Genomic DNA, 121188 nt, shown 5'->3' on the forward strand with positions numbered 1-121188 from the left:
GCAACACACCCAAACACCTTTGGAGGCAACTTAGAGACAGAGACCAGAGAAGTATGGGCACACAACACATCAAGTAGAGTCTTGAAATCAAGAACTTGACTAGGAGTACGGTTAATCAAATAGGCCGCGGCTAAAACACTATGGCCCCAAAGATAATGGGGAACAAAAATGTCTATCATAAGGGAGTAGACAACTTCAAGTAACTGACGATTCTTGCATTCAGACACATCATTCTACTGAGGAGTGAATGGAGTGGTAGTTTGGTGAATAATGCCTTGATTACGGAAGAAATGGGTTAAGGTATTATCCATATATTCACCTCCGTTATCAGTCCGAAACACTTTGATTCAAACATGAAACTGAGTAGACATCATGGCACAAAATTTCGGAAGAATATAAGCAACATCATGTTCACTCTTCAGCTAATACACCCAGGTTAAGCGAGTGCAGTCATCAATAAAGGTAACAAACCAACGGAAACCATTAGAAGTCACACGAGCAAGGCCCATACATCCGAATGCACTAACTCAAAAGGCAATGCATCTTTATTCTTACTTAAGGGAAGAATAGTACGGTGGCTCTTAACCATTACACAAGTCTCACATTTGAAGCTAGACTCAACACATGAACGAAATAACAAAGGAAACAATTGTTTAAGATAACCAAACGACGGATGTCCCAAGTGACGATGCCACAATCAAAGTTGTTGTTTTTCTTTGACACTGCCACTCTGAACTTTATTATCAACACAATCACGAACTGCTGCAGCCGGTAACGTTAAGTAATATAACCCCCTTATCCGTTTATCATGCCCAATCATCTTGTAAGTCCTGAGATCCTAAAAAGATCAATGGGTAGAATAGAAAGTAGTAGACGCGTTAAGTGTATCAAGCAAACGACCAACAGATAATAAATTGCAACGAATATTATGAACCAAAAGTGCACAGGACAAGGGTAAAAAAGGGGTGAGGTGGATGGTACCTTCGTCGGTACAGGGGAAGGTAAACCATTAGCACTAGGAATATAGGAGTCACGAGGGGTATGAGACAACTCATCAAACAGATTAATATCACAAGTCATATGATCAGAAGCACTAGTGCCAATTATCCAAGTATTAGAGCCCACACCTGACATAGTCTCAGAAGAACACAAATTTGCAGACAGGGCTTGGGGATTGGCCTTGTCTTGGGTCATAGTGCAAGCGGCATTGAGACCGTACATACAAGCTTTATAGTCAGCAAACTAATCAGGGTAACCATGCTCATGGCATAAGCTTTTAGAGGAGGCGGGACAGGATTGAGGGAAAGAATTCGGCTACGGACACCATCATATGGTGGATCAATTCTTCCAAGAAAATCATAAACTCGATCGTCTTCAATTTCCTTTTTACAACAAGCCACATCAGCAGAACAACTAACTTCATTTGGACGCAGACAATCAATCTCCTGCCATATAGCATGGAGTTTTTCATAAAACACTTTCACAGATTCACCATTCTCACATGTAAGTATGGACTGCAGTCGGAGTGGAAACAACCGAAAACTATTCTGAGTCACAGTATAGGTTTTTCGAGCGGCCTCCCATATATCAAAAGCAGTAGCACCATGTTCAAACAAGGCACGAACTAGTTTAGTTATGGAATTGAGAAGCCATGACTGCATCAAGCAATTATCTTCTTCCTATTCGGCATAGGCAGCGGAGCCTGGAGACGGAGCAGGCTTCTTCCCATTGATCCAATTTGCCATACGACGACCAGTAATCGTAATGCGTGCACCACGAGACCAAGAGACATAATTGGAGTCATCCAATTTGTCAGAAGTAATAGGGGTAGAGTAATTACGCAAGAGAAGTTCCTCATTCATTTCAGACGTACTAGAACGCACCACAACTTTGGAAGCATCACCCATGATAGCAGCGGAAACACAACACGAAGCAGATACGACAAACACAGCACAGACACGGGCACAGCAGAAACACAACACAAAGCAGATACCACAAACAAAGCACAAGCAAGGGCACAAGAGAAAACCCTAAAAGAAATTAGGGCACACAGTAGAAAAACGAGTAGGCACAACACACAGGTCACCAGAAAGTTGGCTTTGATGCCAAGTCAAACAATATGGGTAGAATATTTTCGGGTTGTATTTCATCCTCCAAAAGGTGGTATTTATAATAACATGTTACAAACCCTAGTAGGGTTATACTAGGAAATAAGATAAAGTCTTAATTACATAATATCTATATAAAAAGGAAATAAATAGAATCCTAATATACTAGGAAGTAAATCTCCTAATTACACTAGGATCTCGCTAACAGTTTAGGGGGTTCTTTTAACTTCTCCTCATCATTTTTGAACGGAATAATATACTGCCTGATTAATGTATACTTGAAATCCTTCCATTTCTTTCTTGCCCTCTTGCCCTACAACATATACCATTTCAACATCTTCCCAAATCTGCTGCTTTGTATCATTGGGCAATTCAGTACATTTCTTGTCCACAAGATGGACTCTGGTGCATGCTAACACCCCAATATAGGATTGTATCTCAACAGTTGTTGAGGCATGTGGTCTCCTTCTTTTATTGTACTCGACAAGAAGTTTTATTTTTTGGATTTTTCTCTTCATAACATGGATTATTGTGTTTATAACACGATCGACTTGACTATGCCTCCTCATCAAATGTAGTTGTGCTATTTGGTTCTTTCTTAGCTGATGAAGCAAATCTTATCGTCTTCAAGGACTCAGTTTGAGCCGATTTCTCTTCCCTAATTTGAGCTTTTGAAACTTAAAGCTATTTACTTTCATTTTATTTTATTTTTCAAACTAACCTTCTTACTTTGAGCGTTTGAAACTTGAAGCTCCTTACTTTGATTTTTTATTTTTATTTTTTTCAAAAACTAGCCTCCTTACTTTGGGCTTTAGAAATCATGGTTACAGAGAAATATAACCTGCAAGTGAAAATATTTTAGATTTTCAAAGAATAAAAACAACGATTATTGGAAAACACTAACGTAGTATATTGGTTTCGATTCTCCTTATCCTTACTTTTATCACGGTGATAGTTAATTACCGTCGTGGTGTGATAATTCAAACGACGTAAATAAAAACCACCGTCGTCTTATTAAGAGTAAAATACATAAATAAAAAATAAAAACATTACCACCACTACCAAAAAGCTTCCTATAACGAAGATTACACAAATAAATGCAAATGTAGAGAGAGTGAGAGACATTGTCGTACTAATATTATTCAAAATAAAGAAAGAAGATGGTATTTGAAAACAGACTCGTGTTTCTAGACACTTTCGTTCTTGGTCTGTATATTTTATCAAACTTAAAAATAAGTAAAATGATTTTCACAAAAAAAAAAACAAAAACAAAAAATGATTTTCATACCAAAAAAAAAAAAGGAAAAAAGAAAGTGAGAAATGGTAACCTTTGGCGTGCAATGAAAGTTTGCTTTTCATGTTGGGAGATTCTGAGACGAAGATGAGAATGAGAGGAGGAGAGGAAGATGACAAGATTCAGAGACACCGCTTTGGGAGGGAAAACTGAGAGGAGAGTGAAATATTTTCTTGAGTTGGGAAAAAGTAAAATTTTAGGTCAGGTAAGGCAAAAGTTAATATAGAAATGCAGCGTTTCATAAGACGACACATTTTATAAAAATTGCCCTAGTATGGAGGTTCATACAACGAGATACATGTAGAAACCACCATGGTTGATTATAATATCACACGACTTTGAGTACTCCGAAATCGACGTAGTTAGGTACAATTTTACACGACATAAATGTATTTCTAAGGCCATGGTATATTAAATTAATATGATGCTTATTATGAAATTAGCGACGTGGATTCCTATAATATTACACAGCACTATTAAAGACGAGACCGCCGTGGTTAGGTACAAAAACTCCTATGCTATATTCTACAATAACGACGTTGTAAACCAACGTTTTCAACAACCGTTTATTTATGGAAAACATCGTGGTATATTAAGACGTCGATGCCCTTATACGATGATAGTTATATTCATAGCGCCGTTGTACAGCTTTATTACGACACTATTTATATATAGCGTCGTCTTATTCCACTTCAAATAGGATAACACCTTAGACGACAGTACTTATATGGGATACAGCGTTGTAAATACGTTTGACGACGCAAGCAAAAAGGCACTGATGTCTTACAAAACAAAATGATTAGGTGGGTTTTGCTTTTCCTGGGATTCGAACGCATGTGATCAAGGATGTAATTGACCCAAAAAAGAACAAGAAACCGGCATCCTTTCAATATACCCTAAACCCTAAATTCTTTATTTTACAAAAATTGTTTAAAAAATACACAAGTATGAGAAAAATAAACCGAAAAATGCAACGGACTCCTTAAGACAGTGCCTTCGATATTAGAGGGCTAAAAATTAGGATTTCATATAATTGAATTTATTTCCACCAATGGATCACACAAACCTTAGGGTTATGTTAGGAAACCATAAGTACTATTGTGCTTTGTCTAGAAACAGTTTTGAGTTTTAGTTGTCATTTTAAATTTTTATAACTAAAATTAAAATTTTCAAAGCTCTAGGGGGGAAGACAATCTATCAATGAGTGTATAGCAGTTTTTGATGTATATTTTGAATTTTTTTAAATATCAGGAATTAAATATAATAAAAAATATATTAATGAGAAATGACACGTGGCAAGTGCTCATAGGCTTACTCTTGCATTTTCGACGCATGTTGCAATAGCAAATTCAGAGAGCGAGATGGGATATTAACTACATTAAAACATATTGGTAATTAAGTGGAATACGATGTTGTAGGTTTGTACAACGGCGTCTTTTATCTATATCTCACCGTTGTAGTCCCCTACGACGCCAACAGGTGGTATAGACTGACGTTGTTCAAAATGACCACATCATTGTATATGTAATTCCCGCCGTCATAGAACCTTAAGACAGCTTGTAGTTGTCAAAAGCAACGTTGTTTTGCGTGATGACATCGTTGATTATGTAATTATCGTCGTCGTAATCAGTTAAAACGTCGATAGATTGGTAAAGATCGACATTATTTGGAGTCACGACGATGTCAGTTATCTATTTACTGTCGTTGTAGTCCGTTAAGGCGTTTGTATGTATCTACTACCATCGTCGTTTGGGAATTAATATGAATTATTGCTTTACTTAAAAATTAGGCAAGTAAGGTGGAAAATTAGTGGGACCCATTTAGATGTAAAGATAAATTGGGTTCAATTGGGGTTGTTCATGCTTTCTTTCACTTTCACTTTTCACTTAGAGTTCCAATTGGAAATCAAGTCGCATACTTCTGGCCCTTGGTTGCCGTCGTCACTTCAGGCCTTGGCTCTCTCTCACCTTTCTAAAGGTCCGGATTTGGGTGGGAGGCAATAATTTGAATGTTAGTATGTATGTGTCTCTCTCATCTCTCTGAAGGTCTGGATTGATGACACATACATCACCAATATTGAAAATATTGTCTTTCTCAAATTGGTGGTTCGATTGTGATGAGGAACGCTCATTTAGTACATAGCTTTCATTGGTACGATTTCATATCTTTTGGGATCTCATTTGCCTTTCTCTGACGATTTCATTTAGTACATTTAGTAAATAAGCCTAAAAATTATATTGCAGACGACATTTTTATATAAACTGTTGTGTTTTTACATATTACATGTAATTTTGTTGATCTACCATCGTTTGTTTGACCATAAAATAAATCTTTAAAAAGCAATACACAGACGACAGTAGTTACAAAACGGTCGTCGTATAACGGAAATACTGATGACGTTATTTCCAACAACCGTCATCGTCGGCTAAAAACCCCAGAAATTAAATCTTAAAAGGCAATACAAATTTCAGACGACAGTAGTTACAAAACAACCATCGTATAACCGAAATACAAACGACGGTATTTCCAATTACCGTCGTCATGGGCTATAAAAACACAGAAATTAAATCTTAAATTTAGACTTTTACTTTCTTCTCATACGTCATGAATTTATTTTTACGGCGGTGGTATATTAAATTAATACGGCACTTATTACGAAATTAGCAATGTGGATTCCTATAATATTATACGACGCTCATTACACCATGGTTAGGTACAATAAACTCAAACACTATATTCTACAATAACGACATGGTAAATTACATTTACCACGACCGTTTATTTACAAAGACACATTGTAAAATAGTCAAAGAGCGACATGGATATGTTTAAATTTAGGCGTCGTTATGCTGTTGGTTGACTATAACTTTACAAGAAAGTAATTTTATAACTACCATCGTAGTATAAGAGAACTTCATACGACGTCATGACGACAATTATCTTCGTGGTTAAGTACAAGTTAACACGGCTGCAGTCTAGGTAAAACGTCGTCTTTAATGTCTATGTCGGTAGCTTTATACCTACTATTGTTGTTTAGGGTTAAGTGTCATAATTGGAAATAACATGTTTCATAAGACAACGCTTTTTAAGTTTGAGGCATCGTGTTTTAAAGATACCATGTCGGATCTGAATTTTTGAGATGTTTAAGTTATTGGTCCATTGCGGTTTTCTATTACCATCGTCTTTCTAAACGCAACGACGGTATTTATTTCTTCCGTCGTTGTTTCACTACCGTCTTTTTTCATTTTTGTAGTAGTGATGTTAATATATAATAGTAGAAACTAGAAAGAAATTCAAAACCTGTTAAATGACAGAGCTCAAGAAAAGAAGTAAACAGAAAGCAAAACATAAGACAAGCCTTGCAAGCATGGTCCTCACGTTTCAATTTTCAACCAAATGCAAATGAGAAAAAAAGAAAAAAATGTCTGAATTTGAATTTTTGGTATGTAGGCCAACTATTGCTCTGTAAGAAACAAAGAGTACACAGAGGTGAGTGACTGGACGTCAAAATTTAAGTCCATCTCACACACTGTAAATAACTTGTCATGGACGTCGTAGCTAGTAGGAGTGGGTACAATCCAATTCGGTCCGATTTTAGTGAAAACAATTATAAAACTAACTGATTTGGTTTGAACTGATTCCGATTCGGTCCAGTTTTGGACTAGATTAGTATTATTATTTTTAATTATTTTTCTATATAAATTCCAATTAAAATTTTATTTTTTGGGCTTGAAAAACAAATAAAGGGCTTGGAGTTGGGCTTGATCGCTTGGAAGAGCTTTTTGCGCTTGAAGAAAGATTAGGCTTGGAGAAAAAATTGGGTTTGGGCTAATATTATATAAATAAATAATATGTATTTAAGCTGATTTAGTTCCCTTTTTTTACTACAAGAATTGGAATTGGAATCGGACCAAATCGGTCCAGTTCGGTTTTTGGTCAACTAGGTTTTTTCTGTCCAATTCAGCTCAGTTTTTTGATTTTCCGATTTGAATGCCCACCTCTAGTAGCTAGCATGGAAAAACAAAGATAAAAACAAAAACAAAAAAACCTTATCACCGCAGTTTTAGCAAGGGAAAAAATAGAGGGGGGAGAGAAAAAAAAAATTAAACTTGTCAATGGGCAGTGGCAACCTATTGCCATGATGGGGAATCTTTTACTCCTTGATGAGGAAGGCTAGAAACAGTAATATACAAATAGAATAGACTCTTTCAATAGAGCATTTGGAGCACTTTCTGAAAGATTGTTCGGAAAGTATTTAGCTGGAGCCATCCATGTGTTCCACCACACACCATCGTTGTTGGGAGGGTTTTATAATTGCTTTGGCGTACATAGGGAAAGACTTGGGATTTTAAAAAGGGGTGGGTTAAATGGGTTCTTTAGTTTTAACCCATAAAAAACTTAACTAATTTGGAAGAAAGATACTGAATTTTGCTTAATTAATATAAAACCAAAGCCACCTAATTTTACCAAAAGGACATCCAACAACACTAAAATTACTACATGTGCCATTGTGCTTAACTGTCAAATACAATTTATTTAATTATAAACCAAAACTTAAAACTGTCAAAACGACATAACATTCCCACAAAACACAACACAAAACGACACTACTCAGATTTAATCACTTCAAAAACTGGTTTCGCGCGACCTTTCGTCTCTCACTCCAAAAACGCAACCGACGAGCAGAAACGAAGACGAGAACGAGCAGAAACGAAGACGACGAGAACGGCGACGAGCAACGACGACGAGCAACGACGACGAGCAAAGACCACCAACGACGACCGAAGCTAAACCGTAAGAAAATGAATCAGTACTCTCTTCGATTTTAGGTTTTACACCGACGAAGGTTACAGTACTGTTTCTTCCTTTTGATTTCTGGTTGTTTGTCTTCGATTTTGAACCAGAATTATCACATTCCCATAAACCCTAGCGAATCAATTTCAGAGTTCTTTTTGCTAGGGTTTATGGGAATGTGATAACTGCTCATGAATTTACATGTGTTTTGATATTAGTTTTAGCTACTGTCTTTGCATTTTGATTTCTGGTTGTTTGTACTAAATTTTGAACCAGAAACTGCATTGCAGTTTCTGGTTCCATAATCCAATTTCAGAGTTCTTTTTGCTAGGGTTTATGGGAATGTGATAACTGCTAATGATTTAAATGTGTTTTGATATTAGTTTTAGCTACTGTCTTTGCATTTTGATTTCTGGTTGTTTGTCTTTGATTTTGACCAGAAACTGCATTGCAGTGTCTGGTTCCATAATTCAGTTTCAGATTGCTTTTTGCTAGGGTTTATGGGAATGTAATAACTGCTCATGAAATTAAATGTGTTTTGATATTCGTTTTAGCTACTGTTCTTGCCTTTTTGATTTCTGGTTGTTTGTAGCAAATTTTGAACCAGAAACTGCAATGCAGTTTCTGGTTCCATAATTCAATTTCAGAGTGCTTTTTGCTAGGGTTTATGGGAATGTGATAACTGCTCATGAATTTAAATGTGTTTTGATATTAGTTTTAGCTACTGTTTTTGCCTTTTGGTTTCTTTTCACATCAAATTTTGAGCAGCAGTTTCTGGTTGTTTGTTGCAGATTTTGACCACAAAAACTGCAGTGCATATCACAAAATGGAACAAGAAATGTCATCACAAAAGAATGAAGCTGAAAACCAACCAAAGCGCAGAATCAAAACGATGGCTCAAAGGATCAAAACAAAGCCAAAGCCAAACTATGATCGGAAAGCAAAGCACCCGGACTATGTCCAATTTCGGTGCAATGCCTATGCTTTCAACAGCATCATTAGAGACATAAAGGACAAGCTCAATGAAAGGCAGAAGAAGCTTCTCAAGAAAACCCCTTTCTGGAACTTGATCGAGCTGTTTTACCGCCAGAGAATTGACATGAATAACATGAATAAGTCGGACATTGACTTAGCACAGCTGCTCAAGACATTTGATCCGGATACAAAGTCCTTCAAATTTGGAACCAAATCATTCCAAATCACAAGCAATGCAGTAACTCAGATTCTAGGACTGCCAAATGAAGGCAAATCTGTCAAACTTGTCAATGATAGGTACACTGCTACCTTCAGAACAAGGCACTTTGGAGAAAAGGGAAAACCTTCAAAAAACCAGGTAGAAGCAGAATTACAAAAGACAATTGCCTTGGCAAACCAACAGAAGAAAGAAAAGGCAAAGACAGAGCAAAAGAAAAAAACGAACAAAGGAAAAGAAAGGAAAGAAGCTGAAGAAGAAGAAGAAGAAGAAGAAGAAGAAGTTGATTACGACAAGGAGGTGGTCAGCCTAATATTGATTCTGCTGTGCATGACATTCCTTTTTGCCAACTCTTCATCTACTTTGCATTGGAAATTATTTGAGCACTGCGTGAATCTAGACACACTTTCAAGCTATTCGTGGGCAAGAGCTGTTTCATACTACATGAATGAATCCTTGACCGCAAAAGCAAAAGCAAAAGCAAAGAAGGGAGGAGAAGCCTCTATAGGAGCTGTTTCGGGTTGCACTATCCTAATATTGGTAAGTAAACAGTGGCTTATGCAATGCATTTTGAGTTTTAGGCAATGCAGTTTCCATTTAGTGCAATGCAATTTCCATTTACTGCAATGCAGAAATGGAAACTGCAACGCAGTTTCTGTTTTATCCTATGCAGTTTCCAACTTAATTTCTGATATATCTTGTTTTTGAACTGTGCAGTTTCTACTGTGTGAGAGGACAAACATCATACAACCAATCCTTGGCAAGAAGAAAGAAACTCCTGCCATTCTTAGATGGAGTCTTGTGGAACTCCACACAAGATTCAACCAAATAAAGGACTTGAATGACATCGAGGTATGCAATTTATCGCATGTTCTGTTTTAATGTATCTTGAATGTGAATCCATGCTAAATCATTCTCATTGTACAGGGTATTTTCAAAACTCCTAAAAAGCGAAAAACTACCAGGGAAGAGGAAGACACTGTTGAGAAGGTAATTGAAATCTGTATACAGTGCATTGCAGTTTGTGTTTTCTACATTGCAGTTTGCATTTTATCCAATGCAGTTTCTGAATCATTCAATCTCATTGTACAGGGTATTTTGAAAACATATAAAAAGAGAAAAACTACCGGAGAAGAGGGAGACCCTCTTGACAAGGTATAAGAATCTCTAAACAGTGAATTATGCATTTCGGTTTTCGTTTCCTCGAATGCAATGCAGTTTCTAATTAGTTTCTGTTCAATATGCAGGAAAAAGAAAAAGAAGATGATGAGGGAAAACCTGATGATGCAATTCAATTATGCATTTCGGTTTTCGTTTCCTCGAATGCAATGCAGTTTCTAATTAGTTTCTGTTCAATATGCAGGAAAAAGAAAAAGAAGATGATGAGGGAAAACCTGATGATGCAATTCAAGACCTCTTGGTGAAGTCCATGACAGACCAAATCAACTACCGCCAACAACAAGATCCTAGCTTCGTTTGCCCGGAAAGATTACAACTGTGGAAGGATGAAAAGAATGAAGACAGTGAGAAGAAAATGAAGGAATTGTGGGATATATTTATCCAAGCAGAAAAGAGATCAAAGGAGCTGGAAGTGGAGTTGGCAACATACATAGAGAAATTAGATAATGAAGAATGTGTGACTGCCACCATGACAGTGGAATCTACAGTTCAGCTTAATGAAATACAAAATCTGAAAAGGAGGATTGCAGAATTGGAAGGCAAGGAAACTGGTATTGACATGGAGAAGATTGCCAAGAAAAAGGAGATTCAAGAAAAGTACAAGGCAGAAATTGAAAGCTTGTTGTCAGACCCAACAATCTTTGAAATGGAGATGGATCTGCCTACAAAACAACCAACACAACCAGTTGAAGAGAAAGAAGAAGAAAAGCAACAAGAAGAGAGAGAAGAAGAGAAGAAGCAAGATGCTCCAGCACCTGATGTTCCTTCAAGAGTACAAAGGGTGAAGAACAGAGAAAGAAAGAGGCTTCAAGCATCTTGCTATGTGTACGAAAAAAATAAGAAAACAAAAAAGGAGGCAAAAAAGGATGATGAAGAACTACCACAATTCAAGCTTATCTCTTCCGAGGAGGTATGCAATTACTGCAGTTCAAGCTGCTGCTTTTTTCTATTTTCTGCATTGCAGAAACAGAAACTGCAATGCAGTTTCCGTTTCCTGCAATGCAGTGTGTTATCTGCTTTACAGAAATGGAAACTGCATTGCAGTTTCTGTTTTATCGAATGAAGTTTCTAATTAGTTTCCTTTCAATCTGCAGTTAACACAAGAGGCATCTCAGCCCGATGCCACAAATCCAATTCCTGACCCCCCTAAAGGAACGAGCCTTCATGATTCAATACCTGTGGATCTACAACAATCAAGTGATGAAGATGAAGCACAAGAAAAGCAAACAAAGAAAAAACTAGGATGGGGTCAGAAAAAGGTGTGGCAGAAAATTCCAAAGCCGGACAGGGAAAGCATTGAAAAACACTACTTAAGCACTCAACTTCGGTAACATCTCTATTCCAAAATAACAATTCTTTCATCTTTTAATTACAATTAAACTAAAACAAATCTTGTGAATTTCATGTATTCGAATCCACAGTGATATCTTCTGGGCAGGACTCAATGATGAGAAAGTGACAAACCATGATCTCAAAGATATTGTATGGGACCTGGAACTGTCACAAAACGTAAGTATTTACCAATTCTATAACACACACTGCACTGTATTTTTTATTTGTGCTACCTATATTCCCCATTTATAATTCCATTTTTCTCCAATCAATGTGAAACAGGTCATTGAGGCCTATATCCAAATAGAGGAGGATAAAATAGAGCCCATGCAGACAGAGAGTCCACAGTACATGTCCACATGGACTTGGGTAAGTATTATTTTGAAAATTCAAAATTGTTTAAACAGACAATGCACTGCAGTTTTCGAAAAAATATATACTAACAAATTGCCATTCTGTGATATCAGGCTTACATGCAAAGCTTCCTAGAGCCATCTTGGCACAGGTTCCTGTATGAACCCTTACTTGAAAAACTCGGGAAATGCAATGTTCTTTTCTTCCCAATTATTTCACAAGAAGAGTTCCACTTCACACTTCTCACATTTCACAAAAATGAACGAAAGTGGAGACACTACAATCCACTTAGATCGTTGGGACGTAGAAAAGAAGAAAGGTGCATTGACATTGCTCGAAACTTTGTAAGTGGAATGAAACTGTCTTAATTTCTCAGCACAAACACAAACAGAAACTGCATTGCAGTTTCTGTATTATACATACTGCCTAATTTCAGACCAAAACTATAATATGCAATGCACTGATTACCATTTCTTTTTCTCTTTTTTTCTTCTTCTTTAAACAGGTTAATATTGTTGAAGGGTGGCTAGAATATATAAGACCTCAAGCACGAGTGTTCATAGAAACAAAAAAAAAACCAACACTTGTGAAGCAAAAGGAAGGGCCCCCAACACTTGTACAAAAAGATTTGACTCCAAATGAAGAACTCACTCTCAAATGGATTATGCAAAATCCATTGCAGTTTCCATTTGAGGATGACATGGAATGTGCTCAACAAAGTGCATCTTCGTAAGAATTGTGTCTACTCAACTATTCATTACAGTTTGAAATCATTCAAAAGCAAAAAAAACTAATCTCGTATTTCATTTGCAGATTGGATTACGGCATGTTCGTCATGTTCTATATGGATAAAATAGCACAAGGACAGCCCATTCCAAAAAGCGTGGACAAGAAATTCATGAATGAATATCGAGCACAATATGTCACAAAACTCCTACACCACAAAAACTGTGTAATTAATCGTCTCTAGTGATTTGCCTTTCGTTAACTCAAGACAATATGTATCTTAATTCTTGTGGATGTTTGTAAATATTTCTAGTTATGGTATATGAGAACATATTTCCTATACATGTGCATAAACTGTAATATAATCTTGGAACAGGATGCAACAAAACCAAAAGGAAACAAACAAACTGCAATGCAGTTTCTGCAACAAAATCTGAAATAAACAGAAACTGCAATGCAGTTTCTGCAACAAAATCTGCTCAAAATCTGAAAACAAGCATTGAATGGCAGTCGAAAACGAATATCCACTCATTAAACAATTGTATAATTTTCATTAACTTCAAAAAAGAATCACAATATCCAAAAATGTGAAAAAAACCCAAAAGATAAACAGAAACTGCACTGCAGTTTCTGCAACAAAATCTGAAATAAACAGAAACTGCAATGCAGTTTCTGCAACAAAATCTGCTCAAAATCTGAAATAAACAGAAACTGCAATGCAGTTTCTGCAACAAAATCTGAAATAAACAGAAACTGTAATGCAGTTTCTGCAACAAAATCTGCTCAAAATCTGAAAACAAGCATTGAATGGCAGTCGAAAACGAATATCCACTCATTAAACAATTGTATAATTTTCATTAAATTCAAAAAAGAATCACAATATCCAAAAATGTGAAAAGAACCCAAAAGCCAAAGCCATAATCAAAGTACTAAAACTTTGTTCAAAACACATTTAAGTAGGTCAGCATTGAAATGTAGTTTCTGCTCATAATCTGCAACAAAATCTGCTCAAAATCTGAAATAAACAGAAATCTGAAATAAACAGAAACTGCAATGCAGTTTCTGCAACAAAATCTGAAATAAACAGAAACTGCAATGCAGTTTCTGCAACAAAATCTGCTCAAAATCTGAAAACAAGCATTGAATGGCAGTCGAAAACGAATATTCACTCATTAAACAAATGTATAATTTTCATTAACTTCAAAAAAGAATCACAATATCCAATTAGACGCGGTGTAGCCAATTACAAGCAACTAAAACTGCAATACAGTTTTTGCAAAAAGTGCAACGCAGAAACTGACTATATATTCGCTAAACCATATCTAAAATAAAAAATTGTCAAATGAGAAGGAGTGTTCATATAATAGCCTTGCAAGTCTTCCTATTGTGCCCAGCAACACTGCACCGACTGCGTTTCAATGGCCTTTTAAATTCACCAAAAACTTTGATCCTCTTTGTTGGTGGTCTTCCGGCTGGCCTCTTTGTAATTGGCGGAAGCACAACTCCAGCGGCAGAACCATTGCTGCCCAATCCTTTCCCAATATCTGGAATAGGAAAAATAGGACTCTCATAGGCTTTTCGAAAGAAGTCGGTTTTGTAGTAACACTCCACGTAATCATAAACTGAATCTCTCTTTGCTAGGATTGCAGCCACTGCATGTGTGCAAGGAAAACCGTCAATTTGCCAAAGACGGCAAGAACAAGTCCTTTGCTCGAGATCAACCATCACAGAATAATCAGCAAATACTTCAAAAATAGTGCTATTAGAACGACGAACTACCCAAGTCCTACCGGCCTCCGCATTTTCACAGAGTCTAGTCTCCATCTCCGGACACAAAACTGTTGTCCACTTCTCCGCTTCAATTCTTCGTTGAGAATTCAATACCATCAATTTCTGTCGAATCCCTTCTATCAAAGGTAGCACCGGCAAATCTCGAAACACACCAACCCAATTATTAAAGGACTCCGCTAAACTGTTTTCCATCTCCCCATAACGCATTCCTTTGAAAAATGCGTTGGCATAGTGATCTCTAGACAAATCAGATATAAATGTCTTCACTTTCGAACTCCCAACAATCACCAACTCCTCCATTGCTACCTTAAACTCTTCCTCCGTAACAGCATATGCGCATCTACTAAATAAATTGATAACACGGTCTTGGAGCAGTTTCCCATAACCTGACTTCGGGTACTTTGATATCAAATTCTGTTTGAGGTGATAATAACAGTAAGAATGAGGCCATCCGGGAAACACAAACCCCATTGCATTTAACAAACCTAGATTGCGGTCCGAGAAAAAGGTCACCACTCTCCCCATCGGTAGCAATATAGAAGCCAAATGTTGAAGAAACCAAGTCCAATTCTCCTCTGTCTCAGAATCAACAACTCCAAAAGCTAGAGGATAAAACCCTGCAAAACAAAACCAAAAGCACAAGTATAAGCAAAAAAAGGAAACTGCAGTGCAGTTTATGAAAACAAATCTGCTCAAAAAAGGGAAACTGCAATGCAGTTTCTGCTAAAATTGCAACAAATGAAAATCTGCAATACATTACAGTAACCATACCTTGATTTCCATTCTTTCCCGAAGCACACAGAAGCTGCCCCTTGTACTTGCTCTTCAAAAACGTAGCATCAATGAACAACAAGGGTATGCAATATTGAAATCCAGCAATGCAACCGCCAAAAGACACAAAAAACCGTCGAAAGCGATTAATTCCAGCTTCACAATCAAGAGTGCAGAGAGAACCAGTGTTAGTTTCCTTTACGGCGTCCGCATACCACACTAACTCGTTGAAGGACTTCGACTCATCACCGTGAACGTCCAATTTAGCTAACTCTTTGCCAAACCATGCGTGGTAGTATGAAATGTCTATACCATAATAATCTTTGAACTCGTGTATAATCTCAATTGGCTTCAGCTCTGGTTTTGCACGAATTCTGTCCACAATGAGGGAGGACACCACACGAGACCTCATCATCTTACTCTTTGATTCCCGTATCCGACCCGCACATGTATGAACATTATTTAACGTCCGAATTACAAAACTGCCAGTAGCTTCACAACGAGAAGCATAAACACGCCAGCTGCAACCCTCCAATTTCTTATTCGAACAAACAGCAACCACCCGCTTCTTGTCATTGCCGGCATATTCAAAATTAAATCCTACTTCAAGAGCGTACTTGCACAATTTCAACCGGAACTCCTCTGCACCACCGTCAAACTTCTGCCCCACATGATGTATGTATGTCTCCCACTCATTCGACAACAAAGGCTTAGCACTTGCTCTCTTCGACCTGCCCAAAAATTCGTTTCTGTCTTCGACAGTACTAGAACACGACGACTCGCCCTTTTCACATGCTATCAACTCCTTATTTACACAAAAATCACCACTATATTCACTGCTCCCGCATAAATCCTTCACTAAAATATCAACAGTCTTCTCATTTGATATCAACAAAAATGTCCTCATCAAGTCCAAATCGCTATCCGTTTCTAGAAAACAACTCGGATAACTGGGCACCGAATACCGTAATGTGAAACAACCCAACTGCAAACCCCTAAACCTCAGACACAAAGTCTTCAAAATATCAACCATGGATGACTCTGATGAAACTGAAAACATGATGGTTTCCGACTTATATGTGCACTTGGCAATGACACACACCTCCATTAGCCTTGAAAATGCAAACAAAACAACAAACAAAAACAGAATATCAAAACACGTTTGACTTCATGAGCAGTTATAACATTCCCATAAACCCTAGCAAAAAGCACTCTGAAATTGAATTATGGAACCAGAAACTGCATTGCAGTTTCTGGTTCAAAATTTGCTACAAACAACCAGAAATCAAAATGCAAAGACAGTACTGAATATCAAAACACGTTTGACTTCATGAGCAGTTATAATATTCCCATAAACCCTAGCAAAAAGCACTCTGAAATTGAATTATGGAACCAGAAACTGCATTGCAGTTTCTGGTTCAAAATTTAGTACAAACAACCTGAAATTTTGAATCCAACGATTTTGAATGGTTAATCCCTATAAACGAAGCAAAACCTAAACAAAGAGTAGTTTTGAATCCAACGATTCATCCATTTTTCCAAAAACTGCATTGCATAAAGAACAACAGCAAAAATGTGTAATCCCTAAAATCGAAGACAAATCTGTGTTAGAGGGTCATTTTCTTACTGTTTTTTTCCCAAGAGAGTGAAAATCGCTTCGATAGTCGTCAGTGGTTGTCGTTGTTGGTGGTGGTTTCTGCTCGTCGTCGTTGCTGGTCGTCGTTGCTGCTCGTCGTCGTTGCTGCTCGTCGTTTCTGCTCGTCGTCGTTGCTGCTCGTCGTCGAACGAAATTTGCCTGCCAAACGAACGAAATCTGCTGCCAAACAACTGAGCTCGAAGACGAAACAGAGAAGAACACGAAGCTGCTGCCAAACGAACGAGAACGAAAACGAAACAGAGAAGTCGCGCCTTGTTTAAACATTCAGGGGCAAAAGCGTCATTTACTGTATAGGTTTACAAATGGGCCAACGAATCTGGGCCTCTCTTTGGGCTAATCCAAAATAGTAATTTTTTCCTAGGTATTAAAACTAAAACCAAAATATCCAATATCTTACAAACTAATTAATAAAGTTAATTATGTCTAAAACCTAATTTTTCTTTAAATTTATCTTATGTACGCACCGTAGAATGAAACATAAAAGTGCAACTACTGCATCGTACCAATTTGTTCTTTTATTTATTTATTTATTTCACTTAAGGGGATTATGTGTGAAGAGGGTTATCAATGAAGGGAAAATTAGCCGTAGGCTGTTCATAAAAAATATATATATATATACATAATTAAAAAGAAGTTGGCAGTAGGCTAAAAATGTAAGAACAAGACGGAAATACTTTTCGTTTTAAAGAGAACTTTACATAGATGTCCTACACAAGAATGTCCTCGAATAGTCCAAGAGAATTGAATTCATTAGTTCGTCTTATCTTCTATTCCTTGAGTGTATTGTTAGATGAGCTATGAGCCTTGGTTTGATGTGAGCCTTTGGATGCAAGTGTGGCATGATTGTCATTAGTAGGCATGGGTGGGATAAATTAAATTTTAGGCTGGTAGAATAAGGTCATCTCCAGTCATGGGTCATAGGCCAAATGTAGCTCTAAAATAATGCAAAACTCATCTTCAACCACGGGCTAAAAAATATTTGGCCAAATTTGGAGGGCCACATTTAACCATTTAGCCCTCCAACCAGGCCACTTGTAACCCAGCTATACCCCAGGCCAAATTTTTTTGTGGACCCAGAGTATGTGTTGCCCAAGAAGAGAAAGTATCACGCATGGGTGAGAGCATGAAATATCTCGTACAACTCCAGATCCAAAGGCTTATATTAAAGGTGCGCTAGCATCAGCTAGCCGTTACCTTTTTCTCCTTTTTTTTCTTCTTTTTTTTTTTTTCTCTTTTTGCATTTTAAATGTATATAAATATATTTATAAAAAAATTTTAAACAATTGGTTCCTACCGTTGGGAGGTCAGCACCCTTCGAAATGCATCAAATTTTTTTTTCTTTTCAAATTTGTCGTTGTTGGCTTTCTTTTCTTCTTTTTTTTTTTAAAAATTTTAAAAAACCTAAAATATGTCTATAAATATCTCAAAATTTCTTCAAAAATATTCCTGCACATTTCTTACGAATTCTATCACATTCTATATCTATTCACAACTTTCCATACTCAACACGTATAGAATCTCAAATTGCCAATAAGAACTCGACACGTACACTTCCCATGCTAGGGAAACTTTACTTTGCCCCGTGCTGAGCATGGTTTTGGGCAGGGAGGAGAGAGAGCACAACTTGACTGAGTAAGAAGGAATCTAAATGGGTGCTTGTCTAAAAGCAGTAATAAATTTGACCATTTTATGTGTTTTTGTTTTTTTTTTTTTTGGTGTGAGGAACTTGCTCCCAAAGGAGTTAGAGATGGAGCCACCCACTGCTCACTATTGTAGTTAGGAATGTTTTTTCATGCAGCATTTGGGATGAAAATTTGAACAATTAATCCGCATCCACATTTACAGTTAGGGCTCATCAATGGGTCAAGCCGGGCTAGCCTGGCCTAAATTTAATGAGCTTGGGCTGGGTTGGGTTGGGCCGGGCTTTAAAGAGGAGAGAGAAAATATCGGGCCGGGTCGGGCCAAGTTTTTTTAGAAAATTCAAAGCCTAAGTCCGGCCCATTAGCCAGGCTTGAGAAAGCCCATCGGGCCGGGCTGGGCCTAAACGGGCCCTACTTCATTCAAAAAAAATCATAAACTTAATCATAAGGGCATTTAGTCCAAATTTGAGATTAAACTCACTTAATTCTAATATTTTTACATCAAACCAAATTCATAAAATACCCAATAAAGTCACACAACTTATAAAATTTTCCACAAAAATAATAAAACCAAGTATTATTTGTGAGGTTATTACATAATTAGATCGTAATACATTTTAAGAAATAATTTTTAAAAATAATAAGTATCAAAAAAATATTTTTTAAAAGGATGGTATGAATAAATATGCAAATATTTGGTGATGTGTTCAAGAAAAGCATGATTATATTTGCTGGTACAATTATGTTTCGTGATATGATTATATTTGGAGATGTGATATGTTGTTCATCTTATATATATATATATATATATATATATAATTGTTGAATTAATAATCGACACAAATTAATATGTGTTATAAAACTAGAGGGAGAAAATGTAGAGAGAAGTGATATGCTAAAGATAAAGCTTCACCATCTTTATTCATCCCTTAATCTTTGGTAGAACCACCTATTTATAGGCTTACAAGATAGAAGATTGAATACCATCATTTACAATATACCTATAGGTTACAAGTACTAATTACAAATACTTAGTGCATAGGTTACATAAAATCCAACGGTGGAATATTAAGAGGTATGGTGGTCATCCACCAACTCATGTATTTACAACACTCCCCCTTGGATGTCCACCATACAATGACATTGTTTCCTCATTAAAAACCTTGCTTGGAAAACCCAGTGGGACAAAACTAAAGCGAAGGGAAAAAGAGTGAAACTTTCTTCTGAATCATTGATATGGTGTTGGATGAGCTTATATTGCCTCGTTAAAACCTTGCTAGGAAAAATCCAGTGGAACAAAAACCTAGTCGAAGGGAAAAAGAGTACAACGCCCGCCTTGAATGTAGTAGAATTGGGATGCTCCCCCTGATTGATATCTCCCCCTGATTAATATCTCTCCTTCTCTGATTTGAGCAATACAAGCAACATTGTCTTCATACATGATCATCTATCACACTATTCAACCTGCTTTTCACTTTTCAAATGATTGAAATCTTTAGGAGTATCAACAACTAATTTAGTAGTTAGAATATGTTACAACAATATCAAATTTGAATTCAAAATACTCAAACTCTTAGTGTTAACTCTTAATTAAGAATATTGTGGTACTTTATATCCTTCAAGAGGTTGCTTCATCCGATATATCTCAAATATTTCATGAGCTTTGCGGATTTCCATGTACCATATAGTCTTAATAAATATGCATTTAACACATACTATAAGTTCTGCGTTAAAGTAACAACCGCACTTATAGAAATGTAGATGCATTTACGATGAGATTGGAGACTAAAACCACATGTCTCTCCCAGGAAACCTTATGTCATATTAGTGATCTTATTTCACTTCACAAACACCAATTCGTAACCTTCATACTGAGCATTTGTAATTTGGTGTTTGAGTTATAGGTTCAATATCCAACTCTTCTTATTTAGTGATAAATGGAATTGCCTATTTCCATTTTTGGCCAATCACTTAACTTGTCGACATTCATGAAACGTGATTTAATATAATCATAGCCCTTGATGATTGTAGTAGCTACTAATAAACCAAATGTATCATCAATTTGTGGTCCCACAATTCTTATGTGCATGCGCATGCATAATTTATAATCATCTCATTGCTTTGGGGTACCAATGCCTCTTCAGGGGCTTATGTTGTCACTTATGGGACAAACACCTCTTTTACAATGAATTATTTAGAATATGTGGATCATAACCTCCTATAGAGCGTTATTTTTTTATAGGGCTTGAATTTTTCAAATAATCTCCACTTCTAGGGAGTTAAGTTTTTAGAACCTATATTTCTGACATGCTTCAGGCATGCATTATATATATAGTCACCATGTTAATGGATTGTGATACGAGAATATCAATCCATGTTAGCATATGTACAACTTATATATGCATTATCTTGATGAGACAAAAGCGGATTGATTCAACACTATTTCACAACGTTCTTTAGGAATTGTCATTTCTCCCCCTAACGGCGGGAAAATTGTCTCAAAATGTAGGAAAATAAACTCACAGTCGTTATCAAATATGTGACCATTTTAGTAGGCACATTCAGTAAAACTGGTGAAGTGATCCATAATTAGATGTTGTATAGGCTCACAAATATCCCTTTGAATTATTTCAGAAAAGATGGCTCAAAGTCAATTTTTGACTGAGATGATCTTATGACAGCTTTTATTTGTGAGCGTTCTTTGTAATGATATTGTTGGACAAGACAATAATTTGAGTCTTTAAACGATGTCCTTACAAATTTATAAAAATCTTATGCATCATTGTGGGACATGGATTGCCAAGATAGTCATGTCACAACATAAAAGTTATTCGGTCAATGAACTTCTAGTTCATGACATCATAATCTTCAACTATAATAGTTGTGTAATATTGGGGCCTCAAGAACTTTTGGTTCATAACATCATAAACTTCCTACCCACAAAAGAAAGTAGGAAGTTTCTCCAATAGACGCCTCTGGCTATTAATATTGGGGCGGTAATACAAAACATTACCATTGTAAAACGAAATTAATTAATAACCTAACATAAATAAAATAAAATATAATAAAATAAGTAAAGTGGTATAAACAAGGAATAAAATAAATCAATTAAAGATTATGAAATTCCAAGATAATCCAATATGAATGTGGATTCAATATGTAGATAAAACTACAAGTTTAAGAATTGGATTTCCAACCAATTCAGGTTCATATAGGCACAAATAAGTAATGAACTTCAAGTTCATATATAGTATTAAGATCCATGAAAAACTATGAACTTCAGGTTCATATCAATATATATTCGAAACTTCAGGTACGAATACGTAGATCTAAATAAATTGAATTAATAGTTGTGCTTTGAACTTCATACTTAAATCGATGTATATGCACTCGAAACTTCTGGTTCAAGTTCTTGACATATGTAGGCCTCATGGAATTCTGATTTTGATTAATACAAAATCGAGGAGTTTTATGTCCTTATGTGCTCTTTAAATTCGCGGAACTTCACGCCCTCAATTATTTGGAATCAAAGAACTTCAAGTTCTGATTCAATCAAAAGGACTCTATATCCTAATCTAGTTATATGATGAGGATCACGGAACTTCGGGCCCCTAATCTTTTGTATAATTCAAACTCATCATAATAATTAAGATCATACTTAAAATTAAATAAACAAACAAATAAAAACAAAAACATGGCATTATATTCATGTGTAATAAGAAAAAGAAATTTTTTTTCTTAAACAAGCATGATGAAGTCTGATGGTGAGTACAAAGAAACTCTATACCATGTGATGACTCTAGCTCATATAAGAAGAAAGAAAATTCAGAGAAAGAAAACATACCAAGAGCAATGTCGTGCTGATAACGTGTTATAAAACTAGAGGGAGAAAATGTAGAGAGAAGTGATATGCTAAAGATAAAGCTTCACCATCTTTATTCATCCCTTAATCTTTGGTAGAACCACCTATTTATAGGCTTACAAGATAGAAGATTGAATACCATCATTTACAATATACCTATAGGTTACAAGTACTAATTACAAATACTTAGTGCATAGGTTACATAAAATCCAACGGTGGAATATTAAGAGGTATGGTGGTCATCCACCAACTCATGCATTTACAACAATATGCTAATCATCTAATTATAAACTAGGAATGAGTAAAGATAAGTAAATGAAATGAAACAAATTATACATGTGATTTAAGTGATATAATCCTAAACCTAAACTCATATTTATACATAATTATATATGTATGCGGGCCTAACGGGCCGGACTTTTGTGGGCTGGCTGGGCCGGGCTTCTTGGGCTTAATCGGGCCGGGCCTGGCTTCAAACACCCAAGCTCAAGCCTAGCCCAGCCCAAGGCGGGCCGGACCATCTCAAAGCCCATAACGAGGCGGGCCAGGCTTTTTTTCAATGGGCCAAGCGGCCCTCCATTGGCCCATGAGCCCAAGGGCCAAATGATGAGGCCTATTTACAACCTATCAGAACCCATTTGAGTTCCAAAAACCTAAAAAACTTCCCTTTCTCTATTTTGTTTACTTCATCAGCTTTTTTCATGCGTATTTGTGTCAGTGGGACTTACAAATGGAGATGTAAAAATTAATGTATATCTATGTTTTTTTTTTACATTTTCCGACGAGACTTAATGACAGGACCCGATCCAAATTCCGCTTTGGAATCCGAGTCAGACCCTGTGCGTGTCCGACACCTGGCAAATGTCGGGCACAAAAGACCTATTTGCCCTTCTATACAAAACACGATAAAATAACAAGGTTGACTTCTACAGAAAAACCGGCAGAGTTTTTCTTGTAACTGGCTCAATACCAAAACATTCACACCTGCCAAACAAGGATACATATATACAACCAACTGCCAGCATATGTATATATATATTCCAAGAGATCAAAACTCAGTCTAGGGCAAAACATCAGAGCGACTACTAAGAATTTATAAAAGAGTGAATCTTTGTACAAAATACAAATCCTACATCAAAGAAAGGCGCGAAAGATGGGAAGTGGCCCGGTGGTGGATTCCTATGCACGTCTACTGCCTGGGAGCGCAAAACAACAAGAAGGGTGAGTGGACCCAAAACAAAGCTTAGAAAATAATATATGAACATACTAACCCCACTGTAAAAACAGTTATACAAACTAACTTATTTTCTTTATTTCTGAAATCAATGCATGTATATAATTATATACATTTGAAAACGGTTTAAACTATCACCTAGGTGTACCCTTATTTCCGTCAATTCCTTATATCCGTCAATTCCTTGCATCACCATGGGTGACACATACTCGTAGGTCTCAGTGACACGAAGTCAGTCCGAGCCGCAACTCGCAGGATTCAGGGGACCGTAGTCCACCTTTATCCGCATTACTCGCTCCACACGAGTTCGAGTACCAAGGAACTCGTGGGGCAACTGTCAAGCATGCTGACTAAACCGAAGGCAACAAATATAATCCGAAGGCAACATTTATTATCTGGGTACAAGGTGATTTAAGAAAATATAAAGTTTCTGAGGGAAATCTGTTGAATAATTAACTTTCTGTAACCTTTAAAATTCTGCTGCCATTTATCTGATAATGAACAAGAATATCTGTTCCTATATTCTTTAAAGGAAATATCACTCGGCAGCATGCAACATAAAATATTTAACAGAATAAAACAGCTGATAACTGAAACTGAACTGCTTAAATTCATTTATGAAAACAAAGAGTCCACTCACTGATAGTCTGAGCTCGCTGGACCTCTTGAAGGTCCCTCCTGCGGGTCAACTGGTGCCCGGGTGCCTGATTCAATGACCATAATAGTCTATTAATACAATATAGTATTACATTACAAACCCTACCCCCGGCTCCTAAAAGTACGTGCATCAATTTAAAGTGATCCCTATGTCCATAACAGCTTTCCTTCCACGTGGGATCGTTTAGCGGTATCTTGAGACTCAAAAAGCGCTAAAGTCCAAAAAGTAAATCCGGAACCCCACGGGTACATATGATCCGGATGCTGCTAGAAGGTCCAATATATTTAGGACACATGTCCCGAGGGTATTGGTGTCAATCGGACGGTCGGATTAATCACGATCGTGTAATCGCATAATTTCTAAACCCTAGCCCTAGGGTTCGCGATTTCGGAGTATCCGGGACTCCGATTCGCAATCCGTCGACTCCTACACTATCCTGAAATCATGTAGACCGACATATCCAAAATTCAGTGTGATCCAACGATTTGACGACACTGCACCCAAGGATCGCGCGATATGAAAAATCCGTTCGGGGCTCAAACGAACTCCGAATCGAGATCCGTGAAATCCTACGCGCTCGTGACGACACGAGGGTCACAAAACTGTACAAAATTACTTCACCACCCTCGCCCACTTGCCCAGCACGCGCGGGCAGATTTGGGTGTCATAAGCGATTTTGGGTGGTCGAAAAATCTCGGAACCAGGACTCCAAACTCCTATCCTAGGTAAAACACCCCATTTGGAGTCACTTTTGTTCTTGGACCTACCCCAAAAACTGACCAGAAGTGGCCGAACACAGAGGCCGAAAATTGGCCGAATTTCAATTTACAAACTGGGCAATCTACGGCTAAAATTGATAAAAACCTATCTAACCATCAGCTAGAGCACGAAAAATAGATGAGAATCCATACCTTACTCGAAAGATTTGGAGGAGAATTGAAGGAGAACGAACGGTTCGAAGTTTTGACACAACCGACTCGTTTTTGAACGGAATCCGGCGACTACAGCTGCGGCTGGCAGCGGAGAGTGGTCGGGGCTTGAAGACGGAACTAAGCTAGTTCTATTGGCGCCGACGGCAGGGGCAGAGGTGGTCGGTGGCGGGAGTTATGGTGCTTGGAAGGTGACGGCTGAGGAAGGCAACGGGAGAGAGAGAGAGAGAGAGAGAGAGAAGCTGAGGTTTATAAAAAAAATCTGATTTTCCTAATTACCATTTTGCCCTTCGTGATATTTTAATCGTATTTTCTTCGTTAAAACTCCGATTCGAGCTCATTTCGTGTCTATGAACTCGTGTCGTCGTGCTCTACACAACGGTGTATGTGGAATTGTCAAATTCCTTTTCGGTCAAAAAGTCAACTTTGAGTTCATAATTTAGTCAAAGGGCAAAATTGTCTTTCCGCATAATAAATTACTAATTAAATATGAATTTTAGGTTTGGGTCTTTACACTTAAATTTACAACTTCAATATTCCGGCCCATTGAAGCTCTAAATAGTACAACACAAAAACCATGAAAGAAAATGTGGAGTTCATCGAATAGTACGACACAGAGAAAAAGTGGGATAGATGCATAGAGGAGGACGAGAAGATGGAGTGAAGAGACTAAGAATGATGAAAGAAAAAAATTGAGAGAGATGGAGTGGATGCTACTCAAGAGAAGAGATGTGCTGAGGTTTTTAACAGTAACACTTTTATGTTCTTCTTTTAAAAAAATAAAAATAAATAGCTGGATGAAACCTATTAAATACATTCATTATGCTTTATTAAAACAAGAAGCATTCTTTCTTTGGTGGTTTACGGTGTGTTTGGATGAGGGAAATAAACTTTGGATTTTGACAGAAGTTATAATTTCTAAGAGCATCTCAAGCATCCTTTTCAAAGGCTTTGGAATACTAAAATAGGTGAGCCACATCAGCAAACCTTCTCCAACAACCTTGTCAAACCCACTCACCAAACTGGGACTCCTCATTGACTCTACATAACATATTTATTAATAAAGATTTGGAACAACAAAACTAGTGAAAATGATGTATTATTATTTAAATATTGATATGATATTGTTAAATCAAATTAAATATTAGTTTTTGATTAAAAAGAAGAAGAAAAAAAGTCAAACATTGAATTAATTATATTGAAGAGGCTGTTGGAGGTACAAAATAGTAAAGTAGCAAATTTTACTCTTCAAATTGTCACATAGGTCAACAAACCACAATTTGAAGAGACTATTTGAGATGCTCTAAATTGACATAAACCGTGTTTGGATAACAAAACAATGAAATTTATAAATTCCGCATGAGAAAAAATATGGAATTTGGAAGTCATAAATCCCAACTTTAAATTCTATCTAAATAGTACTCATTTCTAAAATTCCAAAAGTAGAGATTGAGTTTTAAAAAAATAGAACTTTACAAATAAACGTTAAATTACGTGTTTAAATTCGTTAGCCAAACAAGAAACTTTACAAAGGTATATATATATGGGAAAAATATAAATGTAATGTACATTGACACAACGGTTGTGGTGGCCTATACTTCCAAGTAACCCAAGTGAACAAATAAAAATCGAATGGATCAGAAAGTTGACGACCTTGACTAGCTAAGGTGGGTAAACATAAACATTCACTACTACATTTTACACTTTGCGCGACGAAGAGAATTTCGTCGCGCAAAATACATTGTAGTCGCACAAATTTTAACGCGACAGAAACTTCGTCGCGCAGAATCCGTCGCGCAAAGATCGTGAAGAAAGACTTTGCGCGACCAAGTTTTTTCATTGGTCGCGCAAAGTGACTTTGCGCGACGAAAAAATATTGGTCGTGCAAAGTAACTTTGCGCGACGAAAAAATATTGGTCGCACAAAACTTTGCGCGACGAAAAAATATTGGTCTCACAAAACTTTGCGCGACGAAATACATTGGTCGCACAAACCTTTCGCGACGAAACGCATTGGTCGCGCAAAGGTTTGCGCGACGAAAAATATTTGTCGCGCAAAGTCTCAAAAAAATTTATAAAAAATAAAAAATTCCCACGTCCCATTTTTGGTACCCGCCTACATTTTTAGAGTTTTGCGCGATGAATACTAACGTCGCGCAAATATTTGCGTGACTAAATATTTTTTGTGTTTTTAAATTTTTTTAATTAAAATAAACTAATTTAATAGTTTGCTCTACAAAATATTTTGTCGCGCAAGGTTTTTGACTTTTTATTTTATTATTTCTTTAATATTAATTTATTTATATTAGTTTATTACTTTTAAAATTTAATTTAATTGTATGATTTTTTTTAAATCACTTTAATTTAAGTTGATATTAATTTTTTCGAATTTTTACTTTTAAATTTAATTTAATTGTAAGATTTTTCTTAATTACTTTAATTTAAATTGACATTTTCAAAATAAAATTACATATGAAAAATAGTGATCAAATTATCCAATAAATATATATATAATATTCAAAATGTACACATAAATTAACAAAGTACAATAATAAAATCCTAATACAAGAGTATTGTGGTGGTAGTGGTGGATGATATATTTTGATAGCTTCCTAATCCTCAACTTTAGCCATCAAAGTCTTGATGATTACCTACAAAAAAACAAATATGGTCAAATAACAACAACAACAAAAAAAAGAATGCATAATCTCCCCTAAAATTGTTATACCACAAATCCAACCCAAACTCCAATCTCTCCCATTTACTCAACCCCAAACCCCACACAAACTCAAAACTAACTCCAAAAACACATATTAATGAAAAAAATTTAAAATTTGGAGAGAATATACATTTTGGAAAGATTGAGAGTGAGTGAGAATGAGAGGGATAAGTGAGTGTGAGAGAATTAGATAAGATAGTGATAGAGAGATGAGAGAGTGAGAGATAGTGAAAAGATAGATGAGAGAGTGAGTGAGAGTGAGAGATAGTGAAGAGAGATATGAGAGATAGTGAAGAGAGATATGAGAGATTAAGTGAGAGGAGTGAGTGTGAGAGAAAAGGTAGAATTTGGGGAGAGGGAAAGAGAGAGGAGAGGTAAGAGTAGAGAAAGACATTGAGAAAATGGTGGAGGAGTTATTTTGGTTTTAAAAATCGTATCACTTTGCGCGACGAAAAATATTGTTGGTCGCGCAAAGTTTTGCGCGACGAAACATATTGGTCTCGCAAAGTTTTGCGCGACGAATATAGGAATATTGGTCGCGCAAAGTCTAAAAAAATTATTTTTTTAAAAAAACATTTCCCGCATCCCATTTTTGTTCCCGCCAAAATTTAACTTTGCGCGACGAAAAACACATATTGGTCGCGCAAAGTCTAAAAAAAATTCCTGCATCCCATTTTTGGTATCGCCAAAATTTAACTTTGCGCGACGAATATAGGAATATTGGTCGCGCAAAGTCTAAAAAAAAATTCCCGCATCCCATTTTTGGTACCCGCCAAAATTTTTAAATGTTTGCGCGACGAAAAGGACATATTGGTCGCGCAAAGTCTAAAACAATTATATAAAAAAAGTCCCGCGTCCCATTTTTGGTACCCGCCCAAATTTTTGCACGACGAAAAATATATATTGGTCGCGCAAAGTTTTGAGCGACAAAAAATATTGGTCGCGCAAAGTCTAAAGTTTTTTTTTTATTTTAAAAACCCGCGTCCCATTTTTGTTACTCGCACAAATTTTTTGAGTTTTGCACGACGAACTGTTGGTCGCGCAAACTTTTAAGAGACGAAAAATTGGTTCGTAGCACAATATTTATAAAAATAATTGTTTTGAATAAGAAAAAATAAAATAAAAATTATTTTATGATTTAAAATATAATTAAGGTGAAAGCTACTTAATAAATGTATATACTATTCAATTTCTTAAGTGTTATACGTACAAAATAAATAAATTTAAAACTACTTAATAAATATATATATATATATACGCACACACCATTCAACGATCCAACCGTAAGACTTGTTTGTATATACTTCAAGATCGTATACCCCAAAAATCGCAAAAAAATAAATATTCAGAGATCTAGTAACGGGACAAAACTTTTCGATAGTTATAAATGAAAAATCACGATTTAACGGTTATTTTAACTCCGATTTTGATGATTTTTTTACAGGTACACTCCTTGACCCTATATGAATACAATGACTGAATTTGATCTTCAATTTAAAACATTTGCACTAGTGGATACCACAAAATCTTATGTTATATTAACGAAAGTATAAATAAACTCTTAATTGTTAGTGAATATATTGTTTTGATGGCATACACATTCTACGAAACTAGTTTCAACGATCCAACCGTCAAACTTGTTTTTTTATACTTCGAGATCATATACGCCAAAAATCGAAAAAAATAAACATTCATAGATCAAGTAATGGACAAAAATTTTCGACGGTTATAAATAAAAAATAATGATTTAACGGTTATTTTAACTCTGACTTTGATGATTTTTTACAGCTACACTCCTTGACCCTATATGAATACAATGACTGAATTTGATCTTCAATTTAAAATATTTACACTAGTGGATACCACAAAATCTTATGTTATATTTAACGAAAGTATAAATAAACTCTTAATTGTTAGTGAATATATTGTTTTGATGACATACACATTCTACGAAACTAGTTTCAACGATCCAACCGTCAAACTTGTTTTTTTATACTTCGAGATCATATGCGCCAAAAATTAAAAAAAATAAACATTCATAGATCAACTAATGGACAAAAATTTTCGACGGTTATAAATAAAAAATAATGATTTAACGGTTATTTTAACTCTGACTTTGATGATTTTTTACAGCTACACTCCTTGACCCTATATGAATACAATGACTGAATTTGATCTTCAATTTAAAATATTTACACTAGTGGATACTACAAAATCTTATGTTATATTTAACGAAAGTATAAATAAACTCTTAATTGTTAGTGAATATATTGTTTTGATGGCATACACATTCTACGAAACTAGTTTCAACGATGCAACCATCAAACTTGTTTGTTTATACTTCGAGATCATATACGCCAAAAATCGGAAAAAATAAACATTCAGAGATCAAGTAAAGGGACAAAACTTTTCAACGGTTATAAATGAAAAATCATGATTTAACAGTTATTTTAACTCCGATTTTGATGATTTTTTACAGCTACACTCCTTGACCCTATATGAATACAATGACTGAATTTGATCTTCAATTTAAAATATTTACACTAGTGGATACCACAAAATCTTATGTTATATTTAACGAAAATATAAATAAACTCTTAATTGTTAGTGAATATATTGTTTTGATGGCATACACATTCTACGAAACTAGTTTTAACGATCCAACCGCCAAACTTGTTTGTTTATATTTCGAGATCATGTACGCCAAAAATCGGAAAAAATAAGCATTCATAGATCAAGTAACGGGATAAAACTTTTCGACGGTTATAAATGAAAAATCATGATTTAACGGTTATTTTAACTCCGATTTTGATGATTTTTTACAGCTACACTCCTTGACCCTATATGAATACAATGACTGAATTTGATCTTCAATTTAAAATATTTACACTAGTGGATACCACAAAATCTTATGTTATATTTAACGAAAGTATAAATAAACTCTTAATTGTTAGTGAATATATTATTTTGATGGCATATGCATACAAAAAAACTAGTTTCAACGATCCAACCGTCAAACTTGTTTGTTTATACTTCGAGATCATCTACGCTAAAAATCGGAAAAAATAAACATTCAGAGATCAAGTAATGGGACAAAACTCTTCGACGGTTATAATGAAAAATCACGATTTAACGGTTATTTTAACTCCGATTTTGATGATTTTTTAAAGCTACACTCCTTGACCCTATATGAATACAATGAACTAATTCGATCGTCAATTTAAAATATACATTTTCTAACAAAAACCCAATCCTAAGTAAATTTAGGTTTTAGCCATAAAAAAACTTTCACTTTTAGAAAAAGCCAAAGCTTTTTCAAAAAAGACAGAAAAACTTCTCGACTTTCAAATCAAAGACATGCAAATGTAAAGGATTCCTTGAGAAATCCAAAATTAAATAAGGGCAATTTTGTCCATTTTGACTTCTTTTAAAAAATTTCTCTCTCCTTTGGGTTTTTCCAAAGTCTCCCATATATTTTTCTAACAAAAATCCGATCCGATCTAAAATAATAAATTTAAAGCTACTTAATAAATATATATATATATATATATACCGTTTAATTTCTTAAGTGTTATGCATACAAAATAAAAAAACAAAAATAAATTGGTTTAGGTGACAAAATGTTTGGATTACGTCATGCAAAGATTTTAAAAAATAATTTTTTTTATTTTATTTATTTTTATAAGGACTTTGCGCGACGAAGTTTACTTTTCGTCGCGCAAAGTCACTTTGAGCGACGAATTATTTTTCGTCACGCAAAATTGGTCGCGCAAGACTTTGAGCAACGATATATTGTCGTCGCGCAAAAGTTTGTCGCGCGAAATGACTTTGCGCGACGAATTATTTTTCGTCGCGCAAAATTTGGTCACGCAAAACTTTGAGTGACGAAGTTTCAAGTTTCGTCACGCAAAGTGACTTTGAGCGACGAATAGTCTTTCGTCGCGCAAAATTTGGTCGCGCAAGGGGTTTTTTTTACTAGTGATTCTAGCCATGCACTGGTCATCCATGATTCAAGGGAGCCAGTAATAAGAATTACCAACCATTTGTAATGCTTCCCAAATTTGGACAAAAAACACAACGACTCCTAATTTTGTTGTGACTCGTGAACAATGATCTCCCCACCTCACAATCCCTAACAGAAATAACTGTCATTCTGAGCTCCCCTCCCATATAAATACCTCCATAACCCAACACTTTGAAAGCAGCAAGGGCACCAATAAGTATTATCCAGTGCCCCAAATAAAGTGACCCCAACAGCTCTGCAGCAACTCACCTGAAAAAGAAATAAGAAGTTCCCGCAACAAAAATCCTTTTGTTTAACACTTCTTATTTTCTTTTTCGCCACCAGAATCCTTCTTAAAAAATATCTATAAATTAGTTATTAAATATATTATTCAAAATGAGCGGAGGAGAAGTACAGAATAAGAAAAAGATGGCCATCATCGGCGTCTCCGCTCTGATTCTGGTGGCTATGGTAGTTGCTGTAACTGTTGGGGTCACCGTGTCACGGCACAAAGGCAAATCCGGCGGTGAGCAAACATCCACGTCGACAAAGGCGATCCAGTCGATCTGCCAGCCCACGGACTACAAAAAGACCTGCGAGGACAACCTGTCCAAGGTGGCCAGCAACGTCACCGACCCAAAAGAGCTGGTCAAGGCAGGGTTCCAGGTCGCCATCGACCAGCTCCGCGAGGTCATCAAGAACTCGACGACCTTGAAGGAGCTTGCCAAGGACCCCAGAGCAAACCAGGCCTTGCAGAACTGCAAGGAGCTCTTAGAGTATGCCATCGACGATTTGGGTGATTCGTTCGATAAGCTGGGTCCCTTTGACTTCACCAAGCTCGATGCCTACGTGGAGGATCTCAAGGTCTGGCTCAGCGCCGCCATGACGTACGAGCAAACTTGCCTGGATGGGTTTGAGAACACCACCGGTGACGCTGGAGAGAAGATGAGGCAGTTCTTGAAGACATCTCAGGAGCTCACCAGCAACGGCCTTGCCATGGTAAGTGAAGTGTCCACGTTGTTCAAGTCTCTGAACATCAAGACCGGGCGCCGCCTCCTCCAAGCCGCTGCCACGGCCACTGATGAGAAGAGGTTCCAGAGGGCTAAGATCATCCCTGCTTGGATCGACCACCGAAGGCTCGACCTCGCCACCGCCACTCCTCTGACGCTGAAACCCGATGTGGTGGTGTCCAAGAAGGGAGATGGCAAATACAAGACTATTAACGAAGCCTTGAAGGACATCCCAAAGAACAACGAGGTGAAGGTCTTCGTGATTTATGTCAAGGAGGGTGTGTACGACGAGCATGTCTTTTTCAATAAGCACATGACCAATGTCATGCTTATCGGAGATGGCCCTACCAAGACCGTTATCACCGGTAGGAGGAACTACGCCGATGGTACCCAAACGTACCTGACTGCCACAGTTGGTAAGTACAACGTTTTGACATATGCATGTTACATTGTTAGGATTTTAGAACTATGCCTAGTCTCACTCATTATGTACATTATTATGTTTTGCAGGTGTTGTTGGAGACTACTTCATTGCCAAGGACGTCGGATTCGAGAACACAGCCGGAGCCATCGGACACCAAGCCGTGGCTCTGCGTGTGCAGTCAGACTTGTCCATTTTCTACAACTGCAACATGGACGGGTACCAAGACACCCTCTACACCCAAACCCACAGGCAATTCTACCGCGATTGCACCATCAGTGGAACAATCGACTTCATCTTTGGGGACGCAGCCGCCGTCTTCCAAAACTGCAAGATGATCGTCAGGAAGCCATTGGAGAACCAGGCCTGCATGGTGACAGCCCAAGGTAGACTCGATAGGCGCTCACCCTCAGCTCTCATCCTCCAAAACTGCACCATCTCCGGCGAGCGTGGCTACGACAAGGAACTCAACAAGGCCTACTTGGGCAGGCCATGGAAGAGCTACGCTAGGGCCATCGTCATGCAATCCCAGATCGATGACGTCATCGCTCCCGAAGGGTGGATGGATTGGACCGGTACCGCAAATCACAATACATGCTGGTTCGGTGAGTTCGGAAACAGGGGAGTGGGTGCAGAGCTGAGCAAGAGGGTTACATGGCGCGGGATGAAGAAGCTTACACCTGAGCACGCCGCCGATTTCACCGCTGGCAAGTTCATCTTCGGTGACAGATGGATTCTACCCAGCGGTGTGCCTTACGTTGCTGGCATGATGACCGGAGTGTAGATAACGACCCAAGAAAAAAAAAAACAAATATTATACTATTCTTATCTGTACGTATGTACTAAATCATTGTAATCGAAAAACCCAAAATTAAATTAAATATTGTGTATACCTTTTATTATTATTAGTGGCTTTTCGGTGAGTTCTTCTAGTCCCACTTTAATTTACATCGTCATCGAAAGTCATGAAGTGGTACTCCTGTAATGTTTCAGTCTAGAGTAATAATACTGTTATTTTCCTATGACATCTTATTTCTAATGCATATCTACCTTGTAATGTTCCAGTCTAGGGTAATAACATTGCTAGTTTACAATTATGTTGATTGATGGTTGTTGTAACATCCCACATCGACCAACGAAAAGGGGGTGATGTGCCTTATATGTACATGTCCGCCTTCATCTAGCACGAGGCCTTTTGGGAGCTCACTGGCTTCGGAGTCATGGGAAGTCCGAAGTTAAGCGAGTTGGGGCTAAAGAAATCCCAGGATGGGTGACCCACTGGAAAGTTGCTCGTGAGTTTCCAGAAACAAAATCGTGAGGGCAGAGAGGGAGGGCCCAAAGCAGACAATATCGTGCTACGGCGAAGCCGATCCCGGGGTGTGACAATTTGGTATCAGAGCCACTCTGCCGTGTGGTACAAGTGTGCCGACGAGGACGTCGGGCCCCTCAAGGGAGGTGGACTGTAACATCTCACATCAACCAACAAAGAGGGGATGATGTGCCTTATATGTACATGCTCGCCTCTATCTAGCTCGATATGCTTTAAAACAAATAAACAGTTTACAAAAAAGGCCTCCAACCTCATAAATCAAACATTAGCACGGGCGATAACAGAGCATATCTATGGAATTCGATTACAACAAAAACAAAGTTCAAAGGAAATTAAATGAAGAAGGAGTCCTACGAAGGATCAAACTCGTAAGCACACGATTTGGCTCGGCTGCAGAGCTCAGTCAACTACTGGCTGGGGGGGGCAAAATAGAAAAATGTGAGTGGACAAAAAATAAAGTTCAGTTCAATGTAAACCAACATAATATAACCCCACCGTTTAATAAACCATGCAAGAAATCCAAATGCATCCCAAAACCATCATAATCAAATATATATATATATATACACCAAAATCAAATCAATACCGGATGCCAAGTCCGAAATTCATAAAGAACACTTTACAAACCCACCATTCAAATATTATAAGTCCTAAACTAAACTCTCAAAAGCTTATCCATTGGCACGACCGACAAGGAAGTATCCTCACCGAGAAACAAGAATGAAAGAATAGTTATATATATATACAAATATATAATATAAGAGATATATATATTATAAATATGACCATCACTAGTTGTACTGGGGAAACAATCCAACCGGGGGATTATTTGACTAGTCACCAGGGCAAAGTCCTCATGAAGAGTCCTCAATTCACCATGTGACTAGGGAACGAGCCGTCCAACTGGGGGACTAACTCTCAGCCAGCACGTACAGCCGATACCCTCAAAACTCTTACACCTGTGATCAGTCCTACGCGCGCAGACTACCTAATCAAGGATCTACAACAACATTCCGTCAAGGATGCCTAGGGTTCCGACATCTCCAAGTATCTCAAGTTTTCGTATCCAAGTTCCAAATCCGGAGAGGTACATAGGGTAGTGCTTATAGCACTCCAAATTAACATTCTAGACTCATCATTTTCCACAATCTCATCTCAACAACCCAAGTACCCCACACATAGCCAAACATATAGAATTTCTCAAAATCTATATATACATACTCAAGATACTCAAATATGCCAAAACCCAAAATATATTACCAATACTTTCCGAAAATAAAGAATTCAACAATTAAATATAACATGAATTTCAATAAACCATTTAATTCATATGCATAAAATTCCCATTATAAAACCATGCTTATAAGTTGAAAACAAAGTCCACTCACAAGTAGTCCTACACTGCTTGACCCTGAGAGGGTCCTGCCTGCTGCGTATGTGTGGTCGGAGTATCTATTTTAGAATACGAATACGAGATTAATACAAAGCGTTTCGAATGAGAACGTTGAATTAAATATCATAATTTCCCTGGTTTCTAGTGAGTGTACAAGGAACGGAACAATCTGGAAGTTCCTAAGGGTTCCACAAGGTTTAGGATATATGTCCCGTAAGTTTGGTCCGAAACGGACGGTTAGATCGCTCACGATCGGACAGTTATCGCAAAATTCCAAACTTGAAGTTATTGAATCGGAACATCCGGGGCTCCGATTCATGATCCGCGAAATCCTACACGTTCCTAGGAAAGTCTAGAGTAGCATATATTGGAATGGAGTTGATCCAAAGGTCCGAACATGTCGAACCCGGATCACGCACAATAGGCGTAAACTCTGTTTGATAGTCAAATGACATCCGAATTAAAATCTAAGCACACCTACGCGCTCGTGAGGGCCAGGAGAACACATTGGGATAAAAATGCACATTTGCTACAGTGCCCACGCGCCGGCAGTGTGTGAGTGTCCAAAGTGATAATGATTCGCCGGAACATCTCAACATTTCGGCTCAAGACTCCTACCCTAGGTATAACACCCTATTTGGAGTCACTTTTGTTCTTGGGTCTACCCCAAAAAGTGACCGAAAGTGGCCAGAATCGGAAATTCAAAACTGGCCGAACCCTAAATCCGAATTTAACTAACCTAGGCTCAAAATTAACGAAATCCTACCCAATCATCAGCTAGAGCATGGAAAATAGTCAAAAATCTATACCTCACTCGACTGAATCGGTGAAGAAATGAGAGAGAACGAGAGGTGGGAAAAACTGCCCAAACCGGCGTCGTTTTCTGCAAATTCCAGCCAATACCGGCGGTGCCAGTGGCTGGGACCAGTCGGGGAAGGAAGGCGGGAGTGGCCCGATTCGTTTGGGACCGGTGCCGTCAATCGGGGTAGCCGAAAATGGTGGTAGTGCGGGTTGTTCTGTTCGGATGAACAATAGCGGAGGGGGAGAGAGAGAGAGAGAGAGAGAGAGAGAGAGAGAGAGAGAGAGAGAGAGAGAGGAAAAATCTGGTTTTATTAAAAACCAACTTTGAAATATTTACAGTTTTGCCATTGTGATGTTTTGATCGTAACTTCTTCGTTTCAACTCCGAATCGAGCCCACTACGTGTCTACAGACTCATCTCAGTACGATCTACCCAAACTCTTTTCGAGTAAGAAAATGACTAAAATACCCCTACACCAAGGGTAAGTTTGTAAATTCATATTTAATTAACTTAAATAATTTAAATAGGGAATTTAATTTAGAGTCGGGGTGTTACAGTTGTAATGTTTCAGTTTAGAGCAATAACATTGCTAGTTTACTTTCATGTTGATTAATGGCTATAATGTTCCAGTCTAGGGTAATAATACTGCTATTTTCCTATGACATCCTATTTCTAATGCATGTCTACCTCCTGTAATGTTCCAGTCTTGGGTAATAACACTACTAGTTTCCTATGACATCCTATTTCTAATACATGTCTACCCCTGTAATGTTTCAGCCTAGGGTAATAACACTGCTAGTTTTCTATGACATCCTATTTCTAATGCATATCTCCCCCTGTAATGTTCCAATATTGGATAATAACACTGCTAGTTTCTTATGACATCATATTTCTAATGCATGTCTACCCCTGTAATGTTTTAGTCTAGGGTAATAACACTGTTAGTTTACTATTATGTTGATTAATGCTTGTCATGTTACTATTTCTAATACATGTCCACCAAAGAAAAGATGAAGAAAGAACAAACCAGACCAACTCAAAACAAGCTTAGTACAGATTATTAACACTATTATGTCATAGAAGTACATTGTTAATACTCTATCATAGAAGTACATTGTTAAACAAAAATAATATCCATAACTGAAATAGTAACAAAGGGTAAATCGATCATCAAAGCTTAAAATATATTTCGAAAATCAACTAAAATATGAAGAGAAACACATAATTGAAGCAAAAGATCAAAAATCTCAAGTCCAAACTAAACGACGACGACAACGATGACGACAACGACGTGGTGAGTGAAGAGTAGAGCTCGAAGATGAGGAGTAGAGCTAAGAGCATCTATTCGATGTTCCAAACAATCCGGAAAATTGTAGATCAGAGATGAAGAATATAGTTGGACATGAGACTGAGCTTCAATGGAAGCTCATCTTACTCCAACACTGAGAAAGCACAAGCGAGAAAGGAGAAAATAAATCTGATTTGGTTTTTTGGCAGATCTGGTTTTTTGGTAAATTTGGGCAGATCTGATTTTTCTCTCTCAAATCAATAATACAAGGGCAATATAGGTATTTTACACACACAAATAAACTAAAAAATAGCTATTAAATAGAAAAAATTGACAGCTGTCGATTTTTGAATTTTTTTTGGATGTGTTTATAGTTTTTAAATGGTATAGGGTTTCTTTATAAGACTATATCTAAGATTAGGTATATAACTAAATTTGTATAATAAATATGTGATACAATTCAAGAGAGTAATTCAATGATGAAGTTATAGCTGGTATAATTAAGTTTTCCTTCTACGATTTGTGTACCACCTCTTTCTTTCTATACTTCAATTGAAGTCAAACTCTAATTCTTTAAGACATTCTAAATAAAACATCACATTACAAAATTTGAACCGATGGGCAACTTTCTTACACCTATTAAATTGTTGTTATTTTCAACCCCTGTCCTATTTTTCCACTCATCTTATCTTCAAAATTTTAAGGACAAATTTTACCCTTTGTAAAATGACTTCTATGGACTTAGGAAAAAAACCCTTTGTAAAATCCCTCTCCTTCATTCCTGTTTTTCGGTTCGTAAAAATTATTATGCTTTGTTACTCTCTCTTTCAATCATTCCTTCGTAACCTATCGATTTCTCCCTTTTTTCGCTAATATATTTAAACTGAAGAAGATGAAAGGATTACACTTATGGCATGTTTACTTTTTAGGAATGGATATTGGAATGATTTCAATTCATGCTTCTAACACTTGAGTATTGGGATGATTCCAATTCCTGCTTATAACACATGGGTATTGGAATGATTCCAATTCCTGACTTCCCCATGTGCATGAACATGCAAAGAGTGGTTAGGCTCATTTTTGTTGGAATAGGGTGGATTGGGCTAATTTTTGGATTAGTGACCTAAAACTTAGCACTAAATCTCTTGTTTTCAAAGTCTTGCACTTGGGCAGCCCAACCTAGACATTCCCTTTTTTCTATACTTTTTTTATTTAAACAAAATACAATAACAAAAAAGATCATCTAAGAATCTTATAATTATATAAGTCAAATTTCAACTTAAGCATTATATCCAACGGTAATTTACTATACCAAATACATTCGACCAAAACAGTAATGTGATTCCTTTTTTTTATTTTCCATTCCCATCTTGCATGGAAATACCTTAAAATCCACTTTTAAAACCTTAAACAGAATTCTACCCAAAAATAATAATAATAATAATAATAATAGTACTTAATATACAGTAGGAAAATTACGTTCGAGTCTCCCATTTTTGACAACATATGTGAGAGTCCGTTTTTCTTAAATGATGATTAAACAAAAATAATTGTTATATATATATATATATAGATATAGTTTTACATAATAAAAATTTATCTGATTCTATTACATATATCCTATTCTATTATATATATGTGTATAACATACAGAGAGCTTCCATTGAGGGATCCCTTAAATAAGTTTATTTGAGGGACACCTCTTGTAGGCCCCACTACGGATTGTATTTCACTAATCCAAACCGTCTATTTTGTAGATACTCATTCAAAGATCATCTCTACAAAAAATCACTTGAATCCGATATCATGTGACCACTCAATTGAGTTATTGAAATTTTAGTACTTTTCTTAAAGCACCGTGTTCATTGATTTTGTAAGACACAATTGGATGTCGAAACGGTTTCCGATTTGTCTAATTTTTTGTAAGGATGATCTATGAATGAATACCTAAAAAATAGATGGTTTGGATTATTGAGAAAAGAATTGTAGGGTACTCTAAAGGGCGTCCCTCAAATAAAATTATTTGAGGGATCCCTCAATAGAAGGGGACTGGTATAATATATATATATATATATCTATCTTATTCTATTTGTATATTCATTAGTAAAAAGATTCTTGAATGGGTAGTTAGGTGTCAACAAGGCATGCTAGTAGCCTTGCCAACTCACCATGAAGAAATTAGAATAGGATTGTAGTCACTAACGTGTCTTCCTAGCAATTCTTTTCTTATCTATTTTTGACTTGGAGTGCAAGGCCATATTGATATATTACTTGGAGATTAAGTTCTTACATAAAGGTTGATATTATCATGTATTGTAGCTACCGTCTTCACTACACTATAAATAGACCATTCCATTCCTTTGTTTTTCATTCTCATTTCAGACAAGTTGTGAAGCATTTGTAAGTTTGCACGAAGAAAAAAAAATAAAATATAGAGAAGAAGAGATATTAGAAAGAAATAGAGTGGGAGACTGAGTTTATGAATGCGTGGAAAAATTGGGAATCGTCTTACATTTCTTGCAAAAACGTTAGTGTTGAGGTAAGGATTTCTTGGGGCCTTTACAGAAGATTGATTTAATTAAATTTCGTGAGCTCTATATTATGTGTGATATTATAACGGATGTTCTTGATATTATATAATGTTCTTGATATAGGATATTTATGTATTGTGAACTATTTGAATAATGTTGGCATAATTATATATACATTGGTGATGTTTTAAATGGTTACATTGTTGTGAGATACATGGGATATGTGAAATGCATAATTATATCATGTCATGGAAATTGGTCGGAGTTGTTGGAAAATAGGGTAATGGAAATAGTCTTTTCTGTAGTTGAGTCTAACTTTTGGCAGGTACCAGGTCTCAGGGATCCCATAGTGCACATGGTTTTTATTGGGTGATTCCGAATTGGCAAAAGGGAGTTAGACAAGATGACTAACAAAAGAGAAATTATGGGATGATTGAAATAGGTGTTAGTTCATATAAATGGGCATTCGGGACCAAGTAGTATAAGCATGGTATGGGATGTGCAGGTCTGCTTGTCCAGTATACAAATTAACGGGATTAGATGAAGAGCATTCATGCATTATTATTAATAATGTGATATTTGGTTGTGTGATTGCATGTCACTAAATTTAGTTATATCAATCTACTGTGGTAAGGTCTCATGTCCCTACTGAGCTGTGGTTGCTAATCCCTCACTCTGTTTAATTTTTCAGATGAATTAGTGGGCAAGAAAAGGAGTAAACCAATTGAGACTGAATTAGATAAGAGTGATATAGCTTTGTTTATTAATTGTAAAGTTGTAAGATTTTTGGAGCTATTTTTGTAAGAGAAGTTTATTTTAAACCATATTTCGGCTTCTTTTTATTTTATTTTACTTTCTCAAGCATCGGGTTTCAAGGTCTTCGCCGACCCTCAGGTCTCGGACATGACAATATAACATATCAAATTACATATAATCAATTAGATATACATTGTATTAAACCATAAAAAGCTAGATTATCAACATACAAAGAATTCTAAGCATAAAATAAGATTAGAGAATTAATAATACAATTAAGCCATTGAACAACAAAGCTTCAGTTTAATTAGTAATTTCACAATTCCGTAAGATATATGTAACATTTCCAATAGTCATTGGTAGTCCACGATTGAAGGAGCTAGCCACTCTAAAGCATATATCTCTATATCCATTATCCATTCGTAAGTTTCTACATTTAGCTTAATTAATTTGGAGGCCTCCAAATTTGGAGAACATTATGGACCCCTAATTTTGTCGTGACTAGGGACTCTCCCACCCCAGGTTTCCTAACCGAATTACCTGCCCCTATCAAAAAAACAAAAATAAACTCCCATCCACTATAAAACAAAAGATATACCTTACGTGAAAATCAATTCCATTATCAAAGAGCTGCAAAATTTGATTTCCTCAACATGACCGGCGATAACAATAAGAAGAAGAAGATCGCCATTATCGCCGTCTCCTCCTTGTTTCTAGTAGCCATGGTGATCGCCGTCACGGTCGGGGTCACCACGTCACGGAGCAAAGGAGGTTCGAAATCCAACGATGGCCAGACCACCACGTCGACAAAGGCGATTCAGGCCATTTGCCAGCCGACGGATTACAAGGAAACCTGCCAGAAGAGCCTGGAATCTGCTGGGGTTAACAGCACCGAACCAAAAGAGCTTATCAAGGCCGGGTTCAAGGTCGCCATGGACAAACTCCACGAGGTCATAAAAAACTCAACTACATTGCAAGAGCTTGCCAAGGACCCCGGCGCAAACCAAGCCCTTGAGAATTGCAAGGAGCTCTTGGACTACGCCATTGGCGACCTCGCTGCTTCTTTCGACAAGCTGGGTCCTTTTGATATCTCCAAGATCGACGCTTACGCTGAAGATCTCAAGATCTGGCTCAGCGCCGCCATGACTTACGAGCAGACTTGCTTGGACGGGTTTCAGAACACAACAGGCGACGCCGGTGAGAAGATGAAGCGTTTGTTGAACTCCACGCAGGAACTCACCAGCAATGGGCTTGCCATGGTGTCCGAAATCACTAGTGTGTTGGGCAGCTTCAATGTGAAACAAAGCCAACGTCGTTTGCTGGCGGCCGGGGCCGGGGGCGACACAAAGAAGAACACTCCGAAGATTATTCCTGTGTGGATCGACAAGCGCGCGATGGACGTGTCAAGGGCGACCCCGCAGTCGCTTAAGCCGGACGTGACGGTGGCGAAGGACGGGAGCGGGCAGGTCAAGAGTATTGGGGAAGCTGTGAAGCAAATACCCAAGAACAACGCCGATAAGACGTTTGTGATTTATGTGAAGGAGGGAGTGTACAATGAGCATGTCATGATTGACAAGTTTATGACAAATGTCATGATGATTGGGGATGGCCCAACTAAGACCAAGATCACCGGTAACAAAAACTACGCTGACGGAACGAAAACTTTTCAGACTGCAACAGTTGGTAAGTCCTAATTATTAAGTTTTTTTAAATTATATATATATATATATATATGACATGACATGTTATATGAATGAGGAAAGAATTATGACAGTTACGTAAAATTTCACATTGGAAAGGACATAGAAATTACATGAACATTATATTAACAAGGTATCTATGATTTATGATATTATTATGACTGACATATTAATATTTAACATTTTGAAGTGTGACAATGCTAAATTGCTAACAAGTTAACGAGTTAACATTATGCAGCTGTAGTTGGGGACTATTTCGTTGCCAAGGACATCGGGTTTGAGAACTCAGCAGGAGCCAAAGGGCACCAAGCCGTGGCTCTGCGGGTGCAATCCGACTTGTCCATCTTCTACAACTGCCAAATGGACGGCTACCAAGACACCCTCTACACCCAAACCCACCGGCAATTCTACCGCGACTGCACCATCAGCGGCACCATCGACTTCATCTTCGGCGATGCGGCTGTGGTGTTCCAAAACTGCAAGATGATAGTGAGGAAGCCGATGGACAACCAGGCTTGCATGGTGACAGCCCAAGGAAGGATGGACAGGCGCCAGCCCACGGCCATGGTCCTCCAAAACTGCACCATCTCCGGGGATCCGGAGTACATTCCTGTCAAAGACAAGAGCAAGGCGTACCTGGGCAGGCCGTGGAAGGCCCTCGCCAGGACCATCGTCATGCAATCGCAGATTGATGACATCATCACTCCGGAAGGGTGGATGGAGTGGACAGGCTCGACGAATCACAAAAGTTGCTGGTTTGGTGAGTACGGCAACAGAGGGCCCGGCTCGGACATGACACGGAGGGTCACATGGTCAGGCATCAAGAAGCTTACTCCTGAACACGCCGTGGATTTCACCGCCGGTAGGCTCATGGAGGGTGATAGGTGGATAAAGCCCAGCGGAGTGCCTTACGTTGCTGGCATGGTTTCCGTTTAGGCATTTTGACAAACAGTTACTGGCCTCTTCTATATTTTTAATACTTCAACGTTGGGGCCCTTATACGTTTAATTGTGTGTATGAAAGAGTTTTCTTGTATGTAAACTAGGAGGCCATAGATGTTAAATCAATGGTCATCCGAGAGCCTATAAATAGGCTTTATGAGAAGAAATAATACACTCAATTCTTCTAATTTTTCCTTTCTGATCTTTGTCTCTTAATTTATTATTATATGTATTTGTTTATTATGGTTTGAGTTCACCAATAAGTGAGGAACATATTTAGATTTAAAAAATTGCATTATTATCTATGAGTGTTGCTATTTGTACTATATTTATTAATCATATTGCAAATTATCTTTTTATTATAGACAGTGATGGAGTCAGAAATTCATGTCAGATGGCATGTTAGGTCATCTGAAAGAAATTCAGTTAAAAAAAACATATGGAAGAAGACTTAGTATAAAATCGGAACACTAAGAGTAATGTTGAAGGTTTTGTTATGTTAATTTGCATAAAAATGTTCTCTTAAATTTCTATTTTACAAGCCTGAACATATAGAAAAGGGCAAATAACTAAACAAAATGCATAGAAAGAGTTCTAGGACATTTGTGGTCGTCATCCAACAATTTCACTAGCTTGAGAGGCACTCAAAAAACACAACATTTATATACACATATAAGTAAAAATCTGATCAATAAATAATATGAGAGGAGCATGGGCCCACTTTTGGTCCTTAGGTGGCTCCGTCACTGAATATAAATGGGTCTCATATACATTATTAGGGCTCACCTTTATTAGAGATGGTCAACAATATACTCAATAAATGTGGTACAAATAATATTATTGATTTCCTTATAAGCAATTGTCACTTCACACTTTATCCTGTTGCTCTTTAATTTTCATGTATATAACTTGAGTAATTATGACATTGGAACAAAAAAGTAGTGTCGTACTTTTTTTTATTTTAATACAAGCGATAGTTTAAATTAGAGGATGACGTTTCTCACGCACACACATACAATCAAGATGCAATAGGGATTCGAACCTGAGACTTTTGATATGCAAGATGACATACTTTAACTTTTTAGTGGCATCTTATGATGTTTTTGTCAAATTTATTCTATAAAAATGTAAACAAAGATGTAAATGTGATTTTATTTGCTCACATTTATATCTAAATGTATAAGAGTTTTATAAGTTGTAGCTTAAGGGGAGTGTATCCAATTCAAACTTTTAATGACTTTTATAAAGTTTAAAAGTCTGGAGGTATTCAATTTAGACTTTTAAAGAGTATTTAAAAATCTAGTGGTATTCAATTGTGACTTTTAAAAGTATTTAAAAGTTTGGTGGTATTCAATTATGACTTTTAAAAAGTATTTAAAAGTTTGGTGATATTCAAAAAGTTAATGACTTTTAAAAAGCTTATTAAATGAATGACTTTTCCATACTTTGAAGGCTAATTATTAAGAGCAAAAGTCTTGTCAATTTACTAGTGACTTTTATCAACTCTATGAAAGTATTTTAAGAATTTGTCATCTCTATGAAAGTCACTCACTTAAAAAAAATCTTAATAAGTATGAATTGGATACACCCCCTAAGAGCATTTCCAGCAGGGCTGGAAAACTCGGGCTGGGGGGGGAGGGGTTTGGGGCAAAAAACGAAGTCCAGCAACAAAAGTCCAGCCCGGGCGAGAGTGGGGGCCACCAAAACGGTCAGGCCCGAAGGCGAAATCGGCCCGAGCTCGGGCCCGAAGTCTGGGACAAAATAGCTGACGCCAGCATGGCGTCAGCCCTGAAATTTTGAATTTTTTTTTACCGTTGGCGCGTGCATTGCACGCGCCAACGTTAAAAAAAATTTCAACTCAGCGCTACAGTGCCGCCAACGGCTCTTTGACACGTGGCGGCCTCTGGTCGCTTCGATTGGAATTTTTTCTTCAATCCAACGGCAGCCAATTTTTCTGCCAAAAACAATTGAAAAAAAATCGAATTTTTTAAAAAAAAATACACAAAAATTACAGAATTTTTTGTGTATAAATACCAACCAATACTCTTCACTTTTAACACCAACTCTTCATATATTTTCTTCTCCTTCTACTATTGTTCACTTTCTCCTCAAATTTTATTCACTTTCTATTCAATATTTTTTCACTTTGAAGTTGTAATTTTTTTCTAGCATATTATGGGTTCTTCTAATGAAAATGGAGGGGCATGGAGCATGATGGAAGATGTTAGCTTGTGTGAGGCTTGGGTCCAAGTTAGTCATTGTCCCGTAACGGGCAATGAGATTAAATTTTCTCATATGTGGAAAAAAATTCATCAAGCATTTTGTGAAAGGGCAATTGGTTCTACACGTACAGAAATGACATTATCCAGTAGGTGGAAAGTTCTTAACAAAGAGTTGGGGAAATGGAGAAATGCCTTAGCAAAAGCGATTGACAACCATCGAAGCGGAGAAAATCTTAGCAGTGAGGTAAATTATTTGTCATTTTTCTTCTATTAATTTCTATGTCATATTAATTTTTATTTAAATGTTTCTTGCAATTTATATATTTTGTTAATATGTCTCTAGTTTTTTTTAATACATGTTGCATTTTTTTATTATTTCTTTAATTTCCATTAGTTTTTTTTACATGTTGCATTGCCAATATTTTAAAAATTCTCTTGCATTTCCATTTCATTTTTTTTTATATAGATTATACAAGCACAAATGTGGTTTGGAGCTACTGGCCAAGGGAAAAAAAGTTTCAACCATACCCATTGTTGGGAGGTGGTGAAGACTTGTAAGAGATTCCAAATTATTCCAACCGGTCCGATGGTAGTCTTGAACGAGACTCCACTTCGTGAGACGCCGGCATCGGATTCACCTATGGATTTCCCGATGAATCTAGACTCACCCATTGAAAATGAGCCAAGGCCTATTGGGAGGAAGGCGGCGAAGGCGAAGAGAGGGAGTAATTCTAGCAAGAATGTATCTCAATTTTTGGAGGAACTTTCAAAGCACCAAGCCATGAGAATTGAAATGGACTTGAAACAACAAGAGCACGATATGGCTATTCAAGTAGAATATGCAAAAGAAAGGGAGTATGTACGCAAAGAAAAGGAGTATATACGCGAACAAAACATTGAAAAAAAAGATCGGGAAACCATGGCCATGGATACAAGCCATATGTCCCCTGAAACAAAACAATATTGGAAGCTAGAACGAAGGGATGTTATGAGACGAAGACTTTTTCGTGACGATGGACCTAACAACACAGATTGGTTAAATGATGGAAACCATTAAAATAGTTTGTTTGCCTTTCATGTCTTAGTTTACTTGCCTTTGATTTCATTGTATTTTTTGTTTTCTTTAATTCATGTACCTTTGATTTCATTGTATTTTTTGTTTTCTTTAATTCATGTATTTTATTTTATTATTAGTTGTATTGCTTTTCTTTTAGTCAATAAAGAAAATATTCAACAAAAATCCTTTTTATTCAAAACATTCCATACATAAAAAACAAACCACAACCAAAGCATAAAAAATAAACAACCCACAACCAAAGCATAAAACATAAACAACCCACTCACAACAAAAAATAAACAACATACAACATAAACATAATAAAATAAAAACAACTTCTTCACTTCACTTTATTCACCTTCGTTTCCTTCATTGCCTTTCACCGCCCATAAATGCTCCATCAAGTCAACTTGACGGTGTTCATGAATATACGACGATTGCATCTCCGTGTAGCGATCAATCATACGAGGCATGAAACTACCGTCTCTAACCAATGGTTCATGCTGCACTGCTTCTCCATTTGGCCCCACTGGTTTTTCATAAATTCGTGTTAGGGCCGTGTCCATGGGATTTGGTTCATACACGTCATCAGCATCGTAATCATATTCATCTTCCACAATCATGTTATGGAGGATGATACAAGTCATCATTATACTCCTAAGCACCTCCTCGTCAAATAGACGTGCCGCGCCCCTGATAATAGCCCACCGAGCTTGAAGGATACCAAAGCACCTCTCAACATCTTTTATGTACCCCTCTTGATAGTGAGCAAAAAAAATTTCCTTATGGGATCGGGGATGTGGATTGTAAGATCCCACATCGACCAACGGAGAGAGGGTGATGTGCCTTATATGTGCACACCCGCATCCTTTTGGGAGCTCACTGGCTTCGGAGTCGTAGGAACTCCGAAGTTAAGCGAGTTGGGGGCTAGAGCAATTCCAGGATGGGTGACCCACTGGGAAGTTGCTCGTGAGCTCCCAGAAACAAAACCGTGCGGGCAGAGAGGGGGGCCCAAAGCGGACAATATCGTGCTACGGCGGAGTTGATCCCGGGATGTGACAATTTGGTATCAGAGCCACTCTGCCGTGTGGTGCGAGTGTGCCGACGAGGACGTCGGACCCTTAAGAGGTGGATTGTAAGATCCCATATCGACCAACGGAGAGAGGGTGATGTGCCTTATATGTGCACACCCGCATCCATCTAGCACGAAGCCTTTTGGGAGCTCACTGGCTTCGGAGTCGTAGGAACTCCGAAGTTAAGCGAGTTGGGGGCTAGAGCAATTCCAGGATGGGTGACCCACTGGGAAGTTGCTCGTGAGCTCCCAGAAACAAAACCGTGCGGGCAGAGAGGGGGGCCCAAAGCGGACAATATCGTGCTACGGCGGAGTTGATCCCGGGATGTGACAATTTGGTATCAGAGCCACTCTGATACCAACTGAAAGGACCCGCCCCGAATTTTCTCAAAATCCGAGACGAACCCTTTGGAATTCCTGACATCACCCCGATGTCAGGCCCACTTACTAAAAACTGAGACTTCCTGCCGAAATTTCGGCAGAGTCTCCCCTATAATTTGGACATTTCCCGAAATTTCAACCTGCATAAAAACGCATTTAATATCACCAACGGGCAGCATGCACAATATAATCTCATACAAATTCACATAAATGGTCTTCGGCCTTCCAATAATTCTCAACAAACTACCAAACACGCTAATAAAACAATTTATGCCTTAAACAAGGCAAACACTAAATTCAAATATAACTTATGACTATTAAATTTCAACATGCATCACTTAACCCTTCACATTTCAATATATGAGGTTTTAGCCTCCTAACCCAATCACATTTTCACCTAAATTTCAGGACCAACTACAAGGTCCGAATCAATCTCTCTAAAACAACGTGTCTAACATTTAGTCTGCGGCTGCACCTAATAACCTTAGGCTGCCTACGTACCCTCCTTGAGGGATCAAGCCACACGTAGTTCTTCCCTAAAACCCAATTCCACACTTGGGCGATACCTTATTTCATTTCTCTGGATTTCATATAATCTCCCCATACGCCGGTACAACCAACGCCACGTATGGGGCCTGTCAACACGCCGGATAACCTACGCCACGTGCGACCTCAACACAATATCACATAATCTCCCCATACGCCGGTACAACCAACGCCACGTATGAGGCCTGTCCCAACGCCGGATAACCTACGCCACGCGGGACCTAACTTTCACTTGGTGGTGCTTGTAGTGAATCCAACATCCGGGAAGGTACCTAAGGTAGTGCGTATAGCACTCCAAACTGACAGTCTAGACTCTGTTGTACCCTTGTACAACTATATATAATTATAGTTATATAAATTAATTCTAATATTGTGTAACCCTATACAATCATCTAGCACCCGATAATTCCCCCTAGAAAGGTGAGATTACTCCGGGAGGCTCACGGTCAACCAAGGGTCAAACTACTCTAACCCTGGTCAACCGGACCTGCAGAACCCACGACCTCCAATTTCCGATCCGAAAGTCTCTATGGGTTCTACCAGGTATAGGACACTTGTCCTGCAAGTTTGGTTCAGATCGGACGGTCGGATCGCTCACGATCGCACGATCTGACGGTTAATATAAATTATAAACTTTAAATTATTTATTCGGAACGTCCGGGGCTCCGATTCATAATCTGTGAAATCCTACACGATCCTAGAATTACCTAGATCGACATATATTAAATTTGGGACCATCCAACGGTCCCAACCTATCGAACCCGGATAACGCGTAATATGCGATTATCCGTTCGATAGTCAAACGACGTCCGAATTTAGATCCGTGAAATCCTACGCACTCGTGACAACCTAAGGATCTCATCGGAACACAGTGCTAGTTTTCTACAGTGCCCACGCGCCGCCGCACGCGCCGGCAGCGCGTGGGTGCCCAAAGCGATAACGCTTCGCCGGAAAATCTCAAAACCACGTCTCCAAACTCCTACTCTAGGTATAACACCCTATTTGGAGCCACTTTTGTTCTTGGACCTACCCCAAAAAGTGGCCGGAAATGGCCGATCACGGCGGCCGAAGTTTCGGCCGATTTTCAATTCGAAAATCGAGTGATCTAGAGATCGAATCGATCAAAACCCAACCAACCATCAGTTAGAGCATGAAAAATAGCCGAGAAACCATACCTTACTTGAACGATTTGGTTGAGAAACGAAGGAGATCGAGGAGCTTGAAGTTTCGACTGAAAACCGGCGGTTTTCTGCATTTTCCGGCCAGCAACGGCCGCGTCGCCGGCGGGGAATGGTCGGGGAAGGAAGGGGACGTCGTCCCGGTCATTTTGGTACCGGCCCCGCCCACAGCCGTGGTCGGTGGCCGGAGATACGAGGAGAGGAAGAGAGAGAGACGGGGGGAGAGAGAGAAGTCGCGGGAGGGAGAGAGAGAGAGAGAGAGAAAACCAGATTTTATAAAAAATCCCATTTTGAAATATTTACGATTATGCCACTGGACTTCTTTTGACCATATCTCTCTCGTTACAACTCCGATTCGAGCCCACTACGTGTCTATGAACTCGTCTCAGTACGACTTATCCAAAAATACAAGTCGCGGTCCCAAACTCTCTCCGGTTAAAAATATGACTAAAATACCCTTAAATAGGAACTCCGAAGTTAAGCGAGTTGGAGGCTAGAGCAATCCCAGGATGGGTGACCCACTGGGAAGTTGCTCGTGAGTTCCCAGAAACAAAACCGTGAGGGCCAGAAAGGGGGGGCCCAAAGCGGACAATATCGTGCTACGGCGGAGCCGATCCCGGGATGTGACAATTTGGTATCAGAGCTGACAGGACCCGCCCCAGAATTTTTCGAAGACCGAGGCGGACCCCGTCTTGATCCCGACATCATCCCGATGCCGGGCCCACCTACTAAAATCGAGACTTTCTACCAAAAATTTGGCAGAGTCTCCCCTGCAATTTAAGCAATCCCAACAAAATTTATTCAACCTGCAACACACAGTAATACTAATCCCAACCAGCAGCATGCTTTCATACACACACAAGTCATACTAGAGTGGCCTCCGGCCTCACAAGTAAAATCTACCATGGCAATACAGAGCATCTACTGAATTTAGATTACAAGAACAGTTGAGTATAAGAATTTACACAGTTCTTAATTAGAAAGATGCACTGACTCCGCTTCGTACACCACTTGCACTTCCAAGAGCAACTACTGGCTGGGGGGCGCAAAACAGAAAACATGTGAGTGGACAAAAACCAGATTTGCAGTTAAAAACAACATAATAACCCCACCATGCAAAAATAATGCACAAGTGCATGCACCCATCAAAATCTATACATGAAATACACTCTCAAAACCCAAAAGGCCAAACTCATAATATATTGCCAATTGCTATACACCCATCAAAATTAATTCATGCATATAATACATAAAATTCAGGAGCCATTAAAACATTATGCAAAATCTTTCATTAATTAAAACCAGGCATATGATTAAAATAAAGTCCACTCACAAGTATTCCCTCGCTGCCTGACCACGTGAAGGTCCTGCTTGCTGCGTGCGTGCAGTCGAGATACCTATTCCGAGATACGAACCGTTAATTAATATAAAAACCACGTCTAAGCAGAAATTACAAATTAAATGCTTAACTCCCCAAATTCCCATACGTGCACGTCGAACAAGGTATCCTAAAGTCCGATTACAGGTTCAGGAAGCGTTCACGATTTTCACGATTATCGCTAACCCGCAAACTTTGCATCATTGAATCGGAACATCCGGGGCTCCGATTCAGAATTCGTGAAGTCTCATACGGTCCTAGGAATACTTAGAACGACATATTTTAATTCGGAAAAGATCTAACTGTCGGAACCTATCGAACCCGGATAACGCACAATATGCGAAAATCCGTTCGATAGTCAAACGACATCCGAATCGAGATCCGCGAATTTCTATGCGCTCGTGACAACCTAAGGATCTCATCGGGCTAATTTACATTCTCACCAGACTCGCCCACGCGCCGCTACACGCGCCGGCAGCGCGTGGGTGTGCAGAGTAATTCCGGTGACGGAAAAACTCCACACCCGAGCTCACCCTTCCTACCCTAGCATCTACTCGAGGTCAGGATCACTTCATTCAACTACGAGAAGCTCCAATTCGGCCGGCAACTGGCCGGAATTTTATTTTGAAATTCGGCCAAAAACCTAGATTCTCTAATCGATTTCTTAGGCAACGAATCGGCCCAAACCTATACAACCAACAGCTAGAACTCGAAAAATGGATGAGAACCCATACCTCAATCACCGGGTTTGGGCGGCGGAGGCGGCGGCGCGACGGCTGGAATGCTTCGGTTTAAAACCGTCGAGCTCGCGGTCGGAATCCGTGGTTTCCGACGGGGAAAACGGGCAGGGCTTGACCGGGGCGACGAGACGAGTCGAACGGGACCGATCTCGGGTCATGCCGTGGCCGGAGCGGAGAGAACCGAGGAGAGAGAGAGTTGACGTCGGGGAGAGAGAGAGAGTGTCGCGCGCGAAGAGAGAGAGAACTGAGGTGAAAATCTGATTTTTACCAAACTTTTTGAAATATTTACAAGTTTGCCACTGGTACTATTTTGCCCGTAACTTTTTCGTTACAACCCCGATTCAAGCCTACCGCGTGTCTACGAATTCGTCTCAGTACCATCTACCCAGAAATGCCACTCGTGGTCCCAAAATCCTTCCGAAGAAGAAAGTGACCAATTTACCCCTATCCCAAGGGTAAATTCGTAATTTTATACAAATCGATTAAAATAAACATTTAATTTGGAGTCGGGGTGTTACAATCAGCTAGATAATACCCGGTCTGGTAGATGGTATTGTTAATTTCATATGTGATATTTGGGGCTTCACCTCTCAAAACATCATTGAACACCGGGGATTGACCTAGGACATTCAAATCGTTTTGAGATCCGGCAACTCCGAAGAAGGCGTGCCAAACCCATGTATCAAAACCAGCAACTGCTTCCAGGATGATACTTTTCTGCCCTTTTCTATTTCCGTAGTCCCCTTGCCAAGCAGTTGGACAATTTTTCCACTGCCAGTGCATGCAGTCAATGCTACCAATCATGCCAGGGAATCCTTGAGACTCAGCTTTTTGGAGAAGCCTTTGCAGGCCCCTGGGCGTAGGTCTGCGGAGGTAGTCTCTGGTGTACAGAGTTTTCACTGCATCACAAAATCGCACCAAGCTTTCCAAAATAGTGGACTTCCCCATCCGAGCAATCTCATCCACCTGATCAGCAGATGACTCATACGCCAACATTCGTATCACAGCTGTGAACTTCTGCTCTGGAAGAAGTCCCAAATTTCCAGCACAATTTCTCTTTTGAACAAAATATTCATCATAATTGCAAATATCATGCATGATTTTATTGAACAAATGGGGTTGCATTCTATATCTCCCTCGAAAATGAACATCAGAGTACAGAGATTGTGGGATAAAATAATCTTCCATAAGATTCTTACCCCGGGAATGTCTATGTCTGTCTACATTTGGGCGACGGCCTTCTCGTGAACCACGGCGAGCCTACTTTTCTTCCTCTAGCAAAGCAACTGCTATGCCAAGTTGCTCATCTAGTTCTCTCTGCGCCCTTTTGCTTGCAGCTCGTCTACGCATTCTTTCTCTAGTTTCTCGCTCTTGCCTCTCCAAAACCTCTTCCATGTCTGCCATTGAGAGTGAAGAATGAAATCTAAAATTTGAGAAATGTAAATGTAGAGAAGAATTGGTGTGGGAGGTATGAGCTGAACCTCTGATTTTATAGAAAAATGTACACAGATAGATATGACACGCGACGCAATCTTAGAGGGTGAAAATCTTATCTGAAATTTGAAATTCAAATGAAATTTCAAATTTCAAATTTATCTGAAATTTGAATTTCGAAATGTATCTGAAATTTGACATTTTGAATTTATCTGAAATTTGAATTTTGAAATGTATCTGAAATTTGAAACCGAAAATCTTATCCGATATGAATAGTATTGACACGTAGGAACCCAAAAATCTTATCCGAAAATATTATCCAAATTAATTGTTTAAGTAAACAAAATTGTGAAAAAAATAAAAAAATGAATAGTAATTGCCATGGCAAGCCCCAACTGCTGAAAACACATTTTGCTGGAAGGGGCTAGGGCAGCCACTATTCACTTGAATAGTGCCTGCCCTAGGGCTAATCTTGCCATGGCAAGAGTCAACTGGTGGAAGTGCTCTAAGTGATTTCAAGTAATTACCCTTCACCTGAACTCATGTGTTAGAATTTCCATTTTCAATATTGCTAATACGTATACCAATCAACTTTAAAATAGCAACCAACAAAAGGTGGCAAAGTCAGATCCCAAATACACCAACCAAAAAAAAAAAAAAAACGACTACAATAACAAGGAAGCGGGAAAACGGCCATCGAAATTTTTTGAAACACACACACTCTCTCTCTTTCTCGTCCTGTTCTTGCGTTATCTCTGTCTGTCGCTGCCCAAACCAAGCTCACGAATTGCAGACTGAGTGAAAGTCTTTGACTTTCAGTCTTTCACACTGCCAGTTCAAGTTTCCGGTAACATCGAAAAATTATCACTTTCTGGAAACTCTAAATTGAAAACCCTAGACTTCACCAAATGTGAGTCCAGCACCTACACAATGCGCCAATTCCCAATTCAACTTACAGAAGATGACTAACGCCAGAGGCGAACCGAGCGGAAGTGGAAATGGTGGTGGCGGGGGTGGATTTCATAGATTGCAGGCAGAGCGTGACCTAGAATCCAATTGGGAACTCGACCTCGGACAAAAACTCGAAGAGTATTTGCTGAAGATTTGCTCCGGTGAAATACCCACCGAAGCCGAAGGCCATGTCGCTATTAATTTCGCCGAAGGTATTCCTTTTATTTGAAACTACTGGTTTTTTTTTTTTTTTTTTTAAATTTAGTTTTTTTTCGGAATTGTTTGTTATAATTGTGGTTGGATGTAGCTGCGCTGTTGCTTCAGGGTTCGATCCAAGTGTATAGTCGGAAGGTGGAATATCTGTACTCGTTAGTTTTGCGTGCTTTGGAGTTCCTTTCACAGAAGGGGTTGGTTTATCTTTCTCTCCTTAATAATTTATTTTGGGAATTTATTGTAAATTTCTTTAAAATTATTATTTTTTATACTTTGTGGGTGTTGTTATTTTTCCAAAAGTTAATAAAGATTTGTACTTTATGTCTATATGCAACCAAATATGTGTTTGTGGGTGTATTCATTTTTCATAACGAAATCATTTCTGTTGAAGTTCCCTTTACTATAACTTAGACCGATGTATATTAGTTGCCAACTAGTTGCTGCCTCGCTTGACTTCTGTCCTAAGTTGCTAGCTTGCTTTTGAAGTGTTTGAGTTAATAATGGTTCAAGGTTCTGAAATCTATACTTTAAACTTGGCTAAGTTGTTCATTATGGTTGATTATCATATCTCATCAACTTTTCAAAAAGGAAGTAGTTAGATAAAGATTGGGAGTCACATCTCTTTGCGATAAGAGGAGAGAAGTTGGTTTGGGTGCTTTGAGAAAATATAACGTAGGTCACTAATTCACCTATAGCCAAAGAAGGCAAGTTAAAGTAGAAGGTAAAAATGAACAAGGGGCTGAATAGGACTAACATGGGAAGGAGCAATATGCAATATATTACAGGAGACACTGGATATAAGAGAAAGGAATTGAAGACATTCACCTGGCTGGCCTTATGTATTTGGAACAAAGGAAAAGATAGGGGTGGCAATCAAGTTGTGTTGTGTCTTGTAATAATCAAGCTAATTCATTAATTTTGTGTTGTGTCTAAAGTTTTGACTCCTAGGAAAACATATTGATTGTGATGATGATGACGACGACCCATCAATTTGGGCATAAGTGAACTATGTTACACAATAAAATATGCTTATAAATATATATATATATATATATATATCTCTTGTTATTTTTATTGTTTTACTGCCACTTTTAAATAGGCAGCATGAACAATCTGAAGGCACATCAGTTCGGCCTGAAGAAGGTGAAAGTTCCCGTACTGTTTCTGATGAAGAAAATGATATGTTCTGGGGCTTAGATGACATCTCAGGTAGCCATTACTGTTTATTTCATTATGGGGGTATTGTGCTGCAATCACCCACTGATATCAATTTTTCTTGCAGTGGAAGGAAAGAATTGTTTAGATAGTCCAGTGGGCAGAGATGCTCCTTTAAATTCCTTTGTGAAGCCCCCAGCAAATCTAGTTGTACTTGAAGGTGATTGCCTAGATACTACTGGTGATTTCGGAGAATTAGAGTCATATCTGGTACCATAGTTTCTTCCATTCAATAATTTTTTTTGGGGTCATTTTCTAAATATATGTATCTAATTGGTTTGGTCATAAAAATTGTATTTGCAGCTGGCCACCAATGATCTCTACCAGGATTTCATTTTATTAGATCCATGCGATGCAGTAGCAGTGCATGATTATTTGAGTGCGGATGGAGCTGGTAAAGGACAAAATAGTGCTTATAAGGCCACCTCAACACAAAAAAGTTATCAGTCACCTACAAAACGTTCAGGTGGAACTGCGCGTAGGTCATCTCTCCATAAATGCCAGGATCCTAATGTCAATCAAACCCCTGGAGTTGGTTGCAGCTTTGAGGCCAAAAATTGTAATATTGGGCCCGACCCTCGTGCCAGCAATGATTTTGATGATGGTGCTCATGGATTTGATATGGATGATAGATATTCAGAGCCCAGGGACTTGGATGAATCAGATGATGAAGATGATCCATGGAAGCCTTTGAATCCCCATGAACCTGGGAACTTGAAAGTGAAACCTTTTAGAAAAGGTTGTTTTCAAGTGTTTGTTTCTTTAGCTTGCTAAGTTACACTTATAATATTTTAAGTACCTAACGCCATGCTTCTGTTTCGTTGTGTTTTCCTCTAGCAGTCAAAGCTTCTAACAGGAAAGGGGTTAGTTCTACTAAGCAGGTCTCTATGATTACACTATTTCCACCTGCAAAGTTGCATGGTACTATTAGTCCAGAGCTTACCGAAATGTGGGAGATGCAACGTTGTGCTGATGAAAGACAGAAGGGGTCCCAGTCTCCTCCATTATTTGAAAAGGTTTGTGTTGCATAGGTTTAGTTATAAATTTGTCTTTTTTGTTTCTTAGTAAACCTGCTTTCTTAATTGCAGCTGCGGGAATCACTTATTAATGGAAGACATGAAACCTTTGATGCCTTCTGCAATCCTATGGGTGCAAATGAGGATACTGAATGTGATAATGAGATCCCTGACTTTGGGCATACGGATGCTGACATGCCGGAACCTTTGTTCATGGATGAAAATGTACCTCCATACAATGACAAGGTAAGACTGAGCAGCTAATTGATTATTGCATGGCTCAAAATCAACTGGGAACATTTTTAAATTGCTTATGTATTGATATTCTACAGTTTGAGGATGGTTGTCCACAGTTTGGTACTGATGAAGCATTTGGATACGACAATTCAAATCCTCATGCATGCCTGGAAGATTTATGTCGCTCTCACTTAGTAAGTATATACTGTGAAAAAAAAATGCCCCTTAGAAGACACATCAATGATTTTTAAGGCATTTCAGATGATTAGGTCATGGAAGAAAGAGCCTGGTCCATATTTCTTTGCTGGCAATTTGGTGTTTCTTCTCATGTCATATTTTTCATTTTTCGTTCTCCTTTTTGGCTAATTTTTTTAGTTTCTAACTTGTTAATTACCTGCAATTTTTATGGTTGGCTGCCAATGTTTCTTTATGTAGGACGCTCTCCTTGCTAGCATAGCTGAAACCGAGAAACAAACTGAACTGGCTACGCGTGTTTCAACATGGAAACAGAAAATTGAGCACAACTTGGAAGAGCAAGTAGGTTCCATCTGTTTTGCTTCCTTGCTTTGTCAAAACTTTCACCAAAAAAATAAAAAATCAGAACAGTCACTAATTGTATTAGCTGCTTTCTTCTTGTTTTTTGTCTACTGGTTCATGTTAAATCAATGATATGTTTTTCATAGGAATTACACCCTGCTTTTGATATTCATGACTACGGCGAAAGAATTCTCGACAGACTATCCTTTGAACCAGACAGTGTAGATGTCTTGTCTTTCGCTGATGTTGTAAAAGGTCAGGAAAAGTATGATGTGGCTCGGAGTTTTTCTGCACTCCTGCAACTGGTATTTCTCTTGTATATTATAATCACCTGTTTGCTTTGATTTAGTTGGGTTGCTAGACCCCTATCCCTATCTGTATTAGCTCAGTCTTTTTCTAGTCCTTGAGCTTCAATGTACCAACAAAATAGAAAAGACTAAGCACCAGTTTGCTTTTGTTCTGTCTTAAAGGAATATGTGGAACATCATACAGGGTTTAGATAATTTATTTATAAAACGCACTTACTGCTTGCTTTCTGGGTGTTATAGTGACAACTGAATTCCTATTTAATATTATAATTTTCAGGTAAACAATGGAAACGTTGAGTTGGACAGGAGTGGGGTTGATGGTGAGTCTGTTTGTTACACAGCTGTGAATCCCTTCCATGTTCGGCTCCTTAAGCATGACAAGAGAAGAGAGGATGCTGGATTTCGGTTGTCAAGAAAGAGAGTTAAGTCTCCATTGAGCAAAGCATGTGGAAAAGTTGATAAAGACAACACCGGGACTGCAAAATCTCCCGTAGTGAAGTCATCTTCTAAAGTACATAAATCAACAGAGGCATCTTCTCAAATAAACGGAAAGTCACCAGTGAAACTTGGAAAGGTTAGTGGCATACGGTGCACTCCTGAACCCAAGAGGAGGAGAAAGTCCCGATTTGTCGAACCAGTTGACCTACATTCTGCAGGGTGACACGAATGTTGTTAGCAAGTTAAGTCTTATCATTCAGGCCATTCAACACATTGCTGGACGGCTCAAATCAACTTCAGAGTGACCCATGTTGCTGCCATTGTAGTTTACTAACAGTGAGTGGTAGCAACCTGTAGTATCCTTTTAACGTTATTATTGAATGTACACATTAGTAAGGAGACCTTTGTAACCCAATGTATCATTATCCATAGGGAAACTATATTGTCTTGATGCCGAATTGCAAAATCAATAATTGCTGTAGTTTCCGAAAAGAAGCCCCGATCATCCATAATTGAAGTCCACCTCGACCATTTTTCCTTCTTTTGGTGTCTTGCTAACAAAGTCAAAAGAACATAGCTTTTTGGTGTCCCCGAAGGACTCGTATGGCTGGTAGTGTTCAGATTCATTTGTCATGGCATTGCTTGACTGGCTCAGATTTCCAACTTTAGGTTTACGTCTGACATTCACAAGATCTATCGATCTCAAATTTAATTACATCACGCAACCCCTTAAAATTAGTCAAAGAAAGTCCCTGTTATTTAGGTTGGCTAGCAAGAAATAGGATTCCTATGTAACGTGGTAAGGTGACTAAATGGAATGCGATGTAGTAAGTAATCTGGTTTGGTTTTTTCCACAACTACGTGTGGTATTAGTAATCTGTACACCAAGACCAACTTCTCATCTTCAAATAAAAGCTTAGTGCCCACTCATCTTATTTATACCATTCAATTGGACTTAATGGTCTTGATTTGACTCCTCATCAGATTATTTGATCCAAGTCAATATCACACCGTCACTGCAAATGCATGATTAAGTAGGTTAGTCTGAACAACGTCCCATCATTTTGCATTCGAGTTTGAATTCTTTTTCATTAGATACACACTGATAAAGCGCGACCACTAATTTTTAAGACATCTGGAGTCAAACATAGACAACGGAACCTATTACTCCTGCTTTTTTTTTTTTTCTTCTTAGGAACTCCTTGGATTGGGGATGGGTTTTTGTTGTTTTTTTTTCAAGAAGCAAAATTTTTATTTCAATTTTGTGCTGATGTTGGTTGATTGGGACTGAGAGGCAATTTGGTGGCAAGTGTCCAACGGAAGGAAAACTTGTCAAAGAATATTGGACCACCAATCAATGCTGTGTAAGATTGAATGGTATTTTCCTTACGAATGATCCTTGAATTGTTTCATTTTGAAATTATTATATAAAAAGATGTCACTGTAAATAACATGGAAAATGAAGGAAGTTTTGATTCGTCACGAAATTCAATTACAATGCTCACATCAAATATGGTCAAAGAAGAAAACAACAGAAAAGGTTATTCAAACAAAAACCTAAAATATGGTCGTGCAGGCTGCAGGCTAGCAGCCGCTTGGTGATGGCGGCCTGGCAAACCTATCTTTGTTTTTTTCTATTATTATTTGTTTTTCATTGGCTACCAAGACTTTATGATTTTCGCTTTGATTTCTTTTTGTAAAAAGATATTTCACTTCGTCAACAACCAATTTATTAATTTGAATTTAATGGAAGGAGTTCATTCATTTTATGAGTTCCTTAAATTAAAAACTTTGACTCCTTAAAATTAAGGGCGAGCGGAAATGACTCACTAAAAGCTTTTATGCAAACCGACCATTGTACCCTCCCAAGGCAACACAACAAGTGAGCCAATTCTTATTTCTAATTCAATCTCAAAAAGAAAAACCGTAATGTTCCATAAACTTATACACGAATTTTATTTTAGTATTTTAAATTGAAAGACTACGAACTTATACACGAGTTTCATTTTAGTATTTCAAATCGTTTCTCCAACTAGGATTGGAATTGTTCCTCCAACTAAGATTTTAAAGAAGATTAATTAGCCTTGGATTCTAAAATATCCTAATGAAAACAGCAAAATTTTCTGTCCGATTTGTAAATACTCTGTGTCTTCATGCAGATGCATTTTTTGGCAACCAGTGAACACAGCCATTTGGAATTCAATCAAACGCCCAAAAATTCTCCTTTCATTCTAAGATTTCGTACCAATATAAATCATATATATAAAACACGACAAAACCAGAAAATATTATAAAGAAAAAACATATCAATGAAATGAAGACGACCAAGTATATACAGCTACAAAAAACAGCGATAAATCCAGTGCTGCTACAATCCTGCCACGTATACATTGACTGATAAGTCGCCGGATGTCGCTGCCCAAAAAACAACATAAAATTACCGCCACGTCAACACCTGTACTCTTTCCGAGTCTCTTGTCGTCCACCGACCTCGATATCCTCCGACTCGGCCACCGAACTACAACCGCCCGCGTTCCCTCCCGATGGAGAAACGCCGCCGTTGCGTTTGTCTCTGCTGAGCATTCTCGTAAACGACAGCATCCGACTCATCGGTGACCTGAACGCCTGGCTCGCCGGCGAGTCGCCGCGGCCCGAGTCCTCCCCCCTCCCAAAACTCTGGTTCCTTCTCGGAACCACGATGTCCAGCGGTTTTCTCCGCGAACCCGACGACGTAGTTTCGGAATTACAACACTCGGAGCACAGCTCTGAACTCGGACCCGGTTCACCCCCTTCCAGTTCGCAAACATTCAAAACCACGTCGGCGCGGGTTTCCGACTCCGGACCCGGTTCCACCGGGGCCCGACAAAGGGGGCACGTCGAGTGAGAGTGGAACCACATGTCAATACACTCGATGTGGAAGCTGTGCTTACATTTCGGAAGCAATCGGCCCTTCTCGCCGTCCTCGAACTCGGACAAGCAGACGGCGCACTCCAAAATCGGCTGCTCACGAAACTGCGTTGTTTCAGTCGATTTAGAGGAGTAGACGAAGACGGGAAGGGAGTTGAGGATGGAGGCGTCGAGGCCGCGTGTGGGGGTAGAAAGGGTAGCGGCGTATGGGTCCTCGTGAAACATTATGTGGGTTCGGCGATTGCGGCGGTTGCGACGGAGATGGCGGCGGCGGGCGCGGAGGAGGTACCAGCGGGCGTAGAGGTGGAGGCAGACCATGAGGATGACGACGAAGAAGAGGATGATGATGGCACTGAGCATGATCTTACCGCTGACGGCGTAGCCCTTATAGGGTTGGGGTGCGAAGGCGTCTTGATGATCGGGGTCTGGGCGTTGGTCCATTGAAGGAAAAACCATGGTGTTTGATTTTTGGTCTCTGAGAGAGAGAGAGAGGGGGAATATATGGAAAGGTTATGATATACGAGAATATTAATAAAGAGGGGGAGGGGGAGGGCAAGTGGGAGGAAGCGAGGAAGGTTCTTGATAATTTCAGGGTTGAATTTACTGCTGCTGCTGCTGCTTTTTCTTACTTACATTACAACTCTAGTCTCTCTCTCTACTCACTTAAAAAGAGAGAGGAAAGAGGAAGTCCGCGGTTTCTAACAGTCGCCTACCGGGGTTGACGCGGAATCCAATGAAATGACTTGCTTGCCCTTGTTTCACTTGCCAAATTTCCATGTCTTACTGGTTGGCTGCTTCTCAGTATTTCCCTCCCTTTGACAAAATGATCAATCATGCTCCAATATTCATGTGTTTCAAATTTTGGTTTATTGGTTTTATAGTAGTTTTATGTGATCATATCAATCATGCTCCGATATGATTATTATTATTTTATCGTCTCCTCTCTCTTATAGGAAGATGATTGGACCTTAATTAATTTATTAATGTTGTGGATGGATACAGAAAAAATGTTGTTTCCCCACCACAAGAGAAGTATATGATGATGATTATTTTTTGTAAGTATAAACGATAGTTTAAATTAGAGCTGGACATCTAAAGTCGAAATTTTAAAATCGTACACTAATTATACCGTATCAAATCGATGTCATATTGTTTCGTTTGGAATGAGACAGTATTCAGTACGGTAACGATACTATATTTTTAATACAGGTCAGTATCGTACCGTACCGAACGCCTAAACTTTAATAACTTTTATAATTGTTACACATTTATGTACCATATGCCATCTGGCTTGCAGGAGATTTAGGCCTTTAGCCTATTTTACTTGAGCGTTAAACTGGCAGTGGCAGTAATATAATAATGCAGATGGTTTTTGTAAAGTCAATCTAAATAACCAGAGAGAGTTTCTGAAACTCCCCAACCCCACCTACATGTCTTGTAGCAAAGATGCCATTCGCGTCCTACTTTTTTTTATTCTTTTGTTTTTTTTTTCTTTCTTGTTTCTTAAATGTGAGCGAAGGCAGAGAGAGAGAAGCGAACGACGGTAAGTGCATTTAATCATTTCAAAAATCCTTAATTTTTATACCTGTTGCTGCTGCAGATCAGCTGTGTGAACATATTGGTGCCAAGGTTTGGTCCTGTGAATCTGTTGAATGATGTTGAATATGTTGAATCTATTATAAGGCATCACTTATTTGGTGAATGAATTTGTTGAATATTGAATTAGTTGATTTTTGAGTTGTGTAATTTTGGTACCGAAATGGTACTGTTTCACATTGATACCGATTTGGTACGGTATGGTACGGTACTAATTTTGGCAAACGATAATCTCATACCGTACCATAACGATTCTAATTTCTGGTATCAATAGCGGTACGAGCTCAATACCGTACCATGTCCAGCCCTAGTCTAAATTATAAGGGAGGGGACTTCTCATACACAAATTACTACAGTATTACGGGGGTTCGAACTGAGAAGCATATGATTTTAAAACTTACAAAAAGTAATATTAATAAGAAGGATATTCACTATTATACCCAATACCAATATAGGAGCCTAAATTATTAAAAAATAATAATAAGAAGAAATGAACTTTTTAAACACACTCAAAGTCCATTTACAATATAACAAAAGGTTTTTAACTTCTTTTAAATTACAAAACTGCCATTAATTTCTTAAAACAAACCCAATCCCAAAACTTCATATAAAAAACCTAAAACACTCAATAAGGCATCACAATAATTTAATAATCAAAATTAAATTCAATAGGGCCAGCTATCATTTTTTTGGTTTGTTTATAGAAATTAAATTGTGTAAGGTTTATTTATAGTTATAGTGCTAATAATGGGTATATGACTAAATATCTTTATTAATAAATAGGGTAATTGGAAGAAATTGATTATGAGACAACCCAACTGGTATTATATTAGGGTTTAGGGATTTTATTGTCAACCAACCCTAAAAATCACATTGGGATTTTATCGTCTCCTAGAGGTCTCTGTATCTCCAATTTTTTTTTTTGCTGACGATTGCCTTATTTTTGCAAAAACTTCTACTTCTGCGGCTAGGAAGATTCGAAATGTTCTGGACTGCTTTGCTGATGCTTCTGGCCTTCAAATTAATTTCCACAATTCCACCCTTTACTTCTCTCCTCGAGTTACAAACTCTATAAAAACTAATATCAGTTGTAAGATCCCACATCAACCAACGGAGAAGGGGTGATGTGCCTTATATGTGCATGCCCGCATCCATCTAGCACGAGGCCTTTTGGGAGCTCACTGGCTTCGGAGTCGTAGGAACTCCGAAGTTAAGCGAGTTGGGGGCTAGAGCAATCCCAGGATGGATGACCTACTGGGAAGTTGCTCGTGAGCTCCTAGAAACAAAACCGTGCGGGCAGAGAGGGGGCCCAAAAGCGGACAATATCGTGCTACGGCGGAGCCGATCCCGGGATGTGACATCAGTAATGTTCTTCAAGTTCAACATAGATCTACTATAGGTAGGTACTTGGGGGTTCAGAACATAGTTTTTTGGAAGAACCCCCAAAATGCCAAAGACCTCATTAACAGAATTCAAAAGGAATTTGCTGGCTGGAAAGCAAGTGCCTTTCTAGAGTTGGTAGACTCACCTTTATTAAGGCCAGTGTTTATGGCATCCCTCGCGTGCCCTGGAAACAGGTATGCCTCCCTAAGGAAATTGGAGGACTTGGAATCAGATCTGCTTCTCATTTTAACCTTGCTGCTATTGCTAAGATAGGCTGGAAGTGCCTACATGATACTGAAAACTGGTGGGCTCAACTTGTCACCATAAAGTATATAAGGCTTAAATCTTTCTTTGAACAAAAGAACTGCTCCAATCAGTCTCTGTCCTGGAAAGCTATCTTTGATACTAGACCTCTATTATTGAAGGGATTAAGTTGGTTGGTTTGTCCAAAAAAAAAAAAAAAATGTTGGTTGGTTGGTTGGTGATGGGAGATATTCGACTGAAAGTTTTTACTTTTGTTTCTAATAACTTTTGGCCCAAGGATGCATTACCGACTATTCTTTCTCAAGATACTGTGAATCATACTGTTGCTAGTTCATATTCCTGTTCTCTAGAATTACTGAAAAAATGATTTGGGGACCTAGTCCCAATGGTTTGTTCTCAGTGAAAGGTGCTTATAAAACTCAAATGCAAGAGGTTAATCCTCATCCGAATACTCAATTGCTTAATGTTTTATGGAATTATAGACTCTTCCCCCTAAGATCAAACTGTTTGGTTGGCTTCTTTTGCGTGGCAAATTGCCAGTCAGACAAAGACTTAGCAGGTTCATTCCCAATATTACTCCTCAATGTGCACTCTGTGGGAGTCAACCTGAATCTATTAATCACTTGTTCATGCAGTGCAATTTTGCTCAGTCAGTTTGGAATTGTATCCATGGTTCTATAGCTCATGTTCTTACTGTAGGGGATCACATTGCTTGGTTATCTTCTTTAAACACTACTGATAACCAACATGGTCCTAATGATTTTTGCAAAGGTTTCTTTATCTGCTGGCGGATCTGGGATGCTCGCAACAACCTCATTCACCTAGACTACTGGAAGGCGAATCACAAGCTCAAGAAACAAAAACAGGTTGTTCCCCCTATCAAATGGAAGCCTCCTCCCTCTGGTTGGATCAAGCTCAACTTCGATGGATCAATCAAAAATGGAGTTGCTAACACAAGCTTTTTTATTCAAAATGACAATGCCCACACCCTTCTCTCTGGAGCTAAAAATATTGGAGTCAATTCCATTACTACGGCTGAATGCCTTGCTCTGAGAGATGGTCTAGCTCATGCAGTTCACCATGGATGGCGTAATATCAATAACATTAGTTTTAAGAAATCAATGAGAAATCCAATATTTTTATCCATTATTAGCAACAATGGAATTAAAAATAAAAAATAAAAAATTGGTGTTTAGAATCTATTACATGAGCAGTCAAAGATTCATGAGCTACTTGACAATCTTGAATGGGAGGCCTCCCATTCTTAACTCCCCACATGACATGTGAGTTTTTCTTGTTCATTCTTGGAGGTGTTTGTCATTTTTGCATAAACAATTTTAATACTGCAGATGAACCCCGTGGGCTTGCTTTTCACCTTCAAAAAAATTGTAATTTATTTTCACTTGTTAGATATGACGTTGTACACGTGAGGATGATTTGGTTGGTTTCCATTTATGCATTAAAATAGCAAACATGGTATGGAGGTCACGTGATTTGGTTTCCTTACATTAAACCAGTCATGGATCTCCAAGAAATAAAGATGATAAGGTTTACTTGGGATTGAGAGCAAAAGTAAAACTTCTATTATTATTCTTGGGTCAAGATTGAGGAACACATATTTTTGACACATATTATAACACACATTTTCAACCATTACATTAAAAGATTATGAATGATCAGGATTGCATTTAAAATAAATAATTTACTTTCTTAAAAGTATAATTAATACACATTGGAAATGTTTTTATAGTTTTAATTTTTTATTTTTAATCTTCTCACTTAAGCATTTAGGTGGCCAAATCCATCTTGTCCGTCACTCTCCCAAGGCCATAATTAATACACATGTGGAGATTTCTCCACTGTTGGGCTCAACAATTCCATAGCACAATCACTCTAATTCAATCAACTTCTAATTAATTTATTAATGTTGTGGATGGATACAGAAAAAATGTTGTTTCCCCACCGCAAGAGAAGTATATGACTTTTGTTTTTTTTTGTTTTTTATACAAGCATGGGTAGAGCCACATACAATCATGCCATGGCCGTGGCCCCCCAAAACTCCATGAAAATCCCATTATTTCTTAAACATCAACTACAATATTAGTTAAAATATAACTCTATACAATCTTGAATTTATAGTACTGGCCCCCATAGAATAATTTCTAACTTTGCCACTGTATACAAGCGATAGTCTAAATTATAAGGAAACGGGATTTCTCACGCCTACACTATTATGATGTTGTGGGAGTTCGAGCTGATAAGCACATGATTTTAAAACTTTTTTTAAAAAAAGTAATAATAATAAATAGGGTAATTGTAAGAAATTGATTATGAGACAACCTAATTGGTTGAAATTGTGTTTTTGGATAGTGAGAGAGACAAGGATGATGCTGAGTTGTGCTATGAGCTAAACCGGTGCATAGACTACGATGTGAGATCTCACTAGATCATGGGAGGGAGGGAGATGCAGATAAATTTAGAAGGGCAAGCAAGAAAGCAAATTTGCCCAAGAAATGTTACTAATCTCGGTCGGCCCATATCGCATTAAAGAATGTTGGGATCCGTTTCAGCAATCAAGGAATGGTAGCGTGAGCTTGGCCTATTCAAGCCCATTTAGAAAACCTAAACATGAAACGTAAGCATTTTTGTTTGTTGGGCTGTATGTCACAGAGTTTTAACGTATAGTGACGGTTTTAACTTCGAATTTCGATAGTAGAGCACTTATTCTCACATTCATCGTAAAAGCATCTACAGTGAGGGGGTGTATTTGTATTTTTGGAGGTGTAAATTCACTTTTACATCTCCTTTACATCTACGGGAGTTGTAAATGTGGTTTTTGCTCCGATCATAAATTGTGTATATTTAACATATACCTCATTATACAACCTTTCATTGTAAGAATTTAACTCTTATTTTCCCGTATAAAAGTAGTTTTTAAGCGAAAAAAAAAACCTCAGACAATAAAAAATCAAATGTTGTTATCCATTATTAGCAACAATGGAAAAAAAGAAATTGTTGATACAATCTATTTATCTCCCACCAAACAAGGGCGGCAAACTGATCACCCACCATAAGCACGTACATGTGTACAAAAAAGCACATGAACAGTCAAAGATTCATGAGCTACTTGACAATCTTGACTCCACCACATGACATGACATGAAATGACATGTGAGTTTTTGTTGTTCATTCTTTGAGGTGTTGGCCATTTTTGCACAAACAATTTTAATGCCGAAGATAAACCCCGTGGGCTTGTTTTTACATTAAAATAGCAAACACGGTATGGAGGTCACGTGATTTGATTTTCGTATATTGAACCAGTCATGGATCTCCAAGAGCAAAAGTAATTGTTCTTAATACATTTCTTTCTTTTCTTGCCGAATGCATTTTGACTGACTGTTTCTGATCCTCTTGGATTCCACACTGGTGCGCTTTCAGCCTTCAGCCTTTCAGCTTTGTTCTTAATAAGCTAGCTTTGCGTTTAGAGGATTCTTTACAGGCTTTTCGGCATTTAATTGATATTTTTTACATTGGCCAATGCCCAGGCCAGAACTTCACTCTAATATGAAATTAGTGGGTTAAGTTTCAAATCAAATTCAATTTGTACCATTCAATTTGTAGGAAAAGGATCCATTAGTGCAATGGTTTGGACTAATTACCTCTCCAGAAAAGATTTTAGGTTCGAGTCCTAGCATCCGTATAGTGTGTGTGAGTTTAGTATACTATCACCCCTCTTAATAGAAAATGTCCTAAGAAAATATTATTGTACCATTCAGTTTACCTGCAAAAAGTCATTAACCCAACCTTTTTTTAATAAATAAAAATACAAGTTATAGTCTAAATTATAAAGAGAATGAGAGTATCTCACACACATTACCAACCAAAATACCATTAAAGTTTGAACTTGAGATCATCAATTTACAAATCATGACTCTTTTTTCACAGAATTAAACTCGTTGCCTCAATGAAAAAGGCCCTTTAACTTTGAATTCAAAAGGGCATTAACTCTTATGTTAGTAAATTCTGCTTTCTCTGAAGAGTCACAACATGTCTAATAAGAAACAAATTTGTGAAATGACAAATGAAATTACCAATTCATTTCGTGAGAAGGCTTTATATAATCCAAAATCTTTATATTTAATTAATAAAGTATAGTTTTGGAACTTGGAAGTGTAAAAGGTTTATAGAGCATTTACTAGGGTTTACCAATACCCAACGGCCATTACTCTTCCCACACGCCTCTAGAGCCCCAAAAGCTCACTTTTTCACTCCACCCCACTTTCCTTCCTTCCCCCCTCCTCTCTTCTTCTCCATTTGCCCTCTTTCATTTTCTGCTGCTAAGAAAAACCAAATCTTTACTACCCTTTGCTCTGCTTTCCCACAAACAGAACCCGAAAAACTCATCTTCACTTAGAAACACAACAAACATACAGAGAAAATGTCTAACAAGTCACCAATATTTCCGATGCCACAACCTCAACACTTCAGCGACTATGGCTTTGACCCTCAAATCGACTATTTTCAGGTCCATTAATCTTCGCCATTTCTCTCTTTTTTTCTCTCTCTCTCTCTCTCAATGCTTTTACTCTGCATCGAAGTTTTTATCTGATTCTGACCCTTTTCTTTTCTTGTCAAAAACATCAAGGTCCTGGAAGAAGCAAGAAGACACAAGCGTGAGACAACAAGATCCATAGACTCCATACATTTCAAGCTCCAGAAACCCATCTCCAAAGACGACCCCAAAAAGACCCACAAGGCCAAGAAGAAGCGCTGGTGGAAAAGCGCTCTGCTTTTCTTCAAATGCATCACCCACCACCACCATGGCCACAACAATCGCAGCGAAGAAGACGTGCACCAGGCCAGGGCTAATGCCTTCAGGGCCTCAATTTCAGGTCCCGTCTATATCACAGAGAGCAGAAGTGGCTCGAGCACGCCTTACCGTACGACAAGCAGGCCGTCGTCGGGACCCCTCTCCGGAACTCTGTCTCCGGCAAGTAGGGGTGAGCTGGACATTCCTTATCTCAGCCTCAGGGAGCTTAACATGGAGCAGCAGCAACAGAGGAACTCTACCTCTGCCATGCCCATATATTTGGTTACTTGATTACTATTTTATTTGAGTGATTAGATTAATCATATTGTTAGTCTTTGGAGAGCCATATATATTTTACTAAGCGCTCTTCTTGTGATTGATTAAATGGGGGGTGTTAATTGGGGTTTGTTTGTCCATTTTTGTTTTTGCATACTGCAAAGGCAATTTGATCCTTTGGAGGAAAGCTAGATCCTCCTTTTGGTGTTTGTTGCTCACTATTTCAAGCTACGAAACTAATGAACCCTGCTTTGACTTAAGTCAACCTTCTACTGATCTCTTGTTAATCATTTACGGCGAGTTTGGGAGTGATCTAGGTAGACCAAAAAGCACTTTTATGGAGAATTGCTTTTCTATATAATCCACTTTTCAATGTTAAAATATTTTCTGATAATAAATTAAAGAATTTATAATAGGGCCCCTTTCAATCAATCCATTCTTCATCTTTGTCACCAAACCCTTTGTTTTTCCATCATAACTCCAATTATGTTGCATATCGTGTGATTTGGGTTAACCCTTATGAGCAATTTGCTTCAGTAAAAATATTTGAATACTTTATCTTCCATAATCCCCTTAGTTGTTGGGTAACATCATGTGCGATCATTAAGATCTTTGATAGATCTTATGTGATCCCATTTGATATTTGGGTTTGTTTATCTGATTGTTGAATTTAGCTCCCACAAGATCTATGTATGTGAAATCGGTTGCTTAAATTGCCAGCCAGTGTGGACCAAAACGTTATCTACAAGTCACTGTTTTGATTTCTGGAATGAAGTGGAATAGGAATTAGAAGAATGAGAATGAAATTAAGCAAAGAACATAATTTATTACCTAGTTTGATTGAAAGTAAGAGTCAAAGTTTGGTACCGAGGATCCATTCTCTTCCGCTATTTGGTTAACCATTTTGGTCTAGATCTCTCATTTGAGATTCAAATTTGGAGTTTTTGTCATCCTAAACTTAAAATCCTAGCTCCGCTCTATAATTTAAAGCTTGAAGCTTTTTGACTCAAGTGAATTATAGGAATGAAATGTACATTCTTTACCTCTAATTTTAGAATCTCCATTTTGTCCTTTTGGGAATCGAAAATAGCATTGTCCAAGTTATACATGTGAATAGTGGAATGGTAATTCTGAAGGGAATGCCCTTCATTGTAATTTGTATCGAACCAAACACCTCAAGCAAACAATATTGAAAGCACTGAAGCAGTTGCTTGGGATGGGATGTGGAGGGAGGGAAATAGGCAAAAAAACAGGCGATGCCTACTCATGGACAAAATCCAAGAAGATGGACGGCAAGTTCAACGGCCTAATGTGAGCAGAGCATTATATGCCCAACTGCCCAACCGCCGAGTAGAAGGAAAGGAGCAGACAAAAAAACAAAGCACAAGGCTCCAAATTAAGGAGCGGCAGCAACAAAACAACCAAGCACATCTCATGTGCCATTTGGTCCTCCGCTCCTCTCGTCTCTCTCGGCAACTTAACCTGCGCACCATGTCATTTCGCTATCCATATTAACGTTTCTCTGTCACTGTCTGTCAGTTGGATTTGAGAGCGGAAGAAAAAGGGGACCTCTGAGCACATCAGTTTTGCAGGGCGGCCTCAGGTTTGCGGGCTTATACCTTTGAACTTTTCACCTTTTAGTAGGCCTCACAGGCCCAATATTTTTGTTCCTAAAATCCCAAAACAGGGTTCATGTAGGAACCTGTACATGTAAAATCTGAGTATACCTTATCAATATGTAACTATAGCTCAACTCAATTACCGAGTAGGTGAATGAATTACATAATCTAATTATATCATTCTATTGCATGGATAATGGAAGTCAAACAAGAGCACTTTAACTAAAACATATTGTTAGAAAGTCGACGGGTCAGTCTAACCCAATGAAAAATGACACTGATTTGTAGATCGATTATTTCATGTTTTAAAAAAAAGAAAAAAAAAAGAACTGCTATGTCACCTTCATAATGTGTATATGAGAAACCCTCTCCTCTTAATATAGACTATCGATTGTATTTTAAAATAAAACATAGGGCCATGCTAGGCATTAATTAACTGCAACAGAATAATTGTTGTAATTTTATCAAGATGGAAAGACAAGGCCCCAAGGAAGGCACTAGTGGACTGATGATTCTGGAAAACAATTTAGCTTTTAGCCCGAAAAAGAAAGAAGCCTTGATGCCTAGTGCCTGGTGACAGAACCCACCCTGAATTTCCCGAAACCCGAGACGAATCCTGTGGAAATCTTAACATTACCCCGATGCCGAGCCCACTTACTAAAGATCAAGACTTTCTACCAAAATTTTGGTAGAGTCTCCCCTATAATTTGAATAATCCCAAAAATTTCAACATGCATAAAATACATTTAATATCCACAACTGGCAGCATGCACAAGGTATCAACATGCAATTCACATAAATGGCCTCCGGCCTTCAAATAATCCGAAGCAAATCACCAATAAAGCTCATAAGTCAAACAATTTCCCTAAGCGAGACAAATAATAAATTCAAACATAAATAACGTTTAGTCCACGGCTGCACCTAGGCACTACCATAGGCTGCGTACGTATCCCTACTAAGGGATCAAGCTACACGTAGTTCTTTCAACAAAAATTCCGATTCCATCCACATACAACCCATTACAGCAATATGAAATGATAGACTCTAGCATTTATCCATTTCCCTTTTCTTTAAATCACAACCTATTAAACATAATCTTTTTCAAACATCTTTCTTTCTCAACTTAGTATAACAATCCTTAATTCATCTCCCTAATAATTTACATAATCTCCCCATACGCCGGAACATCCAACGCCACGTATTGGGCCTGTCTCACACGCCAGAAGAATCCAACGCCACTTGTGAGACCTAATAATCACATAACCTGCCATACGCCGAAAAATCCAACGTCACGTATGGGGTCTGTCAACACACCGAAAAATCCAACGCCACGTGCAACCTAACCATCACATAATCCCCCCATACGCCGGAAAATCCAACGCCACATATGAGGTCTGTCAACACGCCGGAAAATTCTACGCCACGTGTGACCTAACCATCACATAATCTCCCCATACGCCTGAAAATCCAATGCCACGTATGGGGTCTGTCAACACTCCGGAAAATCTTACGCCATATATGACCTAACCATCACATAATCTCCCCATACGTCTGAAAATCCAACGCCACGTATAGGGCCTGTCTCATGCCGAAAAATCCAACGCCATGTATGGGAAGTATGTACTTTTTACATAATGTAATCCTATGACTTTCCATTATAAACCATAATATTAAATTCCCGATTTCCCCCAAAAAGTCACTTAATACTTGATCACAATTAACTTGACCTTTTATATAGCTCATCGTCAAATCAAACCTAATTCCCGATTAAGTGTTACTATTATGACTATATACGAATTTCTCAATCCTTGTTTCCAAAACCTCTTTATACCTTTATAAATATATATATATATATATATATTAATTTCCAATAATGCATAAAACCTCAACCACAATCTAGCATCCGATAATTCCCCTAGTTTAAAATAATAAATTAATATCTCAATTCCACATAATCAACTAACGATCAAGACTTGTCACTACAGTCATTTTAATCCTCCTGGGAAGGTAAAACTACCTCGAAGGACTCATGGTCAACCAAGAGTCAAACTACCCAAACTTGGTCAAACAGGCCCACGGAGTCCACGACCTCCAAATTCTGATCCGAAAGTTCCTATGGGTTCTACAAGGTTTAGGATACATGTCCTGCAAGTTTGTTCCTGATCGAAAAGTCGGATTGCTCGTGATCGCACAATCGGACGGTTATTGTAAAACATAAACTTTAAGTTATTAAATCGGAACATTTGAGGCTCTGATTCAAGATCCGTGAATTCCTACACGTTCCTAGAAATGCCTAGATTATCATATTTTAACTTCAAGGCTATCCAACGGTTCAAACCTATCGAACACGGATAATGCACAATAGGCGGCATCCGTTCGATACTCAAATGGTATCCAAATTGAAATCCGAGCACACCTACGCGCTCGTAAGGACCAGGAGATCACCTCGGGACACAATGCCCTTTTTTTACAGTGCCCACGCACCGCCACACGCACCGGTAGCGCGTGGGTGTCCAAAGCGATGACCTTTTACCGGTAAAACTCCAAATCACGACTCAAGACTCCTACCTTAGGTGTAACACCGTATTTGGAACCACTTTTGTTCTTGGACCTACTCCAAAAAGTGACATGAAGTGGCCGGAATCTCGATCCCAAAATCGGCTGAAATTCAATTTGAAAATTAGACAATCTAGGCTCTAAATTGATGCAATCCTACCTAACCATTAGCTAGATCATGAGGAATAGATGAATTTCCATACCTTGATCGCCGAAAATGGTTGACGGATGACGGAGAACGAAGCCGGCGAAAATTGAGCAAAAAACCAGCCCTTTCACAGCTTTTTTCGGCGGCTACGGCTGCGAAGGGCTGGGGCTGGAAGAGTAGGGTGGCCCAGTCATTTTGGTACCGGCCCCGTCAACTTTGGTGGCCGGATGAGAGAACGGCCGGCCAAAACGTGGCTGGTTGTGCTGCTGTCGCGAGAGAGGAGAGAGAGAGAGAGAGAGAGAGAGTGCGTGGAGGAGAGAGAGAGAGAGAGAGAGAGAGAGAGAGAGAGAGAGAGAGAGAGAGAGAGAGAGAATCAGATTTTTATCAAACCCTTTTTGTCAAAATTACGGTTATGCCACTGAGGTTATTTTGATCATATCTTCTTCGTTACAACTCCGATTCGAGCCCATTACGTGTCTACGGACTCATCTTGCTGTACTCTAAGTAATAGTACAGTTGAAATTCTCAAATTCCATCTGGGTCAAAAAGTCAACTTTAAACCTAATAAAATATTCTAGGGACAAAATGGTATTTTATCTGAATAAATTAATAATTACCAATTTATTTAGGACCGGGTCGTTACATCTAGTGGGTCTACCCAAGTTGAATATGATCCCCTCCCCATTACTCTAAAATGTTGAGGCCTTTTCGGGTAACATGTTGTAGATTTTATTTTCCATAAAACTTATGGAATATATTATTAACATAGTGTAGGGGCTTTTTTCTTCTAGCAGCTACAAATGGGCTGGGCCGCCGTAAGAAGTAAACTGAAGAAAATATCCCCTGTGTCTGAATTCAAAGATCAGACTCCAAAATGCTTTGAAAGGATGGCAAAACCTTAGGAAACACCTTGGTTACCTTCACCAACCGAAAATAATGGCTGCTTACAGATGATTTCTTAATGTTTACAGATAAATTTTCTAGCTTGACATGAGAGGCTTGTGGCATGGGAGTAAAGTTGTGATGAGTTTAGCACTGAAGAGAAAATTAAGTGTTCCTGGGGGAAAGATGGGGTATTAAGGTATGAGAGAAAGGGTTTTGCAGAGAGGTTTGGTTGAGAATGAGGGAAAGAGAGAAAAAGGTGGCTTGAGTGCCTTTTTCGGCTGTTTGACAGAGACTCTATCAAGTGTTAGAACAACTTGCCAAGAGGGAAAACTAAGGGAAAAGGATGGGCTGAGGACGAAATTGCTGGGTTTTGGGAGTAAGAGAGGAAACTTGCTCTCTGGTTGTGGATGATGTTTGTTGGGTAGAAGAGGCCCTATTTATAGCCGATGGAAGCCATTTTTTCCAAGAAACTATAATGGCTTCCATCCCATTTTTCCAAGTCTTTCCCTTCCTTTCTCCTCTCCTCCCTTGACTTTTCCCATCTTGGTGAAATTTCCTCAATCTATTTGCACAAAATCAGGGATTTTTGGGAGCTCGAGGCCCTTTCCCGCAGCTAGTAGGAGACTCCCATTCTCAGCTATTTCCCTTTTTCTTTCCTTCATCCTTCCATGGCTAGATCTGATCAAGGAAAGCAAATGGATATACATGCTGGTTCGAAGGGTGCCTCTCCTCCTGACAGCTTGCGCGCTAATATCCCTTGGTTCTTCGGATGTTTAGTGCTTGGAACTTATTCCTTCCCATGTGCTAGAGTAGCTCTGCATATGTGAACATCTTGCTCCCCTCGTGGCTTCTGTTTTTCAGCAAGGGGCTGAGGCTTTTGCAGGTCTTTATCTTAATTACATGGGCCTTCTATGACAGTGGGTTGGTTTATCAAATAAATGGGCCAACCTCACCAAGTGTTGGCATATTTGTTGAGGTGTTGGGCTAATTTTGGTTAAGCTAATGGGCTATTTTGGCTAAGGTAATGGACTATTTTCTCCTTTGTGCTCACCCACATGTTTGGGCCTAAGAAATGGGCTTGAGTTCCGAAGCTCCCAAGCAACCCAAAACCTCCATTTATTGGCCCATCAATGGGCCTCATGACAACTTATTACCATCCATACCACAACCCACTCAAGCAAGTCCCGGGCATTCGTGTGGCTTGGGCCCACTTAAGCTTGTAGCGTGGTTGAGTGTGAAATAATAATTTTCCGCTTGGCATGGCATGTCGCTTGGCATGTTTTTTAGTTATGATGCTTGATGGGATAATTAGCATGTGTTTATAGAGCCAGTGCTTATTTTGACTCTTAGCATGATAGATTGAATATTTATTTGGCATGGCATGTATATCATGACTCGTGCGAGCGTGAATGACGAACTTTTGCGTGTTCTGAATCGGGTCTTTTCTTAATAAGGCATTGAGTTAGGCCGAGAATTTATTTGGGCCTAACCCTGGATTTTTGGGCCTTAACCTGGATTTTTGGGCCTCAACACATAGAAAAAGGAATTCAAATTTAATATTTTATATTTGGCATTTCTCTTGGAGATGCTCTAATGATTTAGGGAAAAAACCTCAATTCATGTAATCTTCGATTCAAATATTGCCACATGTCAAATTTTTCTTACAACTAGACTCATCAATTCATTTGTATAAAATAAAACTAGAAAAACAAAATTTTTAAAAGAAAATAATTAGAATAATATGTCTAGCAAACCACCATTTCTCTCCTTGTCTAACCACCCCAACAATAACCCATTTACAGAGCAACTACGAAGGGCCGATCAAAGCGACCACCAATCCTTTGATCCGTTCATAATTTATATCGTATAGCCGTGATAATATATTGCCTGCCTTCCACCAAAAAATCTCAATTCAATAAAACTCATTTTAGCAGGACATATTATACAAAATTCATATGGAGCCTATTTGGAGAAAAAAAAAACCCAAAACTAGCCACTTGTCATTTTCCAATTGGTTCTTAATGTGTTAGAATTTTATAAGAACCAATTAGAAAATAACAAGTTGCTAATTTTGGGTTTTTCACTCCAAATAGGCTATATAAGGGCTTTTATATATTATGTCCTGCTAAAATGAATTTATTAATGAAATCCTTAAACAAATAAAAAATAAAAAAACTAAAATCCGTAAACATTTCCAATTTGATATCATCACCCTCTCTCAAAATATTTCCATCTTTGGTGGTAAAAAGTTGTTATTTTTATTTTAAAACTATTGTTCGATTTACAGTATGAGTTCTATTTGATAAATGCAAGAGACTATAAAATACTTGTGTTTGGGGCTGGTTGAAATTTGACTGGGTTAAGCCCGAGATCCAACAATTAAATTAACTCAACCAGTGGGCCTAATCAATAAGGTCGGATAGAAGCCCAAAATCACAAATATAGCAGAATATCTACATGTGGCGGAATACACCAATCTGGCTGAACACATCAATATGACTTAGGGGAAAAAACCTCAATTTATGTAATCTTCGATTCAAATATTGCCACATGTCAATTTTTTTTTTTACAACTGGACTCATCAATTCATTTGTATAAAATAAAATTAGAAAACAAAAATTTTTAAAAGAAAATAATGAGAATAATATGTCTAGCAAACCACCATTTCTCTCCCTGTCTAACTCTTACCTCAACAATAACCCATTTACAGAGCAACCGCGAAAGGCCGATCAAAGAAACCACCAATCCAATGATATGTTCATAATTTATATCAATCTAGCCGTGATAATATATTGCATGCCTTGCACCAAAGAATCTTAATTCAATAAAACTCATTTTAGCAGGGCATATGTCACGACCGGATTCGAAAATTAGAAATATTCCCGAATCATGGTGTGAGTTATACCATACTCATAAGAATAAAATCCTACAATCATGTTATGATGAGAAAATAGAGCCACAATTAATACAAATTTACTTAACAACACAATATCAGAGTCGCAGTAACTCGTAGTTAAATACACATTAAGATTTTTATCAAACGGTTGACTACTTACAATTATTAATTACACAAATTAACAACAAAAGCCTAGTAGCTTGGTTGAAACCCACTCCCTCTAACTTCACCTTGAATCCTGCACTATCTATTAGGATATGAGCATTCTAATACCCAGTAGAGTACCGTCAAACCCTTCAAGATAAACTATCACAATTAATCAAAGTGTCATGCATCAAACAACACAAGATACATAAATTATGCAACCATACAAGATAAATCAATTTGCATATGCGGTAATGCCATGAACTCACTCCCTTCTAATCCCACTAATTCGTACCTTAGGCCAATAAGCCTGCATGTCCTACACCATGCGTTTTACCACTATGGCTCCGAATACCCTAAAATATGAACTAGCACCCATCCGTCCCTTAACCCAGTTTTCTTTTGTTTACGAATTTCTCAACTTTTACTTTTCATTAGAGGCCCTGCTCCCATTACATCAATATATTCAAGCCCTGCTCTCGTCATTTGAATGTATTTCGCATTTTTACTCAGATATATCTAGGCCTTCTTCTACCCCTTAGATATACCTCAAACGACACACACACCCCAAATACCACTGTATTTATGATGTATATGTAATGCAGCACAAACATCATTTATCTGTGTAGAATAATAATACAAATTATAAAAATAATATTTCAAGCTTAATCACATGAATAATAATAGTCATCCAATGTCAAAAATAATATCCATGGAGAAACATCAATAATAATATTCACATAACATCAAATAATATTTATCGAGCAAAGCAACAATAATATTTATATTTATAATATTATATATAAGCACCAAGATTAAAAGTGATATAGCCCTATCATCAGGAAATTAGGAAACCCTGCCTCATGTCCAACTAGCTTAACCTTATGCGGGTTCGTCCTCAAAAGTAGCATAGTAGAACACCTAATTAAGATAATTTACTGATTAAAATTCATTGGAAAAAAAAAAACATGTTTGAGTGTCCTACTGGCGCACGTAGACCTAAAGCCCCAAAATACACTTGATAAGTTGTTCGACCCGATCGTTACTCCTTTAACCTCATGTTCAAGCAAGCATAGAACCAAGATCAAGGAAAAACCAATCTATTCCCCTCCTGTAATTGTTCTACTCTTTGGGATGTTTAAAATCAGGTGGTTCGGCTCTAGGCTCATAAAGAAAATTTAAAACAAAAACTTCAGTTTTGCTAAATATTTAGGTTGGAACACATTAACTTTGAAAATTCACTAAATATTGAGTTGAAATCAAAATAATGTAAAACTTTTTAGATCACAACTAGACATAGAAACATTAAAAGTGTCAAAATTTGATAAAAAGTAGGGTTAAGGAAGCATGTCAAAATAGAAACCAAAACAGACTAGGCTACAGAATGTTTTTTTTTTTTCTTCCTTCAAGTTTGTACATTTTATTTTGAAAACTTACCAAAATTTCAATTTACAATTAAACTGGATACAGATTTGAAGAAAATACGTGAAAGTAAAACATACTAAAATTTCATGAAAATCCAAGATCAGAAAGTTTTCAAACATGTATTCAAAACACGGCATGTGGTAACCTAAACAATTCCAACAACATAGTCTCTACTTTGAAATTTCACAAAAAACTCAATTTAAATTCAAATGGCACAAAACCAACTTTGAAGTAACCCTTAAGATATTAATTTTGATGTAACAAAATCCTAGAGTGAAATTGGTACAAAATCACATCGAAATAATCTAGAACTTTACAGAAACACACTTTGAAAGAGATATATGTCATTGAGGCAATCTAACCAATACTTGATTTACAACTAGTACTCAAAGAGACAATAAGAAGATGAGCTTCATATCTTCAAAGAATCATTTACTTGAGCTGATAGTGGCTAATTTGATCAATTGAATGACAAGTAATGTAACACCCCGACCCCAAATTTTACCCTTATTTAATTATTTAATTATTTAAGGGTATTTTAGTCATATTTTTAACCGGAGAGAGTTTGGGACCGCGACTTGTATTTTTGGATAGGTCGTACTGAGACGAGTTCATAGACACGTAGTGGGCTCGAATCGGAGTTGTAACGAGAGAGATATGGTCAAAAGAAGTCCAGTGGCACAATCGTAAATATTTTGAAATGAGATTTTTTTATAAAAATCAGATTTTCTCTCTCTCTCTCTCTCTCTCTCTCTCTCTCTCTCTCTCTCTCTCTCTCTCTCTCTCCCCTGCGTGCGCAGAACAGCCCCCCTGTTACTGTTCACAGCGGCGGTTTTTGGGCCGCCGCCGCCGCATCCGGCCACCACTCGGGGTGGCACCGGTCCCAAAAGAACCGTGCCATCCTCCTCTTTCCATCCCGACCGATCTCAGCCACTGGAACCACCTGTGCTCGCCGGAAAATGCAAAAATCCGACCGATTTTAACCCAAAATTCAAGGAGCTCGATCTCCCTCCTTCGGCCACCAAATCCGACGAGCAAGGTATGGTTTCTCACCTATTTTTCATGCTCTAGCTGCCTGTTGGGTAGGATTAGATCGATTCTTAGCGTAGACAACTCGATTTTTGAATTGAAAATCGGCCGAACTTCGGCCGCCGTGATCGGCCATTTCCGGTCACTTTTTGGGGTAGGTCCAAGAACAAAAGTGGCTCCAAATAGGGTGTTATACCTAGGGTAGGAGTTTGGAGCCGTGGTTTTGAGATATTCCGGCGAAGCATTATCGCTTTGGGCACCCACGAGTTGCCGGCGCGTGCGGCGGCCTGTGGGCACAGTAAAAAAGTAGCGATGTGTTCCGATGAGATCCTTAGGTTGTCACGAGTGCGTAGGATTTCGCGAATCTCAATTCGGACGTCGTTTGACTATCGAACGGATAATCGCATATTGCGCGTTATCCGGGTTCGATAGGTTGGGACCGTCGGATGGTCCCAAATTTAATATATGTTAATCTAGGTATTTATAGGATCCTGTAGGAATTCACGGATCGTGAATCGGAGCCCCGGATGTTCCGAATAATAATTTTGAGTTTATATTTTATATTAACCGTCAGATCGTGTGATCGTGAGCAATCCGACCGTCCGATCTGAACCAAACTCGCAAGACAAGTGTCCTGTACCTGGTAGAACCCATAGAGACTTTCGGATCGAAAATTGGAGGTCGCGGGTTTTGCAAGTCCGGTTGACCAGGGTTAGAGTAGTTTGACCCTTGGTTGACCGTGAGTCTTCCGGAGTAATCTCACCTTTTTAAAGGGGGATTATCGGGTGCTAGACCATTGTGGAGGATTACACAATATTAGAATTTATTTATATAATTATAATTATATATGGTTGTACAAGGGTACAACAGAATTTAGAATGTCAGTTTGGAGTGCTATACGCACTACTTTAGGTACCTCCCCGGATGTGGGATCCACTACAAGCACCACCAAGTGAAAGTTAGGTCCCGCGTGGCGTAGGTTATCCGGCGTTGGGACAGGCCCCATACGTGGCGTTGGTTGTACCGGCGTATGGGGAGCTATGTAATATGATGTTCAGGTCTCACGTGGCGTAGGTTATCCGGCGTTGAGACAGGCCCCATACGTGGCGTTGGTTGTACCGGCGTATGGGGAGATTATGTGGTATTATGTAGAGGTCGCACGTGACGTAGGTTATCCGGCGTGTCGACAGACCCCATACGTGGCGTTGGTTGTACCGGCGTATGGGGAGATTTGTGATATGAAATTGAGGTCCCGCGTGGCGTAGGTTATCCGGCTTTGGGACAGGCCCCATACGTGGCGTTGGTTGTACCGGCGTATGGGGAGATATTATGATAGTATGGCATGGTCGCACGTGGCGTAGGTTATCCGGCGTGTTGACAGGCCCCATAAGTGGCGTTGGTTGTACCGGCGTATGGGGAGAATATGTGAAATACAGAGAAATAAAATAAGGCATCGCCCAAGTGTAGAATTGGGTTTTTAGGGAAGAACTACGTGTGGCTTGATCCCTTAAGGAAGGTACGTAGGCAGCCTAAGGTTATTAGGTGCAGCCGCAGACTAAATATTAGTCATATTTGGTATTTGAATTGTTTGATAGTTGTTTGAGAATTATTGGAAGGCCAAAGGCCATTTATGAGAATTTGCATGAAATTATATTGTGCATGCTGCCAGTTATGGATATTAAATGCGTTTTTATGCAGGTTGAAATTTTGGGAAATGTCCAAATTATAGGGGAGACTCTGCCGAAATTTCGGCAGGAAGTCTCGGTTTTTAGTAAGTGGGCCTGACATCGGGGTGATGTCAGGAATTCCAAAGAGTTCGTCTCGGATTTTGAGAAAATTCGGGGCGGGTCCTTTCAAGTAACAAGCCATTTGAGAGAAAGTACACATCTATAACAAGAAAATCCAATATAATCAATGAATAAGTTTTGTTCATACCAATTTTCAGAGAGTTATAATGGTTGTGCTTTGCTGACCTTTGGATATGTTATAAAGAGGAGACTTAATCATGAAGAAATCATAGTGTTTTGAGTTTTCAAAATGAGTGTTTTGGACTGAAACTGAGGGAAGGAATAAGGGTCGAAGACTATCAACAAGTTCCACTCTAAACGTTCCCAAGGTGGCTATAGAAGTCCGATCAACCTATATTTTTGATATGTTATAATAGACAGAATTTCGAACAACTTTGATGAAGGAACCAAAGTCATTTGAGTACAGAAAATCATAGAAACATATTGAAACTAAGCATACTACTGCAAAACCAGAAAATGGTAAACATACTGTGATCGTACCAACTTTTCGAAGCTTGTGCTAGTCGGATAGAGCTGAAATTGGAGAATGTTATAGGAATCACATAAATGAACAACTTTTATGAAGGAAGTTTTCTCATTTGAACTTCCAAAATTTGAGTTCTCAGCTGCTCCAAGGAAGTGACGAATTTTGGATTTTTAGGAGGAACAAAAGAAGAATGAGGATGAAAATAAGGTGAATGAGGAAGAAAGTGATGATACAATGAATGAGGAGGATGAGAATAAATTCATGATTGAAGAATCTTAGGTTAGGTGGCTCACCAATTTAGACTATGTGACTCATCCTTTCATAATGGCAAATTTGAAAGCTTGAGGCAAGATGGGAAGAATGAGAGGAGGGTGGTTTGATGCCCTCCACGTTTCAGATAATTTTTTTTTTTTTGGGTGCCTACAATGGCATTTTGGTAATTTTTCACACATAGGAGTATTTTGGTAATTTTTGTCCAACTTGAAATTAAACGCAATTATTTTAATAATCTCAATCCAAAATCACTTGATAAAATATCCATAATCATTCTCCACCATAATATTATTTTTCATTGAAATATGAAAATCCACTTTGAATTTTTTTGGGGTATTACAACATATTATACAAAATTCAAATGGAGCATATTTGGAGAGAAAACCCAAAAATTAGCCACTTGTCATTTTCCAATTGGTTCTTAATTTGTTAGAATTTTATAAGAACCAATTAGAAAATAATAAGTTGCTAGTTTTGGGTTTTTCACTCCCAATAGGCTCTATAAGGGCTTTTATATATTATGTCATGCTAAAATGGATTTATTAGTGAAATCCTTAAAAAATATATAAATAAAAAATTCTGTAAACATTTCCAATTTGATATCATCGCCCTCTCTAAAAAAATTTCCATCTTTGGTGGTAAAAAGTTGTTATTTTTATTTTAAAACTATTGCCCGATTTACAATATGAGTTCTATTTGATAAATGCAAGAGACTATAAAATATGGTGTAAGCTGTTTAAGTTGTTATCATGTAATGTTTCCTCCCCAGCTTTCGGGTGAGAGTTTTATTATGCATGAATTCCTCTTTTGACCAAAAAAGAATTCGCAGACATGAGATCACAATATTGAATGGTGGCTTCATGAAATTCTCTTTCAAGATGGGATGGATAAGGTGGACAGAGCTCGAATTGCATCCTCTTTGGCCTTCACCTGCTGGAACATCTGGAATCCACCGTCGTGTATTCGATTTTTCAATGGTCGTGGAATCCACCGTCATCTTTTCCCTCATATACCACGACGCTAAATCACCGTCGTTGTTAAAATATACAACGTCATCAACAAATACAAAACGACGTCTTTGTACTGCAAAAAGATCTAAAAAAGCAGTCGAGGATGAGAATAGACGACCAACTCTCTAACAAAACCGTCGTTAAAAAGGAAAAATATGACACATATTAAGAGAACAAGGCCGCAAGATAGACATACAACGACGGAAATAAAAAAACGACGCCGTTAAATATCATTTTCACGACAATAAAAAATTTGACGTCTTTAAATACATTAGAAGACGACGTTATTGATACCTACTACGTCGCATATATAAAAACAGCCGTCGTAAAATTAATTTTCCACTTCGATTTTTCGATAAAAGATGACGTAGAAATAGTTGTCAGTGTCATTATTTACGACGTATGTATTTATTGAGTAGACGTTGAAAAACGAAACAACGTCGGTTACAAATATATGAGAGTTGTATTACAAAATTTATACGTCATATTTTCAGAAACAAACAACGACGATAAATATTAGACGTTGTTAAATAAAACAACGTCGGAAAACAATAAAAACAGACGTGTTTAGTCTGCTAAAGTTCTAGAAAATAGTCGAGGATGAGAATAGACGACCAACTCAAACAAATCACCGTCGTTAAAAAGGAAAAATATGACACATGTTAAAAGAAAAAGGCCGCAAGATATACATACAACGACGACAACTAAAATTTTACGCCGTTAAATATAATTTACACGACAAGAAAAAATATGACGTCTTTAAATACATGAGAAGACGACGTTATTGAAATATACTACGTCTCTTATTTACAAACAACCGTCGTGAAATAAATTTTTCACTTCGATTTTTCTAAAAAAGATGACGTGGAAATAGTTGTCAGTGTCATTATTTACGACGTATGTATTTATACAGTTGACGTTGAAATGCGAAACAACGTCGGTGGCATTTATATAGTCGACGTTGTATTTATATCTATCATCATTACTCACGACGCACTTAATAATATAGACGACGTTGAACTTCTAAACAACGTCGGTTCCAAATAAATGAGAGCCGTATTACAGAACATATAGACGGCGTTGATTATGATGAGAGCCGTATTACAAATAACGTCGTTTAATTGTTATTAGACGGCGGTTATAATGAATTTCCGTCGGAATTCATTTCGTTCCTCTTCGTTTATAAAAGAACTTGCGACGTGGAAAATGTATGATGACGTCGTATTTTTTAACGTTCAGATTATATATCTCGTTTTTTAGACGTCGGTATTATGGGATTGGAGTCGTGTTATTTTGAATTACATGGCGGTTCTTAATCCTTCCCCGACGTGATATCCTGATTAATTGCTTCACAATTGCGTCGTGGTTCTTCATTGTTACGTTGCTTTAAGACGTCGGTAAATATGCTGAATAACTGGTTCACAATAACGTCGTGTTTTATTTGAACGTAGAAAGTGAAGAAATCACATTACAATATATTACAAAATTAATGTCATACACTGCCAATTACATAAGCATCATTCAATCCATATATCTTCACACCCATCTCGAATATTTTGACCGCCTAACTCACCCACCAGTTCATCAAATGTGTCAACATTTGGCATCCCTCTAGTAAATGGCTCACACTCAATTATCACATCACCTAAGACTTCATCACCAATAACATCATTATATTCTCTATTAGGCATTGATAACACTACCGACCAACCACGATGCATCGGGTCGTCAACAAAAAATATTTGTTTGACTTGAGAAGCCAAAACAAATTGGTCATTCCTATGTCCAATTTTACTCAAATCTACAAGGGTAAATCCAAGTTCGTCGACTACAAGACCAGAACTATCTATCCAATCACACCTAAAGACTGGGATTGTAAACTTTTGGTAGTCAAGGTCCCAAATTTCTTGAATGACACCATAGAAACCCATATTTGAGAGAATTGGGTTTTTATCCTTGGCACTAGCAACTTGCATGGTATGTGCAAGTAAATAAACTCCACTATTTTGAGTTGTCCGCACATTATCTTGTGCCTTGATATTGAATTTAATACCTTTAATAAGATAGCTCCTATATAATGGCACTAACATGTTTGGACCAGCTGCTAGCCACCTTAAATTTTCTGATACGCCATGATTGTCTTCCTCAAGTTCACTTTGGACCTGCAAATTAATCATATCTTAATTCAATCTAACATATAAATAAGAAGAAAATTAAAAGAGAAATATGTTATTCAACAATATATACCTTGAAGCGTAGCCATTGAATGAAAGTGCTATTGTGCTTATCCTGCAGCCACTTTGTTCTCTTTCTAAATTTTGGATAAGCAGTCTTGATGTGAATCATATGTTGCCTACATGACACGAAAAATTCAAGCATTACGGTCCTAAATATAGAAGATAAACATAAGAAATAATTTAAAATGGAAACTTAAAGAATAAAGCTCATACGTACTCGATATAAGGTAGGACTTCCTCCGTATTCTCCAAGACATATAGATGTGCTTGATTCAACAGGTCCTGATCAACTACGCTCACTGTGCAACTTGATAATGGCTTTGAAAGTCCCATCTTTTGGCTTGAAGGCACTCCAACTGTACTAACATCAGATAAATGCTGAGTACAACACTCTACCGCTTCTTCAGCTATATACCGCTCAGCAATGCAACCTTCGGGACGAGTACGATTCTGAACATACCCCTTCAGCACTTTCATATATCTTTCAAACGGATACATCCACCTAAAATATACTGGCCCACATAGACGAACTTCTCTGACAAGATGTACTACTAGATGAACCATGATATCAAAGAATGAAGGGGGAAAGTACTTCTCAAGCAAACACAGAGTAACTACTACATCTTCTTCCAACTTATCTAGCTTGGAAACATCAACAGTCTTTGCACATATAGCATTGAAGAAGAAGCACAAACGAGTTATTGCATACCTTGCAGGCTTCTCCAAAACAGAACGAATTGCCACAGGGAGCAATTGTTGCATTAAGGTATGACAATCATGTGATTTAAGGCCAAGAAGTCTTGAATCTTGTAAAGATACAAGATTTTTAATATTTGAAGAATAACCTTCAGGGACCTTCATACCATAGAAAGAATTGCAAACCTCTCTCTTCTCTGCTCTTGACAAATTCCAAGGCCCATGAGGCAAACGAGTACGTCTTTCTCCATACTCGGGTTGCAAATCAGTTTTGACCCCCATGTTCAATAAATCTAATCGAGCAGCAATCCCATCTTTATTTTTTCCAGGGATCTCCAGCAATGTACCAATGATACTATCGCAAACATTCTTCTCAATGTGCATAACATATAGGGCATGCCTCACAGGAAGGTATTTCCAATACTCGAGATCAAAGAATATTGATTTCTTCTTCCAACAAACTCTGTCACCATTTTCAACCATATGCAGCACTTCTTCTCCGGTTAATGGCTCGGGAGGTATGCCATATTCAGGTTTCCCATTAAAAGCTGCACGTTGCCTCCTATATGGATGATTGATTGGTAACCATTTTCTATGCCCAATGTAACAAATTTTGTGGCCATTTTTCAACCTGTGACTAGGTGTATCATCGCCGCATATTGGACAAGCTTTATATCCTTTAACAACACAACCAGATAAGTTTCCATAGGCGGGGAAATCATTAATTGTCCACATTAATGCAGCTCTGAGTGTAAAGTATTCTCCATTATGTGCATCATACACTCCTCTAATCCCAACCCACAAGGATTTTAAATCATCAATCAAAGGCTCCAAGTAGACGTCTATATCATTTCCGGGTTGTTTAGGACCGGAAATCAATAAGGTTAACATCATGAACTTTCGTTTCATGCACAGCCATGGAGGGAGATTATATGTAACTAAGATAACCGGCCAACAACTATATCTGCTACTTAGAGAACTGTGGGGATTGAATCCATCAGATGAAAGAGCCAATCTCAAGTTTCTCGGCTCATTACCAAACTCAGGCCATTTATCATCAAGAAGTTTCCAAGACGGGGAATCCGCCGGATGAGACATCTGACCGTCAATTGATTTTCTAGCAGCATGCCACCAAGTCAAACTCTTAGCTGTCTCATGTGATTGAAACATCCTTTTAAACCTTGGAATTGGGGGAAAATACCACACCACCTTCGCTGGCACACCCTCTTTCAAGATTGAATCTTTGCCTTCCTTCCACCTTGAGATACCACAAGTAGGACAATTAGTTGAATCCTCATACTCCTTCCTATACAAGATGCAATCATTGGGGCATGCGTGCATTTTCTCATAACTCAGCCCCAATGCACACAAAGTCTTTTTAGCCTCATACATGGAGGTTGGTATTGTATTTCCTTCTGGAAGCAAATCGCCTTGAAGTATCAATAATTCTGTAAAACAGACATCACTCATCCCATGTTTTGCCTTCAAATTATACAACTTCACTAATGCCGATAACTTCGTGTACTTTCTACAACCAGGGTACACTGGTTGATCTCCATCCCCAATCACATTGGCAAACTCATACGGATCCGAACCAAAATCACCAAAATCATTATCATCCATATCAATTTCTTCAGACACAAAACTGTACCTACTATGGCCATCATCTTCTTCAACATTTCTACTAGCATTAGTAGTTGCTTCCCAAGGTTCTCCGTGAAATGTCCAATTCTTATAGCTTTGGTCAATTCCATTAAAGTATAAGTGATCCCTTATAATTCCAACCCCAAACAACTTCAAATTAACACATTTAACACATGGACAACGGATATGTGTTGTAGTTAGAAGATTTTCTACAGCAAAGTTCAAAAATGCTTCCACCCCAAATTCATATGCCTTCGATCTTCTATCCGAGTGCATCCATGACTTATCCATCTCCGACACTATAACCTGTTATCTATAATAAAGTGAAAATACAGGCAATGACCATCACTATAGCAGATTATACAATGATCTAATCGCAAGTAATACACAACAGAGACGACGGGTTTTAAACAAAAATAGACGTATTTGGCATATATAGACGACGGATTTTCAACAGACGTCGTCTATTATAAGTAATACAAACGACGGTTTATGAAAAAACCGTCGTGTATAAGTAATACAACGACGGTAGTTTAAAAAAACCGTCGTGTAATCGTCGTCGTATGCCTTAAAATTCGTCGTGTCTCAGTTTATTTTCAAGAACACAAAACCCATTAAGAACACAACATATATATGAAACCAAGCAAGAAACCAACATATACATGAAACCAAGCATGAAAACAATAAATCCATTCCCAATTCAACATAACATAGGGTGATTAAAAGATACGACAAAATTAAATCCATTCCCAATTCAACATAACAGATAATGTAATCCATGAACCCATTAAACAGAAAATCCATGAACCCATACCTATAAGCACATTATTAACAGATCGCAAAGCATACACATAAAACCCTTGAACAAAACAACCTAATATCATTCAATGAATTTACAAGGGGAAGATAGGGTTTGTACTTACAGGTTGGACGAGCTCACAGATTCGACGGAGCCTGGAGAGTGCAACTTTTAATTAGAGCAGAAGTGAGAGAGCGAAATGTTATGTCGCGCGAAATCTGAAAATTTTAGGTTTCAGGGTTCGAAGTATAAGAATAAGAGCCAAATCTAAAAAAATTTAGGTCGCGCGAAAATTTTTAGAGTTCGCGCGTTTTAAAACGTCGAAAGAAAAACCAAGGCGAAAGTTCTACACGTACCGACGTAAATTTAATATTCCACGACGGAAAGTTCATTTTTCGGATTAAGAACGTAAGGCCGTTCATTTTGAAGCTTCATTTTTCGGATTAATTTTAAATTTATTTTGAATTTTTTATATAACGACGACTGAAAAACCACGAAGGTGTTAAGAAATTAAAGACGTTGTAAATTATATAAACCGACTTACATATTAAAATGACGTCGTTTAAAGCGTAAACCATGTCGTATGTTTTTCTGTACGACGTAAAATATGTATTCCACGACGCAACCACCGTCGTTAAAAATTAATACCCTAAACCCATAAAACTAAATTATACAATTTAAAAAATTAAGTTTATAAAAGGTTTTATGGTTTTAAAGCCTAACATATACCCTAGACTACCCAAAAATTATACTTTAAAAATAAACCCCAATAAATAACAACCCTAATCTCTAAACCCTAGACTCTAAACCCTAAACCATAAAACTAGAAGTGATTTTATGACTCATCAAAATAATTTTGTTTTGGATGGTCATTTTAAATTTTTGTTATTCAAAATGAATTTTTTCAAGGTTTATGTGGAAGAAAATATATCAATGACTTCATAGGAGTTGACTTTTCAATTTTCTGATTTATTTTAAATTTATTTTGAATATTTTGATATAAAAATAATAAAATATTCTTACCACAACAACAAACCACGTCGGTGTTAATAAATTGTAGACGTTGTAAATTGTAATAGACTACTAAGTCGTTAAAATGACGTCGTTAAAATGAGAAACCATGGCGGCTATTTAACTATACGACGTAAAATATATATATCAACGACTTAACCGCTGTCGTTACATAAACGTCGTCGATGATACCCTGAACCCTTAAGAAATTGAAGATGTTGTAAACCATAAACGACTCAATTGTTCAAAGAACGTCGTCTAACTATATTTTTACGTCGTATTTGTTTAAAACACGAAACAACAAAATACGACGGTTTGTGACTTTATTAGGTCGTTGGAAAAGTATTACACGTCGGTTAAGCAATTTGTATGTTTGTTTTTTTTTTAATTTAAGAAAACCTCAACAAATTTTTACATTACATATTATAGAGAAAATTTGTACATTATACATAAATATCAAGTGTTCAATAATTGCCCTGTTTAATAATTTGGAAAACAAACTCTGCCCATTCATTCCGGACTTCATCAATGGCTTCTTGGGGGTATGAAGCTTCCTGGTTTCCCTTGGCATACTGCATAAACAATGACTATTAGGGTTTATAAATAAAAAGAAATTCAATCACAGACGACGATATTTTTCATAACCGACGTAGTATATCCATTCAACGACGTTAATTTTACATGACCGTCGTTGATAATACAAAAAACGACGTGAAATGTATGAAGGTAATTTCTTCTTACCTTATTCTCAAACCCCAAGGAAGGATCCATGATGATGTCCCTCATGAAGCGCATCACATAATACCCGCATTCGACATTGCTGGGTTGCTTTGGTGTGCCTGAGAGAGTTTTCCAAATTACATTTTTACGTCCTGCTCGGCCTATGTGGGTATTATATATTTTTAAAGCACTGTTCACGATGTTTTTCGCCTCTTCGTCGACCACACGATGACCTGGCAGAGGATCCAGAAAATAGACGGTCTCCTTCTTTGCTCTTACAATCAGCAAGATCCAATGACGGCTGCACAAAATTAATATAAAAACGACGGTTATTTACAAAAACGACGTATTATAGTATTTCACACGACGAAATAAAGTAGATAACGACGACATTATATATTTATCACGACGACAAATAAATACCGACGTGGTTAGTAGTTTCAAACGACTAAATAAAATAAAACACCGACGTGGTTAGTTTATAAGCTGTCATTTATTGAAAATCATAAAAACAAAATCCTAAGGAGACTAACCCTGGATTGTAAGGCATCATGAAAAGCTGTTCACCGTCTGTCTTCTGAAGTCGAGCTGCTACCAATCGTGATCTTTCAGTTATTGTGCCAGAGTTGGCACTAATGTAGCAGGGTCAATAAAGCCAACCATGCTGCACATATTGGCTTGTTTCAAAACATCGTGTAAGTACCTAAATACATAAAATAATATAAACAAGTCAGCAAAAACAAACACGACGGTTATGTATAAAAAAACGACGTATTATAATATTTCACACGACGTACTGAAATAGATAAGGACGTTATAATATATTTATCACGACGGTAGTTAGTTAAGACGATGCAATATATAAACCAACGAGTTATTATCTTAGAAGTACAAACCTCATATATACAGCCAATACAGTAGCTCCAATTTCTTCCATGCCTGCAAATTGTGCAATATCTTCAGGCAGGAGGAAGGTATCGCGCTCACCACCAAACACCTCCTTATCAATTGTAAATTGGAGTGTCTTATCCTCAGGCAGGAGTGTCGTTTCCACAAAACGACAAAGGGTTTTTAAAGAAGATGGCGCCTCCATATTTGAATAAGCACCAACTTCAATAACCTATTTAAAGAAATAAAAAAAATGACGTGGTAATTCAATAAAGACGACGGTTTAAGGAATAAAACGTCGTCTTAAAAATATTTAAACGACGGTAAAAAAACTGTCGTGGTAATTCAATAAAGACGACGGTTTTATGAATAAAGCGTCGTCTGAAACCATTTAAACGACGGTGCAAAAACCGTCGTTTAAATATTTTATTACGTCTTAAAAAAAGTCCGCCGTCTAAGTTTTAAACAAACGACGGATTAAATAAAAATATCGACGTCTGAAATTTTGAAAAACAAATAAAAAAGGCAAAGTTATGTGAACATACCTTGTCGTCATGCTTTTCTTCATCTTCTTTCTCCTTTTCTTCTTCCTTCTCTTCATCTCTTTTTTCTTCTTCCTTCTCTTCATCTGGCTGATGTTTCCCCATTTTGGCAGTATCATCCTCCAAATGTATGGATCTCACATCACCTCCAGAGCAGCTAGCTTTGTCAGACATTGGATTTTTGGGGCTTTGGCTAATTCTTGGTTTAAGCATGCTTGGATCAAAATTGGGAATTAATTGGGAAAGCTGACTCAGGAAATGCTCCCTCTCAGCCTCTACCAATTGTTTTGTCCTAGCCTCCATCCTTAAGGCCTCTTCCCTTGCCTTAGCCTCCATCTTTTTAGTCTCTTCTTGAAGGAGAACTCTTAAACTGTCCTTCAAACGGTCGTCAAAGCTCACCCTCTGTGGTTTGGGCAAATTGAAATATTGCCTTGGGGAAACACCAGCACCAACTCCCCTCAGTCTGCCTGGATGCTCGGGGCCCAAAGCCATGGTCAGCACATCATTGCTGCCATCTACTCTGACTTTGCCTTCCGAGACTTGTTTCTGCAATTCATCCTAAAAAAAAGATAAACAAAAAAACACACGACGGTTATTTATGTACAAACGACGTATTATATAATTTCACACGACGCAATAACGTATAAACCGACGTTATTATAACTTATCACGACGGTAGTTATACCGACGTGGTTATTTATTTAAAACGAAGAAATGAATAAACAACCGACGTCTTATGTTATAATTAAAGATAACAGAGTAGTGATTCCTATTTAGACCGTTAACGACGTTTTTAAAAAAGTTTCGACGTGGTAATATCATTCACACGACGCGAAAATGAACCACCGACGTCTTATGCTATAATTACAGAAAACATAGTAGTGATTCCTATTTAGACCTTTAACGACGTTTTTAAAAACTTTTCGACGTGGTAATATCATTCACACGACGAAAAATATAACATACGACGTAATAAGAATAATTCACAGTTTAATAAAAATTTAAAACAGAGTGATAGTAGGCTTACAATTAATTTTGCTTTCTCTGCCACCTTTGGATCAGGGATGTTACCATGTTTGTCCTGTCTAGCTCTCTTCCATAAGGTAGATCGATCAATTTCTACCCCAGGCATGGTTTCCTCCAATTGATCCTCCAATCCAGCATATCCTTTTCGAGACAATCGATGATTGTACTCGAGTTTCTCCCTAATCTGTGCATGTTGAGAATGCACAGACTCAAAATCTTTGGATAGCCTTGAAGCTACAAAGGCATCCCATTGTGCTTTCTCTATGAATTTATATGTTTCAGGGGGTTGGCTTAATTTCTCCCTGTCATTGGTGTATGGAAGGATATAATGCCTCGTTAGTGTAGACTTGAAATCCTTCCATTTCTTGGAAGCAGAAGCTAAAACAGAGGTCTTGCCCCCTTGGCCTACGACAAAAGCCATGTCAACTGCTTCCCAAATCTGCTCCTTTATATCCTTGGGGATTTGGGACCATTTCTTGTCCACAAGTGGGATCCTGGAGCGTGCCAACACACCAATATACGACTGCATCTCAATATGTGCTTGGCCAACACCTTTCCCCCTTTTATTGTACTCAACAATTGGCCTCAGTTTCTGAAGCTTTCTCTTCACAACACGAGGCATTGTGCTCATACCTCGACCAGTCTTTGAATCATCTGAGATTGTTGTCTGGCTGGTTTGTTCTGTCTCAGCAGATGATGAAGCAAACTTCATCTTCTTCGAAGACTTCATCTCCTTCGAAGACTTGTCTTGAGGAGCTACCATTCCAAGCTTCTTGGAGCCAGAATCCTTAGTTTGTTGTTGAGAAACCATTTTAACAGACAAAACTGCAAGTGAAAATATTTCAGGAAAACATTAAGAACACAAACGACGGTATTAAAAAAATACGACGTATGATATGATTTTAGACGACGCAATGAAATAATCTCAGACGTAATAAATGTTTAAAACCATTATTTATATAACGTCGTGGTATATATGTTCACACGACGTCAATAGTAATACACCGTCGTGGTAAACTATTATTTATATAACGTCGTGGTATTTATGTTCATACGACGTCAATAGTAATACACCGTCGTGGTATTAACATTCACACGACGTAAAACAATAAGATATTTTGTCGTCTATATTAGATACCAACCCTAGTTTCTTTTTCTTTATATTTTATCAAATAAGGGAAAAACAAAAACCATTGTTCAGCGAAATCAAACCTGCAATTAAACAAGCGTATAAAAAAATACTATTATTTTAAAAACAACTTTGTCAATTTTCAGACGACGCTAGAACAACTGACGAACCGTCGTGGTCTACCGTCGTCTTATTTAGTTGATGTAGTTGTCTTCAAAGTTGGAAACTTTCTCTCTTTGTCTGTATATTTTATCAAACTTGGAAAGAAGTAAAATGATTTTGGCCAGAAAAAAGGTAAAAAGATTTTTCAAACAAAAAACGTATGAGCATGCAAAACAGTAACCAAAATAGTGAAAATGAAAGCTTACCTTTTGCGTGCAATGAAAGCAAGAGGAAGATGATCGATGTTTAAGTTCAGAGACGACGAAGAAGACGAGAGGAAGACGATGAGAAACTCTGACAATGCTCTGACAAGGAAAAAAGACGAAAAGGTTTCTCTGGGAGATTGAAATTTTTAATCGGGTTTGGAAACAGTGCATGTGTAAGTCGAAAAGTTGCTTACATATAAAACCATTTCAAAAAAATAATACGGCGGTTACATTTAACTACGTCGTTTTTAACTAACACGACGCAATATTTTTCGTTCGACGTGGAATCATTTCATTTAACGTCGTTAGGTTTAATATAACCGACGTGGATTTTAATTTTTAAATTATGAATAGAATTTTTTTTCCCGTGACCTTTCAGTTTATTTTTCAATTACAGTGCGTTATAAATAGAGTTTTCTTTCCGGAGGAAATTTAAAACGAAGGAAATTAATATTCTGCAATATGTAAAGTTTCTTTTTTGGATGACAGATTTAAATAAAATAAGAATATAAAAACAACAAATGTGTAAGTCAAGTAGACGAAAAGTTGCTTACATATAAAACCATTTCAAAAAAATAATACGGCGGTTACATATAACTACGACGTATAAATTACAAAATACGACGGTACATTTAACTTCGGACGTGGTAAATAAATACGACAGTAGTTTGTAGGTACCGTCGTAGTAAACTCAAAAATTAAAGTACATAAGTAATAACTCGCGTCATGGTATATTATTTAACACGTCGTTTTTATTAATTTACCGACGTGGATTTCTGTAATATACGTCGATCATACCGACATTGATTTTACAATTTAAACGGCGGTTTTTTTGTAAGGACCGCCGGTGGTTTTAAAAATTTATTCTATAAATTTGTCGCTTTCATTCATTTTCGGTTTACATTTAAGGTTCCAAGTTCTTCCTCTCTCAGTCTCTCATGTCTCAAAGACAATAATTTGGATGTTTTCTCAAAGAGAAATTGAGCTTACTCGCATCAAATATATGTCCACAAGAAGAAGCTTGTCAACTAGCCTTCTCACTTCCTTGATCAAGCCTGATAGGACACTTAGTGCTTCTGAATACTCCTTGCTTTCCATCAAAAGAGATGCAAGCCTGGCCTCCACTCGCTGTCGAAGGAAATTTCGCTTCTCAGGGAAATCTGAAGATCAGATGTGCCTGATCCTCTGCTTGATTTTCTTGCCTAAGAAGATCCGTCGGATTTATTGTGATAGCCTCTTCCTTTATCCGTAGAGCTTCAGAAGAAGAAGATGGGTTTCAAGAATGCGATAAAGAATAGAAATGGCTTCAGATGGCCTCTAAAGCATGAGCAATTGAATCAGTAGTTTCTGGGAGATATGATGAAGACATTGTCAATGCTTTGAACTACACAAGTCCTGCAGAAAGATATATTAAAGAAACTGAAACAACGGCGGTTTTCTGTTCTACCGTCGTCTTTTCTCGTCGTCTATATTAAGTTAAGATGGCGGTAGATTTATAATTACCGACGTAGATTATTTTGTTAAACGTCGTTAAGTGTACTACAACCGACGTGGATTTTAATTTTAAATTATAAATAGAGTTTTTTTTCCCGTATTCTTTCAGTTTTAGTTTTCAATTCCAAAGCGTGATAAATAGATTTTTCTTTCCCGAGGAAATTTAAAATGAGGGAAATTAATGTTCTAGAATTTGTAAACTAACACGACGCAATATTTGCAAATATGTGTCATCTGTTAAGATTATGATGTGGAACAGAGTTCCATCTGGTAAGATTTCGTAACCCTTGGGATCTCAGACAAAACTGATTATGTCGGCGGTGTTCTATATAAACCGTCGTGGTTATTTCAATTCTTGTCATTAAGTAGATCTACCGACGTAGGATAAGAAAATCAAAGAAAAAAATTGTTAACAAAAATTCTTATTAAGACGACCGTTAAAATTAAAGGTACGACGTATAAAATGAATAAATACGACGATAAATTTTATTGTACGATTTAAAGATAACGTCGTAGAACTATACGAGAATGACGTCGATATATTTATATTTTCCGTCGTTGTAAATTAATTTAATACGGCGATATTTTGTATTTTAAAGCCGTGGATTTGTTTGTAATTATACGGCGTCTTATACGAAAACCTCGTCGTGTTATTTTATGAGTAAAAACGGCAGTTTTTATTGAAATCGTCGTCTTTACTTTCTACGTCGGTCGATTCATAACTTCTGCCGTTCTTTGTTGGCATTGATTTTACACTGCGGAAATCTGTTTCAAATAGACGTCGGTTGTTTAATTATGTACGTCGTTGTTTTTGAACAGCCATTTGAAACTCCATTTTTAGTTGTCTAAGGTTGTATTACACGACGGTGTTTTTAGAACCGTCGTCTTTTTATAAACCACGACGGTTTTCACTTAGACCGTCGTTGTTTTCTGGTCGTCTTTTTCACTTTTTGTAGTAGTGATCATTTCATGTACACCGTTGTACGAACTTGCACCTCGCACAACATGTCTTTTTTTCGGTTGAAATTGGCTGCGGAGATAACAAGGGGAGATGCTTACTTCCTAAGAATTGGTACTTGGTGCCCCCCCTTCTGCCAGAAAATAAAAATAAATATTGATGTAGCCTCGTATGCTGAATCACAACGAGGTGGCATTGGATTAATTGCTAGAGATAATCTCGGATCTTTTATTGCAGCCAAGGCGTGTCCATGTAAGGCAAATTCAGCGTTGGAATTGGAAGCTATGGGTGTTGTAGAAACGTGTTCCTTTGCTATTGAGCATCAATTCTACCAGGTTCAGTTTGTGATGGATTGTAGAGAGGTTATTCGTAGAGGACAAGGACATATTTCGAGAGGTCGGTAGGAGTTATATTCTTTCCTCCGCAAGATTAAGGAGCAACGCTGGGCTTAGTATTCAAGAGCAGCTAATGTGGTAGTAGATCACAGTGCGACTCTGGCAAGTGTGAGGATGAGCGTTGTGACCTGGGTCATCAAATCGAGACGGGATCTCTCTGTCCCCAATTTCCATGTCCCTTTGGAGCATTTTCACTCTTTTTTTTTTTAAAATGTAAAAAAGGCAAGATGAGGCAATAGTTGGTACTATTCACATGAATAGTGTCTACCATAGCAATTTTTTTTGTTGGTTTTCCACCCATTGTCATGGCAACTCAAAGGCAACTACTATTCACATGAGGTATGAAGAGGAAGAATTTGTATATAGTTTTGGTATGGGAAGTGAGAAATATGGCAAGGTATTTAAAAAAAAATTCGGAAAATTTTGGTATTTTGTCAAATTTTTTTGAATTGCCGACATCATGACGTCAGACATTGTCACAGCCCTCACACAACATCTCAAACTGTTCTTTGTCGTTTTCTAGTGCACCCGTGATTAACAGTAGCGTCACGTTCCTTTATATCCTTTCAGTTGTCGGCAACAAGCACTCCTCATGCAACCACCCAAACCACCAACCCACCATCATAAAACATAAACCAGAGAATTGATGACGGAGATGGAGGGCATAGAGCACAGAACAGTCCAAGTCAATGGTATAAACATGCACATAGCCGAGAAAGGCCAGGGCCCACTCATCCTCTTCGTCCACGGCTTCCCCGAGCTCTGGTACTCCTGGAGCCACCAGATCACAGCCCTCGCCTCCTTCGGTTACAGAGCCGTCGCGCCGGACCTCCGAGGCTTCGGCGACACCGACGCCCCCGATTCCCCCACGAGCTACACCTGTCTCCACGTGGTCGGAGACCTCATTGCCCTCCTCGACGCCATAGCCCCCGACCAGGACAAGGTGTTCGTGGTGGGCCACGACTGGGGCGCTTACTTAGCTTGGTTCCTCTGCCTGTTCCGGCCCGACAGGGTCAAAGCCTTGGTCAACCTGAGCGTGGCTTTCATGCCTAGAAACCCTCAGAGGAAGTTCATTGAATCTGTGAAAGCTGTTTATGGGGATGACTATTACATGTGCAGATTTCAGGTTCAATCTCATACGTCCCCTGTTTTTTTGTTTTTATTTTTATTAAATTTTCTGACTTGTTTGTTTGGAAATGTTGTGGTCCACTAATTGTCAATCTGTATTTTTGTTTTTGAATACAAGCGATATACGGTATGGAGATTTGAACATTTTTTTGGTTTTTTATTTTTATTTTTATTTTTATTTATGAAACATTTTATTTATTGTTTAAGTTTGAGGGTTACATCATTTTCTAATGCTGGACTCACTTTTGGAGGTGATTAGTTTAAAAGAGATAGTGGTCTTCAGCTGATGCGAATTTTTCTTTTTGGGGTTTGAATTTCATGGAAATGTTCTCATGTTAGATTGCTGTGAGGGGTTACGGTACATATACTCAGTATGGACATTTCGAAATACACTACTTGTTGGGTCATCATGACCTATAGAGTGGTTCCCAACGAGTGGTATTTCGAGGATTTTGTACTGGTGAGTATGCGAATGTAACGTAAAAAATTGTGTTGCTAGATTGTGACTAGGGCACATTGATTAAATTAGTGTGAAATGTTGTAAACGTTTAGAAGCAACATATATAGTTGCATAAATTTCAGTTCTGGGTTGTGATAGATAAACTACTCATGTTACAGGAGCCAGGAGTGATGGAAGCTGAGTTTGCCAAACTTGGTACTGCAAGAGTTATGAAGGAATTTCTAACATATCGCAATCCTGGTCCACTTTTCCTGCCTAAAGATAAAATGTTTGGACATGCCCCAGATGCTCCAATCGTGTTGCCGAGTTGGTTGTCTGAGGATGAAGTCAACTACTATGCCAGCAAATTTGAGAAGACAGGATTCACTGGGGCCTTAAACTACTACAGAAACTTGGACCTGTATGTAATTTCCTTTAAACTTAGTTTACTTGAATTTCATACGCACAAACTAATTTTAGCAAGAAAGAGCTTTTCTTGTTTGTCGAATATATATTCTGAAGGTTTGCTTTGAATGCAGAAATTGGGAGCTCACTGCAGCATGGACCGAGGTTCAAGTGAAAGTTCCAGTTAAGTTCATTGTGGGAGACCAGGACCTAGTTTATAATTCTCTTCACGCCAAGGACTTCATACACAAAGGTGGGTTCAAGAAATATGTGCCGCTTCTCGAAGAGGTAGTTGTAATGGAAGGAGTTGCCCATTTTATCAACCAAGAAAGGCCTGATGAAATCAACAAACACATTCATGACTTCATCGCAAAATTTCCCTAATTAGCTGTCTATATATGTATGTATATGTATATATATATATATATGTATGTTGTATGCTGCTGCTGTTTCAAACTCTCTGTTATGCATTTCTTGTGCATTCATTAATAAAGTGTCCTGTATTTTGAGATGGGAATTCTTCAACTTCATGTGTTGTATCCTGGAGATTGCAGCAGCAGCCTCACAGCCTCCTACGGTCAAGCCAACCTCATTAATGCTATTAGAGCACCTCCACCCGCCTGTGACTTGGTCGGGCAGGAGGGAGCCCAAGGGCCAAGTTGCAACTCCAGCGCAGCAAGTCTAGCACAGGCAAGAGTTGGGTCCCACGAGCCCACCAAAAATTCTAGAATTTTTTTAATCACCTCCACCGCTTTCATGTGTTTTGCTTACCTTAATCACCTGAAACAACAAATTTCCTATTTCAGGGCACCACAACCAATGTGACCTCCTATTGGTTTAACCTGAACAACACACATTTGTATCTATATTTAAATAACCATTTCCACACTTATTCAAAACATCATTCTGTTAAAGATATTGTAAATGCAATTTAGTCTACTACCCTAGTCGTACCCATTATATTTATGTCAATTCTTTTATAATCCGTCAATTCTTCGCATCACCATTGGTGACACGCCCTCGCAGGTCTCAGTGACACAAGGTCAACCTAAGCCGCAACCCTCGCAGGATTCATGGGACATTTAGTCGGCTTGGTCCACATCTTTTGCTCCCACGGTCCCAGTGCCCCTAGGACTAGTGGGGCAACTGTCAAGCATGCTGATCTAATTGAAGACAACCAATTTATTATATTTGGGTACCTGGGGTGGTTTAAAGAAAATATAAAATTCAGAAAAATCTTATGAATAATTGAATTTCTGTTAAACTTAGAACTCTGCTGCCATTTATTTGATATTTAGCTATAATTTCCTTTTCCTATATCCTTAAGGATATCCCACTCGGCAGCATATAAATTAGAATATTTAAAAGTACATATCGAATTATGGAAGCACAAATCTTTGAATAATACTTATTCAAGAATTGAATTGTATAAATCAGTTATAAAACAAAGAGTCCACTCACTAACATTGCCACCTTAATAAATCAACTCTCTCTGTCGGCTTTACCGACTCGAACACTTCTTAATACCTTTTACTCAGTCATACTGACAAGGCAAGACAACATGGAGAAACGTCAACAACTTGCTAGAACAAGGATGCACACAGGGCGCCGAGTCTACAGGAATATAACCTAATGCTCTGATACCAAGTTGACAGGATCCGATCCAAATTCCACTTTGGAATCCGAGCCGAACCCTGTGCGTGTCCAACACTTGGCGGGTGCTGGGCACAAATGACCTATTTACGCTTTCAATCAAAATACAATTTATCTCGAATTTGACTTCTGCAGAAAATTCGATAGAATCTCCCTAGTAAATTGAACATTTTCCAAAATTTCTACATGTCAACAAACATTTATAATTCCTCAAGCTTCAACATGTATTGAAGTATATTCAATAAAACCAAGCATCAACTCATTCTGGCCTCAGGCCTCCATATATCAAATAAATTATCCTCCTAACAACAGTCAATTCAATTTCTTAGAACATCCTCGGAACAACATTAGATTTATAAAAACTTAGCTGGACTACCTTTAGTTACTTGCCCTCGTGGCTGCACCTAGAACCCTAGGTTGCCTACGTACCCTTAATAAGGGATCAAGCCACACGTAGTTCTCGGATTTCATCTCAGCTTCCTGTTCCAAGCATCCTGGCATTACTCACTTGGCAATATATAATTAAATGAATGAATAAAAGCATTTAGATTCGGGTAATCACACTTGGAAATCCATCACTATCCATTTCCTCGTGACATCATTGGTGACACGTCCTGCCCTGTAATTCTCGCTAAACTCAGGAGACACCTAGTTAACCTGATCAGCAATCCTGACTCCCACGGTCCGAATATCTCTAAGACTCATGGGGCAAAATATGCTAGAAAAACTTAAGCTATTTAATCTCATATCCAATAATAAAAAGATAAAGGCAAACAACTTATATAAAATAAAATAAGATAAATTAAAGCAAAATGGATTAAAATAAAATAAACAAGCTCCGACTACCCTTGTATCGAACTCACGTAAGGTTCATAAATAATTATATATACTATCATATATATATATCAACAAATTTAAAAGCATCTTAAAGCTTAAATCCTCTCCACCCAGGCATACCCCCATTTTTGATCCGTCAATTCCTTTAATATCGTCAATTCCATCCTCGCAGGTCTCGGAAACATATAGTTAACCGAGCCGTACTCCTCACAGGTCTCAGAGATAACACTTCAATTTGAGCCGCAATCCTCGCAGGTCCCGGAGACACCAAGTCCATTTGAGCTGCAATTCTGGCAGGTCTCAGAGATAACACTTCAATCTGAGCCGCAATCCTCGTAGGTCCCGGAGGCACCAAGTCCATCCGAGCCGCATTTCCTTGCACTACATGGTTCGAGTGTCCCCGAAACACGTGGGGTAGTGTTCATAAAAGATAAACTGTCTCAAAGCAACTAGGGGGTACCCTCACGGTGGGTTTGAAAACCATAGCCCGTCATTTATATCAACTTTCAATAAATGTGTTCTCAACAAAACTTAAAATATATATACATATATATGCCACAATCTGATGAAAGCCAAAGGGCTATGATTCATCCTTTTCAACTATTGAATCTATGTATTAAATACTTAACTAGTTTGTTGATCATATCGATCACTGATTAATATACCGTTCAAACATTACATTTATAATCTTACAACACAATTAGTCATATGAATATATAAACAGATGGTAAATAAACAGATAATTAAATACTCATACTCTTAGAGGTTTCCTCAGCTTCACTTAAGCATTAATACCAAACACTAAAATAACCCTTAGATATACCCTCGCATAGTGGAATATGGTTCCAATTATGCATGCCCACCTTTCCCAAGGTTTAGAGTTGTCTAAAAGTGTCTCGGGACTTAAAAGCGATAAAGTCCCAAAAAGTCAACTTAGGACCCCGTGGCACCCTATTTGGAATCAGTTTTGTTCTTGGACCTACCCCAAAAAGTGGCCGGAATAGCTATCCCAAAACCGGCTGAAATCCAATTCGAAAAACGAACTACCCAGGCTCAAAATTGATAAATTCCTATCCAACCATCAGCTAGATCATGAGAATAGGTGAGAACGCATACCTCACTCCCATGAAACGGTGGCCGGAGGGGGGAGAACAAGCCGACGAAAGTTTATGAAAAAGCTATCCAAAATCGCCTGTTTCTGGGCTGTATCCGGAGACTACGGCAGTGGATCGAGGCTGCGAAGGGCTGGGGCTGGAAGAGGGAAGTGTGGTGGTTCTAACGGGACCGGTCTTGCTTGAATTGGTGATCGGAGTTGAGAGAAATCACCTCTTGAAGTCGGCTGGTCGAGCCCCCCAAAATGCAGAAATTCTGGGTTTTAAGAAAACTGAACTTCGAAATATTTATGATTATGCCACTGAACTTCTTTTGATCGCCATTTCTTCGTTACAACTCCGATTTGAGTCTACGGACTCGTTTTGACGTGCTCTACGCAACGGTCCAATCAAAATTTTCAAATTCCTTCCCGAACTTAAAATTACCTTTTTGTCCCTTTTTAATATTAAATAATATTTTAATTTCTCAAAAACCTTAATTAATTCAAATCATTTTATTTTAATGTTTATTTCAATTTATTCCTCATTTAACTTTATTCTCTCTTACTTTAATTATTTTAACACACTTTCGGACTGGAATGTAACAATCCCATCAAAGTCTCCCTGGTCAACACGTCAACAGGTAAACCTATTAAAATATTACAGGGTAACATTGTCTTTTTTTTGAATACTTTAATAATTAAATATTAATTTAGGATCGGATTGTTACATAAGGGCTACCACTATTCACATGAATAGTGACAAACCTTGCCTTCCTCAATTTTACCCTATTCAATTCCATTTTGAATTTCTACTGGTATTTCATTTTCAACATCTTTGGTGGATTTTTGTGTAATTTTGAACTAAATTATTTTAATTTGCTTTAATTTGGCATATTTGAAAACTTCCTAAATCGAATTATAACGTCTATATTTGATTTAAAAGTAATGATTTTTCTTTTCTTTTCCTTTGAGGTGACCAAAAGGAACGGTTTCCATGCTTTTACGAAAATAAAGCTTGTTGAATAATTTGCAATTCTCTCTTGGCGTGGGCAAAACACCATAGTCAAACCAAAACCATTAGAACAGGTTGGTTTGGTTTTCATACTAAAAGAGTGTAATTTTGAATCGTTAAAGTACCTCTAGAGTAAGGGTTAGTTGATATCATCACACGTCTATATCAATCATTTGACAAAAAAAGAAGTTTAAAATTCCTACACACTTTGAATTTGATGTCATCCCCTTCTCTCAAAATTTCTTAATCTTTAGCTATAACAAGTTTTTTTTATAATTATAGTTCGTTTTACGATATGAAGTTCCATTTTGGTAAAGTGTAAAATACTTGCTTAATTTTTAAGAAGGAAAATGATCGGAACAAGGGTCATTTGATGAATTTGTTTGGTTCATCAATTATAGTAATTTGAGGTCTATCCAATTCGAAAAATAAAAAATATCAACATATCATTTTTATGTGTGCACTACTACTTTTTATAGGGAAAAACTTGTAAGAAGATTTTTCAATACGTATTTTATGTTAATGATTAATTGCATACTTTTAATCTCGGTAATTAGATTGTATTCATTAAATATGTTATTAGTCTTTTAAATGTAATTTAACAGTCAAAATTAAAAGTATGTAACTAATCCTTAAATACTTACTGGAGAATCTCTCGAAACTGAAAAACCTTTAATTGGCTACCGGAAAATGGTTTTAGAAAAAAAGAATTTCCGTTTTTTCTTTGTTGGTTTCTAGTGGACACGTGATTAACGTAGCCTCATCTACGTCGTTCACCTTTCTTTCTAGCAAGTTGTCACCTTCAAATTCCTCGCTTTCTTTCTCAGCAAACAAACACTCCTTTTGTGCCACTCTTTAATTCTCTATCAATATATAAATACCACACAATACAACCAAACACTAAGCAATCACTGATAAGTTCCTCCCATACAGAGAAAAACAGAGAGAAACAGAGAATTTCATGGTGGAGATGGACGGCATAGAGCACAGAACAGTCCAAGTCAATGGCATAAACATGCACATAGCCGAGAAAGGCCAGGGTCCACTCATCCTCTTCATCCACGGCTTCCCTGAGCTCTGGTACTCCTGGCGCCACCAGATCACAGCCCTGGCCTCCCTCGGCTATAGAGCCGTGGCGCCGGATCTCCGCGGCTTCGGCGACACGGACGCGCCTGATTCGCCCACCAGCTACACCTGTCTCCACGTGATCGGAGACCTCGTCGCCCTCCTGGACGCCATAGCCCCCGACCAGGACAAGGTGTTCGTGGTGGGCCACGACTGGGGTGCGTTCATTGCTTGGTACCTCTGCTTGTTCCGGCCGGATCGGGTCAAAGCCTTGGTCAACATGAGCGTGGCTTTCCTGCCTAGAAACCCTCAGAGGAAGAGCCTTGAATCTCTAAAAGCTGTTTATGGGGATGACTATTACATCTGCAGATTTCAGGTTCAATCTCATCCGTCCCCTGTTTTATTTAAAAAAAAAATTTTAATTTTTCTGTTTTTTTTTGTTTGGAAATTTTGTGCCCCATTAATTGGCAATCTGTTTGCTATCTGCAAGTCAAGTTTGTGTTTTTTTCCCTTTCTTTTTCTGTGTTCAATTGAAATGGGGAATTTCAATCAATTCCGAGGATGTTGGAGGCATGGATATTCAGATCATAGGACTTCGGTTTAGGGTTTTGTGTATCTGGCCAAAAAGAAAAAGAGAAAAGAAGAACAAGGGATTTGTTTGGGTTAATATTTTAACTTGAGACAGACTAATGAATGCATCTTGGGTTAATATTTTATCTTTTGTTTCAGGATTGATTCTTTTGCTTATTATTATTTAATCTCTTAAGTCAAAGAGTTACAGCATTTTGTATTGCTGGACTCACTATTCCAAGTGATTAGTTTAAAAGGGATAATCTTGATTAGTTGAAAACGACCATGTATCGAATGAATCTGAATCTCACTGCCTTGTGGCCCTTCTCTTAAGTCTTGTTTTAAAGAGGGTAGCAATCATTGTCGTTAATTACAGTTTCGGCACCTTTTGATTGCCTCATTCCTGATGTAATCCACTCCCACCAACTCCTCCTCGCCAAGAAAATGAAGAAAATTTTACTTCATTTAGTTTTTTAGTTAATGTAAAATTTGCTTTTGAAGGTTGAAATTTCATGGAAATGTTCTCATGTTAGGTTGCAATACACCACTCGTTGAGTGATTTCCAACGAGGGGTATTTCAAGGTGTTTGTATTGTAGGAAAATCTTGTTGCTAATTGAGTGGGACATTTGACTCCTTGAGTACTTCCTAATGAGTGGTATTTCGAGGTTCTTGTACTACGTATGTGAATGTACTGTAGAAAAATCGTGTTGCTAGATTGTAAATAAGGAACATTGATCAAATTAGTGTGAAGTGTGTAAACGTTCAGAAGCAACATATATATTGCATAAATTTAACTTCTGGCTTATGAAATGATAGACAAATTACTCATGTTACAGGAGCCAGGAGTGATAGAAGCTGAGTTTGCCAAGATTGGTACTGCAAGAGTTATGAAGGAATTTCTAACATATCGCAATTCTGGTCCACTTTTCCTGCCTAAAGACAAAATGTTTGGACATCCCCTAGATGCTCCAATTGTCTTGCCGAGTTGGTTGTCTGAGGATGAAGTCAACTACTATGCCAGCAAATTTGAGAAGACAGGATTCACTGGGGGAATAAACTACTACAGAAACTTGGACCTGTATGTAATTTCCTTTAAACTTAGTTTACTTGAATTTCATATGCACTAACTAATTTTAGGAAGAAAGAGTTTTTCTTCTTTGATCTCCAATATCTAATGGTAATTATTGTTTTTTATTATTTCCCATTTCATTGCAGAAATTGGGAACTCACTGCTGCATGGACTGGGGCTCAAGTGAAAGTTCCAGTTAAGTTTATTGTGGGGGACCAGGACCTAACTTATAATTCTGTGGGCACCAAGGACTTCATACACAAAGGTGGGTTCAAGAAATATGTGCCTCTTCTGGAAGAGGTAGTTGTAATGGAAGGAGTTGCCCATTTTATCAACCAAGAAAGGCCTGATGAAATCAACAAACACATTCATGACTTCATCGCAAAATTTCACTAATTAGCTGTCTATATATGTATGTATTTTGTATGCTGCTGCTGCTGTTTCAAACTTTCTATTATGCGTTTCTGGATCGCGTGACTTTTAAGTGCTTTTGTGTGACTTTGAAGTGTTGTGTTTTTTGAGATGGTAATATATATCTCATGTTCTTCTAGCCTACAACTCTCCAAGTCTAAAGTTTAAACAATAACTTATTCATGCACTTCCGCTACTTTCCACTTTAGGGGATCTGAACAATCTACACCACTTCCTCAATTCTGTAGAGAAATAGAGAGTTTAGAGAAGAATAAGAAGTAGAAAAGGAGAATAGCCCACGATGGGTATTCTGATTCTATTTGATCTCTTTACAGTTGACTTTGAATAGAAGGAATATGTGCAGAAGGAAAGTAACAACGGTAATACATAAAATAGGTAGTTCCAATATTACAGGCGTTGAGTGGGAGATTTATGCAATCACTCTTGATTTGCTACAGGTTGGCTGATTGGTAGGATGCTCTTCAAATTTCACTTTCACTCTTGATTTGCTAAAAGTAAAGGGCAGCACAGGGGTAGTAGCAGAAGGTACGTAGCAATAGTTAAGTATGTCAAGGCTCTAAAATACTTATCCAGACGGCTCAAGTTAATGTTGTCTTCTAACCAAGTTCATCTACGCGCCAAAATACTAAGAACCGTAATTAATTTTCCAATACTGATGATGAAATGGTTGGTGTGGGATCCGTAATACCTAGCCATTACTTTGTCATCAGCATCATCCACTGCATGAACGATCAAATCAGTTAATCCACCTCCCACAAACCCTTCCATCAGTCCTAAAAGGAAGAACTGTGGAAGTAACCAAAAGGTAGTCATGGCAACAGGCTTTACAGTGTGGTCTCCAACTCCCACCCTCCAAAGGTTCTTCATCCTCTGGATCTCAACCTGCCATGCAGCAAAACAACACAGCATGCTGCAAGCCATTCCGCACCCGATTCTCACCCGCGTCGTAGCACTTGAAGATTTCCATTTCTTTGGAACTGTTCGAGACAATGACTTTGAAATTGACCTAATGCAGTAGAAAAAAATACTTCAGGGTTAGAGCCTGTGAAGGGGTTGTCCAAGTTACTGAGTTGTTCAAAGAAGAACGTGCTTCCAGCTGCCATTACCACACTGCACCAAAGGTAGGCTAACCACGTGGCTAGCATTTCTTGTACTAAAAGTTTTTTCTCCTTGATCAGTTTTTTAATTAGCGCCCAAAATTTACCTCCTCCTCCTGCTAGCATCTTGTCTAGACGAAGGCTTAAGCTTCCTGGGGCTTGGCAAGGCTCCTTCCCTCTTTCTTGTTTTACGATATCGTTCTCTTGGTTCTGTGCTTCTTCTATGCTAGCCTCTCGTTCAAAAACTATAGATTCTTTATTATCGATGAAAGAGTAGGAGGAGAAGCCAAACAAAAATACTACATAAGAAACACTCATCGCAAATGTTGAAATCACGAAGGTCCGCACCCAAGTTGCTTTTAAACGGAAAAGAGGTATCACTGCACCCAAATACCATGTTAGAGCCCACAAAGTTTTTCTCCAGAAATCCAATCCTTGTTGTTCATCTGGCATTCTCTTGGGTTCTTGGGTTGGTTTAAAAATTGCTGGAGAAAAAATTCATTCAAAGCAGCTGAACGTCCAGCTTCGCCCAATGATAATAGTAGTATAGCTCCATAGAATACAGAGGCAGCAGTATCTAGGTCCATGTACTTATCATAAAGCCAAAATAGAAGCACACCCTGCGAGGCCAATTATGTTAAGGGGTTTAGAGAGATTGCAAAAAGTGTTTGATTGAAAATACGAGTTTTATTGATTACACTTACGTACGGACGGTGCTGCTTATTTTATTTTTGCGAATTAGGAAAAGGAAATTTTCATTGATAACCACGTTCAATTATTCATACATTTTGGTATACTAGCAATGGCGGAGCCATGTGGGGACCAGAGGGGTCCAGGCCCCTACTCAACTCTCAACTCTTTCTCTTAAATAATTTAATGTTGTGTGTATGAATTGAATATCGAAAGAGGATACAAGAGTTTTATATATACAACAATCAGAACTTGATGTGTGAAAGCTGTAATTTGAAGTTTATTTCTTGATTTTTACTTTAGGCTATATTGGTCCAAGGGTCTGAAAATGATTTTCAAGACGCACTCATTCCCTTTATTTTATGTTTTACAAGAAGGTCCCTCTAATCTCAATTCCTGGTTCTGCCACTGAATACTAGTCAGCCCAAGATTATACTTTTGGCTAATCAAATTAATTAAGGATACTTACATTACATGAAGATAGGCAGCATTTGTAGTGGCAATTATCGGAAAGCTACCAATATACGTGTGTGAGATATGAGCGAGGACAATCACCATGATATCTGCTACCTCTTCTTGCATATTTGTAACAACGGCAGCTATTTGAAAATGTGGATGCTTCTAGTTGTACGTGACGTACCTTATCAAGATAAGACACTACCGCATGGTTTACGAAACTATGACTCAAAACCGAACCTGCGTATATTTATTTAGTTGGCCAATGGCCACCATAAAGAAATTTGTTGAACCGTGTATCCTTCCCGTATAGATGACTTGGGCCTTAGATTATGGATCACCTCCGCAAGATGATCTGCACACTTTGAACGATATCAGAACTGGGGCAGACTGGGTGGATTCCAGCCTAACCCTCTCCGATGGTTAAGTAAGATCTTAACTCCAGATTTCAGAGAGAAGGGATGTGAGCTTTTTTATCTTATGAAGAGTTATTACCTTTGTCCTGATGTAGGTGAAAGGTATTTATAGAGAGAGAGGGAGATCAAGATCCCTTGGTGGTGTGGTCCAAGTTTTAAAATGACAATCATATATATAAGATCTGATGAATCTCAGGATCCCTGTCATAATTTTAGTGATTATTCTGAATACACCTCCCAGTGGTTGTTAATTGCAGTTTGCACATCTCAAAAGCACATATTATATGTGAACGAACCCTTTTTTGAATGCCTCAATCCTAAAGTTAACGTCCTATCCTAAGAATAGAAAATGTTTGTCACATTTGGAACTTTCATGACTTACCAACATAAGATGTTGAAGACATGTCTTTTAAGCACAGAAGAGAGAGAGGTCAAAAAAGTGCTTGTATATTGAGGGTATAAATTTTACATACTGAACACCAAGCTTGGACAAAGTACAAAACTTTAGAAACTTTCACCGGACAACAGAACGGTGCTGTTTCCTACTCTCGGAAACACCCCAAAAACATACAAACATGCATGCAATTTAAACATATATAAAACTGTTAACAAACTCATTGCTAATAACTCGTGTTAGGACTTAGGAGATCTAAACAGTTGCCATTTCCACAACTCCACTTCCATTACGGCCTTGTTCGTGTTCTTCGATGGCGGAGTTATGTGTGTCATCCTTGCTATAAAAGTAAAAGCCGACATACAAGTAGTAGACGAAGCTACAGCGACTTAGAAACGTTAGCAGTCTGTAAAACTTGTCCAGACGACTCAGATTTATGCTGTCATTGAACCATCTATGACTAAATGCTAAGCTAATAGGAGCAGTTAGTAATTTTCCAATCCCCACGACTAAGTCGCTGGTGTGGGATCCATAATTCTTAGCCATTTCTTTATCCTCCACGTCCACTCTATCAGCCAAAAGATCAATCAATCCATCTACGGCTAACCCTTCCATAAGTCCTAACAGGAAGAACTGTGGAACCAACCAAAATATGCTCATAGAAATATCAAAAGTGTCATCTTCAAGCCCTGCCCTCGTAACTTTCCTCATCCTGTGGATCTCAACCACCCAAGCAGCAACGCAACATAACACAGTAGAAGCCATTCCACAGCCAATTCTCACCCGCGTTCGCTTTGGAATTAGTTTGGGGAAGAGAAATGAGATTATGTACCTCGAAAAGGAGCTAAGCACATTGAAATAAACTGCAGGGTCATTATTGGGGATGGGATTTTTCAAGTTACTCATTTGTTCGAAAAAGAAGGTGCTCCCCGCTGCCTTGACCATACTGAATACAAAGAAGGCCAACCATGAAGCTACAATTTCTTTGCGCAAACGTTTTTTCTTCCTCACCTTTTTGTTCAGTGTCCAAAGGTTCTCTCTTTCCGTGACTTGGGGATGCTCCCCTGCTTGTGCTTCTTTATTGTTTTTCAAATAATCGTTGAACCCAAACCAGAACAATAAATAAGAAACTGCCATTGCAATTGTTGAAATCATGAAGATCTGAGTCCAAGTTGTTTTTGAAAGGAAAAGAGGTACCACTGCACCTAAAAACCATGGAACACCCCAGAAGTCCTTTTTATCCCTTTCTGCCGTTTCTTTCGTCACCTGTTGGTCGCCACCAGCTTCTGTATGCTTTTCTGCCGTTATTTCTTTCTGTTCGCTAGCTTCTTCCCATCCTTCCGGTCGTTTGTCATCTGTGCGTCCTGTTTCTTTATGTTTGCTTAAACATTGCTTCTTAAGAAATTCTTTCAATGCAGCGGATCGCCCAGATTCGCCTAATGTTAATAGTACCACAGCTCCATAGAATATCCTGGCCATTGCTGCGTAGTCCTCACTCTTATATTCATTAGGAAGCCATAACAGAGATAGCCCCTATATAATTAACAAGAATAGCAATCTTGAACAGTTAATTAATTAATGTTAATTCTCTTCACTATAAGGATTTCAGGGAAGAACATGTACTTACAAGAATATAGGCAGCATTTGTGGTGGCAATTATTTTGAGACCACCATTGAATGTGTGTGAGAAATGAGCTAGGAAAATCACCAATATGTCTGCTACCCCTTCTTGCACATTTGTAACTACGGCGGCTATTAGAAAATGTTCATGAAACCAATTGTCTTGGAGGTACACTATCAAGATAGACATTATCGCATGGTTGACGAAGCTATGGCTCAAAACCAACCCTACATCATATATATATATATATATATGTGTGTGTGTGTGTGTAGAAACAAAAAGAAAATTGATTAGAAATTAGTTTGAATCACACTCTTTAAAATATATCATTATACTTTCATTTTAAAGTATCTCTGAGATAAATACCCTGGATGCATATTGTAGCCTTGGAAAAGTAGAGGTACTTATGGATGCACTCTCTCACAAAGTGAATGAGTGCTCCCAAACCCATTATTGAGGAGGGAAGTGCGGATAATCTTCAGTCGATGTAAAGGAAGTGGGGAGGGTCTTCTGCTTTTGAAAGCAAAATCTGCAGTCTTCACAACTAATTAAATTAGCCAAAAAGCTGAAGAAAAAAAATAGCAATAAAAACATATGCATCAAGAACAAGTGAATATGCATGGCATTACTAATAAGCGCATTGACTGTACAAACTTTTGGAAGATGCCTATCTCAAGAAAAAACAAAAAAGCAAACACCAAAATCTTTTTGCATAGGTATATGCATCTCACCTGATCTCCACAGGGTAGTATATGAAATAGTGATCAGTGTGAATGTTTACTCTGAGAGAGAGAGAGAGAGAGAGAGAGAGAGAGAGAGAGAGAGAGAGAGAGAGAGAGAGAGAGAGAGAGGGGATGCACTTATTATCTGTAAGAAAAACTTATGCAAAGGAAGTTTGTTTAGGCAGTGTGGAAGAGGCGAGTGAGAGAGACATATAAATAATAAGCCACCATTGTAATGAAAAGAGAAGAGAAGACTTCCTCTTTTTTTTCTTTTATTGTTTTTAATGAAAAGAGAAGAGAAGACTTTCTCTTCTTTTTCTTAATTAAAAGAAGACGAAGACTTTTTCTTAATGAAAAAAAAAAAAAGACGAAGACTATTTCTAACATATTTATTATAAAAAAATAATAATTCATAACCAGAGGACTGAGAGGTTTCGTGGATAATTTGGTAGGTTAATGTACTTGAAAACATACTGAAAATTTTGGCCAACATGCGAATCCAGTAAGTACATATGATATAAGATACTTGAAACGAAAAGTCGTTACCAAAAGTTGAGATACTTGAAACGAAAAGTTGTTGCCAAATTTTCTCTTCTTTGTCTTTTCTTTTTCAAAATGAATATGAGGAATGTATTGTAAAGAATGTGGTAGAGCTCGCATAAAGAAAAGAAGAAAATAATGAAGAAGTTTGTCAGCCATCTTCCTTTGATACTAACCGCACATCACAAGTGCTTCAGCCTATATAAAGGATGAGATTGAGAGAGGATGAGAGGGAGGAGTAATAGAAGTGAAAATAAAAACTTGAAGGTGAAAACAAATAAAGATGGAAAACACAAATGAACATGCATTAATTCTTAAAGTAAAAATATATATTTATGTTCCGAGAGAAAGACTAGATGCAGATCTAGATATGCCTACCTCCAAGATTTACCCGACTCCCTCCACTTCTGTGTATTGTCTGGAAGAGTGAGTATAGATATAGAGAAAAAGAGACAGAGGATGAAGGTGAAGCTGAATGGGAGTATGGATATATTGAGACTCTTCAGTTTCTGTTTTCCCCTATTTTATACTAGTGGTACTCTCCCCCGCTTTGGAGGGTTCCATGAATGAGCATGATTTCGACCAAGAAGGGGAGGAGAAGATGCAGGGAGTTTTCCCCTCTTTGCCTTTTTTTGTCTCCGAAAGCTTTTGCAATGGTATGTTATATTATTATATTTGCATCGCCAGCAAAATGGCACAAAGCCACTGTTGCAGCTCATCGCCTTTGACACGAAACGGACGCGCTGTGGCTGAACAACGAACAACTTTTACCAATGTTGTAGTTGATCTGTGGCTTATATGGAGTTGGGCTCCATTTGTTTTTGGGAGATTTATTATTATACCCATTAGAGAGGTTCAAATTATAAATATAAAAAATAAAAAAATAAAATTTTTTATTTAAAATGGACTTTAGAAACAAATTCAAAACTCATTTATAACATAACAAAAAGGTTTATAACTTTTTTTAAATTACAAAACTGATATCGATTTCTTAAAACAAGTCCAACCTCAAAACCTTATATAAAAAAAACTAAAACACTCAATAGGGTATTAAAGTAATTTAATAATCTAAATTAAATTAAATTAAATAAGGTCAGCTGTTATTTTTAGGGTTTTTTTTGGAGTTTGTTTATAAAAATTAAATTATGTAGGGTTTATCTATATCATTAATGCTAAGAATAAGTACATGACTAAATATCTCTTTATTTTTTTAATAGGGACAAAGAACATGATTAAAACATGTGCAAAAAAAGAGCATATTCTTATTGGCTGCTAATGCAATTTCCAAAGGCGGCTTCCCTTTCCAATCTCAAATGGTTTCTCTCCCCTAGACCTCCACAGTGTCTGAAACCAACTTTCCGTTGTTCATCTCTCTCTCTCTCTCTCTCTCTCTCTCTCTCTCACAGTTCACGTTTTCACGCATTATTATTTAGGCATAATCCACAGTGGAGAGTCATCAATACCATATATGCTTGCAAGCTTTCAAGTATGTTTGCTACTTGTTATGAAGGCATTTCTAACATATCGCAATCCTGGCCCACTTTTCCTGCCTAAAGAGTGGTCAAATGTTTGGACATCCCCATAAATATAATAAATGTTTTATTTTTTCTATTGCATTGAACTATTGAACAACCATGGCGGATGTTCTTACAGTATAATGCATTAATTGCTATATGTTCTCTGTTTTTAATTGGCATGTGAGTCCCATGGTTAACCGCAATTGCACATAGCACCCTTTATTGCAATGAACTAAATCACACCACTGCAAATAAGATTTTACTATTTTAGTTCAATTTTATGCAATAAAATTGTATTGATCATAACCATTGCAGATGCTCTTAAAGTATCTAATTGTGACCAAAGAAATAGACAAACATGGTACTTCAAGAAAATACTAAAATGACATCCATTAATCGAGTGGTCAAATGGATTGGGATTCAAATGATTTTTTGCAGAGATTATTTTCAACATGAATGGTTCAGATTCTTGAAATACAATGCAAGCGAGCCCTACGAGGGCGTCCTTTATTTGAGGGATCCCTCAACTAAAATATTTTGTATATAAGTCATCACAAAGAAACATAAGAAGTTAGTTAAAATCCCCAATACAGTTAAAAATATTTCTCTGACATCAACTTAGATTAAAGAAAAAAGATTAACTGCATGTTTAATAGAGATTAACTACCCTAGGTGCATATTGTAGCCTGGAAAAATACAGGTAATTTTTGCACCAGTTGGTCATGACTTTATATAATTGGGTCACTTGGTCACTTTATTGTCTTTATCTTAGCAAAACTTTCTACTGTGTGAAACAAACGTATAATGCAAGGACCTTGAGTGACCTAATCTGACTATCCAAATTACTCAGTCCATATACTCCGGATATTCTAGTGAATTATTGCAGCAATGAGTCTGCATTTAAATTCAAAAAATTTCTGCACATTATGTTTGGGTGCCGCTTCCAGAAATCCACAACTGCATCTGATCAGATCACCCGATGAGGAAGAGGTGCTTATATCAAGCGATGAGAAAATTATTAGTATTGAAAACAGGACTAGCTAGCAAGCTAGGGAACAGCCGTGTCCAAGCTTTGATGTTGAAAATTTCCTGGAGATTGCAGCAGCAGCCTCACAGCCTCCTATGGTCAAGCCAACCTCATTAATGCTCCTAACAGTCAACTAGCTAACAACTTCCTCAATTTTACCCTCTTCAATTCCAATTCGGATTTCTACTGGTATTTAATTTTCAACATCTTTGGTGGATTTTTGCGTAATTTTGAACTAAATTATTTTATTTTTATTTTATTTGGCATATTTGAAAACTTCCTAAATCGAATTATAACGTCTATATTTGATTTAAAAGTAATGATTTTTCTTTTCTTTTCCTTTGAGGTGACACAAAAGGAACGGTTTCCATGCTTTTACGAAAATAAAGCTTGTTGAATAATTTGCAATTTTCTGTTGGCGTGGGCAAAACACCATAGTCAAACCAAAACCATTAGAACAGGTTGGTTTGGTTTTCATACTAAAACAGTGTAATTTTGAATCGGATTAATTTAGTTTGGTTTTATTTCTTATTAGTTATCGCTACTTTTTTTTTTATTATAAAAAATTCAATGGAAGTGGAAGATTCGAATTTTGGACCTCATAAAATAAAGTACCTCTAGACTAAGAGTTAGTTGATATCATCACACGTCCAAATCAATCATTTCACCCAAAAAAAAAAAAAAAATTTGAAATCCCTAAACACTTCAAATTTGATGTCATCCCCTTCTCTCAAAATTTATCAATCTTTAGTGATAACAAGTTTTTTTAAAATTATAGTTCGTTTTACAATATGAATTTCCATTTTGGTAAAGTGTAAGACACTGTAAAATACTTGCTTAATTGTTAAGAAGGAAAATGATCGGAACAAGGTCACTTGATGAATTTTTTTGGTTCAATTATATTAATTTGAGGTCTATTCGAAAATTAAAAAAATATCAACATATCATTTTTTTTTTTTTATAAATAAAGGCGATAGTATTTATTGATAAGGAGAGTAACAAGTACAAAAATCGGGCACTGTCATCAAGGATTAGGCGAGTGTCTCTACACCAATGGGTTCGAACGTCGGGCTAACAAAGTAGCCGTACCCGCTCAACAGCAAGCGGGAGTAGGAGCCTTACCTCTGGTAGAGTGCCCCCCCCCCCCCTCTCCCTCTGAGCAGCCCCGGAAAAACTCCTAGTTACAATCCTCAAATAAAAGATCAATAATAAAATCTGGTGGTTCCTTGAACCAAGTGATAACTATGCTAATGTTCAGGCCAAAGCGTGCCACACGGTCAGCCACCGTGTTAATGATAACTCCTAGTTACATATCATTTTTATTTGTGCACTGCTGCTTTTTATAGGGGAAAACTTGTAAGGAGATTCTTCAATAAGTATTTTATGTTAATGATTGATTGCATACTTTTAATCTCAGCAATTAGATTGCATTCATTAAATGTGTTGTTAGTATCTTAAATGTAATTCAACAGCCAATATTAAAAGTATGTAAATAATACTTAACTTAAATACTTATTGGAGAATCTCACGAAACTGGAAAATAGGAATGGGCGCGGTGCGGTTGTCACCTCAAATCGGAACCGGAACCTGTACTATTTAACCGGTCTGGTTCGGTCCGATTTAGGCAAAAAAAAATTCAAAAACTAGCCAGTTCGGTTTTGATCGGTTACTGTCCGGTTTTGAACAGAATTATTAATTAAATTTTTTAAATTTTTTTTTTAAAAAATTATAATAAATAACATATTTTTTTGGATTAAAAATTAACAAATAATCCAATTCATACATTTAGAAATTTTTTGAGGTTGAACTTGGACAAATAGTGATTATAAATTTAAAATATGGCATTAGATTTTAAAATTTTGTACATAAAAAAACATATATATATGACCGGTCCGGTTCGGTGTGGTGCAATGTAAAACCAGAATCGGAATCGATTGGAACCCATTCGATCCGATTTCGATCCAATTTGTTGACTTTTTTGGTCAACTAGTTTTTTTTCACCGGTTCGGTTTGGTGTTCCGGTCCCGATGCCCACCCCTACTGGAAAACCTATAATTGCCTACCCAAAAATGGTTTTAGAAAAAAAAGAATTTCTATTTGTTATTTGTTGGTTTCTAGTGGACACGTGATTAACGATAGCCTCATCTACGTCGTTCACCTTTCTTTCTAGCAAGTTGTCACCTTCAAATTCCTCACTTTCTTTCTCAACAAACAAACACTCCTTTTGTGCCACTCTATAATTCTCTATCAATATATATATATATATATATATATATATACCACTCAATTTTTTTAAATTTAAAAGTAATATACTGTTATGTATTTCTATATATATATTATTTAAAATACTTTACGTTTTGATATGTACCCACATGGCGAATCTATTAAGGTACAACGAGGTGCTTCAAATTGCCCCTTTGCTTAGCTGGTAGTGATGCACTCCAGGTGTATAGATTACATTATTTCCATTTTCAACATTTAAGTAAATGTCTTTGTCCTTTTACTTTCATTTATTACATACATTAGTTCATTTAATTAAGTTTACAATGTAAATAAAGAAGTACCCCCTATTTGGATTCAAATAAAAATACTAGAAAATCAAATTCTAACCAAATCAAAATATGAAAAATCGGTTTAGTGCAAAATACGATTTGTGCTCAAAATGATAGCTCATTAAGTCAATATATACTTCATACTAAAATCCCATAAAATCAAGTTTTCTTATTTGATGTGTAAGGAATAAAAGCCGCCAAAAATTATCTTGAGAAAATGATTATTCCGAAAAACCATTTTTCATACATAGTCAATATTTTTACATAAAACATTTTTTCATGTATGATATGAATACATGAGGGGACCTAAGGTTTTTTTTAGTTTGTGAAATTTTGATTTTTTCTTTCTATTGGGTTTAATGGGGGGAAAAGCTTTAAAGATATTTGCTAAAGGGGAGTGCTAGCAACCTTCTCTCTAACCTTCTCTTTTGGACCTTCTCTCTTCTTCTCAAGACAAGTGTCACTTTCCTTACACTAAAAACAATGTCATTAATGCATCACACAAACTAGTTTTTGTTTTCAAGTTTACCTTTATTAAATGTATAATTTTGTTTTTAATAACAAGCTATTTTTTTTTTATTTATAACTTTCTTACCACCTTGTTAAAAATTAAATAAGAAAATAAAAAAACTGATTTTTTTTAATTTTTAATTTTTCCAAAGAGAACGCGTGTTTTGTTAAAAACAAAATAAAGATGGCAACAATGTCATGAAACAAACTTTATTTTTATTTTTTAAAAATATGACGATTTTTCTTATGTTTTTTTATTATTTATTTTTTTAACAATATGCTAAAGAAGTTATAACAAAATTTGAATAAATTGAAGGAAATATAAAAGCCAATACATTTAAAAAGCGTAAACTTGGAAAACAAAAACTAAATTGTATGATGCATTAATGGTATTGTTTTAAGTGTAAAGAAAATGACACTTATGTTGCAAATGCATGAGTTGGTGGATGACCACCATACCTCTTAGTATTCCACCGTTGGATTTTATGTAACCTATGCACTAAGTATTTGTAATTAGTGTTTGTAACCTATAGGTATATTGTAAATGATGGTATTCAATCCCCTATCTTGTAAGCCTATAAATAGGTGGTTCTACCAAAGATTAAGACATGAATAAACATGGTGAAGCTTTATCTTTGGCATATCACTTCTCTCTACATTTTCTCCCTCTAGTTTTATAACACGTTATCAGCACGACATTGCTCTTGGTATGTTTTCTTTCTCTGAATTTTCTTTATTCTTATATGAGCTAGAGTCATCACATAGTATAGAGTTTCTTTGTACTCACCATCAGACTTCATCATGCTTGTTTAAGAAAAAAAATTCTTATTCTTATTACACATGAATATAATGCCATGTTTTTGTTTTTATTTGTTTGTTTATTTAATTTTAAGTATGATCTTAATTATTATGATGAGTTTGAATTATACAAAAGATCAGGGGCCCGAAGTTCCGTGATCCTCATCATATAACTAGATTAGGATATAAAGTCTTTTTGATTGAATCAGGACCTGAAGTTCTTTGATTCCAAATAATTTAGGGCGTGAAGTTCCGCGAATTTAAAGAGCACATAAGGACATAAAACTCCTCGATTTTGTATTAATCAAAATCAGAATTCCATGAGGCCTACATATGTCAAGAACTTGAACCAGAAGTTTCGAGTGCATATACATCGATTTGAGTATGAAGTTCAAAGCACAACTAT

At 37.7% G+C, this 121188-nt stretch overlaps 10 protein-coding genes across 11 annotated transcripts; 7 read left to right on the forward strand and 3 right to left on the reverse strand.

Annotated features, from left to right (window-relative positions):
- On the forward strand, positions 10197-11771 carry LOC109946652 (RING finger protein B-like). Its single transcript, XM_020555106.1, has 4 exons — positions 10197-10240; positions 10316-10378; positions 10481-10543; positions 10752-11771. Exon 4 carries the CDS (start codon positions 10818-10820, stop codon positions 11628-11630), a length of 813 nt encoding a protein of 270 aa, XP_020410695.1. The 5' UTR covers positions 10197-10240; positions 10316-10378; positions 10481-10543; positions 10752-10817; the 3' UTR covers positions 11631-11771.
- Positions 11810-13056, forward strand: LOC109946677. Its single transcript, XM_020555212.1, has 5 exons — positions 11810-11894; positions 11989-12076; positions 12182-12268; positions 12367-12597; positions 12759-13056. Exons 3-5 carry the CDS (start codon positions 12227-12229, stop codon positions 12984-12986), a joined length of 501 nt encoding a protein of 166 aa, XP_020410801.1. The 5' UTR covers positions 11810-11894; positions 11989-12076; positions 12182-12226; the 3' UTR covers positions 12987-13056.
- On the reverse strand, positions 14336-16649 carry LOC109950237. Its single transcript, XM_020568524.1, has 2 exons — positions 15542-16649; positions 14336-15387 (listed from the first exon to the last, which is right to left on the reverse strand). The coding sequence occupies exons 1-2, from the start codon at positions 16647-16649 to the stop codon at positions 14336-14338; spliced, it is 2160 nt and encodes a 719-aa protein (XP_020424113.1).
- Positions 32396-34580, forward strand: LOC18792954 (putative pectinesterase/pectinesterase inhibitor 28). Its single transcript, XM_007224620.2, has 2 exons — positions 32396-33668; positions 33763-34580. The coding sequence occupies exons 1-2, from the start codon at positions 32639-32641 to the stop codon at positions 34455-34457; spliced, it is 1725 nt and encodes a 574-aa protein (XP_007224682.1). The 5' UTR covers positions 32396-32638; the 3' UTR covers positions 34458-34580.
- Positions 42409-44517, forward strand: LOC18791087 (putative pectinesterase/pectinesterase inhibitor 28). The gene is made up of 2 exons (XM_007227051.2): positions 42409-43455; positions 43711-44517. Exons 1-2 carry the CDS (start codon positions 42426-42428, stop codon positions 44406-44408), a joined length of 1728 nt encoding a protein of 575 aa, XP_007227113.1. The 5' UTR covers positions 42409-42425; the 3' UTR covers positions 44409-44517.
- On the forward strand, positions 54763-59871 carry LOC18793455 (condensin-2 complex subunit H2). Of its 2 annotated transcripts, none has more exons than XM_020556017.1 (11): positions 54763-55584; positions 55680-55779; positions 56685-56794; positions 56868-57010; positions 57104-57539; positions 57638-57816; positions 57889-58062; positions 58149-58247; positions 58489-58590; positions 58737-58895; positions 59176-59785. In XM_020556017.1, exons 1-11 carry the CDS (start codon positions 55383-55385, stop codon positions 59557-59559), a joined length of 2088 nt encoding a protein of 695 aa, XP_020411606.1. In that variant the 5' UTR covers positions 54763-55382; the 3' UTR covers positions 59560-59785. The 2 variants fall into 2 exon arrangements, with proteins under 2 accessions (XP_020411606.1, XP_020411607.1); XM_020556018.1 differs by having other exon boundaries at positions 54764-55584; positions 57641-57816; positions 59176-59871.
- On the reverse strand, positions 61528-75243 carry LOC18790899 (RING-H2 finger protein ATL2). Its single transcript, XM_007223116.2, has 2 exons — positions 75210-75243; positions 61528-62734 (listed from the first exon to the last, which is right to left on the reverse strand). Exon 2 carries the CDS (start codon positions 62697-62699, stop codon positions 61785-61787), a length of 915 nt encoding a protein of 304 aa, XP_007223178.1. The 5' UTR covers positions 62700-62734; positions 75210-75243; the 3' UTR covers positions 61528-61784.
- Positions 69634-70832, forward strand: LOC18788378. Its single transcript, XM_007226349.2, has 2 exons — positions 69634-70011; positions 70132-70832. Exons 1-2 carry the CDS (start codon positions 69925-69927, stop codon positions 70585-70587), a joined length of 543 nt encoding a protein of 180 aa, XP_007226411.1. The 5' UTR covers positions 69634-69924; the 3' UTR covers positions 70588-70832.
- Positions 99324-108565, forward strand: LOC18793588. The gene is made up of 6 exons (XM_007221771.2): positions 99324-99864; positions 100485-100726; positions 100845-101079; positions 106291-106746; positions 107778-108019; positions 108157-108565. The coding sequence occupies exons 1-6, from the start codon at positions 99385-99387 to the stop codon at positions 108404-108406; spliced, it is 1905 nt and encodes a 634-aa protein (XP_007221833.2). The 5' UTR covers positions 99324-99384; the 3' UTR covers positions 108407-108565.
- On the reverse strand, positions 111547-114848 carry LOC18789177 (protein NRT1/ PTR FAMILY 5.13). The gene is made up of 4 exons (XM_007227063.2): positions 114757-114848; positions 113483-113652; positions 113123-113343; positions 111547-113028 (listed from the first exon to the last, which is right to left on the reverse strand). Exons 2-4 carry the CDS (start codon positions 113565-113567, stop codon positions 111751-111753), a joined length of 1584 nt encoding a protein of 527 aa, XP_007227125.2. The 5' UTR covers positions 113568-113652; positions 114757-114848; the 3' UTR covers positions 111547-111750.

Source organism: Prunus persica, chromosome G1 (genome assembly GCF_000346465.2).
Source record: "Prunus persica cultivar Lovell chromosome G1, Prunus_persica_NCBIv2, whole genome shotgun sequence".
Lineage (NCBI taxonomy): Eukaryota > Viridiplantae > Streptophyta > Magnoliopsida > Rosales > Rosaceae > Prunus > Prunus persica.

Coding starts and splice junctions, on each gene's coding strand:
- LOC109946652 (XM_020555106.1), top strand. CDS start 10,818: ATGACAGACCAAATCAACTACCGCCAACAACAAGATCCTAGCTTCGTT.
- LOC109946677 (XM_020555212.1), top strand. CDS start 12,227: ATGCAGACAGAGAGTCCACAGTACATGTCCACATGGACTTGG. Junction 12,269..12,366: donor ACATGTCCACATGGACTTGG/GTAAGTATTATT, acceptor CTGTGATATCAG/GCTTACATGCAAAGCTTCCT. Junction 12,598..12,758: donor TTGACATTGCTCGAAACTTT/GTAAGTGGAATG, acceptor TTCTTTAAACAG/GTTAATATTGTTGAAGGGTG.
- LOC109950237 (XM_020568524.1), bottom strand. CDS start 16,649: ATGGAGGTGTGTGTCATTGCCAAGTGCACATATAAGTCGGAAACCATC. Junction 15,388..15,541: donor GGGAAAGAATGGAAATCAAG/GTATGGTTACTG, acceptor TTTGTTTTGCAG/GGTTTTATCCTCTAGCTTTT.
- LOC18792954 (XM_007224620.2), top strand. CDS start 32,639: ATGAGCGGAGGAGAAGTACAGAATAAGAAAAAGATGGCCATCATCGGC. Junction 33,669..33,762: donor GTACCTGACTGCCACAGTTG/GTAAGTACAACG, acceptor TATGTTTTGCAG/GTGTTGTTGGAGACTACTTC.
- LOC18791087 (XM_007227051.2), top strand. CDS start 42,426: ATGACCGGCGATAACAATAAGAAGAAGAAGATCGCCATTATCGCCGTC. Junction 43,456..43,710: donor TTTTCAGACTGCAACAGTTG/GTAAGTCCTAAT, acceptor AACATTATGCAG/CTGTAGTTGGGGACTATTTC.
- LOC18793455 (XM_020556017.1), top strand. CDS start 55,383: ATGACTAACGCCAGAGGCGAACCGAGCGGAAGTGGAAATGGTGGTGGC. Junction 57,540..57,637: donor AGTGAAACCTTTTAGAAAAG/GTTGTTTTCAAG, acceptor GTTTTCCTCTAG/CAGTCAAAGCTTCTAACAGG. Junction 58,591..58,736: donor AGCACAACTTGGAAGAGCAA/GTAGGTTCCATC, acceptor TGTTTTTCATAG/GAATTACACCCTGCTTTTGA.
- LOC18790899 (XM_007223116.2), bottom strand. CDS start 62,699: ATGGTTTTTCCTTCAATGGACCAACGCCCAGACCCCGATCATCAAGAC.
- LOC18788378 (XM_007226349.2), top strand. CDS start 69,925: ATGTCTAACAAGTCACCAATATTTCCGATGCCACAACCTCAACACTTC. Junction 70,012..70,131: donor CTCAAATCGACTATTTTCAG/GTCCATTAATCT, acceptor AAAAACATCAAG/GTCCTGGAAGAAGCAAGAAG.
- LOC18793588 (XM_007221771.2), top strand. CDS start 99,385: ATGACGGAGATGGAGGGCATAGAGCACAGAACAGTCCAAGTCAATGGT. Junction 100,727..100,844: donor TACTACAGAAACTTGGACCT/GTATGTAATTTC, acceptor CTTTGAATGCAG/AAATTGGGAGCTCACTGCAG. Junction 106,747..107,777: donor ATTACATCTGCAGATTTCAG/GTTCAATCTCAT, acceptor CTCATGTTACAG/GAGCCAGGAGTGATAGAAGC.
- LOC18789177 (XM_007227063.2), bottom strand. CDS start 113,567: ATGGGTTTGGGAGCACTCATTCACTTTGTGAGAGAGTGCATCCATAAG. Junction 113,344..113,482: donor GGCTACAATATGCATCCAGG/GTATTTATCTCA, acceptor TATATGATGTAG/GGTTGGTTTTGAGCCATAGC. Junction 113,029..113,122: donor CAAATGCTGCCTATATTCTT/GTAAGTACATGT, acceptor TTAATTATATAG/GGGCTATCTCTGTTATGGCT.